We start from the raw sequence: 144,179 nt of genomic DNA on the forward strand, positions 1-144,179 counted from the left end.
AAAGGATATACTTAAATTTTATTTTAGAATGACATAGGTTAGGGGGATCCCTGGGTGGCTCAGCGGTAGAATGACATAGGTTAGAAATGAATAAAATTTAAGTATAATTGATCCTCCTTTTTTACTTCTGCCTTAAAAATGCCAAGTTCTGGGATCCCTGGGTGGCTCAGTGGTTTAGCTCCTGCCTTCAGCCCAAGGCGTGATCCTGAAGTCCCGGGATCAAGTCCTGCCTCGGGCTCCCTGCGTGGAGCCTGCTTCTCCCTCTGCCTGTGTCTCTGCCTCTCTGTCTCTCTGTGTCTCTCAGGAATAAATAAATAAAATCTTAAAAAAAAAACAAAAAAACAAGTTCTTACTAGAATAGTTTAGCTTCCCCTAAAATCTAAAGATGAACAAGTCATATAGGATGTTTATTGTGCTAATTCCAATTTGTTAATTTGAAAATGCATGGGTGTTCCCAGAACATGAGCAATCCTAACAATTTTCCGGAACGTAAGTTCAGTAAGCACAATCTAACCACCCTAGATGAGAAAAGCGAGTCACTTCCAACTCTTTGCAATAAGACACTCGGTAGAATTTACTTTACAAAATTATAAATCCTAGTTTTGTTATTAAGACATAATAAATTGTCTCTTTTTTGTCTGTGTTTTAGAAACATTTAGCACGATTCTTCCTTGTTTAATCCCCAGAGCTTCCAGTATCTCTGTTGGCACACTGGGGTGGAGCCCCTTGGCGAGGCCCGCTCTCAAAGAGTTGGCCTGCCTTCCCAATTAGAGCGCTGCGCCTCCCCAGGCACATGGTGTCTGTATTGTTCCTGTCTTCTGAAGCATCTCACAGTGTTTAGAGTGGTACCTAGCACCCAGCAGGTGCTCCATGTTGCCAATGACCGGCATTTGCACACTTCCACGCTGACGGTCAAAATGGAGAGTTGTCACACTGTCTCTTTCTGCTTGGCCTTCCTCCTCAGTCTAGATATTTGTGGGACCCAGCCAACCCTGAAGTTCCACTCCGTACGTCTCTATCAGTAGATTCCCTAGATTACGTTCACAAGCTCTGTCATTTGGGCAAATCACCAAGCATTGCTCTAGATCTCAGTTTTCTTGTCTATAAAACAAGAGATGTGAACGCGATCATTTCTTAGCATTCCCTAGATTACAATTTCACGATCTCCAAGGGCAGACCAGTTGGCTCCCTTAACCTGGATGTCCCTCTGGCATATTTAATTCAACAAGTCCAAAACGTTCTGCCTCCAACATCTTCTTCTTGTTCTAATTTCCTTTGATGGAATTGAAAGCTTTTTTCTTCTTGAACCCTCCTTCTCCTGTATGTTCATATCCAATCAGAAGCGTGGCCCCTTGCTTCCAGCTGCCCTGCCTTGCCACTTATACCCACTTCCTTCCCATTAACAACAAGATTGTCTGACTTGAGACATCATGATTTCTCTCAATGGACTATGCATTTTCCTGTCTGTCATTTCTTTCCTATTGAAAATGGCTGTATGCATTGCCACTGGACCATGTCTCCAACTGATTACGGGGTTGCCTTTTGTGGACTTCTATTACCTACCCGGTTAAGTTGAAGAATATTTGTATGCTCTGTCCTTTGTTGCTTACTCTTCTCACTATGTTTCCTATGCTCTAGCCAAATAATACTCCATACTGTTCCAGAGCAGCATTTTCATATTCCAGGACTTTATCTGTGCCACTTACTCCAACTCCAGGTGAAGCTTTCCGTTATCTCTGCCTCTTAAATTTTGTCTGTCCTAGAGCTATATCTCAATTGCCTTTATTTCTATAAAAATTTCTATAAAAATCTGGTCTTTCAGATCAGATGTGATTGTGATTTCCTTTGAATTGCTACAGTATTTTTCATACTTCTATTATTATCTTCATTATGGGAATTTGTCTACTTATCTCTTAGAAGCTTATAAATAATAAGACCCTAAGTCTTATTATTGTGCCATATTCATCCTATTCTTTGAGAATTCTTTCTTAGTATCATGTTCATAGAAATTCAAGAAGGATTTGTTGAAGGAAATTGAATTTAGGTTTAAATGTTTGTGTGAATGATTATTTGGTTGCAAATAATAGATACCCACTTAAAATGGCTCATGTAGAGAAGAACTTTCTGAATAGGAATATATCATAGACTCCATGGGTAGACATATTTCTCTGTTTCCAATGTTGTATGTTTCATTATTTTCTTTCTTTTTCTCTTTTCAGACTATCAATTTCTCTAAACCCAGGATAATATTTTTTTTTTCAATTTTTATTTATTCATGGTAGTCACACACACAGAGAGAGAGAGAGAGAGGCAGAGACACAGGCAGAGGGAGAAGCAGGCTCCATGCACCGGGAGCCCGACGTGGGACTCGATCCCGGGTCTCCAGGATCGCGCCCTGGGCCAAAGGCAGGCGCCAAACCGCTGCGCCACCCAGGGTTCCCTAAACCCAGGATAATATAATCTGAATGATGGCATCCTTGTTCAAACCTCCAGCTAGAGTTTCTGAGTTCCAAAACAAATTCGCATAAAGAAATTTGATTAGCCCCTCAGCTTTGGTGTCTAGCCCTGGCCCAATAAATTTCAAACAGGAGATATAGTCTTATTTAGCCAGCTGTCCTCTCAGTAAGGGCATTTGAAGCAAACCCTGAGAAGGGGACAGGGGCAGGGCAGTGGATCAACGTTAGCTATCAGAGAAAGGGGACATGGGCTGGCATATAGCCTAGGAAGAGCCAGTCCAGTGGTGAGTAATCTAAATTTTGACCATGCATATCTACAGGCTTTCAGAATTTTCCTAAACTTCATATTGTCCTGCAAAGAGACTACAACCTCCACCTTCCATATGACTTACTGGGCCTTTCTATCTTACTCTGCACAGTACACTGTATCCTTGTCCTAGTTATTTGCTTATAGGAGAGGTAAGTCTCCAAAAGACTCAACGTGGCTATTTGTACTTGTTTGAAAGAAGAGGCACCAATCTGGATTGTAAGAGATTATGACTGAGATCGAAAACAACTTTGTGGTCCCAATCTCCTATTGGAAGCAGTCTGAAAAAGCTGCATAGCTCCCCCAAAAAGGCGCATTTCCAATGCGGCCTTCACATGTGTCCAAGAGTCATCGTGAGAAATAAAAGGGAGCCAAGATCCCAGAGAGCAGATCTAGGGCTTAATTGAGGAGCATTCTCTATGCCCAGGAACATGGTGCTTGCAAAGTGTGACTGGCAAAATGTCAGAATTGCTTATAGGACAGTGACTGCTGTGTTCTTCTTATTTTCCCATTTCCTAGGTGAGACTCTTTATTGTAGTTATTTTGTCCTTTATTCAACCATTGTGTGTGTGTGACAAGGGAGGCAAATAGCTCGTTTAACTTTGTAATCTCTGGATTGAAGGACCCTCCATCTGGCCCTGATATAGATGATGCTCTAAGGTTTTGGACATTGAACCTTTGTTATGACTGGATTGGAGAGGATTTAGGAGTGTCTTTCTTGAAGAAGGGGGAGTGTGTTTTATTTAAGGAATGGACAGAAACAAAAATTTGTGACTAGATGGAATGAGCAAGTCATCTAGGAAGCACTATTGTTTCTAATTATTTGCTGCCATTCCATATCAGAAGATCACGTCTCCCCATGTTTGGCTCCTAGGGTTGGCCGTGTGTCAATCGCAAGAGAGTGGGATCAACATAATCCACTGCTGCAGAGGAGCTTTAGATGGTATCTCGTAGGTCCGCCGCTGCTCTTCTTTTCTCTGGAAATCCTGGATAGGAGCTGCTTCTTCAGTTTGGGTCCCGAAATGAAGGTATCAGGAACACAGCCATTGTCAATCGGTGTAGGACAAGTAGTATGAGTAGGAAATAAACATCAGTTGCTGCAAACCATTGAGATTTGGGAATTTTTCCTATCTCAGTGTAAAAGTCGACGGCGCCACCTGGTTTATGAAGTAGCTTATAAAATAGTTTATAAAGGTGATATCTCTTCTCAATTTGCCACTTAAAGGAGTAAGAGATGAAGCAATAAAGTCACTGGGCAGTTTTAGATTTACTTTATCCTTTCCTCTTCCTTCTTTGTTACTCCCTCACTCCCTCCCTCTTACCTTCCCTTCCTTTTTTCCAAGCGCTTTACCATTAAAAAACACCTCATTAAGAGGAGCGATATGTAAATATCTAACAGCTGACCTGGAGGGCAGCAGGGCGGTGAGGCCTGAACATGTGTCCCTTGGTCCTCATGGGCCTCTCCCTGCACCTGATATGCTTGAGGTACACCTTTTAAGTCCCTTCAGGGTAGAATGTAAAGGAAGTTTAAGGTCCAAGGAAGGAAAGTAATACACACACATCCTCACAACTTTTTTGTTTGTTTGTGTGTGTGCCAGCCGGGAAGCCATGAAGTGCAGTAGACTTTGGAATAAAACAGACATGGGTTTGCATCGCTGCTACCTATTAAATGTGACCTTGGGTTGCCTCCTCCACATATCTAGGTCTCTGTTCCTTCATCTGTCAAATGAGGACATTGAACCTGCCTCCTACAGCTGTCGTGACGGTTCAGCGCAACAGTGTGTTTGCCTGAAAAAGTATTCTTATTTCTTGCTCCTTGTTCTTGCTCTTGTTCTCTTTTCAACACACAATGCTTCACCAGAATCTTGGAAATTTAATCAGAAAAATAATTTTCAGGTCACTTTATTTCACAAAGGTGGGCACTGGCTTGCCTATGGTCACACTGCTCGAACCAGAACCTGGGTCTCCTGTTCTCCTGAGGTGTCAAAATGCTAGTGGGTATGTCTGAGGCTCTGAAGGTCTCTGGGGTTTGATCTGCAGGAAGCCCCATTGTAGTCACTACAAGTTCCTCCTCCTGGTGGAGTGAGCATCTGGTAGGTTTCATTTTTCTTCATTCCTCTGACATTCCGGGGCTGAACCGTTTCCACTTAGCTCAGCAGAACCCAGCAAAGCATGTCAGAAACTAAGAAAACCATACTTTGGGGTTCAATCTGTAATTGATTTTGAAATAACCATAAAATGCTAGTGTGAAAGAGCCAGTTCCCTGTTTCCCTGAAGACTTTTCCTGCCCAAGTGACGGACGGTTGGTGCTATGCCATGAGGGGACAGAGAAGAGTCACCGCATCTTTTCTCCGGGTTACCTCCAGAAAAAGGATGAGCCTTTAACATCAAAGACTCCCTCGCGAGCAGCAACAGGGCCTGGGAAAGAAACCTGCTGAGCTACGCGGCTCTGCTTGTCAGCTTTATGAAGAGGGCGCATGGCTTACGGGGCCGGGGCCGGGCCCAGGTGTGTCTCTGAGCTGCGAGACTTCGCAGTCATGTAACAGCAGGATTGGACTCCCAAGGCAGAAAGCGGCAGCAGCTGGGTGTGACCAATTAGGCATCGCTTTGGCATTTCCCGACTTGCCATGTTCGCAAAGCCCTTTGAGGCTGAGAACTTTGCTCAGGATAAAGCCACTTAAATCAGAAATTTGATAGAGGATGCGGCCTCTGCCTACTGGATGGTGGGGTGTTCGCTCTCCAGAACTTAGCGCAAAGCCCAGAAGCCTAGGGAAGCCCTGGGCTACGTGCTGCCTTGCAGACCTTCCACGGCCACGTTTGTCTGCTGAAGTACGGAAGACGTCTGGGCCTTTCCTCTGGTTTTGCATCAGCCGCGCTAGTACCGGGACGGGGAGAGCTGGCCCGGCAATGCAGGCCCCGCCGGCTCCTCCGTCCGTTGGGAAGCGGGCTGGAGCCCTGATAGCTGCTGGGGATCTCCTGGAACCGGAGCCCCTCAGTGGCACACCGGGCTGGGGTGACGTGCCTGCACCTCTGGCTCCCGGAGCAGACAGACGACGCCGGGCCTGGGGACGAGAGGACGCAGGCGGTACAGGGTGCGCTGCCCAGGCTCGCGCAGGTCGTCAAGTGGATGAGGAGAGAGGCCTGATGTTCCTCTTTTCTGGGGCCGCGTTGGCATCTCCAGGGGTGAGGGTTTCCCTCGGGCTATCTGTCATCTTATCGGTGACCTTCATGGGTGAGGAAACGTCATTTGGATTCCGGGCTGTGGCGGAGAGATGGGAATGGGCAGCCTGATGGGAAGCGAGGATCGCCTAGTTCCGCGTTACAAGCAGGGATCGCTGCTTCTAGAGAAAGCCCACCAGGAATTCTGGAAGAGTTCCAATACTCTTGTTTAACTTCACTATGGAACTTACCTCAAGAGGCCTTTGTCTCCTCTCTGGAAAATATGAGAAAATACTCATGCCCCATCACTGGTTCTCTCTGATAGGCCGAAGGGGTTTAATAATTACTAGTTCCCTTCACACTCTGCAGAGTGGACATGATCACGGGAGGCTCCGCCGAACAGATTTTGCAAGGTTCCCTGTAACAATGTATTTTTAGATCGCCTTTGCTCTTTTTATTGTCTTGGCCCTTTTCAACTCCAGCATTATTTTGCAATGTAATATGCTGTGGACGTGTCCCTTCATGTCGCACCATTTGCCTTCAGGATGCAGCGCAGTTCCACTGTCCACCGGCTCTTGTCGCGGTGCAGGAAGACCCACAGGGCAGAGAAGCGGGTGCTCTGGGGGCTTTACCTGGGGGCCCGTTGGTGCTGGGTCTAACGTGCCCGAGATGTGGGGCCCAGGCCCCGGGGGGTTAGTGTGCTAGACAACGTGGTGGGAGGTAGTGGGGACCGTGGCCCACGGGCTATTGTCCCTAGGCTAGAGCTTCACTGAAACTGAGTTTCTCAGTGTAGGGATTGCAGAACACCAACCGAATCCCATATATTCATTTTTTTAATGTAATTTCCATGGACATGGTAAATTAGAGTATTGTTTAGGGAATGAATCCCAGGAATCTGATTTTTCTTTTTTAACAACTAATATGATTCTTGTGAATAACACTAAGAGGATGTACATCCTACTGACATAAGAAGCGAGGATCCATTTGTTAATTTCCTAAATTACCATATTATCTGCCTTTGGCTAAAAAAAAAAAAAAGTGTAGTGCTGGACTCGCCAAGTAAAGTGAGATTACACCAGAGAAGGAACAAGGGTTCGCCTGGTAAGCATGGTACATTTTCCTGGCATTTCAATTTTTTTTTCAAGGATTTTGGAGAAAAGTAAAGGACTCTACAATAGTATTTTATGTTTTATAAAATGAATAAATACATCATGGAGCAGAATGTGTGATTTACAGGGCTTAAATAAAAATGGCTTCAAAGAAATATCAAGCTTGTGACGAGCCTTTTTAGACTTCTCCCCAGAACTCTATCCTGGGGTAGCCGCTCACCTTCCTCCCTTAGGGACACTTTGCACATTGAGAGGCAGGCCCACTCTTCGAGGACGTTTGGATGATGGCATCAGAGGTAACAGTAACTGATCTTTTGAAGCACACAGTAAGACTCCTATCACTGAAAACACTCGATTTTCCATATTCCTCATTTACTAGAAAAGCAAATATCAGGTACCCAAACCAATAAAAGATGCTTAAAGTTCAACTTTTGGTGTGTGCCTGGGAGACCGCGGGATCCAACGCAGCATCATCTGTCTCCTCCACCTGCGACATTTCCCACAGGTAGCAGAGGCTCCTGCAGGTGCCTCTGGGGCTGGGCACGGTCCTCCTTCAAACTCTCTCTCTTCCGCTGGCAATCCTTCACCAAGCTTTGGGGAGATCTCGTAAGTAATCTTAAGTGGACCCCTCCATTTTAAAGATCTCATTTTGTTCTATTTTATTTTTAAGATTATATTTACACAGAAAGAGAGCGACAAGAGCAGAGAGAGCGGCAGGTGGAGGGAGGGGAAGAAGCAGGCTCCATGCAGGGAGCCCCAGGATCATGCCCCGAGCCCAGGTGCCCCCGAAGAGATCATTTTAGATGTAAATCTGATGTCTCTCCACTGTCGTCCTGCGTGTGCTGCTGCCCTGTCCCCACCTGGACAGGCTGGGTCCCCAGGGGTGTCCACAGGCCCCCGCTGTCTCGCTGGGCTCAAGCATCTGCAGAGCATCCGGGACCGAGTCCTGTCATGGTTTGTTCCCACTGCGTGGGCTCCCCCCCACCCCCCCACCCCCAGGCATCTTTCTCATCAATCCACCCCAAATGCCTAAGCAACACCTATTTTGCTGCAAATTTCCTGAAGACATTATTACATAGATTTCACTTTTTTATTATTAACAGTGAGCCCAGAGACTGGCATTTAAGAGATGCCCCAAAATACCGACTTAATAAATAATTGAAATGTGCTGATTATTTCAAGCCTGCACATATGAGATTTTATGTTGTTAAAATATAAGGCCGACGTGTCTTTTGGAAACAGACTGACTTAGGTTTTAACTGTACGTGTCTGGACACTAGCTTTGTGATTTGAGGGACCTAATTAACCTATCTGAATCTGCTTCCTCATCTGTAAGATCTTTAAAAATAAGACATACTTCACACACTTTACAATGAAGAGAAATAGTTTTAAAATCTAACATAACATTTCCCACAGTAGTCAATACGTGCTAATTTCTTTCCTTCCCCCTTTCCAAAGGCTTGAATAAAAAAAAAAATAAATAAATGTTTTTGTTTGTTTAATCCCAAGCCAACCAGAAAATTAAATTAAATGGAAACCCAAACCCCTAATTCTCTAAACATTGTGGTTAGTTGCTATTGCTATCTTCTAATAAACAGCAAAGGCCAAAGGTCTGTGTTTGTGGTGACATGGAACTGGAACCGTTAGGTCCCAGGCCCAAGTTCTTTATGACACACAGGAGCATCCTTATCCACTGTCCAGCAAACTTCTCATATTTTCTGTAATCTGGCCCCGATCCCAGAGCTCACAAAATTGGGTATAATAATGAAGCCTGTGAGAAATCGGTAAGATTCCAACTGTACCGTGTAAAAACGACTTTGCGCAGCTGGCTTGGTAACTGTGATAGGCTGGGAAGTTTGTCCATGCAGCTGGCTTCCGAACCCACTTCCACCGTAGGGACAGAAGGGCCAGTCGGAGCGGAACGACAGTGATCTCGACCACGTGAGACGCCACGTCGTGCAGGGCTTGGAGATGCTCCACACACAGGCGCGCCGGTTGCCTCGCTTCTGCGTTCGCCGAGGCCGCCTTTTGGCCTGCTTCGTTTCTTACACAAACTTCAGGTTTCCAGAGGATACCTGAATTCCCCAGGACTCTCCGACCACGTCGTTCCCTCGGGTTGGAAGCTCGTGGGAGAACCTTGGGTACAGAGGCCCCCCTGGAACGGGAGCGCTGGGCTCTGCGCCGGGGCTGGAGGGCTGACCACTTAGGTCATTACACACCCAGCGACTGGTAACTGGCTGAGACCGATTGCAGGTAACGGGCTTTTGTCTTACAGAAAAGACTGGCGATATTTCTGCAAATGAGGCCTTTGAACAATCTGGGTAAGCTATAAGCCGTCAAAAAATTTGCTGAGCTAAGATTTGACTAAAGGAAATTAAGACAGTGGAAATGAGAAAATGATCAAACAAGACATATTAACCTGTCATTTCAGCCCAAACATGTTGATCCCGACATTTGGGCCTCATAGCAGTTTTGAGCCGAGGGAGATTATTCACACTCCTCTTCTGGATTAGTTAAGAAGTGAACACAAATGGAATGTGAGCTACTATTGTGTGGTTCTAGGGAGTGACAGGCGCAGGGCCCAAATGCCAGAAACTTCATCATGCACCGAAAACCGGTCTCTCCTAGAGCAGAAGAAGCTGGGACTTGGCCTTCAAAGACCTTCTTTGTGGAGACTTATGCAGACTGTGAGGGAACTTCCCCCACGTTGTGCGTGTTCCACCAAAAGTGAGAAAAGTGCTTCCAACTTGATTTGTTCCTTAATGTGAAAAAGAAAGGTGGGGGGAAGGAAGGAAGGAAGGAAGGAAGGAAGGAAGGAAGGAAGGAAGGAAGGAAGGAAGGAAAGGAAGGAAGGAAGGAAAGGAAGGAAGGAAGGAAGGAAGGAAGGAAGGAAGGAAGGAAGGAAGGAAAGGAAGGAAGGAAGAGAGAGAGAAAGAAAGAAGAAAGACAGAAAGAAAGAAAGAAAGAAAGAAAGAAAGGAAAGAAGGAAGAAGAAAGAAAGAAAGAAGGAAAGAAAGAAAAAAGAAAGAAGAAAGAAAGAAAGAAAGAGAAAGGAAGGAAGGAAGGAAGAAGAAGAAGAAGAAGAAGAAGAAGAAGAAAGAAAGAAAGAAGAAGAAGAAGAAGAAGAAGAAGAAAAAAGAAAGAAAGAAAGAAAGAAAGAAAGAAAGAAAGAAAGAAAGAAAGAAAGAAAGAAAGAAAGAAAGAAAGAAGAAAGACTTGTTGACCATATAAACTTGTCAGGTATCACATATTTTACTTATTTTTCTGATAACGATGATTTCTTTTCTATAAGGAACCGAGGCGTGCTTCCTGTTGAGAAATTTCTATGTTTGTCTTGCCGGTAATTCTTTGAGTTTAAATGTCATCATTAAACATTGGGAAGAAAAGGGAAAAAGGATTAAACCAGCCCCCAAACTCTTCACTGCTTTGCAGCTGCCTCTAGGAAAGATTTGACTCCCAAGAGATCTCCTAGGCATGGTGCCCCTTGCAACCCCCTTGCTCTTGGTTGCGGTTCCTCACACAGTAGCATTTGCCTCTTTCCACTTTACATCTCCAGCTGCTTTGCATTCATAAAATCATAAAACTAAACACTGAGCTGAGACAAAAGGGGGCTATGTCTGTGCATGGCCCTCCCCCTACCTCCACCATCGACAGGAAAATCTCTCCTATATTTGTTTATTATAAAATTACAACACATATGCAAAGTAAAAATATATATATATATGTATATTAGGAAAAAAGTCTTGGGACGCCTGGGTGGCTCAGCGGTTTAGCGCCGCCTTCAGCTCAGGGCATGACCCCGGGATCCTGGGATCGAGTCCCACGTCGGGCTCCCTGCATGGAGCCTGCTTCTCTGCCTGGGTCTCTGCCTCTCTCTGTGTCTCTCTTGAATAAATAAAATCTTAAAAAAAAAAGAAAAAAGAAAACTTCTTAAAGTGAAACATTTAAAACTCTCTCCTACTCCAGCATCTATGACCTTACAAGAAGCAACGATATTTTAGTCAGTGGACTGTGCCACCCAGGCGCCCCACGTTCCATTATGTATTCTATGAAATGTCCATGGGATTTCAGAAAAGAGATAAATGCAGTCCATTCTTTTGAACAGGGGTTAGTGCTTGCTTCCTGGTGCTAGCATGGTAGCTAGTAGGATTACTTGTTCTTCTGGGTGATGTCTGCGGATGCTCAGCCCACTGTCTCCCCGCTTTGTGCCTTCCTCTGTGTGGAGGGGTCTGGATGCCTCGACACCACAGTCCACCAACTATCCTGCTGACTGGTTCCTATTAAGTTTTGCCTACGAAGCTCCTGGGAGGCACTGCAGGGCGTTGCAAGAACAACAATGAAGGGGGGGGGGCATCCTCTTGCTTATGGTTCCAGCAGGAGCTGAGGCCCCCAAGTGCAGGCGACTGTGGGTGACTCTGCCCTCCAACAGTGTCCATGATCTGGGGGCAGCAGGAGGCAGCCGTGGGGACGGCAAATTAACCCCAGGCTCCCCTGGCCTTGGTGGCAGCCTCAGCAGCAGTGCACATCTCTGGACTCTAAATAGTGCCCTTTCCCTGCCCTTTATCCTTTCACCCAACCAAAATTTTGTGACCAATTTCCTTTTTAAGATTTTTTATTCATTTATTTGACGGAAAGAGCACAAGCAGGGGGAGCGGCCGGCAGAGGCAGAGGGAGAAGCAGGCTCCCCGCGGAGCAGGGAGCCCGACGTGGGGCTCGATCCCGGGACCCCGGGATTATGACCTGAGCTGAAGGAGACGCTTAACCCACTGAGACGCCCAGGGGCCCCGTAACCAATTTCTTGTATTAAATTCACCTCTGATCAAAAGTTTTAGAGCATTTCTGTTTCCCTGCCTGGCCCATGACTGATACATTCACCGACATTAACTGTCTTTCTTTGAGATGAAGCGAAAGATCTTTCAACTAAGCATCCGCTCAAAGGAAAAATTAAGAGATGACCACTGACTGTTAGGCAACGCTTGCTGTTTTCGACTCACAGTAACTCCGGGGTAAATATCGTTATCCCCACGTTATGGATATATTTGGGGGTGTTCATATTTGGGGACATTTAGATATACTTGGGTGTATTTATTTGGCCAAAATCACAGTGCATACCCACTTCCAAATCACATTCTCCTCTTTCGATGTGGGAAAAGCTATTGATGTTTGATACAAACCCTAACAAGCTGAGATGACATATGAATAGCTGCAAGTCCCCTTCCTACTTGCATTTCCTTTATTAAATGAGAAGCAGTTTAATCACTTTATAGTCTTACTTTGAAAAGATCGTTGGGCTTCGATTAGATTGGTTGAGGATTCAGCGGAGCTCTTCGATGTACATGATTCGGGTGGTGGATGTGCTGGTTATTCTAATAGTTTTCAGCCGTGAATATCTTTCAATTGCATGGTTTATATGTTTATGGTCACAATACTGCATCGAGGAAACAGCAAACCTTTTCTTAAGGGAGCTTCCTCTTTCCGTTGAAAGAAACAGCACAGAGGGAAAGGAGAACGAAGATCCTCTCTCAGGTCATCACAGAATAGAGCCGCGGCGGGCAACTGAGACTAGGGAGCAAGGTTCCACCTGCTGGCAGGTCTCAGATGATAAAGCCAAGCCTGGGACCTTGCTCACGCTGAGTTGAGATGACTTTTCCTAACTGAGTATCCTCTCACCAACAAGGGAGGAAGAGGATCCCCTTAGCAAAGCTTTATTCATTGGCAAGGTCTTGAAAAAGCTCATTCCAGGAAGTTACCAACCCGATCTCCTAGTTCTCAGCATTTCAGGTGACACATTTTATAGGCCGCCACCTTCCCCTTGGCCCACAACGTGCCAACAGGGTCACCCTTCACTAAAGCGCTCTTACAGACGTGCGAAAGGGTGACAGATTTTAAATGCTTGTGTATCTGTACGTTCATTTGTTTTCCTCACGGAACCTGGTTCTTAGAGAAATGGACCCAGGCTCAGGGATGTAATGATTTTTTCATGCATGCCTCGTGGCCTTTGCTGTGTCTCGGCTCCTTGACGCTCTTCCCCTCATAGGACAAAGAGAGCCTGAGTTGAGTCATTAGAAACGCAGAGTGAACGTCTCTCACTGTTCTCTGAGAATACTAAGCTCTTGGGGCTGACCATGGAGCATCAAGATCTTCGACTTTTCGATACATCCTTCTAGGATAATAATAACCACCGGTTGCCTCTCTATTGAAGTTTGAACATGGCTCCATAGATTGTTTTACTTAGAATGAAAAGGAAAACTCTTTCTTCTGAGACCAGAAATGAAGCACGGATGACGTATTTGTGTTAGACGTGGATGAGCAACAACCACTCACCACTTGAGAAGAGTTGTTCCTTATTGCCCAAAGCCTGCATTCAAATGGGCATAGGTGCCAAGGGCGTCCTGGTACGTGCCTTGATGGTTTTCATTTTGACAAAATGATTTGCAAGAGAGTAAGTTCGGTGTGACTTTCATTTTGAAGGTTCACTTGCCCTTTACAGATTCATAGGAGTATCAGCATCAGAAATGGGAAGAACTCTAAACGTAGGTTTTGTTACTTTGGTGGTATTAGCGGGAAACAATCAGCTGCGTTTTACGGAACTCTTTCCCAGTTATACTTAGTGAGACCTATATAAATTTATTCCTTGCAGATCCTTGCAAAAAGGTGGAGAGAACAGACAATTATAAAAGGCAGACACCCAGGCGTGGTAGAGTTGGACTGCTCGTTTCCTTAAGAACCACAGGACAAGGACGTAGGAGTGGATGAGCTGGGAAAGAATCCTCTGTGCCTCCCTAGAGGCCTTGGGTGTGGAGTTCACAGGGAATCAAATAGTTGAGGGAGAGCATGTAGGCTCCAGAGTGTGAACTGCAGTCCAGAATGTCACCTTCTTCCTTTGTGCTGATTTGAGCTCCAGAGCATAGGATGTGGAGTGCTTTCTTTTAAAGAAAAAAAAAATTATTTTTTATTTATTTATTTATTTATTTATTTATTTATTTATTTATTTATGAGAGAGAGAGGCAGAGAGAGGGGCAGAGGAAGAGGGAATGAATCTCAACCAGACTCTCCACATAACAAGCCCGAGGCAGGGATCTATCTCACGACCCTGAGACCATCACTTGAGCGGAAATCAAGTGTTGAATGCGTAACCAGCTGAGCCACCCAGGCACCCCGATGAGGGGTGCTTCCTAAACTCAGAAGTATATTCCTCCTTGATGTTACATTTCAAACCAAATAAAATTATCCAGGGTGTGATTTCCATAAAGCAAGGCCAAGTCCTTGACGAGCATAAGGAATGGGGTTTCTCTCTTCATTGATGTTAGCAGGCTTTTTTCTTGGCTCCAGACAGCTTCTGTGAGAATGTAGCATTTGGGACATAGCTTTCTGTTTCTCAGTCTTACATCCCTTTCTTTCCTTTGCGAGTTATTTTTTCTTTTTTTTTTTAAAGATTTTATTTATTTATTTGAGAGAGAGAGAGAGAGAGAGCACAGAGGGAGATGCAGACTCCCCACTGAGCAGAGAGCCCAACATAGGGCCTGACCCCAGGACCCTGAGATCATGACCTGAGCCCAGGGCAGATTCTTAACTGACTGAGCCACGCAGGTGCCCCACAGGTTAATTTTTCCCTCTAGATAAGAGACAAAGCAGTTTGAAGGATTTAGCTGGGCAGAAATTAAAGGAAGCAGTAGAAAGCTAAAAAACTGGACGAGGAAGAGAAGAATGCTTTGGGAACTCCAAAGGAAATACCTTTGCAGGAAATAGGAAGCCCTGCAATGAGTTTAGGTGTGTTCCCTCCTCTGTTACTTCATCTTGTTTTTCTGGACTTAGGCAAGAGAGCATATAGAATGCCATTTCTGCTTCTTTCTGGCACGTGTTAAGTGCAAGGAACGAGTTTGGACCTAAGTTGGAAAGTGCTCAGGATGGGAAGGGGAGGGGAAAATCGTTTAGTCAACGTATCTAACTAATCGTCTCCAGGTCAGAAATGAAAACCATCTGGTTTTCTGAGAACCCTAACGTGCAAGCTCGTCTTTTCAAAATTATTTTTTTGGAGCAAGCACGAACAGAGATTGATGTGAGGAGATACAATGTTCGCTTTTTCTCTGGTTCTGCGTCTGTTGTGGTGGACAGAGGCAGAGGCCGTTAAAGCCGCACACTAGCTGCTGGGGAGCAAATCCTTCTCCCCGCGTGTCTGTCTGAAGGTATAAGGTTGCTTGTTAAACTCAGGAACATATCTAGGGATCTAATTTAAGTGCATCAGCTTCCTAGCCTGTTGATTTGGAATTTTACACTGGTGAAGCTGAAACCATGGGAACTTTATGAAATCGTGTTTAACTTTCACTTGCAAGTGTCTCCTCTCTCTCACCTCCCCTTATTAACGGACACGTACGTTTTGGTACTTTTACTATTATTCTTTTAATCCTCTGAGGAAGCGATTTTGTTTTTTGTCACGGTATTCTTGTTCTCCTGAAGTTGCTTTTACGTCAACAAGATGTTAAGGCTATTTGATGGACGATATGTCGGAGAAGAGGTACTTGGCTAACTCATTCCTTATTACCCTTGGAATGTGACAAGCTTAAGTTTCATTCCATAGAGTTTACACAGCTGTGCATAAGGACACTGGATAAGACCTTAGAGTTCAATCACTCAGCAAAATAAATCAATCAACAAACATTTACTGGACGTCAACTCCATTGGTAGAACGAGATAGCTAGAGTCGGTGCTGGAGTATATTACTAATCCATGGAGACAGAATTTAAGCTGAAACTGTTCTAATATTTATCAAATATTGAGGATAATTATTTAGGAAGTGTTCAGAGGAGGTGACTCTAAGAGGGTCTGTGTAAAGTTGTGCATCTTTTGTGGAGTGATAGACACGAAGTCTAAAGAAACTTGCAGTCGAGTATCCGGAATCCCACTGCATCCCCCAAATAGAACAACCCCAACAAACAAATAAACAAAAGTATAGACAGGCTTTCTTTAGAAACACGGGGCTCATGTATTTGCCTACACAGACGTGCTTTGCATACAAAGGAGAACAGAGATGTAAGAACAGCTTCCCTGTAAGAGGTTGACTCAGTGGGTCAACATAGGAGCATGGCACCAAGCCAAGCCACAAAGTCCACGTAAGCCTATGTCAAGGGTTCTCCAGAGCTGCCTGTGGTCCGGGGGACACTCGCCGGCCTGCGCCGACGGTCTCCTGAGGATAGTGTTCCTCTTACGTGTCATAATACCAGCGGCCTTCTGCAGTGTCACTGTGCCGGGAACTGCTCTGGACAACTCAGGGAGATTTTCTCATCAGGTCCTCACAACTGCCCTTGGGGGTAGCCTTACCTCTGTGTTACATACGAAGAGATTAAGGCTCCCGTGGCTTAATAACGCTCCCAGTGTCGAGCAACTAGTAAGTAGCAAGGTTAGGATTCCAGTCTCGGTCTTCCTCGAAGTTCATGCTCATGGCCACAACGTATGTGTCCTTCAACTTGTAAGAGCTTATCCTACTTGACATCATGTCTGATTTTCCTGAGCAGACACTTTAGATCCGTGCATAAGTAAAGTAGGTAGAAGCACTTGGAAACAGGATGCGTCTTTACGTGGATTTGCTGAGCTCCTCTCCCTTCTTTGTGCTCCCCCATAACATATTTCATTTCTCTATAGTTGCTACTTTATATGTCATCACTCAACATGACTGTATTTCTCTGCTCTAGGATATAGCCTGATGAATAAATGATGGTCGAATGAATATTTCCCCCGAATAATAGCTAGATTCTTACTCATCATCATCAATATCAAAAACGTTTTTATTTTGTGTTTGGCTGTAATATCAGATCAATAACGGTTAAGTTTATTGTGACGTGTAATCGGACTTCGGGCTGATGAGAAGTTTTTAAAGGGGGCAGAGAACTACATCTTAAGTTGTGCCTGTGTTCTCAGAATCACATTTTAGTGTTTGACAGATATTATGCTCAATAATCCTTTGTTGAATGGTGTAGTCCTCGCCATTACCTAAAAATAATAAATTTTATGGCTCTAAGTTAGGTAAGAATGGAATGCAGGAGAAGGTAAGCAATCCTGGTGGACCACGTTCGCCATGGTGTGGAGTACTTTCTTTCCATGCAGTATTGCACTGAATCCTCCCCAAAACCTCATAGGCACTATAATGCTTCGGTGTCGAAGAGGGTGAAAGTGACTCCTAAAGAAGTCAAGCAAATGATTTTCCCCAGTTCCACTGGTAGTTAGTGGTAGAGCCTGGATTCAAACCTAGGCCAGGTATTCTAATACCCATAGTTCTTCTTTTCTTAAATCTGGTTGTCTCTATCGAGCGATTTATGCATCTGGCAGCACCGCATCTACAGAGGTGCTCTCAGGAGTTGTGCAAAATGGAAGGTTTTTATAGAAAGGAGGGTGGGACAAGAAAGTTATAAGCAAAAGGGAAGAAAGGATTGCTTCAGGCTAAGGAACTTTCCCTCAGGCAGAAGGACAGGGGGTCTTATTATGCAGATTACCGCATCTTCCTTTGGGGAATGGAGAAGGAGCCCTCGTGACAGATTGCCTCATTGGTCCTGATCGGAAAGTTCTTGATTGATAAGATCAGACTTACAGGTCTGAGGGAGGCTGAAACTGCAGTGAGGTGAGGTATGAAGCCCTGGTTGGGTGACTTGGCCTGGCCCCAGTAATCCCTGTGGTGCTTTTATTTTTGTCTTTAACAATTCCTCCTCTTTTTTTTTTTTTTTTTCCTCCTCTTGATCTTAAACCTCAACTCTTGTTTTGATTTTTAAGGATGAATTTTATTTGTGTGTGAGAGAGAGAGAGAGAGAAGGGGGCGTGGAGGGAGAGAGAATCTTAGTAGGCTGCACTGAGCACCGAGCCCACCATAGGGCTTGATGCCATGACCCCGAGATCATGACCCTGAAATCATGACTTGAACTGAAACCAAGAGTCAAACACTTAACCAACTGAGCCACCCTGATGCCCCTAAAGCCCAACAGGTTTAATTGTGGTAGACATTCTCTTACCTGACATTGAAATTTTCATTTATTTGGGAAATCACCAGAAAATGATCCATAATAAATAAATATGTTCTCTCTTAGCTTAAAACGTAAGTCCACAAGAATTCACCAAACTTTTACTATAGGGTCAAGCTTTGCTATTGAGTCTGGATCATCCCCTTGGAATCCTATGCTGTCTTTCTTGCTTGCACACATCACATCCACAATGCGTTGTCTACGATGTCCAGTTTCAGTTTCTATTAAGTAGAGCCAGAATTTACGGACATTTGAAAACCAATTTTCAGTGTAACTTCTTTCCAGATTTTTGTGATTTTTTTTTCTAATGCTGTTCAGTTGCTTCATAAACACTGAATCCAAGAGCCTTTTTTTTTTAAATGGCCTCTATTTATCAGACTTCTCCAACGTCTTTAACCTATTCTCACAGGAAAACCTTTTCTTTTTGAGTCTATATTTCATAGGTGTACTCATAAGACTCAGTTATTTAATTAAAGAAGCAAAAATTTCTGTCATGAATGTGACCGGATGTAAGTACAACCAAATCTCGATTAGCAAACCACTCCGCAGGTAGAAGCAGTAGACAAGAGAGTAGCTAATAATCATGGACTTTCAGAGTCTTAAGGCTTCAGAGGCAATCGGGCATTAACTAATCGAGGAGAGTTTACTTCCGCAGACCTCTGGTGTTTTATTCACGTGTATTTTTCTTTAGCAAACACGGCTGCAACACCTACTATGTGCCAGTCACTGTTCCTTGAGCTTTACAAATATTGACTCATTTAATCCTCAAAACTACTTTCTGGGTATATACTATTATAATCCCATTTTACAGAGGAGGAAGCTGATGATCCAAGAGGTTAGCTACCTTGTCTGAGGTCACATACCTGATAAGCAGCAGAGCCAGGGTTTGATCCGGGTACACGCTCTCAGCCCCGTAACCAAGGGCCTATCAAACAAAAGTCATTGTACCTCCTCTTTCAACGATTACGGTCCAGATACGAACGTTCATGTATGTTCTCCATACAAAGCTGCATATGGTAATTGCCTAATGAGGGGTGCAGGAGTTCACAAACATTTTCGCTAATGGTGTTCACGAAAGATGTGCATGAATTTTCAGCCAGCATTTGCTAAGCCTCCCTTTTATAGAATCTAGTTTTTGTTCTCCTCTTTCCTTCCTTAAATGATAATGGTGCACAGGGGCCTTGCTTTTCTTTTGTTAAGCCACTTTCTCTTATCTCTTTAAAACCATTTCTTGTACATGTTACTGTTCTTTATGACTTCCAGGCCCTGCAGTGATAATGCAGACCACGTGTGGGAGGCCAGCAGGCTAGAGGAGCACACCAGAAATTCTCTGGAATGTTGTCTTGGGGGAATTCCTCAATCCTTTTATCTCTTTCTCATGGGTTATGCGCAGTAATCCTCACAACTTCCTGAGATTCTGAGTTCATGGTCATAGAGTGATTTTCGCGTCCTAATCAAGCCACACACTTTAATCCGAGACAAACATCTTTACTTTTGATGCCACATGAAATACTCGTATGGTCATTATTTATAGGCCCGTAAGAGAGGGAAACGGATCTGAGTTCTTAACAATTTTTGACCCCCTCCGCTCAGAAGTGTGTAATTTATATTTAAAAAAATTATTGCATTTTTAAAAACTAGTTAACATTTCTTTTAACTAAGTAATATTCACATTGTTCAAATATCAGAAGTACAAAAATTCTGTAGAAAGTCTTCCTCCTAACTGTCCCAAGCTACCTAGCCCATCTCTAGAGAGCACACATTACTCCTGGTTACAGGGAACATTTTTAAAATAAATATTTAACTGGTCTGAAATGCCTTAATCAGACAGATTAATGGCTACAAATAGCTCAGATGAATATTTAATGCCACATTTGAACTAAAATATTGCTTCAAAATATCAGATTTTCTAGAATCTCCTTAGCATCCTATTAATTCTGAGAGTAGCTGATAGAGTAAGAATTCTAACCAAAGAATACAAAGGCATGATCCAGCATTTGGACTAAGAGAGATGACTTTTCTACCCAGAACACATATTATGATGCATATTTTTGTCGTCATGATGAACTGAAGTTAGAAGATAGGAGCATTATAGTGGAAGAGAATTGAACTGCATTATTTAATGTTACCTCTAAGAAATTAATTTTCAATCTTGTTCCTTGAGTCAATTATGGATGTAATCAGGGGTCTTGTAAAAGATGACAAATATCCTTAGAACTCTGCATGGAGATGATTTAGGATAAGTGGTTCCACTACACCCATGGATAGGACCTCCCCTTCCCTAGCTATAAACCCAGAAATCTGTAAGCGCTACCAGGTCATCTAGTGCGTTCAGAAACAATAACCCAGAAACAAAAGCCCAAGACCACTGCAACCTCTGTGACTTATAGTGAACAGCACATGAGCAGGGATGGAAAGAGCCTTAGACATGCCCCAAATAAGAGTCAAGATCAAAAGTTGTTTTTCCGTAAGGATGCACATCCTTAACTGTACGTTTCATTGGTGCTTTAAAAATAAATAGTAATTAGTCAAATTTCTTTTAGAAGTTTAGAACCCAAAGCCTCACCTTTACTTAGTTCTGAGATGCAGAAATGAAAGATCAGAAACCACGTTCTAAAGCTTGGATTTTTTAGGGCTGTATTTGCTCTTAATTTCTGATTCATGATAAAGGTGCTATGGAGGAGGGGTAACATAAATAGCAAATGGCTTCCCTAAGAGTGGTGTGTAAATATTGTAACACTAATTTCCCAGGGAAAATACGTGGAAGGACTTATGCTCATATTGCTATGGTTTGTTTATTCCATGACTTCGCTTGAAAAACCTATGTACTACCACTTAGGCAAAAACATACAAAGCAAGGACTTGGTCCTGATTTCAAGCTGACGTGGCACAGATGAATCTCAGTAAGATTTCTGTGCACACATTAAATTGGAAGAGCTTTGTTTTTAATGAGCAGATTGGCTAATATTGTATAATATTTTGACTACTTCCTGTGCAGGCATCCTTAAGGAACCAGATGATACTCCGTTCTAAGGTGGACTTGCCTTATTTGCAAATATATAGGACTTGCCTGTGTATTTTCTTTCACATATCAGGACAGTGTTTCATTTGGTGTTCATGATAGTGTAATCCTCAGGTAAAATGGGCTATAAAATGTTTACAAATCTCCATTGTGAAAAAGGATGCGATAGATAGCATATATTTTTTTTTCATATAAAAATATATATTTTTGCATATATAGCATATGATATATAGATTTTTAATATATTTTTGCATATAATATATATATATTTTTGCATATATAGCATATGATATATAGATTTTAATATATCTTTTGCATATAAAATATATATATATTTGCGTATATAGCATATGATATATAGATTTTTTTCCGTGAGTCAGGGCTTCCTGTACACAGCCACAAATTTAACTTTTAATTATGAGTAGTCATCTTTATGGGGGGGAAATGAGCATAATTGAGATCCACAGAGAGTCCCCCAAACTCATTTATTATGTTATCCTTGCCCACACCCAACCTGATTATTTTTTAAGGTGATAGCATTGCCTTAAGCAAGACTGGAAGCTATAAATTTTATTTCCTTTGATTTCTGCTCTTCTTAGCAGCAGAAACAAGAAGAAGAGTGGGGGACAAGGAGTTGAATGTGCTTAAAAGGATTCACTAACTTGATTTAAAAAATGCCTGTGAATGTTCATGATTTGATTAGGATAATGAGTCTCATGTTATAAATACTACATTCTGAAAATCATATATACTGAGTGTTGCTGATTGCCAGATTTAAAATAACATCTTGTGTCTAGGGTTTGGTGCTATGATGGCATTTATTTTACTGTGGCCATCATTATCATCATCATCACCATCAACATCATTATATAAAATCACAGTTTGCCATATTAGATATGACCCCAATCTAGGCCTTGCCCAGGCTGGAATGACCCCTGTCTATTAACAGTTACATCTATGTCTGTATGCTCCAACCTTCAAAGAATTGTTTTCATGACTCCAACAAACTGATCTTACAATTTAAGGTCAATGACCCCTGGTGAGCAGTGCAGCTTCCATCATGATTTATGCAAGAGCATGGTTTATTTGAAATGAAATAAATGGAACAAATGAAATGAGATGAAAACAAAACTTAAATAGTTATTCAGTACCTACTATGCCTCAGGCATTCCACTGGGTATGAAATACAAAGATAAACCAGATCAGCACTGTCCCCGCTTCATGGAGAATATGCACCATTGGGAAAAAAAGGATTCCTATAGGGAAGGTGTAAAGATCTGTGCAAATACATAGCCGGACACTACCCAGGCTTGGCAGGTGGGGCATCAAGGAAGGCGTCGGCAGAAAAGTCTTGCCTATTTGAGACATGAAGAGTCTATAATGGTTAGCCAAACACAGGAGGCTGAGAATGAAATAGTAGTTCTAGGAGGATAAACCATTCTGTGAAAAGTACTGAGCCTAAAAAGAGCAAAAGAGTATTCCAAGAAATGAAAGACAGTCAGTGTGATGAGCAAAAGGAAGAGGGAAAGTGGTGAGCAATGAGGCTAGGAAGGAGAGCAGAGTCCAAAGCAGATAATTCAGGGACTTATTCAACTTATTAGTGAATTTGGACCTTATCTGAGGAGCAATGGGAAGGCACTGAAAAGTTTCAGGGGGGAAAAAGCAATATTATGTTTATACTTTCAAAATTTCACAGTGGCTGCTGTAGAGAGAACAGAACAGTGGCACGTCACTTAGTGAGGAAACAGCAATTTAGGTGAAAGATGATGGACTCAATGATGACAGGAAGGGGTAAGTGGGTTTTAGAAATATACAGCAAGCAGAATTGTTTTTTAATTTCTTTTTTTGCTACTTCATTATTTGTGTACAGATATGCAATGGAAAGAAAAAAGATTTCAGAAAATGATTTAAGACCTAAGAAAACAATCCCGTTTACAATTGCACCAAAAATAATAAAATGCCTAAGGGATAAACTTAACCAAGGAAGTGAAGGACCTTACATTGAAAACTATAATACAGTGATGAAAGCAATTAATTGAAGATGACACAAGCAAGTTGAAAGATATCCCATGCTCTTGGATTGGAAGAACAAATATTGTAAAAATGTCCATCTACCCAGAACAATCTATAGATATAATGCAATCCCTATCAAAATACCAACAGCATTTTTCACAGAACTAGGACAAATAATCCTAAAATTTGTATGGAACAGCAAAAAAACCCTGAATAGCCAGAGCAATCTTGAAAAAGAACAAAACTATACATATCACAATCCCAGATTTCAAAATAGACTACAGAACTGTAGTAATCAAAACAGTATGGTACTGGTAGAAAAACAGATACATAGATCCACAGAACAGGACAAAAAATCAAGAAATAAACTCGCAATTATATGGTCAGTTAATCTGCGACAAACCGGGAAACAACGGCCAATGGGAAAAGAACAGTCTGTTCAATAAATGGTGTCGGGAAAATTGGACAGCTACATGCAAAAGAGTGAAACTAGACTATGCTCTGACACCATACACAGGAACATGTTCAAAATGGATTAAAAACCTGGGTGTGAGACTTGAAACCATAAAATTCCTAGAAGAAAACACAGACACCAGCTATAGAAACATTTTTCTAGATATGTCTCCTAAAGCAAAGGAAACAAAAGCAAAATTAGAGTATTGGACTACACCAAAATAAACCCTCTTGCAGAACAAGGGGAACCATCAACAAAACAAAGAGACAGTCCACTGAATGGGAGAAGATATTTGCAAATGGAAATGCCTTTCTCTCTAACTCTTAAATACTTTGAATTTATGCCAATGCTTAATATTCAAAATTCTTGTTTAGCATATTTCTTTTCAACTTAATCCATTTGTCTTAAATGAAAAAGTCAAATGTTTCTTCTAAGGGCATATTTGGCTCCACAAATATGTGGCTTTCAGCCATTTTGGCATGAAAAGCCTTTTAGATTGCTGGTGCACACAGCCAACAAGAAGAAAGTACTGCAGCTGCTCAACACTAATGAGAAGAAAGATTTTGATATGCCTTGATACATTTCCTAGTAGCTTGTCTCTCTCCCCACTAAGAGATAGATGAGCTGCCTTAAGGTCTGTTAAACTTCATGGTTCACAGATGAAGAAATAAATTCTTAGAGAATTATTACGGTTATGTCCAAAACCATAGAATATGTAAGTGAAAAAATTGGCGCCAAAACCCCGATGTCAAAAGCCTATTTGGCATATCCCACATTTTCCTGTTGAATACACACCTCTTAATGCCAAGGGAGCCCCTTTCCAATCAGGAAGGTAAGGTTACTTACTATTTTTTAACATCTGATTATATTAAAGGCCTCTATATGGGATCAAATACAAACTAGTTTCGACAGACTTTGTTTCCCTATAAACTAAGGTTATGCTAACATTCATATCTAATAAGTTAACCAAGAATTTAAATACAGATCTGAAAGAGTTTTATGATTGCAAGTATTGGGCAAGTTTCCCTAAATGTGTTGGGTAAAAACTTAGCCAGACTGTAGATGTTGGGATAACTCTGTTCCACAACAGGAAGACTCTCTAGACATTAAGTAGAAAATATGATTGCTAAAAATCCTTCTGTTGCTGTTCCAAAACAAACAAACAAAACAAAACAAAACAAAAAAACCAGAAATATTGTCAGGAGGAAAACTGGCAAAGAAAAGGTTGAAAAGATAACACTAGAACTAAGATGACAGTCTTGACTGTTGCAATGAGTAGATTTGGGGGAAATGTAAATAGAAATACAAACACACATAGACACACGCACACACACACATACACATATACATTTAGTTGCAAGAAACAGTGATACTCTGACAACTGTGGGCTCCTGTTTTAAAAAGTGTGTGTGGGGGGGGATGTTCCCTGTATTTCTCCCTCAAAAGAAATGGCTCCAGATTTTCCACGTACCATTGATTGGTCCCATGAGTGATATGTTCAGTAAAATCAACAGTGACTTTTTATATTTTAGTGGCAACTTCACACTTGCTTCAAAATTTAGAGATTGACAAAACTTTGACAGGTTTTACTTGTCTTCTCTCCATTTTTACCTTGGTTATATAATTTAAACCACACATACCTGTTTTTTAAATCAAATCTTCCTGTAAATGTTACTTTCTCATTAAAAAAGCAGTGTACAGTGAAAAAATGATATTCACATGAATAAACCCATAAGCAAATATTATAAAGGAAGCTAAACCATTTTCTAAATAAAAATTGACAAGAATGTAATATTCAATGATATAAAAATACCAAAGAAATTAGACTCATTTTGGAGAGATAATCACAACTCAATCTGTATCATTCAACTCGAAGTTCATTAGACAAAACTGGAAACGGAGCAGAACTGAGAGAGTTGTTTGTTGTGTAGTTTTTCCTTGGTTCAGTAAATAATAAAACATTAAAGAGACAATATATGACAATTGCCTGTTTCCTAAAGGGATGAATGTGGACAATCAGGATTGTTGTTTGCTTGTTTTACTTTGTTTTAGAATAAGAACGGAGAGGCCTTAGAAACAGATCTACTCTAAGAATTGAAGACATAATATAAAACTAAACCATTTCACAGAAACTGCTGGCAATACTTTACTATGAATGAAAATATCCTATTAAAATATTTGTTTGCTCTTGTAAAATATCCGCTTATTTTGTAACAGGTTTACGATGTTCAAAGTGCTTTCCCTCGCACTTTGGGAAGGGAAAGTGTCTTATTTTTAATATCCTTTTGAAGTAGTCAAAAAGTCGTAAGTATCAATTTTTAGATGGAGAAGTTGAGGCTCAAAGATTAAATGTTTCAGGAGACCATCTGAATCTTAATTCAGAGCATGTGGTATTTTGACATTCTGTAAAGACTCCTATTGCCTCTGACTTAACTCGTTTGCCTTGATTATCTTTGTTAGAGCGGGACACATCTCCATGTAAAGATTGAAGCGAAATATATAACTGTATCATTAACATTGATTAGTTAGGCCTTTATGAGTTCTACTCTCTATTTTTACAATACCAAAGTTATGCCATAATATTAAAACTTAGTCTTCACATTTTTTGTTTACTCACACATTAGCATTTAGCTTGGGTTTGGGGCATTTTTCCCAGGGCAAGAGGAGGGGTCCTTTTATCCCAACAGGCGATTAAGGGAGTGTATTATCTGTGATGGGCTTAAAAGTAAGATTACAATAAGAAATCAAACTATAAACCAGTCTTCCATTTATTACTAGGATACTCCAGCAACTCTAAATAATGTCCGTGATAACCTACTCCCCTGTTCAAGGTGGACTAATCCCACAGCCCCAGCCCTTCCCACCACCCATTTCCCACTGTCCTATCCCATGCATCATGTATGGCACTTGAACTTCTTTATCAGAGTCCACCCCAAGATAGTCTATGTTTTGTGGGTTAAAGTGGCAAGTACTATTTTTCCTTCAATCCTTCATGACAGGACGCCTGGGTGGCCCAGCGGTTGAGCACCTGCCTTTGGCTCAGGTCGTGATCCTTGGGTCCTGGGATCGAGTCCCACATCGGGCTCCTTGCAAGGAGCCTGCTTCCCCCTCTGCCTGTGTCTCTGCCTCTCTCTCTCTCTCTCTGTGTGTGTCTCATGAATAAATAAATAAAATCTAAAAAAAAAAAAAAAAATCTTCCATGACAGTGAGATGCTGCAAGTCAGAGGAAACGCACATCTCCATTTTCTGTCTTCTCAGTAATATGCTTTCCTAAAGATGTGCCTTTATGAAATATTCTATAGTTTAATCTTATAGGAAAAGTTTATAATATAATTTATATAACCACTAAAATTTACAAATGAAGCAGAAAAAAACAAAGCTAATAAATCACAAAGAACCCTGGTTGATGGTCATTGTGGGCATTGCCTATTTCTGTTATGAAAAACCACTCTTTGAAGGGAGAATTAGCTTCAAACAATTCAGTGAGAAAAATATGATGAATTAAGACTTGAAAGTCTTGACGGAATGCCAAGACTACACACAGCACACACACACACCGTTACACACACAAAATATTGTGATCACTGGAAGTTGGATAAAATTACTACTTAAGACCAGGTCACTTCACTTTCTTCTTCTTCTTCTTTTCTTCTTCTTCTTCTTCTTCTTCTTCTTCTTCTTCTTCTTCTTCTTCTTTCTTCTTCTTCTTCTTCTTCTTCTTCTTCTTCTTCTTCTTCTTCTTCTTCTTCTTCTCTTTTGATAAAGTTAACTACATACTGATATTATAGAAAATCACTAACAAAGTATCTTGATTTCAGGAAGCAGTCGACAACATCTCTGGTTATATACCTACGGATAAGGGAAAAACATGTACAAGTGACCCTTGAGCAAGTAAGGAGCACCAACCCTCTGCATAGTCAAAAATCCACATATGACTTTTGAGACCCCCAAAACTTAACTATTGCCTACGTTGACAGGAAACCTAACTGATAACACAATAGTTGATGAACATATATTTTGTGCATTTATATGTATTACATATTGTATTCTTAGAATAAAGCAAACTAAAAAAAAAGAATAAAGCAAACTAGAGGAAAGAAAGTGTTGCTAAGAACATCATAATGAGGAAGAGAAAATACACGTACAGTACTTTACCTTATTCTTTGAAAAAATCTGCGCATTAAGTGGACTCATGCATTTTGAACTTGTATTGTCCAGGATCAACTGTAAATTGGAAGACAACTTCTGGCAAGAAGAGTGGTTAATTCAACTAACACTCCTGCTAAAGATTACTTGCAGAGCTGGGCTAAATATTTTTTTTTTTTAATCTCTTAGATGACACTGGGGATGTAATAAAATAGTAAAGAATTCTTGGCATAAAATCTGCCAGAATACTGATGCCCAGAGGAAGTGAGGTCAGTATTTAGAAGTTGTTTTTCTCCTAGGTGCACCTGCCAATTTCAGTGGGAGTTGCCAAGATCCTAAAAGACTTGATGATCCATTTTTGACAACATGAGTGGCCCATGAAGGGATTACGCTAAGTGAAATAAGTCAGGCAGAGAAAAACAAATACTGTATGATATCATTTATATGTGTTACCTAAAAAAGCTGAACTCATAGAAAGACTAGAATGTTGGTCACCAGGGGTAGGGGATAGAGGAAAGAGAAGAAGTTGGTCACAGGGTGCTAACTTCCAGGTATAAGATGAGTCAGTTCTGGGGATCTAATAATGCAGAGCATGGTGATTGTAGTTACTACTAACATATCATATAACAGGAAGTGAGTAGATCTTAAATTTTCTCACCAAAGAAACGGTAACTATGTAACTAAACGGCCACATTCACTAGTGCGATGGTGCTAATCATTTTGTAATATAGAAACATTTCCAATCAACACGTTGTATACCTTAAGCTTACAGGATGTTAAATATCTCAGTAAAGCTTGGGGGAAAGACTTCATGGTGTTTTTGAGTATCTCACTCAACTAGTTAGACAGGAATTAGTATTCTCACATTAGGGAGTCCTCATGAAAGCCTTTCAATTACAAGTGGAATCATGGACATTGAAACCCTAGGAATAACGGTAAATTACACATGGACAGATCGTACTGGGGGCCACAGCACAATTTTGTATCACCTCTTTCCTTGAAATTGATAAAATCAGAGACCTAAGGGTGGAGTATAATGTCACTCAGGCCTCAAACGATTTCTACAAACATTTTTTGCTAATAAAATGAGTAGCATCAAACCAAAGTGATCAGGCATAGAAGGAAACAAGCCAACATGTGTAAACAGTAATGGAAACAACAAATAAATACAACTACACAACCATAGGGGCTCCAGATAATGGAGGCATCAGATACAGACTTTAAAGCAATTTTTCATGGTATATTAAGGGATACAAAGGCATTAAAATTTCAATAAAGATCTGGAAGCTGAAAGAGAACCAGATTATAATAGTAACACTGAAAAATATAATAACTAAAAATAAGGTCTCAATGAATAGAGTTAATAGCAGATTACACTCAGCTGGAGAACAGGGTACTGGAAATAAGAAAAAGAAATCCAGAATGAAGCATAGAATGGTAAAAGAATGGAAAACAGAATAATGGGTATGAGGCACACAGACAGATTGAAAAGATATAATAAATGTTTATCAAAGTCCTTTAAGGAGAGAGGAGAAAGAATAGGGTAGAATCAGCAAGTGAAGAAATAATGGCTGTGAATGTTCTCAAACTGATGGGAGACATTAAGAAACCTGTGAAACTTCAAAGCAAATAAATAACAAGAAATCCACATCTAGATGGATCAAAGCGAAGTCACTGAGAATCAGAAACAATGATAAAGTCTTAAAAGTATCAAAAGCAAACAAAAACCAGATTTTTTTTAACGAGCAAAAATCTGACTAACAGCTGACTGCTTCTTCCCATGTTAATTTAATAAAATACTAAAAAAAAAAATCCAACATTATTTTTTTGGTTTTTATTGTTTTGAAACACTGGTGTTTTGAAAAGCTGATTCTGAAATTTGTATGGCAATGCAAAGAAAAAAAAAGGTGTGAGGTTTTGTCCTCTTAAGTATCAAGTCTTCTAAAGCTATAGTAGCTGAGCCACTGGGATCGCCCCACAAAGATGAGTAGACGAGTAGAAGATTAAAGAGATTAGAAGCCGTCTCTCCCATACATGGAATCTTGATTTATGAGAAAGTGACGACAGGGCAGTAAGAAAGCGTGGTTTCTAATAAACACTCCTGGGGACACTGGCTACCCATAGCGGAAGATGGCTCTTGCCCTCCGCCCCCCAACCTCAGACTATAAAAAACAAATTAATTCTAGATTCATTTGAGATCTACATATAAGCGGTAAACGAGATAAGGTTTCTATAAGGGGAAATAGATTAGCTTCATGATCTGTGCAGGGAAAGAATACTTCGAGAAGGATTGACAAACTCTGTTAAGAATTGCTGTTCATTAAAAGACGCCACAAAGAGTCTCACAACGCAACCGAGACATAAAAGAAGACACCGGGTAGGACTGCATCCATACAGGCTTCCAAAAAAAAAAAAAAAAAGCACCCCCAAACTCTTGTGCTCGGGGATATGTAGCTTATGCGATAAAGCGATGAAGCAAAGCCGGGACTCCCACAAACTACAGGGCAGCTGCCATCTGGGGTTAGGAGAGGAAGAGGGTGTGATTAGGTGGTTCGGGGAGAGGCGTTGCTGCTCTTGACGTGGGGAGAAGTGACACGGGTGTTTACTGGTGGTAATTGGTTGGACTGTGTGCTTTGGGAAGGGGCCTTTGCAGCGGGCATTTTATTTTTCGCAACATAAGATCTTCAAAGCAACAGAAACAGGTGCACTGGCTGAATGACGATCACAAACTAGAGTGAAACAGTGGACTGAGACCCACTTACGGTGTCTGGTGGTGTTCTCAGCTCTCTGCTCCTAAGCCGAGTCGCTCAGTGCCTGGGTCCAAGGTTCCTGTGCCGTGAAGGGGCCACGGTTAGGACATCGTCAGAGGCCTAACACCCAGAGAGACGGCAGCCTGGAGCTTCGAAACGGTCTTGACGGACTCGTGACTCTGGCCCCACACCCTTGGGAGCCAGCGTGTCGGGGACAGTGAGCAGGCTCCAGACCCTGGCTGTCGGGGGGCAGGGAGGCCCTGGGCACTGCTGCCACAAAGCGTGTCACACGGCCGTCGTGCAAGTGTCAGCGGAGGCTGCACCCAGGGCCTGAGGACCACGTCGTCATCACCTCCCCTGTCCCTGCGCCCAGGGCCCCGAGGACCATGTCGTCATCACCTCCTTCTGTCCCTGTGCCCAGATCCCCGAGGACCATGTCGTCATCACCTCCCCTGTCCCTGCGCCCAGGGCCCCGAGGACCATTCATCATTACCTCCCCCTGTCTCTGCACCCAGATCCCTGAGGACCATGTCATCATCACCTCCTTCTGTCTCTGGGCCCAGGGCCTCAGTTTCCAGGATGGAGGGGCAGGGTGGTGCGCAGGTGGCAGGCACAGAGGAAAGGGAAGCCAGGAGAAGTCCTGTGATGGGAAGCTGGCCACATGCCCCGTGGAAGACGACAGCACCACATGACAGAATGACACATGTTGTCACTCCAGCAATAGGGACTTGGGGTCCCCACAAGGGGCGGGAAAAGCCGAGTCCACGCTCACGTGTCCCCATTCAGCTCTGAGCTCAGAGTTCAGTGACCACCTTTGAAGAACCCGCAAAGGACGCTGGGCGTAGGGCTGGTGACACTGGCGATGAGAATGTGTGAGCTCCGGAGGAAGCCCCCGCCCCGTGCCTTGGAGATGAGAGGCCCCAAAGCCACCCTATGCCCACAGAAGGGGAGGGTGTCAGGTAGCAGGTGCGTGCACATCACCTGCCGGAGCTGATACACTCATGCCTCAGCCTGCCCCCGTGTGAATCCAGGTGTCCTGGGTCGGCCCCGGCATCGGTCGCACACAAAACTCCTTAGGTCTTCCCGACGCCGAGCTGATGCTGGGAACCAGCAGTGTATTCCTATTCTGCTTGTCTTGTTGAAAGTCTTACGATCGACACAGAAATTATAGGGAGTTCTGTATGAGCTTAAAAAAAAAAAAAGAATAATCTTGATAACAATATATATTCTGCAATAGAATATCTGGGTTGAAAACAGATTGTTTCTGAATATCCTTGGGGGTGGGATGCCTGGGTGGCTAAGCCATTGAGTGCCTGCCTTCAGCCCAGGGTGTGATCCTGAGGTCCCGGGATCGAGTCCTGCATTGGGCTCTTGCATGGAGCCTGCTTCTCCCCCTGCCTGTGTCTCTGCCTCTCTCTGTGTGTCTCTCATGAATAAATAAGTAAAATCTATTTAAAAAATAGAAAGAAAATCCTTGGGGATACTCAAAGAAAGCCTAAACAGGCTCGACAATGGCACCTTCTGAGAACCCCGAAGTCCACTGTGGAAACCCGAGGTGCTCTGCGACGTTGAGGACTTCTGAGGCGAAGTGCAGAACCAGCTCCCTCCTCTGAAGGCCGGGTCTGTAGCCACCATAGGCCTTCGGAATGTAGGTGCTCAAATCTTGACCACCGAATTCGTCAGTAACAGACAATGAAGCTTATCAAATTCTTGTTCCCTTTCCAGCTTCTAGCAGATTAGGAGTAAACGTGAAGTAAGGATGAGGAGGCTGTTGGGGGCCACGCATAGTGACAGCAGCAAGAGCGGGCATGGAGGGGGAAAGAGCAGAAAAGTGTCCGAGGCAAATGAAAATCTATTACTGCACCGCGCATTCCAAAGTGTCCGACATGACATTTCTGAGTCGCCTACCAGTGTCTGACTTGCAGTGGGTGACCCCATATAAGAAGACGGTTTTCACAGGATAGCAGAATTTTGGAAAAAGGATCACTAGGAGATTGCACTCCAACCTTTCCTTTTTTTCTTTTTAATGATATGGAATATTCATACAGAAAAGGGTAACAGCCAATGTAGGTAGCTCACGACATTCAAAAAATTCATCCATGTCACCAGCCTTCAGGTTGAAAAAAGGAAAAAATCAAACAAAGTAGCAAACAAAAAACCCCAAACAGAATGAAGATCATTTCCAGCAGCCAGAGGCTCCACTCCTCCTTCTGTCCAATGACTATAATCCCCCCCGCCCGCCGTCCTGGCCCAGAAGGCCGCGGTCCTTCTAACAGCATGGTCTTTGTGCTTCATATACATAAACTCAGAGTATGTGCTCTTGGAAAATTTTGTGTCTGAATTCTTTTGTTAAACGTTATGGTGGCTTTCTTCCTTTTTTTTTTTAGAGATTTTATTTATTTGAGAAAGAGCCTGCCCACAAGTTGGGGGAGGGGCTCCCCACTGAGCGAGAGCCCCGCCTAGGGGCTCCATCCCAGGACCCTCAGATCATGGCCTGCGCCGAGTCAGACTCTTAACCCAATGAGCCACCCGGATACCCCTAAACGTTATGTTTTTTATTTTTATTTATTTATTTATTTATTTATTTATTTATTTATTTATTTATTTATTTTGTAACGTTGTATTTTTAAATAATGACTCCCAGGAAGCTTTTCCTCCCTTAGAAAGTGTTAAAGGTATATTTTCTTGTTAAATAGTGTTTCAACTATATGAAAAATTGAAAACAGAAAGATGAAAAAACAACAAAATAAAACACCTCCATAAGTAATGTATTATTTTATATATGAAACAAGTAGCCCGAATGTCAAATTTTGTCTGTTTACTCTCACAGACAGTCCAGATGTAGATAAATGACGGTTTTGAATATTTTGTTTTGACTTCCTTTGTGCCTCTGCAAAATTGATTAGATGTAATTGGTCAATTTTCAAAAGTTACCTTGAAAACCCTTTGACCTTCGTAATTAATTCCCATCTTTGCACAGACGAGTGTTATGACCAACATGGTGGCGAATTGGATGAGAAAGCAAACCCAGCGAATTGGTAAACCAACTCCAGAATGCAAAGGCCGTGGTCTTTGCCCCAAAGATGAAGTGCGCTCCCCCAGAAGTGAGGGTAGCGTCGCCCTCCTACCCTTGTCACTTGCCTCCTGGAAGGCCCCCTTCCTAGTGGCCTGAAAACTGTTTCACTTAAGGGCGCCTGCTGCTTCAAAAAGCCAAACATTTGTAATGCATAACTTTGGACGACCTGAAATCAGTGACAGATGTTATCTCTCTAAGGTATAAATGGGAACGCACTTATTTACAAAAAAAACGAAGAATCCCTAAATGGCATGCATATTTAGAAATTGCTAAAATTCCTAGGGAGAAATGCTTGAATTAATAATGGTGATTTTGCCTGGTATTTCTCTGACCTGTTTGGGGAATATGGTGAGTGTGATATCCTGCGATGCTCTTTTTTAGGTTCAGTGATTATCTTTTTAATACTCTTTCTTTCTATCTGGTCCGATTGAGGATCATACTGCACACAAACTACAAAATGTGTTATTTATTGACTTTCATTAATTTGACGAGCATTATATTGCACAATAAAATGTAGTGAGAAATTGTGTTCTAAGTCTAATAACACAAGTTTCAAATAATAACTTTGGGTAAGGCCTATAAAAACTCTGTGAGTGTTTTTCCCCCAGAAAAAGTTAGAACATGAGAAAGAGCAAAAATTTACAACATGTACGAAGTGCAAGAAGAGTAACTTTAGTACACAATTGGCAATTGGATAACCTCAAGGAAAATAGCCAATCTAGTTGTATAAATAAGCAAGTGAGAAGGACAGATGTAGAAAAAATACCATCTCCATGTGCAGCTCAGAGGCCTCATGTGAAGACAATTAAAAAGAGAATTATTTGCTAGTTGGAGTTAACCCTTTCTTGACATTGTGTCTCGGTTGCTGCTTTATGATCACGGACGGGGCCTCCGTACACATGAAATTAGTAGATGTGTATTTTCATGAATCACTTTGAGTCACTCTTCTGCAGGAAACATTTATTTGAAAGGCATCTAAAGCGACGCTTTTCAAATCTGTTTTGAGGTATAGTTCCCCTTTTGCCAGAGATTTAAAATGAATTTCACTTGGCTGTTGGTCTTTCAAGACCCCGCTGTGACCTCAGATTTCCCAAACTTTCTATCGCAACATGACAGGGGCTGTGACATTATCTCCAGGGTCTCACCAAATGCTTCAATCCAGACTGATCTCAATTAAAAAAAAAAAAAAAAATCAACGCCCAGGAACTGTTTGTAGGCTGAGTGCCCCTGGCTGGGTGACTCCAACAGTGGGCTTAACGAGCCCAACAAAGCTTTTCCTTTTTCACTCGTGGACATCTCCCACCTTGGAGCGTGGCGTGGGCCGAGGCAGCCCACCTGGTGCTGGCCCGACTGGCTTCAAGGACGGTGCCCAGGAAGCCCTCGTGTGGGTGCTGGGGGTGACGCCACCTGTGGCCCCCAGGACACCCTTGCCTCCCGGGAAGGCCTCGTGCATGTGCGTGGGGCACACTCTTCTGCTGCAGCTCCACGGCCTCATCCGTGGGATGGGACAGGGTGTCGGGAGGCTCCCACGAGTTCCAGCGCCCCGGCTCCAACCTTTGGCTGGGGCCCCAGGGCGACAGGGCGCCCGGGAGGAGGAGGCGACACCGACTGAACCCCCTGTCCCTTTCCAGAGCTGGTCACAGCCGTTCCCATCCCGGCCCGGGCCTGGCCCACGAGCATCGCGCCTCACCTCGCATCGTGACCCGAGGAGAAGGTGCAGCAGGAGGGAGCTATGGGCCAGTCGGGGGCCAGCAAGGAAATGCGACCCTAAAAGTCCTGAAAGGAGAAGTGCACCTGACCTGCCCTGCCTTCCTGCTTCTGGGCTCTGGGCCGAAGCGCTGGGAGATGCCAGGGAGGAGGGCCCACGCCTGGCTCTGACTCTGCGGCAGGTGGGACGTCAGGGTGGGGAAAGGGGGGCGGGGGAGACCGGAGAAAAGACATGTTAACAGAATTGGATTCCAGATGGGAAAGGATGAAGAAAGGCAAATGGCATCCCGGCTCAGCTTCTCCACTATGCACGCTTCTCCCTCTGGGCCCACCAGGCGGGGGCTCCCGCTGGCTGCTCCGGGCCAGGCGCTCCGCCAAACACCAGCTCGGTGACAGCCCGGCTCTCACTTTCCGGCCTGTGACCAAAATGATACCCCACTGTGGCAGAGTTAAAATTCACCGTCTCATCCACGAAAGGATTTTCCATACCAGACGTTTTGTTAGAGGTCTTAAAAAAAAAAAAAGAAAAAAGCCTAATGTGTTAATATCGAAAATAGATGCATGTAATTTGAGAGTGAGGATAAAATACCATGTGTATTAAATTAATAATGTTTCATTACTCACCCATCACGGAGTCATTATTTTAAATAACCATATTTCATTTCGGTGGACAGAGTGTAAATGAGTATGTATTTTTATGTAAAGTGGACCTGCATCATTATTTATTCATGAGTTTTAAAAGGATCATTATTTTTGACAGACAGCTCCTGTCAAAAGATTTATGCATAAGGGCTCATGTTTCCCCACAATAATCATCAATCAATAAACTTTAGAACCTGGTACTTAAAATTCAGTGTTACAGAGATGCACATTTTGCTCTAATTAAACACATGTTTGCATTTGGAAAATAAACTGCAACCTCAGTTCAATTATATATAATCTGAAATATCAATATTGGGTGTGCGGGGAGAGCCGTGGTTCGGGGTGGAGACGGTGCCTCGTTATGGTCTAAGTGACAGCTTTGTGTGCACCCCCGAGGCCTCTTTGCCGGGGTCCGTGTGGCTGGGGGTGGGGGGGGTCAGGGAGGGTCGTGGGGGGGGGCCAGGCCCGCTGCTCTGGGCGCCCCGGGAGTGACCCCAAGGCTCCCGCCCCCGCCCGGCTGGGCCGCGACCCCGGGGCGCCCCCGCCGCGCTCAGGCCCGTGCTAGGAGGGTGCTCACCCCGGAGCAAGGCCCACAGCCCCCAGGCGGGCACCTCAGCCTTCCTCGGGCACATGTGCAAGTCCTCCCTGCACCCTTGCACCGCCAGCTGCTTGGGGCTGGTTTTGTTTTGTTTTTTCTTGTTTCAATCCAAGACCAAACAGGCTGATGAACAAAATGTCAGGCTTCTCCCTGATGGGGTGGGAGAGGCTCCGGGAAGGGTGCAGGGACGGGGGGAGGCCACAGGGAGGGGGGAGGCCGCAGGGAAGGGGGGAAGAGGCTGCAGGGAGGGGAGGGAGGCCGCAGGGAGGGGAGGGAGGCTGCAGGAGATTGAGGAGGCCGCAGGGAGGGGGGAAGAGGTCGCAGGGAGATAGGGGAGAAGGCCTCAGGAGACGGGGGAGGCCACAGGGAGGGGGGAATAGGCCACAGGGAGGGGAGGGAGGCCGCAGGAGATGGGGGAGGCCGCAGGGAGGGGGGAAGAGGCCGCAGGGAGGGGAGGAAGGCCGCAGGGAGGTGGGGGAGGCCCCAGGGAGGGGAAAGGAAGCCGCAGGAACGGGGAAGGAGGCCACAGGGAGGGAGGAGGAGGCTGCAGGGAGGGGGAGGAGGGCTCAGGGAGGTGGGGGAGGCCGCAGGGAGGTGGGGGAGGCCCCAGGGAGGGGAGAGGAGGCCGCAGGAAGGGGGAAGGAGGCCACAGGGAGGGAGGAGGAGGCTGCAGGGAGGGGGAGGAGGGCGCAGGGAGGTGGGGGAGGCCGCAGGGAGGTGGGGGAGGCCCCAGGGAGGGGAGAGGAGGCCGCAGGAAGGGGGAAGGAGGCCACAGAGAGGGAGGAGGAGGCTGCAGGGAGGGGGAGGAGGGCGCAGGGAGGTGGGGGAGGCCACAGGGAGGGGAAGGAGGCCCCAGGGAGGGGGAAGAGGCCTCAGGGAGGGGGAAGAGGTCACCTAGGTCACCCAGCTCCCATTCCCTGGCCCTCTGGCAACTACCAGTTAGTTCTCAATATTTATGAGTCTCTTTGTATCTTTTGGCCTTTTCTTCATCGTCTTCATCTTCGTCTTCGTCTTCGTCTTTGTCTTCTTTTTAGATTCCACATATGAGTGAAATCTAATGGCGTTTGCCTTTCTCAGACTTATTTCACTCAGCATAATACCCTCTAGGCTCATCCGTATTGTCACAAATGTCAAGATCACATTCTTTATTGTAACTGAGTAATATTCTATTACACACACACACACACACACCCCACCTCTCCTCTATTCATTCACCTATCTGTGCACATTTGGGTTACTTCCATATTTTCACTATTGTAAATAATGCCACAATAAACATAAGGGTGCATGTATCTTTTTGAATTAGTGTTTCATTTTCTTTAGCTAAATACCCAGTAGTGGAATTCTGGGATCATATGATATTACGATTTTTTTTTAATTCTTATTTATTTATGATAGTCACAGAGAGAGAGAGAGAGGCAGAGACATAGGCAGAGGGAGAAGCAGGCTCCATGCACCGGGAGCCCGACGTGGGATTCGATCCCGGGTCTCCAGGATCGCGCCCTGGGCCAAAGGCAGGCGCCAAACTGCTGTGCCACCCAGGGATCCCGATATTACGATTTTTAATTATTTGAGGAGCCTTCATACTGTTTCCCACTTTGGCTGCACCCACCAACAGTGCACCAAATTTCCCTTTCCTCCACATCCTTGCCCACACTTCTTTCTTGTCTATTTAATACTTTTTAAAAATACTTTAATACAAATTTTAGTCCTAATCTACTCTTCCCAGTGTCAGTGGCTTAGAGTGGAGTGATAAAATAAGAGCACTTACTCAACAATCTCCGTGTTGCATATAAACGGTTATATTATCTTCCCAGTATTTTAGTGATTGGTTTTTCTTTTCCTCATACCTTATTTGAAAGTGATTCTTTTTAAGTTTTTACCTTTGAATGGGTGAAGAAAATGTAAATACAACTATAAATTTTTTGATGAATTTTCCCCAAGCCAAAACATCTTTGTAATGCTACCTAGATCAATAAATACAGCATTATCAATATCCCCAAATCCCCAGTTTTCTCCCTTCAAGTCACTCTCCTACCCTTATCTCCCAAAATAATCATTTATTTTTGTATCTTGCTTCTTTTGCTCAATTTTGTATTTGTGACATTTATCCAGGTTGTTAGATTTAAACGTAATAAATAATTTTTATTTCTCTGAAGCATTCTATTATATAATTAAACCACAATTTTATTCTACTAGTAACAGAAGTTTGGATCACTTTCCATTTTTTGCTGTTATCATAGTGCCACCATATACATTTCAGTACACGTCTTTTGTTGAACATACTGTGCCGTCTTGAGTAGGTACCCAGAAGTTAAATTGCTGGATCACAGGGTATATAATTTTCATCATTAGAGATGCTGTCAGTTTTCCCAAGTAGTTGTGTTAATTTATACTCTCACAGTGTGTGAGAGTTTCAGCTACTCTTCATCCACCACCTTTAACAAAAGGCACTGTCGATCGTTTTTATTTTAGCCATTCAGGTGTACATGTATTTGCATGGCGTTGTGGTTTGGATTCATATTTTCCTGGTAATTAAGGAGGCTGAGTGCCTTTTCATATTATTATCCTCATCCTCATGTGTTAAATGCCTGGTCAAGGCACCAATTTTTATTAGTTTCCTGTATTTTCTTACTGATGCATAGGTTGTATATCAATCCAGTATCTTAGTGATTCCTTCTTGGATTGAGACTCTACAAAAGAATTGATGGAGTTTTCAACTGAACAAAAACTACCTGTTTTTTTGCACTCACACTGTATTTGTTTTCTTCATGTTTAATAACTCTTATAATTATAGTAACAAAAGCAGTTCTAATAAACCCAAGGGACTTTGGGTAAATATTCAGTTCTTTTGTTGGGAATAGGATGGTGTAGATAGGCAGAGTGAACGTGTTTAGGGATATCAGCTGACGTATCTTATAGATGGCATTTTAAAGGGAACAAAGGCTTGTTTACCTGGCCTGTCCACTAAGTGAATATTGGTTCCCCAAAACATGATAATGGGTCAGGGGCTATGGAATTATCTCCAGGAGAAATGGATTTTGTTTGGTTCCAACCTCGTGTATTAACTCATGAAAGCAAGCACAGAGTTTTCTTTACCCTCATTTATCAAAAGCTCAAAGTACAGTGTTGAAAAGCATGAATTTTTGTGTCTCAAGATCATGGTCTTTCATTTCATTGGGACCTTAGTCAAATCACCACCCAAAGTTTTAGTTTCCTCATGAGTGAAATAGAAATAACAGTAGTCTTTACCCAATAGAATGAATATGAAGGTTAAATGAGATGATGTACTTAAAGCACTGAGCACAGGGTTTGGCATATTGATGCATGGGCATGTTTATTCAAAATAGTCATTCAATTTCATCTATTTTTATCATTAAAGAATTATCCAAGTAGCATCCAAGCTGTGAGAATTTAGGGATGAATTTTCTTTTCTTTCTTTCTTTTCCTTTTTTTTTTTTTTTTTTAGGGGATGGGTTTTCAAGTAAACTTGCAAAATATATAGGTTCTTCACTTGAGTCCATTATCACTAAGGTTTATTTTGTCTTTTAAACACACATTTCACAAAATAATGAAAAGGCTGAAGCTATCCCAGCAACAGGTTTTCTGTTGTCCTAACATGATCTCTTTATTTTTTAAATTTTTATTTAAATTCCAGTTAGTTAACTTAAAGTGTAAGATTAGTTTCAGGTATACAATATAGTCATTCCACAATTCCATACAACACTCCATGCTCATCACAAGTGCCCTCCTTAATCCCCATCACCTATTTCACCATCCCCCACACCCACCTCCCCTCTGGGAATGTTCATCTTACAAATATCAACTGGATCTACCCACTTTCACTTCTTAGTTCCTTTATCTAATGTTTTTCAATCTTCACCTGTCTGTTTTGTTTGTTTGCTGCTTTGGCTAAGTTTTTCATTGAGGCACAATTTACATGCGATAAAATGCATTATTTTAAGTGTACAGTTCAGTAAACGTTGGCAAATGTATGGATCCATGTAATCACCAGCCCAATCAAGAAACAGAACATTTCCAACACCCAAGAAAGTTCCTCTGTACCTCTTCTAAGTCAGTGCTCCACCGATAACAGTTTTTTCCATAAGCCACAATTTTAAGTTTTAAGTTAAGCCACAATTTTTAAGAAGTCCATTTACTCATCCGAACTCCCTCATACGTTACACTGGCTGCTTTGGGCTCTGCTATCCCCATGTTGTCATGGAGATATCAAAGGTTTGCCTTATTATGGGATGAAAAATAAAACACTGTGAGCCTTCATCATAGTTAATCTAAGATCTCTTCCAGACTGCAATGGTCAGAATCCTTGCATTCTTCCCAGGAGCATTTGATTTTATGTCATTTTGCCCGAGAGAAAATTGCAGTATTTCTTATGTAAGTTACATCACACAGTCTTGAAAGATCTATGGTTAGGTTTGTGCTTCCAAACTATTTGGAAGAAATAAAAAAATCAGTGCACCACTGCCAACAATCATTGTTCATCAAACATTGCCGCCAGACTGAAAAGGTGAAAGTACAATATGAGATATTCAAGGTTAAAGTTGGCTTCATTTTGAATGAAAAGATTTAGAAATAGGGGCACCTGTTTGGCTCAGTGTTTGAGCGTCTGCCTTTGGCGCAGGGCGTGATCCTGGATCCAGGATCGAGTCCCATGTCAGGCTCCCTGCATGGAGCCTGCTTCTCCCTCTGCCTGTGTCTCTGCCCCCCGCCCCCTCCCTCTCTCTGTGTGTCTCTCATGAATAAATAAATTAAAAAAAATGTAGGAATCAGTGTTCCAAAATGTGTGGGGTGTACATACCCCAGAGTGTGCCTAAGGTGCATAAGGTGATAGACTTAGTTGTACCATAAAATATTAGAGCTTCTATATATACTTATATTTTACTTCACCTTCTTACAACTCATTTTTGTATGTGTATTTTAAAAATGTCAAAATATAATGTTACAGAAAAATGTCACAGACATAAGGATAAGTAAATAAGGATATTTGGAGAATATCCTTTGAATTATACTCAAAAAGAGCTTGGAGTGTGCAGCTGGCGGACCCAGATGTGCACTTGCGGCCTTATCAGAAAGCTCATTTGTCTCCGCAGGGTTGAGTAATGAGGTTGTTCCTTGGATGCCATTTACTCCCTAACGGATTTTTCTCTTCCTGGACCATTCTGAAGGGAATATAGACCTTACATTTTTTGTTACACTGCAGTTTTGCCTGGTAGCTGTAGCCCTTAGCTAAGGGCAGAGGGAACAATGGAACCAATTTGTAGACCCACAAAATCCTAAGTTTTCCCATTATCTTTATTCTAAACTCCAAGAAGATTTGGGGGGAGCCTTATTTCCACAATAAAGAGTGACTACAAAATTCTTTTTTAAGTATTTTTTTTTTTTTTACTTGTGCCATCAGCCCTTCTGCTGTCTACTAACGGTGAGATTCTCTGTCCATCAGCTACCCGAGGAAGGAAACGTAGAGGTAGCTCCGCGCAGCCACCTTCCGGAGAAGCAGAGAGCTGGAAAGAATTTCTGCAGAGACAGTCACTAACCTTGAACATAAATTCATCTGGACAACCAAGGATGGGACGGTTTTCCTTAAATCGCCTAGTAGGCATTCGAAAGGCATTCGTAGACTTTATTTATTAAAAAATATTCTTAAAAATAGACACTTTGTCCTCCAAGAACCGATTATTATTAAAATACCTAGTTATTCTGACATGAAGACGTATTAAGAGCAATTGTCTTAACTTGGTTATTTATACAGCTAAATCTCAAACAAGGTTAAATCTAAGTGCCATATATTTGTGTGACATATATGACGTGGGAAAATAAGTACTTCTGATTAAACTAACTGAAATATATAAAGGATATGTATTATGTTACATAATGATGCTGGTAATAATATAATAATGATGCTAATCATAAAAAAGACATCAGTAATTGATTTCATTGCTGCTGATGGTTGTATCTATTATTCTTTATTATCTTAAATGGCAAACATAACAGATTGGAAATGCAGAGCCAATAACCTGGGGCAGCATATCACTGTAACCCTAGACCCAGTTTTTTGAAGCTTTCGATACTGAAACAATATTAATCCTTAAGCCCTTGGCACAGACTAAGGAGGCAAATCACTGCCCCACCTGTGAATTTTGCGTGTCTTCAACAGACCCAATAAGAGGGTCACCCCTGGGTACTGGAGCAGCTTCTTTCATGAGATTTGCATTTACATGTTTCCTGAAACACAAAATGTCTCTTGAAGATGAATTCCCTTGCTTTATTACATCTGGCATCAATGCAGAGAGCTATAGGGTCTTCCTTTCTTTTTCTTACACAAACGTGTATGCCGCATCTAAAATCATCAAGTTACTCTGCCCTTGAAGAAGAAATCTTGCTTGCTTCTCAGAATTACTTATGTCTCATTCAAACCAATAAAAACATTTAGGAAACGCAATTACCCTCCAGAGCACACCTAAAGGAAAACCTACAGGATCATTTGGGAGAGAAGATAGCTATCAGAAATGTATGTCTGATTATACAGCTCCACAGCCACACGGATGAATTATTACACTCCCTGCACCTCTCACAGCTGTAGGAGAGATAGACCATGAATGGCTTCCTCAGCAGCATGAGCAATTTCAAGGGGCGATGAATTTGCCAGGTCATTTTCACTAATGGCCTTTGAGAAGAAGATTCTTGAACATGGCATGTTGAAAGCAAATTTGATCCAAACATGCGGTGGCTCTCAGAGTGTCAAGCCCTTTGGAAATGTAAGGCACTCAAGGCAGCCCCGCGTGATCAAAAATGGCACCAGCATCAATTAATGCCAACAACTGCAATTAGGAAACCACAGATGAGTGGGGACATGAGAGGCTCTAATTTCCCTGTGTCTGGGATCTCTGTTCCTGGTGACACCTGTCATGTTTCATTGACAATGAATACTTTTGGAGGCTAGTCACCATCTTCTTGAAAATTGCATTTCTGACCAGGGCTCCCCAGGCACAGTGTCAATTTATCTTCATTTGCAATGGGTCCCTCGATGGAGTCTGAGTGCTCCAGAGATGGAGCTTTTACTTTTGAAGAAGGGTGTGCAGGGCGATGACTAGCTGCAGCCATGTAGTTTAATACAGACTTTTTGGGGAAATGAGATTAGTTGGTATGTAGGGAAATCACTGTCACAGGCCGAAGAAAAAATATGGCTTGAAAATGCCCTCCTATCACCGTTCAGGAAATTAGGATCAAGGGAAGCAGTCCTACATTTTGGAGTTGTAACCAAAGAGATATAGAAAACAGTTCATATAATTTCATGGCCACGCTACGACTGTTATATGGAAAAACTGAGCGAGTATGATCAAAGCAGGTTATCTCCTATTGTTTTCTAATTTTTAAAAATATAGATCCTGTCTGTGATTGCAGACAAGTCAACTGGTTAGGGGGTAGGATAGTGAGGGTGAGGCTAAGCCAATACAAAGTGTATATTCACACACACACACACACGCACACAATGCACATTAAATACTGTTCTGTAGATAAACCATTAAGCGGGAGAAACCATCTTTAGATCTACTAGCACTTAACAAAACTCAGAGGCTAACTGCTTCCATCCTCTGCTCTCTTATAAAGAAATGGAAACACTGCGGATTGAGATGCGTGCTCTTGGTAATATCTTTCTCTGTAAAAGAGAAATCCTAGAGTCCATCCAAATGCAAGTTGCTCCTGGTTAACAGCTTCAGATAGATGGATTTGAGAGCGGAGCTGGATTGCTGCAATGTTGTTTTTGTTTTCTTCTCTGCAATTGCAGGTCTTTTGAGAAGACATTACTGAGACATTTAATTTCAAGCCAGAATGTCCACCAAATGTTGTGCTGCAAGGATGCGTATTGGAAGCATAACTTTACACTGGCTGCTGTTTTTTCCCTTACCTAATAGAATCGAGTTTCACACAATGAAACCTTGATGGATGATCCTAAGTGGTTAATCAAATCTCATCTTTCCATTAATCTAATTTTATTGTCATAGATGCGGTCTCAGCAGTTTATCTTTAGCAGTAATCAGATTTCATTTTTAATCCAAATAAGTTCAATTGGTTTTAACTTCACATTTTCCTTGTTCTGCCAACATTGATCTAGAGAAGATTAGGAATCTACAAGGGCCTTTTCCAGGCCCCTCTTGTATCGACATTTGTCTAATTGCTTCTCTTTAGGTGCGAGGTATTTGTCCCCAAACCAAAATGAATATGTACCAGAGGTAGGAGGCAATGACAGGTCTGAAAGCTAAGGGCAGGGTGCAGAGGGGCGAAGAATTTAGGACCTTGAGGTGAAGCAGATAAGCTGCTCATTGATAAACTGGGGGATAGATTAATATTGACCTCACAGGGCTGTGGTGATGGAATGAGGTGGATACTTGACTAAAGAGTAGACATGGAGGGGATCCCTGGGTGGCTCAGCGGTTTAGCACCTGCGTTCAGCCCAGGGCGTGATCCTGGAGACCCAGGATCGAGTCCCACATCTGGCTCCCTGCATGGAGCCTGCTTCTTCCTCTGCCTGTGTCTCTGCCTCTGTCTCTCTCTGTGTCTCTCATGACTAAATAAATAAAATCTTAAAAAAAAAAAAGAGTAGACATTGAGGAACGGTTGTTCTACACTCATTGTGAAATTCTAAAGGCCAAGAGCTCAGTTTAAGCCAGTGTTAGCACATGATGTTTCATAACGCTTCGGAGAAGAAACTAATTTTTGAGATGGGAAGTTCTGAAGTGTCTTCCCCTTACTATTTGGAAAATGAAAGGTGTGGGTGAGCAGGATATTTAAGTTTGTGGGTGTGGGATATTTTGTAGGGCAGGAGGAAAGAACGGATGATAGATTCGGACTGTGGGCCTGAACGCGAACGCAGGGGAACCGGGTCTATCTGCAGCCTTGGGAGGGACAGCAGGAGAGTGGTGGGCACCTCATGCAGGCTCCCTCCCTCCAGGGGCAGCAAGTGAATTTCTGTGAAAAGAATGAGGATTCTCATTCTCATCTCATCCACAGATGAGGATTTTCTCATCAAAAATCCTTCAGTCCACGTGTCACCCAAGCTACCTATCCTCTGCCTTCCGGTTCTTGTTTGTTGTAGGGTAACACTGTCTCCTGTAGTAGAGACTAGCCTAAATTTAGTCTAAGGCTAAATTTAAATTGATTTAAATCAAATACAATTAAAAATTCATTTCTAGAGTCACACTATCCACATTTCAAGTGCTCAGTAGCCACAGGTGACTAATGAATGACTGAAAGGTTGAGGTTTAGAACCTTTCTATCAGCACAGGAGTATCGGGGTCAGGCTGCCTTAGAGAGCTCCAGGGACCATAGGATCTGAGGCAGGGAGTGCAGGCTGCAGAAACATGAGATTGGCGAGGCGATCGTAGCCCCAAAGGTAACTTGCTGTGTGCTGTATACTGGTTACTTAACCTCTCCGAACTTCATTTTCCTCAACTCTTCTTTTTTTTTTTTTACATTTTATTTATTAGAGAGAGAGAGAGAGAGGACAAGCAGGTAGAGGGAGAGGAAAGGGAGGGAGAAGCAGACTCCTGGCTAAGCAGGGAGCCCGAGGCGGGGTCCATCCCAGGACCCCGGGATCATGACCTGACCCAAGGGCAGACGCTCAACTGACTGAGCCACCCGGGCGCCCCTCCTCAACTTTTAAATGGGGATAGCAATTCCCATTTTGCAGGCTGTTGTACATGTTAAAAGTACAAAAAGAGTTTAACAGGGGTGTCTGACCCAGAATAAGTGCCCAATGGATGACATTTGTTGCTGTTGTTATTATCAGTAACAGTAAATGCTGAAATTAATCAGTTAATAAAAGACTGCAAATAGTGGAAACTGAACGGAGATATTTCCGGTAGAGGAACATTTCAACTTGATCGCAGCGGTGTAGGCTTCCCCAAATGCCACCAGTTATAAGGGATCAATATACCTCCTCATGTCTATATTACATGGATACCTTTGCGATTAGATGTGGATGGTGAGGGGAAAAATATGAGGCATTTGGGGATTTTTCATGAGGAAAAGGACTAGATATAAAGGTTAAACATCTGTTTTTAAATGCCCAGGATACACTCTAAACATGAATGCCCCTCTCCTTATCAAAAAAAAGTATCCTTTTATACCATTTTATGCCCCCTACTTACTATGCAAAATGTACCGTGACAAAAGGTGACCCCAGGCAGGGAAAAAAAAAAAAATCAATGGTCAGGATTGCTCATTATAATTACAATGAAATAATGCTTTCTAGAAAACAATGTTTTCTTTTGTTTTCCTTATCCTATAGGAAACTGTGAAAATTGCAGCTCTATTCAATTCATCCTTTCGTTCCACTTCAAACGCATTCCTGACAGCCACTTAAAGTCTTTCCCCAAACTGAAATTAATATTTTCCAGACTAGTTTTGAGAACCGCAGCTTGTTTGCCTGATGCTCCAGCAACCGACCTAATAATAACTATCATTGCATAACAAAGCCAGCGGGGGCATGCAGGGGCAGAAAGGGACTGGTGATAAATAATTCAGACTCCTGGGTTATTTCCGCTGGAACATCAAACAGGGACACCGCATCGGTCCTCAGTCAGTGAGACCGTTTCTCTCCAGCTCTATATGGCTTTTCTTTTGTGAAAGATGTCAAATTCCTTTGCACAACGTCTTCTCAGCTGACCTGGGAGACCTTACCTCCTCTGCAGCTCTGGTTCCTGGTCCAGGATCCCAGGGGCCGTTATGGATGCAATTTCTACTCCATCTGCTCCAGATTGAGGAGGGGATGCTTTGGTCAAGCTACGGCCACGTTATGTGAACATCACTGACTGGCATATCATCAACATTATGCTCGAGGACCATATTCTGTCCTGCTGGTGATGGCGACAGTTTATGAATGAGTAGGTTTGGATATTGGGTAATTAGAAGGTGCTTTACTGCAGCATCTGTCACCTAGAAGCATTTTTTCTATGTGTTGTTCAGATAATTTTCCTTATGGTACAAAAGTTGGCTGGTAAAAGGGTATGTCAACAACCAAGAGACCAAGCAGCGCATGATTTAAATTTTTTTTTTATTACCTAGGAATGACTACATGATGCAGCTAATCAAAGCTATGCACAGTTATTAATAATGAAGCTACCAACTGCAGAGTCTTTATACGTACTGGCTGCTATTCAAAATGCTACCTTAGAGGTTGTTCACTATCAGGACAAGCTTTCAAATTATTTCAGATATTCCAAAAGAGGATAAATTCTCTTGACAAATAATTCTATCTAACTTTGAGGAAGACAATAGCAAAAATTTCTTCAAATTTTATGAAAACCATAAGGTGGGGTGATAATACAGAATTACTTTGGCTCACTGATTTTTTAAGGAAACGGGTCAGGGTGTTTAGGTAAAAATGTAGGTGATGGAAGATCTTTAGTGTTAAGTCCTCAATTAGAGCAAATCTCTTCCTGCTTAGAGACTCCGTACTTCTTGATGTGTGTCCTCTCTCCCCACGCCCGCCCTCGATTGTGTCGTTTGGTGTGTGTTGAAGCCTAGCAATAATCTTTTATTTTTTATTTTTTAATTTAACTTAATTTTATATTTTTTAGCAGTCATATTTTAAATGGTAGAGTGAAATCAAGTAAATTAAAGTAATAAAACAGCCTCAAGCACAAAGAAGTCCTTGGTAGGAGTCTCTCTGAGATGCCCCAGAATAGGATGCAAGGTCTTGCCCTGCCTTTTGATGGAGGCTCCCTTCCTGGACCAGGGCCCCAGGCCCCTTAAGATAAGCTTCATGTGGAGCCCTGTTAGTGACCCTGACAGTTTGTGGGTGGAGCACATGGTGGGCACTCCAATGCTTGGACTCTAGAGCCAACCCACCTGGCTTCAAGCCCTCATTCCGCCAATCCCTAGCTGCTTGACCTCGAGCATATTTCCTTATCTTTCCATGAGCCCTCCCACCCGGCCCGCAGTCAGCTCCACACTCAGTGGGGAATCTGCTTCAGATTCTCTCCCTCTCCCTTTCCCCCTCCCCACACTCATGTATGCACTCTCTCTCTCTCAAATAAATGAATTGCTAAGAAAACAAAAACAAACAATAAAAGATGTCAGGAAAGATAACCTGGCAGTAAAAGTACTGAGTACAGGGACCCAGAGGCAAGGCTGGCCTGAAGATTACTGATTGGAAAATCATTTTGTGAGATTAGCTTATTCTTAACTCTTTTATAACAGAGACTTTAAAAGCAATAGTTCCAAGTAGATCTGGGGACAGGAGAGCTGTGTCTCTGGCAGGATCAGAAAAGCAGGCAAGATGTTAGGGGCTAGACGTCAAACATGTCAAACTATCTGTAACATCATTTCACCAGGCAAGGACTCGGTGATACGGATACTCCTGCTAACAGTAAACTCATAGGTTGACTCTTCCGTGAAGCCCAACCCGATTAAGATGTCTACTCCTCTGTTTGTCCATTGCACCCTGGGGGCAGATTCTCTATAACTCACTGGCTTTGACTTTGTATTATGATTATCTGCTTATGCTTCTTGTCTTGCCTAGATGGCGAAGAAGTTTCTTGAAAGCACGGCCTACGAGGCGTCACCTTGCCCACCCGAGGGTGTACTTAGTACTTGCTGAGTGGATTGCGTGTTGCCGTATCTCGTCGACCTCGTGCCCAGGGCACATGAGGTAGAGGACAGAGATTTGAAATTAAGGGTGTCAGTTGCCATTAATGATTTTAAGCAGCATAAGAGCAGCACACCCACCAGCTGTTATTTCAAGTAAGTCCATTTGAAGGACTACCCAATAGTGAGCTTCCTGGGCAAGAGCCCCGTGGACTTTCTGAGCTTCTTCCACGAAAACCTGTGGGATGATGGCCTGAATGACTGGTTAGCCCTAAATGCATATGTAACGCCGTTAAACCAAGTAGGCTGGCCTGCATAAATGAGGCATTGTGCAAGGGTTCTGTTTCTCCACGCTGCATCGAGGGTTCCGTAGATATTTCAACATAACAATCTTTGTCCTTCATGTGTCCTCTTAGAGAAGACTTGGCCGCTCGTGAGCCCTTTGATCATGCCTCTCTTCCACCCTCAACAGGGGGCACATGCTGAAAGGTTTCCTCCACAAAGGCTTGCCCATCCCCTGGCTCTTTTCTTTGCTGGCGCACATCAAATCTGCTTGCATTATACAGATGCTCTGACACTCGGAGGTAGAGAAAGGCATCCTGCGGCTAGTGGACAGGCCAAGAAGAATGCGATGGCGGCATTCACGTAGGATACCGGCTCTCAGCTTCAAGGGCAGACGTCTCTACAATGGACTTTTATTTTATTAGCATAAACGAGACCTTAAAAGACTGCTTTTAATAGATGCAGATTCTCAGGGTGAACTCCTGTTTCAGGACAGCTTGGCTGGAGCTGTTGAGTAGCTTCTGGGAGCAGATTGAGGATGTGACGATGATTTCCCGTCTCAGCCGCCGCGTAGTGCCAGAGAGCGTCTGATGCAGGTCTGTTTTTGTGGTGCCTGAAACTGATGCCAAGATAGAAGTTCTTGGTGTTCTATTTTCCATCAAAAGGCATCAACATGGTACTTGTAGCCAGAATAGATTAGAGAAAAGAAACGAGAACAGGAATGTTTATTCTCAACGACTAAACAGTAATTAAGAAGGAACAGGGTAGCATTGCTGTCAGTTGCGGGGTGATAGTGGAGCAGTGGCATCAAAGCAAGGGCGGTTGTTAGCAAGGAGTTGATGAGACCGGTGGCAAGAAGGTATTTGGAAGGCTTTTGCAACTGCCTGCCCTACTGAGTATGAAACACGCTGGTCCGAGACACCTGACAACCAACATGGTAGGTAAGAGTATACGTGGTATGCAACTGGCAGGAACCAAGACAGGTGGAGAGACACTAGAGTCAACGCGGCATGGCTTTACGGGCAGCAGAGCTCAAGTGGTAGAAACGAGCACAGGTTCTAGGACCAGGCTGCCTGAGTCTGATTTCTGCGTCGGCTCTCTATTATCTGTTGGCAGTAATGTCTCGGTGTCTTCGCCTGCAAAATGGGGTGATGGTCCTAGAACTTACCTAAACCAGGTTGCTACAGAGGTTCTGCGAGTTAATATATTTTTCGAATATCTAAACATGTTGCTGGCTGGCACACGATAGGGATTATATGAGCATTTGATAAGTAAACAACGTGGTTATCCAACACCTGCTCAATATTTTACTGTACATTCTCTGGGAGGAAAAGTCTCCTCTAAATTGAAGGACTTTGGTGCACAGTTATTTCTATATTACCCTTTGACGCCGTGGACATGTAGAAAGGCTCATAAAATATGTACCCTGATCTCAGAGAAATTATAGTCTAGCTGAGAAAGCAGGACATACGGATGTAAGAGGCCAAACAGTAATAACAAAGATAATGTAATTCAGAATATGCTAAAGCATGTATTTACTCTTCGAGACTGGTTTCTGAATGTGCACTTAGACAGTAATTGTGTCAGGAGATCAGAAAAGGGGAAATGCCCTTGTTTCCAGATCATAAGGCTTCTATAAGGGAACGTCCTATAAGGGTGAAAGTTCTGCTGGAAGCAGCTAAATTCTAGCAGAGAGTAGTTTACATAATGGGGCAAGTGGAAGGCATGGTCTGCGATGTGAAATATACTGTTGGCTTTATTTAAGCCTCTTTTTTTTTTTTTTTTCAAAGAGTCTTTTTATTTACTCATGAGAGACACAGAGATAGGCAGAGGGAGAAGCAGGGTCCCTGCGGCAACCCCTATGCGGGACCCGATCCCAGGACCCCGGGGTCACAACCTGACCTGAAGGCAGACGCTCAACCACTGAGCCACCCAGGTGCCCCTATTTAAGCCTCTTTTGACTCAAAAGCAAAGATCACCTTGGTCATTCACTCATAGTAGCCAGTGGGATACAGCGCGTACCTTATTTAGCAGTACCACATTTTATGCCAAGTTTTCATCAGTTTGTGAGCACAGAAAAAGGTTTTCTGTTAATCTTCACAGGTTTTTCTTGTTCTCCATCCAAACAAGTCCATCTGGTTCACATGATATCAGGCTTTGCTTTCTCCACCGGCACCAAAAAAAAAAAACAAAACCAAAGAAAGCCACCAACTTATTTTTTGGTGTACCATGTTTAGAAGCTAAACATACAAAAAAGAAAACCAGGGATGGCTACTCACATGTAGGAAACAAAATAAATGGTATCGCGCAAGATAATTAGAAATGATACTTGTCCACAAATATCTGAATCCTTCGTATCAGTGGTCAAATGAGAGCTCATGACAGAGGGACCCCGAGACAGAGGCACCGAGTAGTTTGTTTCGGTTGTTGGGCTCCTGTTGCGGTCCCCTGTCCCCTCCTGATTTCTCCTCTCTTGATCTCCCTCCTTGGGCTTCTTCGCCTTCCCTTTTCTCCTCTCATTTTTGTGATTCGATGGTTTTTGTATTCAGCAGCTGTCGAAAATGCGACCTGAGTTTCCCGTGTGGTGGTTCCAACTATTCCTTCCCCACGGCAGATTTACGTATCTTGTCATTTAGAGAGAAGGAAGCATGGGTCGATATTACCTATTTTACAAGCGTGGCGTGAAACATTTAAGGTCTCTCTTAAGCTGTTTTACCTGGTGTGGCAAAGACACCAGTGGGTATCAGAACCAATAAAGTCCATTGGCACAAATGTCCCCAGGACATTGTGACAATAGTCTCCAGGGTGGTAGGCCTAACCTGAAGACTAATCTTGTTGGAATGACTTAATAGACTTAAGATGTCATGCTTGGTGCATTATAGCCTTAGCTGGATTAAAAACGCGGCGCGTATTTTAAGCTCCACGTGTCCTACTAAATTACATTCATCGTAGTTACCTTGTGCTCACTTCCCAGGACATCACCTTATTTTTAAGAGAGGTTTCTGAAGTCACATTTCTCCCACGAGGAGCAATGAAATGCAGGGCAACAAAGCTCAACATACGAGGAGAGAGAATACTGTCGACAGAGCCAAAATGAAGTGGAGAAACGGCAGCGACCTAGAATCAACAGTGATGAATCATTTAAACCAAATGATCTACTCCAAGTGTTGGATGCTCTTACATTAATATTTATTTGGAGTGGAGTCGCTACAGCAATATTTCCCATGGCAGTTCCCATAGAGCTGCCCCATGGAAAACAGTTTTCCACTGTTAAATTAGATGGAAAACACAAAATTCTGTATCTGTACCTTGGAAATTCATGATGTACATTAGCCAAGGAACTCCTTAGAGAGTTCCTGCAGTTAAAAAATAAAGGAGAGAGAGATAATTCGCATAATATAAAGTCACTATTTTTTTTTTTTAGTTTTTTAGACATAGTCTAGGATCCAGAAGAATGAATAATTTTATCAATTAAAAGTTTGCACATAAGAGGGGTGCCTGGGGGGCTCAGTCGGTTGAGCATCTGACTTATGGTTTGGGCTCAGGTCATGATCTCAGGGTTGTGAGATCCAGCCCCTGTCTGGCTCCACACCGGGCATGGAGCCTGCTCGAGATTCTCTCTCCCTCTCCATCTACCTCTCTGATCCCACCCCCAACCCACACGTGTGTGTTTGTGCGCATGCACGTGCTCTCCCTCTCCCTCAAAAAAAAAAAAAAAAAAAAAAAGTTTGGATGGATATTCTTAACAATATTTTATTCCTTTTTTTTTCTTTTGAACAATTTTATCTCCCAGGAGGCACATTCTGAAACCCACATATTCATAGACACATAAAAGTTCTAGGTTCTAACATAGAAATAAGAGTATTCAGCTGTATTAGAGAGAAAATAAACAGTGAGTTCAAGACTTTATATAGTCACTTCAATGCTTAAAAACTATCCTTTTTTTAAAAAGTTTTTATTTATTTCTTGAGAGAGAGCACAAGCAAGGGGAGGGGCAGAGGCAGAGGGAAGGGGAGAGGCAGACTCCTCAATGAGCAGGGAGCCCGATGGAGCCTGATGCAGGCTCCATCCCAGGACCCTGAGATCATGACCTGAGCTGAAGGCAGACGCTCAACCGAATGAGCCACCCAGGTGCCCCTAAAGAATCGTTCTTAAAGTTTATGGTCTATTTTTGTTTTTAAAGCATTTTTTTAAACTTTTATTTATTTATGATAGGCACACAGTGAGAGAGAGAGAGGCAGAGACACAGGCAGAGGGAGAAGCAGGCTCCACGCACCAGGAGCCTGACGTGGGATTCGATCCAGGATATCCAGGACCGCGCCCTGGGCCAAAGGCAGGCGCCAAACCGCTGCGCCACCCAGGGATCCCTTTAAAGCATTTTTGAGACATGATTTATATAAAATAAAATTAATCGCTTGAAATTGGTTCCTCTTCAGTGGTTTTTAGTGTATTTACTGTGTAACTATCATCACTATCGGATTTCAGGACATTCCCATCACCCCAAAGAGAAATCCCTTACCTATTAACAGTCCAAATTCCCTCCCTCTCTCCATCCCCTGGCTTCTCCTCCATTCTGTCTCTGCCCATTTATTTGCCTATTCTTCACGTTCTTTATAAGTGGAATCACACTATACGTGGCCTTTGGTGGCTGGCCTCTTTCACTTAGCATAATGTTTTCAAGGTGAACCCATGTTGTAGCATGAAGAAGCACTCGGTTCCTCTTTAGGACTGAATAATATTTCATTGTGGGATAGACCACATTTGGTTTACCCATTCATCGCTTATGGACATTGGGTTGTCTCTACTTGGGGGCTATTATGAGTAATGCTGCCGTGAACTTTCACACACAAGTTTTTGAGGAAATGCATGTTTTCAGTCCTCCTAGATACACACCTAGGGGAGGAAGCGCTGGATCACATGGTGGTTCTAAATCTAACGTTTTCAGGAGCTGCCGAACTACTTGCCGCAGCATCTGAACCATTTCGTATTCCCACTAGCAACTCATGAAGGGTTCAGTTTCTCTATTTTCTCACCAACAGTTGTTATTTCCCCAGTTTTTCTGAGGTACAAGTGACATATACCATCATGTAGCTTAAACGTGTAGTCTGTTGATTTGATGCACTTGTGTCTTGCAAAACGATGAGCACCGTAGTATTAGCCACCACCTACATCATGTTACATAATTGATTTCTTTTTTGTGGTGAAACATTTAAGATTTACTTTCTTAGTGACTTTCAACTGTAGAACACTGTATTATTAACTGTAGTCACTGTGCTGTACATTTGGTCTCCCAAATTATTCATCTTATATGGAAGTTTGTACTTCCATGCCCAGATGCCCCCATAGTCATGCCAGCTGTCGGTAATGACCATTCTAGTCTCTGTTCCTATGACTTTGGCCCTTCTATTTTATTTTTATTTCTATTTTTTAAGGTTTTTATTTATTTATTCATGAGAGACACAGAGAGAGAGGCAGAGACACAGGCAGAGGGAGAAGCAGGCTCCATGAGGGGACCCCAACGTGAGACTCGATCCCAGGACTCTGGGATTACGACCTGGGCTGAAGGCAGATGCCCAACCACTGAGCCACCCAAGCATCCCAAGTTTGGCCCTTTTAGATTGTGCATATAAGTGATACCAAACAGTATTTGTCTTCCTTTGACTTATTTCACTTCCTATATTATCTCTAAGGCCCGTCCATGTTATTTTAACACCAGAATGTCCTTTCTCATGGCTGATTAATATTCCATTGTACACGTGAGCCGCATTATCTTTGCCCTTCCATCTGTTGAGGAACACTTCCCTTGTTCCCATGTCTTTGCTATTGTGAATAATGCTGCAGTGAACATAGGAGCATAGATAACTCTTTGACATTCTGTTTTGGATATATACCCAGAAGTGGAATTGTTAGATCATATGGTGGTTCTATGTTTAAAAAAATTTTTAAGGAGTCACCTTACAGCTTTCCATAGTGGGTGTATCAGTCTCATTCCCACTAACAGTGCAGAGGGGGCCCCTTTCTCCACATCCTCACCAACACTTGACTCTTGATGACAGCCATTCTAACTGGTGTGAGGTAGGGTCTCATTGTGATTTTGATTTCCATTTCCCTGAGGATAAGTGACGTTAGGCATACCTTTTCATGTATCTGTCTATTTAGGGCTTTTGCCCTTTTTAAAATTGGGGTTTGGGTTTTTTGTGGTCTTTCTTTTTGCTGTTGAGTTGTATGGGTTCCTTATATATTTTGGATATTAAACCCTCACCGAATATGTGGTTTACAAATACTTCCTCCCACTCCATAGGTTACCTTTTCATTTTGTTGATGGTTTCCTTTGCTGCTTAGAGGCTTTCTAATTTGATGCAGTCCCACTTGTTTATTTTTTCTTTTGGTGTCAAGCCCAAAAAATCGTGGCCAAGACCAATGTCAAATTGCTTATCTTCTATGTTTTCTTCTAGGAGTTTTATGTTTTAGGACTTACTTAAGTCTTTAATCTGTCTTGAGTTAAGTTTTGTGTATGGTGTAGCGTAGTGGTCCAGTTTCATTCTTTTGTATGAGGATGTCCAGTCTTCCCAGCACCATTTCTTATATATTTCCCTGCTATATATACGCATATTCTTGACTCTTGTCAAAAATTAATTGACCACATGTGCATGGGTTTATTTCCAGGCTCCCCATTCTGTTCCATCGATCTGTGTCTGTTTTTATGCCTGTATCATACTGTTTTGATTACTCTAGCCTTGTAATGTAGTTTTAAATGAGTGCGTGTGGTGTCTCCAGCTTTGTTCTTCTTTCTGGAGATTCCTTTGGTCATTCAGGGTCTTTTGTAATTCCACACAAATTTTAGTATGAAAATTAGCCAAAGAACTCCTTACAGAGGTCCTGCAATTTTTTTTAATTTTATTTTTTTATTTTTTTCTGCAATTTTTTTTTCTAATTCTTGCAATTTTTTTTAAAAGCATACCATCCAGTGATTTTTAGAATATTCACAAGGTTATGCAGTTACCACTACTATTTAAAAACAGAATATATTCATCATCCCCCAAAGAAACTCTGTACCCTTTAGCAGTCCCCCTGACCACTTAACCCTTCCCTTCTGGCTTCTGACAACCACAAATCGGGTTTCTACCTCTATAGATTAATCTAGTCTGAAAATTTCCCATAAATAAAAACACAAAATATGAAATATTTTTTGTCTGGCTCCTTTCACTTGGCATTATGTTGTCAGGGTTCATCTACATTGTGGCAGTAGCCCTACTTGGTTCTTTTTTGTGGCTAACAGTCCATTGTGTGAGGTATGCCACGTTTTGTTTACCCATTCATCATTTCAGGGGCTTTCGATTGCTTCCACTGTTTGGCTATTATGAATAACACTGGAGTGTATGTTTGTGTAGTTTTTTGTGTGAATATGTTTTAATTTTCTTGGGTACATATGCAAGAATGGAATTGTTGGGTGCTATAGTAACTATATTTCCCTTTTTGAGGAACTGCCAACCTGTTTTGTGCAGCGGCTGTGCCATTTTACATCCCCATCCGCAGCCCATGAGGGTTCTAATTGCTCCATATTCTCAGCAACTTGGTATTTTCCAGCCATTCCAGTGGGTGTCAAGTGGGATCTCATGGTTTTGATTTGCGTTTTCCTGAAGGCTAGTGATGATGTTGAATATTTTTTTCATGTTCTTGTTGGCCGTTTATACACCTTCTTTAGGGATATGTCTGTTCAAATCCTTTATTTTTAAATTAGGTTGTCTTTTTTTTTGAGTTATAGAAGTTCTTTATATATTATAGCCACCAGACGCTTATTAGAGATAGGACTTGCAAATATTTTCTCCCTTTCTGTGGGCCATCCTCTCACTTCCTTAATAGTGTGATCCTACAGTGATTTTTTTTAAATGTTCATTTTTTTCTAATCCCAAATTTTCCAATACTATATGACACCAATGAGAATATTTTCTTTAAACACGTTGGTAGATGTTGAGCTAGGCTGCTGTGGGGTTTCCCTTTCCTTGGATATAAATAAGAATGCTGGGAAAGGAAACCAAGACTTAGAAATGTAAGAAAGGAAGGAAGTGTTCATATGTCAGTATGGTTAAAAGATCTCGAGATTCATGGTGATCTCTGTCTACAATATCAGTCCATGGTACGAAACAATTTCGAACTATATTTAAAATTAATTTTTTATTAGTCCATGACAGTGGACTGATGTAAATATATAGAGAGAAGATTGTTCTAGTCATCCTATGAGACCTAAGAAATGAGGGGTTCAGTCAGCCTCCATGCTGTATAGCACAGATGAACCTGTGCCTTTTTCAGCCTAATGTGAATAGGATGAGAAAATATCAGAGACAACGGAAGAGGAAGAAAAGGGGAGGAAAAGAGACCCTTCCAAAGCACAAGATGAAATCTTAAAACTTCTCAAGAGAGGACATTTGTACTATAATCACACATATAGCAACTGCCTGAGAAAGGAGACTTCTTTGGACTTTGGGTTGGATGACCCAGATGTTTTACTTCAACCAGTAGAAGCTGCAAATATAAGGGGAGCTCCAGGTGTTTTATATATATATATATCTGTCAGCCTTACAACGACTTTGCAAAGTAGGTAACATTATTTCCATTTTACAGTGGGAAATACTGACAAAGAGGTCAGCGATTTGCCTAAGGCCAAGCAGATGAAGAAGTGGGGGCGGGGGGGGGCATATAGCATAAAGGGAACAAACCAACTCTGTCTTATTGCTCTGGAAAAAGTTCTAGGATCACAGTTATTTTAAAGATTAAACTCTTGCCCATTATCAGATATGTAAAGGAATCCTAAAGTAGGGAGCACTGGTACTCACAGCAAAGAGGACTGTTTGCAGGTGCTCCTTCTCTAGAACACCAAGGAGTGATGCATCTGGAGTCATTACTTAGCTCCTAACATGATACTAGGTAACTTTTATATGTCTGTCTCCCTCTCTTCCCCTGAGTGCATGGACCAAATTATTTTGTACCCTTTGTATTACAGGAGCTTAACATAGTGCCTGCCATATATAGGAAGGCTTTCTGAACACTGTGGCCAGAAATAAACAATCGCATGGATAAAAGAAGACATAAATAACAAGAGCTTACAGTTATATAATCCTTACTATGGGAAGGCATTTTCTAGACATTTTTCATCTATTTAATGCGTTCATCTATTATTTACATCTATTTCATCTGTTTATTGTATAAGCCATACATCAAAAATAAGCAAAATTAATTACTTTCATTGGACAGATGAGAAAACAGGCATAAGCGTGTGGACCTGCAGTTCACACTCGCAAGCACTGCATTGAGCAGCCTCTCCCCAGACCTGGGTGGAGCTTATTTCAGCTGCTGTAGAACTGAGAGCATTTAGGAAGCATCCGCCCGGCTCAGCCCTCAGGCCCGGGGCTTCGGTAGCCCTTTGCAGGGACACATTCAACTGCTGGAGGCCCAGAGAATGCCAAAGGAGCAGGTGCCCGGTTTCCCCTTTCCTCTGCTGCTCGGGCGGCGGGCCCAGGCTGAAGAAAGGGCAGGGGCCTTGCTTTCACCCGCGCCCCTAACGCCAAGCTTCGGGGGCAGCCCAGAAGCCAGAGCTGTTCGGAGACCCAGAATGGTCCACGAAGGGGGCGCTTCCGATGACTCGGCAGGTGCACAGCACCGGCAAGAGCGTCCACCTGTTCTGAGTACACACGCCCTGGCTCCGAAACTGCTCCTTGTCTTCAATCTGGCCTGACCTTGCGTTCTTGCCCAACATGCAGGTAATACAAACGCACAGCGCCACTCCTCTTGCTTGGCTAGGGCAAGAGCTCACTGGCCAAAGGGGTGTACGGCAGCATAAGATTGATCCTGTCCTTGGGAAATAATGAAAGCTTGTGTCCAAGTCTCTATTCCATGGTCTCCCGAGGGCAACGGTCTGAATGTGGCTCTCTGATGGCCTGGAAGCGGGTGCAGCTGGTGCTTCTTCCACTAGGACACGGGCCCTGGTGACTGCGGAGTCACTGGCTTCTCTCTACAGCAGCAGAGGCACAGCCCTGGTTGACACCAAGCACATATGTCACTGAGCGTCGAGGTTCCCAAGTCATCATGGGGGTTATAAATCCAGTGACTCACAAACTCATTTAGCTTCCCACTGCAGTCACCTGGGAGTTCAGCGACACCGACGCTGGCCTTCTCCACTGGCGTGTTCCGCTTCCCATGTCCTGGAGTGGGGCTTGGGTATGGGGATTTTTAAAAGCTCCCCAGTGATTCTAATGTGCAGCCAAGGTCCTAGAATATTGTTTATAAACTGTTCAGGCCCAAATTAGCATTTTTACTTTACCTATCGAGGAGCAGATTTTATATATATCTTGCAAGGTTCTTTTTTTTTTTTTTTTTTAAAGATTTTATTTATTTATTCATGATAGTCACAGAGAGAGAGAGAGAGGCAGAGACACAGGCAGAGGGAGAAGCAGGCTCCATGCAGGGAGCCCGACGTGGGATTCGATCCCGAGTCTCCAGGATCGCGCCCTGGGCCAAAGGCGGGCGCCAAACCACTGCGCCACCCAGGGATCCCCTCTTGCAAGGTTCTTATAAGGATCAAATGAGATAATGTCTGTAAATGTCTCAGCACAGTTCCTGGCAAGAATAAGGCCGCAATAAGTACTAATTCTTACTTGTCCCAACTGTGGGCGTGCATGCATGCACACGCACATGGGTGGGCACACACACACACACACACACACACATCACAACACAAACTACAGGTTAATAAAGTTACAGGAATTATGTAGTCAACTGAGGATCAATCTCAAATTCACTTTTAAAAAACCCTAATTATATTAAATTGCTCTAAGTTATAATAGCCCACTTCTCTGCTTAAGGATGCCAATTCTAACTGATGAAAACATTTCTTCCTTGAACATTAGGTGTTGTTTTAGGATCATTTTGGTGAGTTGTAGTCTCCTACATATGCATAGTTCTAGGAGGTTCCAATGTGAGACTTCAAAGGCTTTATTCAAAGGTGAATATTTTATTAGATCAAATTCTAGCTATTTATTTTCTTAGCAATATGTTTCTTATCTCTCACAATGGAAAGCCAAAAGAAATTTGGTCAATTCAAAGTCCTGGCCAATTAGATTTTAAAAATGCTTTATTGTAGTTCTGAATGTTTTCATGACAAAACTGTACTCTTGCCTATGTGTTTATTTAAATCATGTTCAAACTAAAGAGAAATCATACAAATTATGTTTTGATCAAGGGAGTCACTTTCACTGATCTGCAGGCCAGTATAGTTTCAATTTCTTCCTGGAAACCATTGGAGGCCTACTTTGAGGACAAGAGTACCCCATTACCTGAATAGGTCATGGCTATGTCACGACATGCAGGAGGGAGGGAGTTAGGAAACAGCATGTGTGAGACCTTGAGGTATGAAAGTGCTAGCTCGTATTAGGTAGTGAGGCTAGAGTGTTATGTACACTCGCATCTGCATCTTTGTGGCGACTTGATTCCTCATATTGACTCTGTGTAGTATAACTGTTTGTCAGTGAACTTTGTTCATTATAATGTAAGTACCTGACATTACGTTTTTGGTTATCAAGACATCCATTTCAAAGACATCTATCGCAGATAAACATATTGCCAACTGTTTGACACACCTATTAGCTAATCAGCTAGATAAGAAATCAGGCTGCCTCCTCCATGAAGCTCCCCTGTGAGCAAGTCCTGGGCAACCTAGACAACCGAGCACTCGAGTGACCATGCTTCCCCTTCCCATGCCTTTATACCTGTTCTTAGGTTTCAAATTCTCCAATAACGTGCGAGCCCACACCACACTAGCCCACCACCCTCCATCCCAATGAAGACACAAAAGGTCTTTGCTCTTCCTCCTTACTTGTGACGTCACTGTGGCTCTTGGGCATGCTGTGTACTCTCAGAGCCTCTGAGTAATAAACCTTGTTTTTTCTAAGTTTGCTGATAGGTATTGCTAAGATGCATCTTGCAATCATAATAAGAACCACAAGGGTTGGTCAGCCACGGCATTGGCTCTGGCTGGGGAAATGTTTGTGGGGGCTTGCCACGATGAACATGGGTCCAGGTGAGTGCTTCAGATATTTCTAGCTGATAACATCACTATCAGCAGGCTGAGACCGATGGGAAACACTCTGTTATAGACAACCCCTCCCCCTTCAGTTTGCTTTGGCTCTATGATAGAGGTCAACGATTTCCACAATAATTCTGAGTAACAAAACACCTCAAAACTTAGTGGCTCAACACACAAATATTTATTCTCTCTCACATCTGCAAGTTGTCCAGGAACTGGCTGGACTTGGCTCTAATCTCTGCAGCTTATGTCGGAGGCAGATTTATTCCACAAGGCTCTCATCTATGCTGGGCCAGTGGGCTACCTGGGGTCATTTCTCTCATGGCAAAAATGTAAGTGGGTAAGCCCAACTACATAAGCACATTTCAAGCCTCTGCATAAATCATGTCTGCTAATGTTCCATTGACCCAAAGTCAAGAGGCCAGGAAGTGTGCTCGGTTTACCGTAGGAGAAAATACAAGGTTTTATGAATTAAATGGCAAAAAGCAAGGATCCACAGAGGAGTGAGAAATGTGGGCTAAAAAGTTAACCTACAAGATCTACCAGGGTGAGGTTTTAATGATTATTTTATTCTGTCCTGGTCATCTAAAATCACCAGTGCTTTCTTCCTGTTAAGAGGTCACCATGGTCTTTGTTGACAATAATACTTCATCTGGTCCTTGTTCCCTTATGCTACATGAGTTATTTCCAAAATGAATGGATAAGAACAGTAATTCCTATACATTTGCTTAGGGAAAACATCTGGAGAGTTGTTTTTGTTTTTCTTCAGTTTTCATCTGGATGTTTGGCATTGTGTCAGAAGTTTTACTCTGAGAAGTTTAAAAAAGTGAATCTAGTTAGTGTTACTTCCTCTCTGCTTTATAATAATAGTGCACTAGAGTCTTACTCAAATGCCACCCCTGGGATGCGTGCTAGGAGCCGTGTTATAAGGGAAAGAGCAGGATAAATTTCTTCTGATGCTCATTCTCAACAATAAAGTCTCTTATAAATCTAAACCAATGGGTCATTTTAGAAATAGTCCCATGCCCATTTTTTTTGTCACATTACAATGAGATTCTAATATGTAGAAGACCCTTGGCATCCTTGGACTTGACAATCACAGTTTCTACTATTTACTAATGACCATTAGGTCATAACATGCAATCATTTGTCATTTTTGTTTGTTGAGATACATATTTGAATGTTGTGCGTCTCCCGCTTGGTGCCACAGTTTCATTCTCTAATTGTTGTTGCGTACATTTTTCTTAGAAAAAAATTAACTTCGATAGCAGTGTTTGTAAATTTGGAAATTTTCCAAGTATCTTGGGATAAGCAAACAGCAAAACCAGCAAGAGGTTTTAGAATATCATGTCAAAACTCAGCACTCAAAACCCTAGATTTAATCAGTATTGCAGACTCCTGTCAGTGGGTCATCTTCCACTAGATTGGATGCTACTGGAAGGAAGGGATCACATCTTACTTTTTCTTTTCTCTGCTTTAACCCACTGCTTGAATAAAGTAGGCACTCAATATATGCTTCATGAATGAGCGAGTAAATAAATGAATGTATGGAAGTCTGTCAATTAACAACAAGGCCCACCCTTTCAGGATGGTGTCAGAAGCAGCGGTCTTGTAACTGAATGGCAGATGGGAGAAGGTCATGGAGATTAAGACCAAACACCACTTTAACAGAGATTGATAGTAGACACATTATCAAGAGAAGTACTCAAGTCCAGGTAATAAGACAGTGAGCTATTTGCAGATCAGGGGTACAAGGTAAGGACTTTCCTAGCAAAAAAAAAAAAAAAAAAAAAAAAATGCTACAGAAGAATGAGGTCACAAGGTCAGAGCAGAACAAGGAAGACTTCCTTTTGTGTGCCCTGAGTGTTAAATTAGAGCAGGAGGAGTCCTTAACCATCCATAACCAAGTACAAAAATAGTTCTTCAGCTGGAGGTGAAGGTCAAGTGACTTGCACTATAGAAAAGGACTATAGGGTTAGGAAACTCATGAGGTTGGAGCACCTGAGTGGCTCAGTGGTTGAGCATCTGCCTTTGGCTCAGGTCATGATCCCAGGGTCCCGGGATAAAGTCCCACATCAGGCTCCCCGTGGAGCCTCCCTCTGCCTGTATGTCTGCCTCTCTGTGTCTCTCATAAATAAATAAATAAAATCTTTAAAGAAAAAAAAAAAAAAGGAAACTCATGAGATCATTGAACCATGTGTCATTAAATGTTGGAAAAAAGTATAATCTTCTTAAAGTCAATTTGAATAATGCTTAAAACCCTAGTAAATCTGGGGTGCATGTGGACTGATTTTGGTATTGTGTAATCTTGAAATGAAAGCAGTCCATCACATGAAGAATAAAGGAATCATTTACAATTCTTACTTATAAGAAGAATTATATAATCCCAAAGAACACTGCAGGAAATCCATTTCATGCTGCCTTTTAAAAATTCTCTTTCACCCACAAAAGTAAATGTTCTTTCCACGCACGCACACACACAAAATGAATGGAGTATCAAATTTTAAAAGTTGGGGTAAAACACAAAATAAACATAGGAAAGAGAGAAAGAATGTAAATATGAAAGCAGACAAATGAATTATAAAACAGGAAACAAACAAAAAAATAAAACTAGTAACTGGAGAGTGAGAGTGAGAAGCAAAGTAAGAGCCTGTGGCTGCAAGGGTGAGGGGGAGAGAACAAAAATGGTGCATAAGTGGAGAGGGGTAGAAAACGCAAATCCACAAAATCACATGTCACAATAGAGGAAATAAGCATAGATACAGAAAAACTGAAAAGAATTTTAGAAGAATACTCACCTCTGTAGAAATAATTACAAACCTGGGAAGTAAGGGGTAAATAACCAAAACATATCTGGGAAAAGAAAGTTAAATAAAGCAAAAAAGTTGTCAAAAAATCATCATCCACAATGAAAAATGCCTGATCCATACAACCTCAATGGCCAATCTATGAAGTCTGTAAGAACTAAGAAACTCTCATTCTATTTAAAAATGTTTGTGAGCATAGAAGAAAAAAAAAGGAAAATTTATGAAGTCATTATTACTAAAACCTGACAAAACTGAATGGGTTGGTAAAATTAAATTTCAAAATTTCATCTATATTATTGTTGCAAAAATCAAAAGTATTGTCAAATAAATTAAAGTCATGTATTACAAGTCAATATTACACAATAACATATTACAAGAAAATTATAACCACTACCAGTTCATACCAGGAATGCAGGGATGGTTCAAGATATGGAACTTAACATGTACATATTAACAGATTTGAGGAGAGTAATCATTTGATCATCTCTGTAAATGTCAAAGAAGCATTTGATGAAATTCTTTAAAAATATAAATGGATTAATAAATCCCTAATTGTGACATAGAATTATCATGGGCTTAATGGTGAAATACTAGAAAAAGTCCTATAAAATTCATATTCACCCTAAGGATGTTTATCATGACTGGTATTAGTTGCATTTTTCTGGAAGTACTAGCAATGCCCTTAACCTAAATACAATGATCAGAAACATTGAAGTTAGAAAGGATGATGCCAACTTTTCATTACTTGCAGATTATATTAATACTAGAAAATGAGAGGAAATGACTATAACACTACTACAATTAGGAATTCAGTAGATTGAGTGTATAAGGATTAATATGCAAAATTTACTTATTGTCTTCAGTGTAGATTTATGAAAAAAAGAGAAAGCACCTAGAAATAAACATTCAGATTTGAAGAAAATTTTAAAATTCTACTGTGAGTGAAGCCTAAAACATTTAAATGCATATCAAGAACTGACTTGTTCTTAGAGAAGAATGATCAACTTTACATAGATAAACGGTATTTCTCAATTCTTTCATTATAGCCCTCCTTTTCAGATATTTCTTTTTTCTTAATTGTTCTCTCCCATTAAATTTTAATGCCACTGATAAACTAATATCTAGTTACATATTGTGCATATATATCTGTGCTTTGGAACGTAAGTTGTTTTTTTTTTTTTTTCCAAGAGTAAGTTTTTCACCTCCAAGAACCATTTTTTTTCTCTTTAAGGATGATATCATCCTGTTGAAAATGCGTAAAATGGACATTATCCCTTAATTAATTCAAAACTTTAAATTCATTGCCAATCAAAATGCCAACATTAACTTTTTGACAATAGATTCAAACTTACAGGACTAGCTAGAAAAGCTTCAAAATGTAAATACAGTGAGGGGGGCTAGCCCTTCTATCAGGGTATTAGATATATTATAGAAAAATAGTAATAAATATTATGTAACTGAATTTCCAGGATAGATATTTCATAAGTAAAGCCCATACATGGTGGAATTCAGTATGTGATTAAAAAATAGATTATCAAACAAATGGATTTTGAATAACCCAGGAGCCAGAAGAGAGAGGACAGGCAGTTCATCTCTATTACACTCTTCACACCAAAGTAAACAGAATGGTTCAAAGATTCTAACACAAAATGAGATGCCACACAAGTGTAGAAGAAAATATAAGGGAATTTATATTAGCTTGGAGGAAAAAGTCTGTAGAACAAGACACAACACCCAAAAGCTAAAAAAATTAAAGACTAATAGTTTTGCATAAAGTTAAAATATTTGTGTTGTTTTAAAACGCCGTAAGTGAAGTTAAAAGACAAATAGCACAATAGAACAAGATACGTTTGTATTGTATATGTAAGAAAATGACCGATATTCAGAAGGTATATTGAATTTAAATTAAAAAAAAATGCTTAAGACCACAGCAAATAGACTCTAGATACAGAAAAAAAAAAATGCAAATAGCCTCTAACCACAAGAAAAAAGTGATATTCCACAAAATAAAACTTGAATGAGACATTGTTTTTCACATATTAATGCAGAATTGAAAATATCATATAATATGATGTGTCATTGAGACTGTGTGGAAACAGAAATGTCTGCCCATTTCTACTGAGTATATAAATCAGCAAAGTCTATCTTTTAGAACAATTTGCCAATTGCTATGAAAAGGAAAACTTAGGGCGGCCCGGGTGGCTCAGCGGTTTAGCGCCGCCTTCAGCCCAGGGTGTGACCCCAGAGTCCCGGGATCGAGTCCCACGTCAGGCTCCCTGCATGGAGCCTGCTTCTCCCTCTGCCTGCATCTCTGCCTCTCTTTCTGTGAGTCTCTCATGAATAAATAAATAAAATCTTAAAAAAAAGAAAAAGTAAAGTAAAACTTTACTACTTGACCTATATTTCCAAGTCTAAATATATATTCGGCAGATACATTCATACTTGGACTTAAAGGCTTTTTTCTCAAGAATGTTCATTGCAGTATTTTTGTAATAGTGAAGAGTAAAATATCCAGCAATAAAAGACTACTTATATGATGGTGGTGCATACATATAACGGACTGCAGGGCAGCTATTGATCAGACACGGTAAGACGGAACAAAGTAAATTTGCTGAAAATTATATAGTATGAGTGACGGTTAGCTGTAGGTGTCAGCTCTGTTAGACCATGGCACCCACGTGTTTGTTTGAACACTAATCTGGCTGTTGGTGTCAAGGTATTTGTCGATGTGATTAATATTTATAATTAGTTGACTTTAAATAAAGCACATTACCCTTGATAATGTGGGTAGGCCTCGTAGAATCAGGGGAGCTCCTATGAGTAACACAGGTTTCCTGGAGGAGGAACTCTGCGTTCAGACTGCACATCGACTGCATTTCCAGCCTGCCCCTGTAGACTGCAGCCTTGCCGGTCCCCACGGCGGTGCGAGCACTACCTGAAATCTCTCTCTCTCTCTCTCTCTCTTTCTCGATTCTCAGTATATCTAGAGATCGGTTCCATTGGTTCTGTTTGTCTAGAGAACGCTGGCTGATACCCTGGGGTATTACATCTTTTTAAACAACTTGTACCTTTTGTGATTGTTTCTCTGATCATTGTCCTGAAGAACATTGAGGGGAATAGGAATAGGGGTTGTATGAACTTGTGACTGCAGCATCTAGTCGGGAGCGAGTCAGAAATGCAGACTCTCAGGCCCCAATGCCAGACTCCGGGAATCAGAATCTGCATTTCAAGAGGATGCAGAGATTGAGGAGCGCTGGCAAGGGATATGGGGATCGCACATGGGGATTCGGAAGGCACTGACTTCTTCACCTAGGCTCCTGGGTGCTCAACGATCCTTTCTGCGCAGACCTCAGTTCTCTACACCCTAACCCGCATGACGTACAAGCTACTTGCAGCCCCTCTGTCTTGCTACCCAAACTTCTTCCCGTATGCTGCCTATTGAGGGCCTGTGCACTTGGAGCTAACTTTATTGCTTCCCTTTTGAGAGTAATTCCTCCTCACTTCTTGGGATTTCCTACCCCTAGTCCTCGATGACCCCAATGTACAGGACATTCTGGAGCTTGGGGACGGGGACTGGATGTGGAGAGTGGCCACTGCCTACGTGGCTTTGTGGCCTTTGTCTCAGCAGTTGTGGGGGAAGAGGCTAGGCTCTCAAGGAGGGAGGATGGAATTTTTGTTGTTTCTGCTCATACTGTGTTTTAGGCAGATTTTTTCCCCTTAATTTGAAGCTTTTGTTCAACGACAGGATTTATTCCTTCATACTCACAGCACATCTTGAAAAATTTTAATTTGGAGTGTTAAAAAAAAAAAAAAAAGCATAATTGGCTGCAAGAGGCCCGTGGAAGGTGAACTGATTTTATCAGAAGGCAAATTATCCAAGAGGAGCTCACTTGGTTTGGAGAAAAGCAGTGACCTAAACAGGAAAAGGGGAAAGAAATATAAAAAGATGACCTTCGAAAAAAATCTAGCCTGGATAAAACCTGAAAACTTTGCTTGTTCTTATTGTTAAGCTATGGGCTCTTATAATGTTTCCAAAGAATCAGTAAGCCTGAAGCCTGACGCAACTCGGTGTGACCTTGGAGTCTGCCTTCCTACAACACTAAGGACTTTCCAACTACTCGGCCCCCAAATGAATTCATTAGGCTGCTCTGAGGCTTAGGAAAAGGAGTTTCTATTTTGTAGGCGTCCTTCGCCCCTGCTCAGCGCTAACTTTGACACTTAGACACATTCTGCATGCAGCGCATTGCCTCCAACTAACCACCCCCAAACCTCCAAGATCTTCCTGTCTCCACTTGTCCAAGTGTTTTCTGTACACTGTAGGCCTAGAGACCAATCAAATCCCATCTCTCCAGCATAGTTCAGTGCCACAGGGTACCTCTGCCAAGCACATCTCACTGCAGACGGGGAAGGGCAGGTGGGGCTCTAGGCTTATGCCAATTAAAAACATTTTTTGTCTGAACCTTTTCACTCCAACAATCATGGAAAGCCAGGCCCAAGCCTGGACACAGGTGTAGAGTTATTTCAAAGAATGTGTATTTATATGACTAGATAAAAACATTATTATAATATGATAGCCCAGCTGACTTGAAGTTAACATGTAATGGCAGAGATACCGTTAGCCAGGTATCTCTGACTCATTGTTGGACTAAAATTTGCACATTGTTGGACTAGAAATTGTTGGTATTTCAAAGAACTAACATGTGAGTTACCTCCAAAGCAGGGAGGACTCCAGTATTTTGATATATCCGTATGGTGTATGTGAAGCTTTCCAATTTTATTGCTATAGTAGTGAATTCTTTTTTTCAAACGTAATTTTATGTAGAACCTCCATATTTAGAATGGAAAAGTGATAATACTATTCAAGGAGCTAAGGAGGCCCAAATTGCCCCTGTTAAGACTGCTTCACACCCATAATATACTTGGGACAATCATGCAATCCTGGAGCTCCCTGGAATTTCATTTGCAAACTACTGGTCTAGATGAAAACCAGCTTGGATTTGGTGTTCTCAAGTGTGGTGTATACCTCCTAATGTTCCTGAGCAGTATACTAAGTGAATTCTAACCTTTCTTAGCTTAGAATGATCATTTTGGAAACCATAAGATATGCTCTTATACCTTATAGCTAATGCAATACAATAGAAAGAACATGGACCACAGAGTTCACAGTACACAACGCACGGAACAGCTGTCCTTTAGCAAATAACTTAACCTGTCCTAGTTACTTAAGAGCAAAATGCATATATCAAAATAATACCTGACTTACAGAGTTTAGTATAAAAATTGAGTAAAATCATGCCTGCCACATTGCAAGTAACACATAATTTACGTGGAGGGCATAGGGAGAAGGAGTTGGTAAGACTGCTGTCCACCTAAACTCATACTTCCCATTCAGAGACTGAATTTCTCTGCTCACAGATTGGCCAAATGAGAGGACTTACCCTCACCACCATTTCAGGGCCTTCTTTGGGACCACAGAGTATTGTTATCTAGTATGAATGCACAAGTCTGACCCATCTCCGTTGCAGGCCCGAGGCTTTCTCTCTTCTGTTGGTTGGGTGCTCTATACCTCCATGAGGCCAAAGTGTAAGGTGAGGGATAGACAGTAATACAATCAAGAGAGGTGACATAGGGGAAGGATGACCTGTTTATCAATTTGTTGTACCTTGCAGATCTGCTGGGGCCCAACTAGCACAGATACCACTTCCATCAAGTAATGGGTTATTGGGGCATCTGTCTGGTTTTATGACTTGGAAGATCTAATGGAATCATGTAGACTCAGGTTAGTCACTTACTGTCCCACGGTAGAAGCCCGGTCTTCAGTAGGCTAGAAGCTGCTTTGCTAAAAGTGAGTAATTTTCTGCCGCATAAGACCCAGACTTGCCCTAAACTCCTTGCTGTCTCTGCCATGACTTTTCTGTTGGGAATGGCATCCAATCACCATGGACACCTCTGGCATCAGCAGGTCTGCTGTATCTTGTGGGCTGTGTGACAAAGCCAATTGTCAGGTAGAAATCAAATGATGGAGTTCTTGAATACCTTGCTGAGAGTCTGCTTTTTAGAGTTGTTTCTAGATATCAACTGTCTTACTGTAGGTTCTGTAGGAAAAACAGAGCCTGAGACAAACACTTACATACACGTCATTCATTTGGGGGAAAATTTTGCAAGACACAGAGGCCAGGGACTGGGAAGAATGGAATTGGGATGTAAAGAGAGTCAGTCCATTGGGTCATTCTCATGTTGCTCACACAGTGGGCAACTGGGCCTCCCCTTGGCTTTTGAGACCTTCTGAGGGTGAAGGTTCAGCATTATCCACCCAAGGGACAGAAGAGGGGGCTATTTATCCATTGACTCTGCCCTGTAGGTCAAAAGTGTCCTCCAGGAGAGTTGCTTACGCACTAGAATGGCTCTTTGTGGTGTTCCTGTGGCAACAGCAGAGAAATCTGAGGGCTGAAAGCGTCCATAGAATGCAACCCAAGCAAGAGACTTTCAGGTCACCTACAGCCCATCACTGCAACCACTACTGAGTAAAAAATAAATAAATAAATAAAAATAAAAATAAAAATAAAAATAAAAATAGTAGCTAAGGCAGGTAAGTGGTTCCCCTTATACAAAAGGGCTGTAGCTAGTCATGTTTTAGTAAGAATAATAAAGTGATCGCTATTGCCCTTTTACTTTTTAGAATTATTATTTTTTTGGCTGATAGCTATCATTTTTTTGTACTGCCATTCCTATGTTTTTCTATGGCACTATTTTAATCTCTCACTAATCTTTGATTTTTCTTCTGCTCTGAGTTTGAAAGCCAATTGAGTAGTTGGTTAGGACTATGCATAAAGTGAGAGCAACTAGGCCCCGCAGGAAGACTGAGGTGATCTTTAACAGGCATATGAGGATGGTAACTAAACTTATTGTGGTCATTGTTTCACAATATATGGAAGTCAAACCATTATTCTGTCCACCTTAAATGCATACAGTGATGTATATCAATTGCATCTCCATAAAACTGAAAACAAATTGTTTATTAATTTTAATAAGCACATATTGTTATGACTTTTGAAATATCTAGTTAGCCTACATAGTGCCTCTTTATCTCCTCTTAATTTCCCAGCCTCATATTCTGGTTGGGTGAAATGATTACAGAGCCAAATTATAAACTAACCTGGGCTATTGCTATGATTACCCCAAACAACGTTATTACCATTACTATTATTTTGTAATGAGGTAAAAAATTTTAAATTGTATTATAACATTCTGCTAATTATTATAGTTTTATTTTGTTAGTGAATAGTTACAGCCGGGACACATATGTGAAAGTAGCGCTAATTGATTTTAGTTTAGGTTCATTATGTTAAAAACAAAAATTAAAGAACCGTTAAGCCATACATAATAAGATAACATAAACAGAACTCCCATTTCAGGATTCCTGATTTATGTTCCCAGAAAAGAAGGATATTTATTTTGAAAATGAAAGATTTAAATCAAATATCTGCTTCCTCCAGTGTTTTACAAAAAAAAAAAAAAGTAGTAAGAACAAAAACAATAATGGGAGAAAATAAGGAAATTCAACTTCAAATGGCTTTTATCTTTGATACAGGCTCTAATAGTTTAAATTAACAAAGATTAAAATGCAAATATTGATTTTGGTGTTGGCTGGATTTCCAGGGTCTTTGAAATGTTTAGAAAACAGTCTGCACATTTCATTTCCTTTTTATTTGGACAATGCATTGTTGCCAGCATTTCTTTGATTTTCACATCTGGAATCACTAAAACATACAGCTGGGAAGAGCCACCAGTGATATTTTGTTTTCTTGACTAAGAACAAGAACCTTGGCCTGATCAAAGGCTAATCTTCTGGGCAAGTTAATGACGAAATCCTAAGTAGTGAGGAGAAGATGAAGGCTAAGGTACCGGTGAGCACGGGATTTGGAATTGAGTTTGTCACTTTACTTCTCTGAGTTTTGCGAAATGCTGTTAACGAGATCGTACTGCCTTTACCAAGCCTCCCGAATCCCATGTCTGCTCACACACATGGTAAGTCACACCCCCCTCCCACCTCTGCTGCTGGTCAGGGTCTTATCCACACATGCAGCAGATGAGAGAGAAGAGCGTGGCCCACTTTCTTGCCAGTGATTCGCCCCGGGTGGGAACACAGGACACAGAATATCAGGGGTGAAGCTCCATTAAAGGTACCACCTTGTATCTCTGGACAAAATAACAAGATACAGACTTTATAAATCTGATGGATTAGAAATAGTCTAAGAAAGCCAAGAAGAAAATAACACAGCAGTTATCTTGTTTTAAGATCTCTGAACTTCCCTCAAAACCAAACCTAAACAGCTTATGTAAAGGAATAGTGATGAATATAGGAAGGTAAGTGGCTCAAATGGTCTTTCTTTTTATGTCATTTAGGAGACACAAGAGTCTAAATTGGTACAAATACTTTGGAAAACTTTTTGGCAGCACTTATGAAAGTTAAACATAAGTAAGACCCAGCGATTTTTCTCCTGGCAACATATCTAATAGAAATGAGTGCTTAGTTCCTGCCAGAGGCACATGCAAGAGTGCCTAGACCAGCTTTATCCACAGCAGCCCCAAAACTGTTAATAACTCAAACATCCAACAGTAGAATAATTCAGCAAACCTAGGTCTAGCAAGAGTGAGTCCAGTTTTATCCATAGCAGTCCCAAACTGTAAACAACCCAAATATCCACCAACAATAGAATAATTCAGCAAACCTAGATCTGGCTATAAAACAGAACATTAAAAGTAATAAAAAGAAAAGAATACTGTTACATACAATAACATGAATGAATGCCATTGACATGATGTTAAGTAGAAAAAAAGATACATCAGAGCAAAGCTGTATGATTACATTTATATAAAATTCAAAATTTCTGAACCAATCTATTGTAATTAGAAGTCAGTTCAGTGGTCATCCCGGGGTGGGGGTATAGACTGGTAGGAAACATGGGGAGCCTGTGGGAAGCTTGAAACATTCTGTATCTTGATCTTGGTCTTGGTTGCACAGAAGTATACATACCTATGCTAAAATCCCTCTGGCCAGCCACCTGAGATTTGTGTCCTTTACTATAACGGACATCTCAATTGGAAAGAAAAACTCAAGGTGGCGAACTCTAATAATACACAATCAAAATGGGAGGGGCCCCTGGGTGGCTCAGTCTGTGAAGCATCTGTTTTTGGCTCAGGTCGTGGTCTCCAGGTGCTGGGATCGAGCCCCACGTGGGGCTCTCGGCTCAGCGGGGTCTGCTTTTCCCTCTGCCTCTGCCTCTGTGCTTGCTCTCTCTGTCTCAAATGAATAAATAAATTCTTTTTTAAAGAAGGCAAAATGGAAAATTACTATTGAAACTAATGATACTGTAAGCCATTGTTTTCTTTGAAGAAAACTATTTATATAAAAATTTCAGAAAACCAAAACACCCAAATGCATATAGTCAATTAAAGTAGTCACCTCGGAGTGACTGTCCTCCAAGGACTGTCCTCCACCTTGGAGGCTACTGTTGCCTCCAACAAATTGCCTTGACATTATCTCTTGTTGTTCGAGCCCCTTTCTAAAAACTGTCTTCCTAAACTTTGGGATATTATTTTGAAAATGCGTAAGGGGTGATCTTTGCCCTATGAAAGTGCCCTAAGTTTTTACAATGTATAAATAACTCAAAACCACTTCGGGCTGGACAGAAGATTTGCGATATGACTAATGACATTTTTGTTGTTGCTCAATAATCAGGCACCGTTGACTAAAAAAATGAGAGTAATTATGCTGTCTGGCTCCAAAAGTATTTGTAGGGTTGATTCCAAAGAAAGTTTCCTAAAATGTGCAGACCTTTGTTAGTATCAGAGATTAAAAGTTTCGACTCACCAAAGCCTAACAGGTTTGCTGTCAAAAAGAACTTGGCTCTTGGAACCCACACAAGTCCAAATCCAGAAAACGAAGTAGCTTCATATTTATTTCAGCAATTCCACCAGGCATTTATCATTGCATACCCTATTCTCAGGAGGTACCACCACCATAATTTACAATAAGGTAAGGAAAAAACCCCAGGGAGCTTCATCTCTAGTCCAAAGAAGATCTCATTTCTCTTTGAAGAGACAAATGCCTCTGCTCTGCCAGTGGGGAAAGGGTGGGGGTGGCTGGGGTTTATCGCAGCGACGTAGAAGTCACTTTCTCTCCAGTTTTCAAATCATCTATTTTATTTAACCAAGTAAATACGTGATTTTTACTCTCACATCTTTCGCGATTATCTAGCCATTCTCACTCTTCTATTTGAAAAAGCACAGGATGCAGCCAGCAGACAAGGCTTCCCATTTACTACCTCCCTGCAGGGTGATAGTGGAAGGTGGCTGATATTTCTCAGTCTCAGTTTCCTTGTTTGTGAAATGATGATGATATCATGCTACCTTGCCAGATGGTTGGGAAGTATTTAAAGAGCGTTCTTGGCTAAAGATCAGGGGAGAGTCCCTTCTCCTTTCTAGGCTCTGCCTTAATTAATCTGCGCGTTTTATAAGCATTAAGGGAACACTTAAGAGCTCCAAGATGAGCCAAAAAGGATTTTCTAGAAGTTCTTTTAGTTTCTTCTCTAGATAATATTAGGTATTATTCACATATTTCTCACATTGGATTTTTAGCCATATTTCTTTTAGGAGGAGGCTTCTTTCTTTGACTTCTATCAAAAAAGTTAAACAGAGACGAGACAGGTACCTTCTAATCTCATTTCTCTAGGAATGAGAAAACCCACCTCTCTTTTTTATACTTGACTGATGGAGAGTGATGACATCCAATCCCATCTCATTTCTTAAATGGGTCCCTGAGATGGGAATGTCCTCTCTTTTCTTAACAGGAGTATGACAAAATATAAGCGTGTAACAGCTCTTGGGACAGAGCAAGATATAAATATTTCAGTGACTATCTCATGATTTTATTCCTTCTTCATGTAACTTATATAAAGCCTTTCTATTGAAGAACCGATGGGTGCAGTGCTCTTAAAGGTGTGTGATCCATATTTATTTGGGGCAATTTGGCTCAGCAACATTACAGCAAAGCTTTAATTGCCTTGGCATAAAGTTACTTAGGTCATCAACTCAGAGACCACCATTTATGAGTATCATTCTTATGACTAACAGATATTCTTGTTGTTGAGTTTACTTACTTCCCAAATCTATGATTGCTGTTTGCATTAGCTTCTTAGACATTGTCACATAAGATCGTTCTATTTAATTTGTCCCAAATTATCACCACAAACTGAAGTTTGCTCTAATTCACCTTAGGTTTTTGGAGCCAAGGTTGATACTCCCGGCCACCATAAACATCAAACCAAAATGCAACGTACACTTCTGAGTTATGTGATCTTCCTTCCTAGGAGAGCACAATAAATTTAGGCTTCCTACCTTTATAGGCTCTAATAGGCACTGAGAGAACATTAGTTGGTTTAATTAAGATGGCACTCATGTAATTACCAAGCCTGATGCTAAAACTGCACAGTCTTATGTTATGTTTTAAAAAAAAAATGGTTTGATATGACAGCCAGTATTCCTTAAAGCAATGCCAGCTTTTTGTTTCTTTGTTTGAGTTTTGGCTCTGGGTTTGTCTTTAACAACAAATGCAATAAATAGAATTCTAGGTCTCCCAGATTAAACCAGTAAAGCAAACCAACTGGAGCCATTGGTATACACACAGAGATGCGCCGACAAGTTAAGGAGTACAAATATAACAGAATTGATAAAAAAGAAAGTAAGTGAACTGGTACTTCTAAAGGTAGCAGCACTGCAGTGCGGCTTTTCTAGAACTTGCTTGTTGGCAGAATTGGGACCTTGTAGAAAAGATCATCCTGATCTGAAGGCACGTTTTTAGGTTTGCATATTCATTCTCTGGCCACTACTAATTCTCTTCCTGCACGAACCTGCAAATTGAAAGCCATGACTCAAGTTGGACAACTTTTCCACTGTTTATTTCTAAGATTCGTCGTTGCTATGGTTACCTGGATCCAGGGCTCATCTTCACTTCCCTGAGGAAGGAGTGCTTGTTGGATCGCCCAGTTGCCTACTCAGTGGATGCTGGAAGGAGTGCAGTGTGGTGTTAGGCTGAAGGCCTCCTCATGAGTTCCTTCAATTCTCTCACACTGGGGTGGGACTGATTCTCTCCACAAGGTTGCCAAGGTTTATTCCAGCTGGATGGCTTCAGGACAATTAGAGTATGCTTTAATTACTAAAGAGCCATTTAGATTTATACAGAAACTGGAGAAGAAACTTAAACTATTTTTTTACTTCACATGCTTCATAGTTCTTGGTCCCTGAAGGGCCCAACATATTGAGCCTTTCTTTCTCCACTCGACAGTCTAAATGACCCAGATCTGAAGTATAAAAAAAAAAGGAATTTCTTTGAGTTCTTCACCACTCAAAATTCTAGTGAATAGTACTGAATACCCTGTTAGTAAAAACATTTGGTATAAAACTAGGTATTGCTGAACATACTCTTTTACCCTCTTCGCATACTATTTACTAGTGCTGATATAGGATGTATAAAGACAAGTTATAATTAGCATTTGTTCCAACCCACTGATTACTTCTGTAGTTAATAAAACACTTGCTCTCTTCCCAAATGAACTGCATTCCCATACAATCTAGTCTCTACTACAGATAATGTCCAAGTATATGATTTGTTCTATAAAAACATACATTGGAAGTCCATGGTTGGTTTCCATGTACAGCCCTCTCCACAAAGGCCTGCAATATAGTTTCAATCCCCTCCAGACTTCTGCTACAGAGGTTAAGATATGCTAGAAGTTGAATTGCTTCCATCACAGAGAAATGTTTTGCATTTCAGGTTCTAAATAGGCAGAAAGGCAGAAGGCCAGGATGATTCTGGGGAAGTTATTTTGCAACTTCAGCGTTGGGAATTAATAGCCTTCACTAGAAGTAATGAGATTATGGTACCCTAATTAGGAAAAGATGGACTAAAGGCTTTAGGATTTGGTATTTGTCTGAGTTCTAATTTAACTGAATCCCAAGAGATATATGATAACTATGCCCAAATGAATGCTATTCTATAAATCCAGCCCAACTGGGTGACTGAAGACCTTTCCCAAAGCCTCATGCCATGCCTCCTTATTAAGGGCAGGGTCTTGGGAAGGGTCTGTTGATTTGGGTGAGTGTGAAGCATACACTGTGACTAGTATAGAATCTAGAGATATTTAGCTGATTGAGATGAATACAAATTCTGAATCTTTTGTAATAATCTGATAAAAGGTCGACCCAATAATATCCGTTTCTCCTTTGGAAGTAGTTAACTACTAAAACAGGAATTCTCAGGAAGACTCCCTGAATTAATGACACATGTCCTTTCAGACTTACATGCAACAGAAGACAGAGCTTCAGACACTCCTGTCTCTGAATTGCCTTTAATCAATATGCATTTAGTACTCTGAGTAATAGTGATATGCTAATCAAGTCCAAGACACCTGTTTAAATCCCACCACAATGAGATAACATATGCGAAGACTAGCCCAGAACTGGGAAGGGTTAGCATTTTTCTTTTCCCTTAGCAAGCATGTAAGTATGGCTGTCAAAATGAGCTTATAGATGTAAAAACAGCTCACTGCAGAATTTTGAGATAGTATTATTCAGCTTTTTGAGGAGTCATACCTAACTGAAAGAATATAAGTAATTGTTTAGGGAATTTACTTGGGCTCTTTCATGCAATTACTAGTCACTTCATCAATATTATTTAAGTAAAAATGCATTAAGATTATAATCCATACTAATAATGTAATCTATGTCTAAAATTTACATACAGGATTTTTCATTAGTATTTTATGTTTTTATAACTTTTAAAATGAGGAACACTACTCGTATAAAAATGGTATCTGGTTAAAAAATATATGCTGATATTTCATAACTTAAGACCATGCTGGAGGGGTGCTTGGATGGCTCAATTGCTTGAGCATCTGACTCTTGATTTTGGCTCAGGTCATAATCTCAGGGTCCTGGGATCATGCTCTGCATAGGGCTCCTTGCTCAACAGGAAGTCTGCTTGAGGGTCTTTTTCTCTCCCTCTTTCTGTCTCTCCCCACTGCTTTCTCCCCCTCTCTGTCTACAATAAATAAGTAAATCACAAAAATAAAATAAAAACTAAACTGGAAAAAATATTTAGTGACCTAGGAAAATAATCATGATTAGTTTTTGGGTAAGAAAAAGAGGTTGCAAAATAGTAGGTAGAGAGTATATGTTAAACACACACAGGCCCATACATACAGATAGATAAGGAACTTTTTCAAAGATGCGTAAGAATTATACAAAATAATAGTGTAGAAATTCTGGGCTTTTAGAAAATTCATATCTGTACTTTAATGTACTGTGTATACTTCTCTCAATGAATGTACATTACTCTACATAACAGGAAAAATACACTTATTACAAAAGAAAAAGAATAGACATAATAAAAACAATTAGCCGAACTGGTCATAAGAGATTGTGTAAGTAAAACACCTGGTGGACTGAATTTCCCAGTTTTCCACCAGTTGTTTGGATTATGTAGGCTTAGCCTCATTCGCCAGTCTAAAAACAGACTTCAGGAGAGTCAGACTCCCACAAAAAAGAAGTAGATAGCAAGAGCAGAGGTTATTAATTTGTCCATTCGACCCACCATCCAATTCCCTTGTCTCATGAACCTCCAGCCCAGGGGGAGTTTGTAGCTCAGTGTAGCAGTTAATTCCCAGCAGCTATGTGAGTGTTTGTGGTGGAGGTGGCCTGGTGGTCTAGAGAGTGGAGGGTGGTCTTAAGCAGATGTCCAAGAAATCCAGATGTTAACGAAGATCACTGATTGTAAAAATACAGCAATATTTCATATCATTCTAATAGGGGAAATGCAACAAAGCAAAGGCCAAAAGCAAATTTCTGCAGAAAAATAGCCATCTGGGGGTACCTGTATGGCTCAGTTGGTTAAGTGATCAACTCTTGATTTCAGCTTAGGTCATGATCTCAGGATCATGAGATCAAACCCAGCATCGGTTCCTTGCTCGGCAGGGCACCTGCTTTTCACCCCCTGGCCCTCCCCCAGCTTGCACACACTTGCTCTCTTTAAAAATAAATAAACCTTTAAAAAAAAGAAAAAATAGTCATCTGAAGCATAAGTTCAGATTATTTTTGCTTATCATAGAAGACCTAGAAACTGAGCCATACACCAAGCATTTAAGACGTTTCCTCTTACTTAAATGAAAATAAAAATCATACATTTCTTTTTTTTTTTTAAATCATACATTTCTAAGGGATTAGGCTTAATTGGAAAATAAATGTTACTTGGGATTTTAACACACATTTACTTACCAACACTAAATCATGGCTAATTTACTTGCTTTGACAGTCTTTATTTTTGAGGAAGAAAGTGAACATATAGGCATCCTAGTAGGTACTGGTCTCTGTTATTTTGTCTATTTTTCACTTTCACTGCCTTATTTTAACTTGAAATAGGTTTTGAATATACAATTTCTAGGGGCAGTCATAACATTGTCTATATCATCCCTGTGTGCCTGCTAGGAGAAAAGGAAGAGGCCAACACTTCCTGGTCCTGGGCTAGTTCTTGCACATATTATTTCATTGTGGTGGAATTTAAACAGATGTCTTGGTCGTTATTAACATATCACTAACACTCAGCATATTAAACGCCTATTGATTAGAGACAGTTCAGAGACAGAAATATCTGAAGCTCTGTGGTCTATTAAATGTAAGTCTGAAAGGAAAGGCATCATTAATCCAGAGAGTCTTCCTGAGAATTCTTGTTTTAGAAGCTATTTCTAAGCAGAATTGTAGACAATATTGGGTGGATCTTTTATCATATTATTACAAAAGAATTAGAATTTGTGCTCATCCCAATCAACCAAAATGCCATTGGATTCTATACTCTTGGCAGTCTATGCTTTCTGGAAATGTAAAAGTTCAAAGTAAATAAATTCTAGAGAGACCTTTCTTGAAATGTCCTACCTTAATAAAATATTGTCGTATATTTATTCATTGTATTTGCTCGTTATTGGGTTGTCTTTTAAAAAAAAAAAATATATATATATATATATAAAGTACATGACCAGAGAGAATGAGCTGATATTCTGCAAGTGTCAATGGAATCTAAGTACCTGCCTCTGCATCACGGCTTACTTCTTCTGAAGGCATAGCTGGGGAGAGGCATGCAGAAAAATCTCGGGTAGGCAAAGATAAAATTGTAGCATGTGGATTTTAGGTCTGACCCGGAGTGCTTGAGATGGAATCAGGCTTTTATTTTTATTTTTTTAAAGATTTTAAAATTTTTATTTATTTATTTATTCATGAGAGAGAGAGAGAGAGAGAGGCAGAGACACAGGCAGAGGGAAAAGCAGGCTCCACGCAGGGAGCCTGATGTGGGACCCAATCCCAGGGCCCCAGGATCAGGCCCGGAGTTGAAGACAGACGCTCAACCACTGAGCCCTCCAGGCGTCCAGGAACCAAGCTTTTAAAGCAGGTGTTATGTATGACTGAAGGTGTTATATGTGGCATCTGATCAAAATTATGCTATTTCATTCTCTAAGGATGATTGGGAACATAAATAGGATTTTTTAATAGGATTTTTTAAGCTAGACTTCCGACCTACCCCCCTGGCTTAGGGTCAGCTCTCCCTCAGGATGCCGCTTACCTCTTGGCTCTACCGAATGGGATCGTAATGTTCTTACTCTACTGTAACATGTATGACGTTTGGCCACATACCCTGCCCCCGGTGTCACCCTGGCCCCCACATTCTTGATTTTTCCCTCTTGAATCCATGTTTCCTTTCATCCATAGTAGTTGCCAACTTGTGATGCAGTACATAAAGTACTGATTTATTATGTCTTTTATAGTCTCCACTACTAGAGTCTAAGCCTCATGAAGACAACGCTATTCTCTACTTGTTCATTAATCTGTCACCAGCACCCGGAACACTGCCTTCCTTATGAGAGAAGCCCCTTATGTTGTTTTTAAGTGCATGAAATGCCTTATGTGTACCATATGCTCGAATGAGATATTGTATGAGCTGTACATGTAAATAATTATTATTTTTTTAATTCGAGAATCAACTACTAAAACTAATTATGTGGGCGCACCAGGGTGGCTCAGTAAGTTAAGCACCGGCCTACAGCTCAGGTCATGATCTCAGGGTTCTGGGGTGGAGTCCCCAGTTGGGCTTCTTGCTCAGAGGGGAGTCTGCTTCTCCCTCTTCCTCAGCCTCTTGCTACTACTTGTGTTCTCTCTCTCCCTCTAATAAATAAATAAAATCCTTAAAAAGTAAAATAAAACTAGTTACAAAATTCCTTCATTAATTTTGTCAATATATACTCAGGCATGATTTGTATGATTCTCTGCAGAAATTCTGGGGAATCCTAATTCTGTACATTCTGAGAAAACTGAACATTGAGGATCCAAGCAAACCTCCTTCGTTAAATGGTGCTATACCCTACACCAGTGTCTCCCTGGGACTAGGTCCTTATAAAAAAAGTTAGGAAATTGCTTCCTTTCTTTGTGGCAATCAGGAGATTACTTTTTATGTGTAGTGGGACAATTTGTATTTACCGAGGTATCTGAGATGTTCATTTGTGTTTTGCTTTTACTGCCGTCAAAGAAACAAAGCAAATGGGGTCTATTTATGTTTTCTTCTCTGTTTCTCCTTCTTCCAATTTTTAAGAAGGAAGCCAGCCCTTTGCCCCTCCTTTTTCCAGGTGCTGCCTCAGAAAACAAACATTGCCCTATACGTTGTGAAAGACTAAGCTTATTGTGGAGTGAATGCCAGGTGTTTCAAGAGTGGGAGGAGAGGGCTCCCACTGGGTTGAGGAAAGATGAGGGAGGAGACAAGTACAAATTTTCTAGGGTCTTCTTGGCTCTAACTTGGAGTTGGATGGGAAGCTATAAGAGAGTTTTGAGCATAAAAGTGACATATTGTGACTTTCATTTTGACAGGATCGCTCCGCTGCTTTATTGAGAATAATCTGAGGGAGACAAAGGATGTATATAGCAGGGAGAGGGGTCAGGAACTACTCAGTAGTCTTGGCAGGAGATAATAGCTCAAACCAAAGTGGAGGCTGTGAGATTGACAAGAGTGGACAACTCTTGGAGAGAGCAGACTTTTGGGTGCTATTTTTTAACGAGAATCAGAGATGGGAGTGTCTTGACCCATTTAAACCCTCTCTAGCCTGTATCTACCCCTCAGCATGTATTCCTGGGGCTGATGGGATTTGAGTGTAGTCTGCAGATGTGAACGGAGAAAAGCTAGTTGGCCCACACAGGCATTGAACCCATGACCCCGATCTCATTAGCTTCTGCCCCAATCAATCTAGCTAAATGTGGGCCAAGAAACCACAGAAATCCATGCCCCACCTTCCATTCAGTCTTACACAGTCTAGGCATTGTCTGACAACCTCACATAAAGTCCTTGAAGTTTTTTTTACCTTTGTTGTTGGAATAGTAGTAAATGTCTATAAAATGGATTTAAAAAATAAAGCAAAGTTTACACAGAGGTCTGCCAGTAAAACAGGAAACTCAGTCCATCCTGCACACATGTAGCCATTTTCAGAAAGTCAATATTTTTATAGGTTCATTTTGATAGTATTTTTATTGAAAATAATTAAAAGGTTTCTGAGTTTGCTCACTTTTCCACACGAGATCAATTCACCTCCTGGGCACACAGTTGTATGTTCTCACAGGCTCACAGGAGGTAAAGAAACACCCTATATTACAGCTCTAAGGGTAATAAGAGATAGGTATAACCACCTCTTGAATAATAATTTGTAAACCCTTCTTCACCCAAGGCACAATGTTCCTTCACAGGGGGATAGTCACGTGGGAAACATGCCAATTATAAGGCAATTGGTTTGTTTTTCTAGCAGATTTGCTTTATTAGGAGTCCCCTAATGTGTTACACGTTCTCTTACAAAGTGTGACAATTTATGGTGCATTCTGGGGATTTCAGAAAAGGGAAAGATCTTGCAAATTATTATCTGTGACAGAATTATAATTTTACAAATGATTAATCTCAATCATCCGTCTCTTTTTCCTCTTGGGTTAAGCAGGAAAATTATATCCTGCAAAATTAGCTGTCAAAATGTGAGCCTGTGGTTTTTGGAGTATTCGTACATCGAGAAAATGAAAAGAAGATCTTTATTAATGAGCTGGATTAAATAAATAAAAAGGTTATTGTAGGAGACATGCTGCTCTGTTGCTACAATATGTCTTATGATTTCCCAGTAGTCAGATAATATTTACCAAATTGAATCAGGATTCGATATGACTATTACTTGTTTCCAGGGATATCCTATCATCTAAGTATGGTATTTTTAACCTATGCCTTCTTTTTGGACTGGGTACAACAGATAATGCATGTTATTGTCCTTTGTTATTCAATGACAATGACTCTAGGTAAATATTTTGGTGACAGAAGCATATGGGAAGTATCTCAGAGTGGAAAACATTTTGTATATGTCACCGGAGCATTGCTGAAGTCAGAGAGCAGCAGTTTAGGGAATGAGATTTAGAGAAAACTAGAAATCAAAGACCATGTGAGCAAACCAAGGCATCTTGAAATCAGCTATGTCACCAGATACCACTTTGCAACTTCAGCACAATGAACATTAGGTGCCAACATTCTTGCAATGTGTATTATCTATTACCTTGACTAGTACTTATACATGCAGATGTGTCATCCTCTCCCAAGCTAGGCTGCAAGTTTGGTTACTGGAGTATAGTAGGCACTCAATGAATTAAAAAGAAAGGAGGAAGACGGAAGGGGATACCGAATACAGCAGATGGGTTAGAAATAGCAGTGGTTCACAAGTTGGGGTTCCATCGATACCTAATCATGTGATGAACACCAGAGCAATGCACATCATGATACATCTTTTAACTTGGAAGAAAGAGTCAGGGACTGTAAGTTTTTCAAGCACAGAAAATTTTTAAAAATTGAGCTTTTGTAAAGGTTAACGATGCTCAAGGCTGCCTTCAAACACAAAGGTGTAGTTACTGTGGTCTTCTCACCTCCAGCAAGGCGGAGGCATCCCCCATGATGTTGTAAAAAAGTAGGTATCTGGAAAGGGCTAGTATCCAAAATCTATAAAGAATTTATGAAACTCAACAAATAACCAAATAATCCAGTCAAGAAACAGGCAGAAGACATGAAAAGACATTTCGCCGAAGAAGACCTGCAAGTGGCCAACAGACACATGACATGACAAGATGCTCCACATCATTCAGCATCAGGGATATACAAATAAAAACCACAATGACTTACCTCCTCATATGGGTCAGAATGGCTAAGATTAACAAGTCAGGAAACAACAGATGTTGGTAATGATGCAGAGAAAGGGGAACCCTCTTAAACTCTTGGTGGGAACGGAAGCTGGTGCTGCCACGTATGCGGGTTCCTCAAAAAGTTGTAAATAGAACTACCCTATGACCTAGCAACTGCAATACCGGGTATTTACCCCCCAAAGACACAAATGTAGTGATCCAAAGGGGCACCAGCACCCCAATGTTTATAGCAGCCATGTCCACAGTAGCCAAACTATGGAAAGAGCCAAGGTGCCCATCAATAGATGAATGGGTAAAGAAGACGTGGGGATGGATGCCTGGGTGGCTCAGTGGTTGGGCGTCTGCCTTTGTTTCGGGGCATGATCCTGGAGTTCCCCGATCGAGTCCTGCTGCCAGGCTGTCTGTGGGGAGCCTGCTTCTCACTCTGCCTGTGTCTCTGCCTCTCTCTGTGTGTCTCTCATGAATGAATAGATAAAATCTTTAAAAAAAAAAAAAAAAGGAAAAAGAAGATGTGGTGTTTATATATATATATACAATGGAGTACCACAAGAGAAAATGAAATCTTGCCATTTGAAATGACATGGATGGAATTAGAGGGTATTATGCTAAGTGGAATTAGTCAATCAGAGAAAGACAATCAGATCTCAGTCATATGTGGAATTTAAGAAACAGAACAGGACCATAGGGGAAGGGAGAGAAAAATAAAACAAGACAAAATCAGAGGGAGATAAACCAAAAGAGACTCTTTAATCATAGGAAACAAATTGAGGGTTGCTGAAGGAGAGGGGTGTGGGGGTCGGGGTAACTGAGTGATGGACATTAAGGAGGGCACATGATGTGATGACCACTGGGTGATATATAAGATTGATGAATCACTAAACTCTACTTCTGAAACTAATAATACACTATATGTTAATTAATTGAATTTAAATTAAATGGACCTCACCTTAGGTCTGCCCATTTTAAACTCAGCAGAATTTCCAGACCTCAGTGTATTGTAAAGTCCTTTTTAAGGTTGCCAGAGCTGAGGACCCCTGGTAAGGATGATTGCAGCCATTGTTTCTGGTGAGGGACTGGAAGCTTCTTGACTGGTTCCATTTGCTCTTTATCACTTGCGTTTTAGTTCGAATCTGCATTTTGAGGAAGAGAACATCTCACACACATTACCTTCATAAAAAAGAGAGATGATAATGAGGGCACACATATTTTGGAACTGAAAAACGACAAGAGGAACCAACCAATTATCCCGAGCCACATTTTCCATCTCTTTCTCCCCAGGTTGCTCTCACAAACTCCCGGCATCTAGCCGCATGTCTGCTTTTCTTTCCATTCTCTATAGAAATGCTTCCTCATTCTTTACGTACTCAATTTTTTGTCTATAACAGAGCCTCTACCTCTTCTTAATTTCTGCTCCTCCTGACCTCAATTTCTACCCGAGCCTGGAGAACTGCCCAGACTCTTCCTGTAATGACCTATCATCCTTGGCTCCTGCTGCTGCAGCTTCGCTCCTACGAGAGAATCTGATTGGCTCAGCTCATCTTTTCACAAAGGCTACATCTTAGTTTGCTGGCTGAACCCCTTGGGGTCAGGTGCCCCCATCAATGCAGTTATCTGGGACTGGAGGTTGGCAGTCACATTGGTCAAAGAACGTGTGCCTCAGCACAGTCTCTCGGTGAGGCTGGTATCTGGTATCTTGGAGAGTACGTCTCAACGTCTGCTGGGTCTCAGCATATATTTATGCAGCATATATATACTTGTATATATTTACACGCTTGTCTCATCTTCTAATTTTTGATGCCCTGAGGCCGTGCATAGGGCAGATATCTGGTATCTTGGAGAGTACGTCTCAACATCTGCTGGGTCTCAGCATATATTATGCAGCATATATATACTTGTATATATTTACACGCTTGTCTCATCTTCTAATTTTTGATGCCCTGAGGAGCTAATGCATTTTAATGTGACCAAGAATATGCAGCGACTTACTCGGTATACTTTGTCCAATGCATGCTTGCCACATTGAAATGTAAAATTATACCCCTCTCCTTTTCTCTCCTTCCTTTTTCTCCCCTTCCCTCTCTTCCTTCATCCCTCCCTCTATCCTTTCCTTCTTTCCTTCCTTGCACAACATATAAAGATCTACTATGTCAGAGACTATGCTGGATGCTATAATATCAAAATAGAGAAGACATATTTTGTACCATCAAGATGCTCACATTCTAATGGGGAAAAGATATCCAGAGTAAGATGGCGTGTTAAAAGTACCATAGCGTGTGTTTGTTCTCCTGAGATTCTTATGTCCCCTCTTTGATACAGCTTACTAATTCCTTATTACTTCATTGCTTTGGGGATTTTTCTAGGCCAGAACACAGAGGAAGCAGAAGTCAATGTTTCTTGTTGCCTTTTGTAAATGCCTAAACTCCTCGAAGGGATGTTGTATGCATCCCAGAGGGGGAATTGAGAGGGGGTGTTCTTCTGAGAAAACAAGAGAAAAGAGGAAGCAAGTCTCCTGCAGCTGGGAAGTGTGTGTGCATGAGGGCAGAGGCTCCAAGGAGGGGTTAGGGATCTGTCTCCTCTTTGGCAGCATGCCAGGGAGATGGTGCTCCCAGAGTGAATGGTTGGATGCTGCAGTCATGTGAAGCTCCCAGCTTCCCCACAGCATGGGAATTATAGAGCTTTACTCCCTGCAGCAGTCAGGTGGCCTGAGACATAGACAGGATGAGACTAACTAGTGCCCAGAGCACCTATTTTACATCCTCTGAGAGATGTCAGACAGTGGGACCTCTGCACAATAATGGACAAGGAGGATTTCCCACCAAAGAGTGAGATAGAACTTTACATGGTCTCGGTGAGAGGAGCTCAGGTAAATTTAAAGGAAAGGAAAAAAAAAAATCCTGTGTCTTATAAAAATAAGTTTGTGAAACCCATTATGTATGCAAACATGAGCTATAATACAGTAAACTAATCTCTAATGGCAGTAATTATGACATGCTCTGGGACCATAGAAGGAAGGATGATAGAAAGTAATTTGGGGAAGTTTTTCTGTGCCTTTTGTGTTGTTTTGTGTTTTAAGATTTATCCATTTATTTGAGAGAGAGAGAGAGAGAGAGAGCTTGTACACAGGGGAGGGGGGCAAGGGGAGAGGGAGAGAGAGAATCCTCAAGCAGACTCCCCGCTGACCACAGAGCCTGATGCAGGGCTCAATCCCATGACCCTGAGATCAGAACCTGAGCTGAAACCAAGAGTCAGACACTCAACTGACTGAGCCACCCAGGCACCCCAAGGCAAATGCTTGTTTCTAATGGACATTAACATGAACTTGTGCAGTGTGTCTCTGAATTTAGGGACAAAACTAAAACCACAGATGAGATAAAATAAATCACAGGCCTACATATCACGAGGTGATACCATGATGACTCATCATTATCAAGTCATGTCAGCCAGATGCCAGCTGACCTTTGTAGGCCAGCTAAAATTTTAACCAGAAGGCAGAGCCCACTTCCTCACGACTCGCCCAAGTATTTTGTTGTTCTGCTAATTTATTTAACCTCTTGAGATCTCATTTGGTTTCCTCTCTTGAGAAATGAGGGATCTTTTCACAGAAATTTGGGGGCAGATTGAATCTATATATAGAGAATTCTGGTTTGCCTGAGTGGCTCAGTCAGTTAAGCATCTGGATCTTGGTTTCAGCTCAGGTCATGATTGCAGGGTCATGGAATTGAGCCCCATGTCAGGCTCTGTGCTCAGTGTGGAGAGTCTGCCTTAAATTCTCTTTCCGTCTCACTTGGTCTTTCTCCCTCTCAAGTAAATAAATAAAATCTTAAAAAAATAGACAATTACTCAAGCACTTTATAGAAATTATATAAGTAGCTTTATCAGTATAAAAACAATTTAAAGATTATTGGCATTTCCTCCAACAAAGAATGTCAGTTCTGTTTTAAAGCCTCAAATCAGGAAAAGATAATCTTATTGCACCAAAAAGCATTCTTTACTTTAGTGCCATGTCATTCACACATTTATTTATCAATAAATATATGGTGCCAGTTTCCATGTTAGGTGTTTTGTATACAGTGATGAATACTAGACAAGATTCTTGACCCGAATTGATTACGGTCTAATAATCTAACAAAATTGTGAGAAATGCCACCAAGGTCAAGAATAAAATTGTCTTAAGAAGGAATCAGAAGGGTAATCTATTTAAAAGTGAGCCCAGGCAACATTTTATGAGAAAGGAGAGAAAAGTGAAGATTGAGTTGTGTCCTGAATGATGAGAAGGACCAGGTAATGAGAGAGAGAGGGAAAGAGAGAGACAGAATGAGAGAGCACTACCCAAGTAGAGCCATAGCACGGGTAAAATTGAGGCAAGAATGTCCTTAGTACCTTAACACAGCACAGAAATAGTGTACACATGTTCTTAAATGCCTCCCTTGTTGAGTCACTTTTACAAGCATTAACATTTTAAGAACCTTCCCAGTGGTATTGAAAACATGGCTGCAGAACAGGGAACATAGTCAATGATCTTGTGACACTGTAGCTCGGTACCAGCACTGACTGTGGTGAGCACTGATGAGTGTATGGGATTATCCAACCACTACGTGGAACTGGAACTGGTATAACATTGCAGGTCAATTATACTTCAATAATAAATAAATAAAATCATGGCTACATTAAGACTTCCAAAAACAGCAAGGGACATGTGAGATGAAGGCGGGAAGTATGTATTCTATATGGATTAATTCTCAAATTTTGTGATCTGGTACTAGGAAATTCACCATCACGTCATGGTTTACAATATGGAAATTAGGCCGATTCTGATAACTGGCTTTCATCTCCCCCGGTAGTATTGATTTATTATTTTTATTTTTTTTTAAGATTTTATTTATTTATTCATGAGAGACACACAGAGAGAGAGAGAGAGAGAGAAAGAGGCAGAGACATGGGCAGAGGGAGAAGCAGGCTCCATGCCAGGAGCCCGATGTGGGACTCAATCCCGGGACTCCAGGACTATGCCCTGGGCCGAAGGTGGCACTAAACTGCTGAGCCACTAGGAATCCCCACCCCCTGGCAGTATTTAATGTAATTTTCACAGCCAATGAACATCCAACTGTCTACATGTCTTCCCCTTTTCTTGCTCATAAAAACTAAAATATCGGTATTATTTACAAGACCTATCCTCCACATTTGGTTAGCTCCCTATTCTTAGTGGTTCACATGTAGAACTCTAAGTTATAGTTTAGTGTCTTTGTTGTCCCCAAGATCAAAACTTTATTGATTCTCACTATATTACAATGAGTGATAGTAAAATCAAAATTTACATTATATACTGTGTTCATATTTCTGATCCATTTAGACTTGTCATCTCCAAAGCAGTATAGTCTAAAACACAAACTTGTAATCAGCTGACACAAAGCCACTTCCCAAAGTGATTAGATGCAGCCAAGCAGAATCCACTCTCCACCACATGAAATATCCCACTTTTTATTACCTTCGTTACGTACCTAACCATCACCATGAAATGCCCTCCCCTAATGATGTCTACCTGTTTGTGCAGCCTTCTGGCTCTGCCCTCGCTAGGACTTTCCTTTATAGAATTTTGCTCAAAATTTCTTTCTGTTCAGTTTCAATTACTAGAATTACTGAAGCCAGGCCACAAGAGACACCCTTAGAGTTTGTGATAAGTGCTGTGTGAATTCTCAATGGCCAAACTGAAGCAACTTCCACACAATAATGAAGCCCGTACTGCTACGAATAAATCATTGAATAAAGAAATACTTAAAGGGGGAAAAGGGAAAAATCATTCTTTTTTTAAATTTTTATTTATTTATGATAGTCACACAGAGAGAGAGAGAGAGGCAGAGACACAGGCAGAGGGAGAAGCAGGCTCCATGCACCGGGAGCCCGACGTGGGATTCGATCCCGGGTCTCCAGGATCGCGCCCTGGGCCAAAGGCAGGCGCCAAACCGCTGCGCCACCCAGGGATCCCAGGACAAATCTTTCTTAGAAAAGAATTCCAAAGATAATTTCAAAAGGCAAAATAATGGGGTAACCAGTTGGCTCAGTCGGTTAAGCATCTGCCTTCGGCTCAGGTCATGATTTCAGGGTCCTGGGATCGAGCCCCATATCAGGCTCCCTGCTAAGCAAGGAGCTTCTCCCTCTGCCTCTCCCCTCTGCTTGTGCTCTCTCTCTCTCTCAAATAAAAAAAAAAAAAAAAAAAAAAAAGACAAAATAAAACACAAGCCCCAGAAGGTGGAGTTTAATCCTCCTCTTAAATTTGGGCTGGATTTCAAGACTAGCTTCCTAGTACTGAAAGGACAAAATAGTAACTTGATGATGGAGAAGCCGAAGGACACTACATTAAGGAGGTGATCGGTGTTAATGTCACCAGCTCCGAATCATACCGATACCACGCACCTCCTGATAGGACATGATGACAAGGGTGCTTCACCACTGTGTTCTTCTTCCCAAAACCTGTGACCCTGGTCTAATCATGAGAAAAAGCTTGAGATAAAGCCAAAGTTGGGGACCATCTACAAAATGAACGGTCTTCAAAAGACCAGTATTATTCAACCTGTCAGTCATGAAAAAGAAGGAAACACTGAGAAAGTCGCAGACCAGAAGAGACTTAAGAGAAGGGACAACCGAATGTGAGGTGGGACCCTGGACAGAGTCTGGGTACAGAAGAAGGGCATCTGTGGTAAAAGCTAAATAAAGCCTGGAGCTTAGTCAATAACAATGATCCACTTCACTTTCTTAGTCTTGACTGCCCTGCTGCAGTGATGCCAGAGGCCAACCGTACGGGAGCCTGGGGAGAGGATGTACGGAAGCACCGTAAACACCTTGCAACTTTTTGGTAAGTATCGAATGATTCCAAAGCCAAAAGGTCTTTAAAAGCAAACAAAAAGCTAATGTCATTTTACTTCTGACAATCCAATTCTTTATTAATGACCGATTTTACAAGATTATATTCATCAACATGTCTTGACTGCGTACATGGCACCAAATACCGCGCTCGGTCTTTATATGATCCTGCTTAATGCCTACAATATACATATGAAGCAGATACTATGATTATCCCTATTTTATGGATGAGACCATACCCCAGGTCCCACAGCCAATAAATGCCACAAAGTTTTCCAGAGACCTCAGAATCACCAGAGAGAGAGAGAGAGAGAGAGAGAGAGAGATGAAATGGTCTATTAATACTGTAATATTAGATACTGAAGCTCCAGAATATTTAATTCACTTAGAATTGGCCAACTTTTATTAGACAGGGTACTCAATTGTCAAGAACAATCTATTTTTCTAGATAGAAACTGTGTGTATGTGTGTGTGTGTGTGTACACATGTGTGTACTTGCTGTAAGAATAATAAAGTATCGTGCCTGTGATTCTCCACCATCAGGCACTTGAACTCTAAGGGCAGGAACACTGGCTACTGTGTATTATCTCCAGTGGGTAACTCTCCCCCGGCCCCCAGTTCTAGGGCTGTCCCCTGCACAGAGGGGCTCATTGTGTGCTAGCGCCCGCCCGACTACATGAATGGGTCGCCCCACCAAGGTTGGTCCAAATCAATCATTCCTCATGTTGAAAATTTACATTTGAAAAAGGCTGTTCCCAAGTACCCTGGACACAACTATCAAAAGAGGGAAAACCAGTGAAATGTCAGATTGTTGTGATGGTGATTGAGTCGAGGGGGGTGGTGGTCGTGATGGTGGTGGTGGTGGTGGTGGTGGTGGTGGTTTGTTACATGAATCTAAATTGTCAATTTATGCATTCTCATCCTGAACTGATCCAATTAATTAATTATGTTCTCTTTGTCTAAGAACCTCTAGAGAGGAAACAAAATAAAATTGGAAGCGTGAGAAAGAGAGAGAGACAGAGAGAGAGAACGAGGATAAAATAGATACAACTGCACTCAGGCCTAATAGGCTCGGGCCCCAGCTTACCTCCAGCTCACGCCCTTTGTAAGCAGCTTCTGCAGCCTCTGCATGGGCCCAATGAGTGTTTGCTGGATTCAATATAAAAATCACAAGATTCTTCAAATATGACCCTGCTGTTTGCCTCCCAGGCTGTAGTAGCTGTTTACGTAACAGATGGGTAAATAGAAAACTCATCTGCCTATTTCCAGGAACCCTATTAGCAAAAAAAACAAAAAAACAAAACAACAACAACAACAACAAAAAAAAACAAAACCAAAAAAACCAACAACAACAAAAAAAACACCCAAAATTAATGAAGGACACTGCAAAGGAGCATGGTGTGTTTAATAAAACACTTTCCACCAGAATTGAAAGAAGCCTCTGCATGTGGCGTGCAGCAGCTTATCACTAATTCAGAATCTCCCTTCAGCCTCAGACTTTTGTCTTTCTTCCTCTGAGTGGCCGCACTTTCAAGCGCGATGGCTTTGTAGTCGCGGTGCTGGTGCCCCGGGAGGGGGCTCAGAGCCAGCAGAGCGAGAAGGTTCATTAGGGATGTTTCAGAGTCGCTCAGGTCCCAGCATCTCCGTCCCCTCCTCGCAGATCCCAGGGCTCCTGGAGACACGTTCTCTGCTGTCACCTGGCCCTGTACCGCCCGAAGGTCTGCAAAGACCTGGGCTCGGGCAAGTCTCCATTCCTGTGAGTGGAATGTGAGCACAGCTCACCGCGTGTCCTGCATTGGGGTGTGTTCACGGGCTGCAAATCAGCTCCTTGTGTGGTGGAAATTCCACGTTTTCTTGCAAATGCAGCATTTGAAGATGAAAATCTTATTCTAACAGAAGCGTATTACAAAAGGAAAAAAATTAAAAAAAAAAAAAAAAAAAGATGAGAGAGAAAGTGGGAAAGGGACAAAGAAAACCAGAATCAACGGGCCTGGAGAACGACCGGGTGGGTTCCGTGTTCCAAGCCCCAGAGCTGACCTATGAGAATCAGGTTTTGTTGAAGGATTCGATTTATTTTTACATAGTTCTTTCTTTTCAGAAACCTCTTCCAGAGCCAATCAGCATCGCTAATGGGCCAGTCTCTTTCCAGCCCTGGGACGTCAAACCGAGCCAACGTTATTAGCTTTCAAAAATCAAAGGAGTCAAGACCCGTCTCCCCGGATGGGCCCCGCCTCTCTCAGCTTCCTGGATGTGCAGCCTTGATTAGCACACTCTCCTAATCATAAGGCCTCCTTTGAACACACGGCTTTATTCCTAGAACACCAACGGCCGTTGATGGTATCGCTGGACTCCGTGGCTACAGGTGGGTATTTCCAGCGTGAACACCAGCGGTCTGTTCAAAGGGAACGTGCTTAATAGTATTTAATAGAAGCTGTACATTGTGATGGATCCATAAAAGGATGCATCTCATTTCCTGCTCATGAATTGAAACTCCTGAAGCCCCAAAGAACGTCTGGTATGGATGAAAAATGGACAGAACCCTCCTACTTGGAAACCTCTGTGTTCCCCTCTCCGCCCAGAGACCATACTTGGTCCACGGAGTCTCTATTAAATCTAATTTCTCCAGGCCGATCTTGAGGTCGGGGAGGCCGGCCCAGTGACGTGGAAGCTAGTCACCTACACCTCCCTTCGTGGAAAAAAGACTTTTCTAAATTCGAGCCATCCTCTTAGACTTCTATGTCTTTGACCGGTTGGCCACTGCACATTCATGTCTTTAGTAGGTTCAAGAATGCATGCATTTCACCCCCAGATGTGGAAACATGCATGACTCTTCTTCATAGTTGAAAATCCAAAGAGCAGGGGCACCGGGATGGCTCAGCGGTTGAGCGTCACCGGGGTCATGACCCCGGGGTCCTAGGATCGAGTCCTGCATGGAGCCTGCTTCTCCCTTTGCCCGTGTCTCTGTATCTCTCATGAATAAATAAAATCCTTTAATCAAATCAGATCAAATCCAAAGAGCATTTGTTCAAAGCAATTGCACTGCGTCTAACTAAGGTTGAGGGATTTTCCCTTCCTCAGGCCACTGAAGCAAAGGCAAGAATGGTTGCAGTGCACCAGGGCTTCCCTGGATTGCATCAAATCGCCAGGGGCTCCCTGTGCGCCCACCCACGGCCGCCCGCGCAGCTCCAGGCCGGGCCACCAGCATGAGTGGAGGGTGCCCTGGGGGCTCGCGTGGGGCGGTGCTGCGGCCTGCTGCAGGCGGTGCGTCGGGATAGCAGGTGCGGACATGAGCGCGGCACGGTCCTTGGCCTCAAATCATTTAGACTCTAAATGAGAAGACGCGCCGTATGTACACATGAGGTAAAACAATAATTTAAGAGCTAAGGGACAATAAATGAAAGTGTAATATGCGTCACGAGACACTGGGGGGAGGATCATTCCCAAGTGTGCATAAGCAGCGAGGGCTCTGAGTTCAGGTGAACAGCGTGAGCTCAAATTCAAGACTTGGAGACGGTGAGAGCGAGAGCGGGTCTCGCTGTTGAAGCCACCTAACTCTTGCCCACATGACAAAACGCGCCCTGGCCCCTTGGGCACGCCAGGGGGACACACTGGTGTCGCACTTCAGGCCATACTTGTTCATTGCAGCTCTGCTGTTTGTTCTGTAATATTTTTTTTCTTTTTACTCACTTGTACTTTGAAAGCCTGATCTTCGACTCTGAGCTTTAATAGTCTGCATTTCCAATTCTGTTCGTTTTCTCTGCAGCCAAGTGTGCTTACATTCTTGTTCACCCAGTATTAATAAAAAGGATGTTTGCACAGCAGGGAAGCGTATTCTCATTTATCTGTGACCAGAGTTGTGAAGAATGGAATGGCCTGATGGCCATTATCTTAACCCTGTGTGACTGCAAATATTTTGAAGTAGTGGGGGAGACAATTGGAACACGAAACCCCCATTAAAGTTTGCTTCTCTCAGCTGTAAACTGCAGATTAAATCCCCCAGTCACATTTCTTACCCGGGCCCTCTTCCTTTTTTTTTTTTTTTTTTTTCTCGTAACAAATAAATATAAGATTATTTTGTATTCAACAAAATAGAGTCTCCTAACTTGAAAGACTGTGAAACTCATGAGTTCAGAGTTCTCGGTGGGAGTTATTTGGTATATCTATTCTCTGAAATTCCTCCCACCTTATTAAAGAGAAACATTAAAGGTCACGACAGGGTTCCTGTGTTGTGATGTCCTAGCCATCCGTGGGAGGAAGTCAAAGCCGCGGAAAGCTCTTTCTATTAGTTCAAGGGTGACAGGATTTTCATATTCAAATGCTACAAACAAGATTGAAATATGAATGAAAGGAAAAGGATGGATGTATTGATCTACCCTTCAAAGGAAAATAAGAATTGTAATACTTTGCCCCGATAAATTCTTTGACAGCAGTAATGATAAGAGACACACACGTACACAGACACACACACACACACACACACCCCTGAAGACTAGTGGATATTTCTAAGCCAACTATAATCAACCACGCATGATCACACGGAGTCTTTAAGTAGATGCTCTCTGATGACTAGTTCCTCGCTTGCAGAAGAGCTTGCCGGTATTGTTGAATGGACGCGGGAGTTTAGTTAAAACTGGCAGGGACCAGATTCCCTCCTCTTTCCTCCTAAATTAATGAGGAGGGTGCAAATGAGACTCAGCCCGTGTCTTGGCCGTCTACCGTGTATCTACCACAGCAGAAAAAAAGAAAGGACGAGGGACAAGCCCTGTTGGCTGACCTCATATCTTGAGAGCCTGTAAGGCCGTTCCTACAATGTCTGCACTGAGCCCTGGGGGTTAAATACTGAACGTAGGAGAGGCGGATGCGGGGTGAACAGGGAGCCTCTTTGGCGAGGCAGCTGCGGGGTGGGAAAGGTCAGAGCGTGGCAGCCTTAGAGGGGATGTTTTCACTGAGGAAATGTGGCCCGAGCGCAGTCCCAAGGATGGCGCAGTGGAGGATGGCGCCAGAGGGTTACAGTGGACAAGCAGAGGCCCGGTGCCCGAACAGCCAGCTGTCTGGCGCCTGTCCTGCGGGGGACACCCTGACACACCGATTTCCCATCAAACTCCCCCTTGGTCGTTGGAGGGTTATCACTGAGGAACAGCGGGGAGGTGGGGCCTCCCGGCCTCACAAGCCCCAGCAGGGCCCTGACCCACCTGCCCTCTCTTTCGGGGCCCCTAAGGTTGGTGGCTGTCACTCTTGCAGGGGGTTGAATGCCATCCTGGCCTCCGCACGTCTCCCCGTGCTGAGGACTGTTCTGGAGAGAAGTATCGTAATGCAGGTGGGTCCAAGGTGTCAAAGCACCGCCTGGGGGGCCGGGGCTCAGAGTCCACGGGAGACGAGCGCCCCACAGAACGCGAGGGGGAGGAGGAGAGGAAGTAATGACTATCCTGGGGATTCCGGGATGGTCGCCCTCCCCAGCCCCCCACGGAGGTTCCCGTCACTCCTCTGGTTTCGTGGACGACTAGGCCCCGCTGGACACCGGGCTGCGGTGTTGCCCTTGCTGCTCTGAGCAGTGGGAACTCGGGAGCCCCGCGGTCTGGGGCCCGGGCCCCCCAGCCGCTCCGGTGCGGGAGCCACGCTAGCGTCAGCCTCACTCGGCCTCAGGCCCGCAGCCCCGGGATGTCAGATGCTTGAAAATATTTGCTGCAAGAATATGAGAGAACGCTGGGGAAGGCCCGAGCGCGTTCCTGGCCTGGATGGTGGGCGGAAAACCAGAACAAAACTGACACCTGTCTGGGGGTCAAAGGTCATCTGCTCGCCTCCTCTCCCTTATCAGGGCTTTGAAAGAGGAAACAGAAGCAGCAGCCGTGGCCCAGATGCCGTTCCCGTGAGCTTTCTGGAATCTTCTGGGCCACCATTCACTTCAGCAGCCAGGCGTTCGGACAATGTCTTGGAAGAGCAGCCTGGCATCGAAACTTCTACGGCCATGATTCTGACGTGCCCGGGCCTGAGGTCCCCGGCCTGCCCACAGCGACTCCCCACACTCCTCGCTCGAAGTGCAGTCCCCCTCCTGGGACCCAGACATTTATTATCACCTGCAAAGGTAGAGGCTTTGAGCTGGGCCTCCCTGCTCGGGGCGGGGGGCGGGGGGCTGAGCCCTGGTGCCCCCGGTGTCCAGAGGAACTGAGCTTCCTCTTTCCCTGCCTGTGTGAAAAACGTGGAGGGTCCAGAGACGAGACAAAGGAAACAAACCAAATTGGCCAATTTGCTGCCAGAGACTTCGACGCTACGAAGCAAAGAGCTTGGCTCTCTTCCCAAAGGTGAGAGGAGCAGACTGAGATTATTTCAGCTGGACTGGACTTCCTCACTCCTTTCCTAATAAACTAGTCCCTGTTGTCACTTAACTGGACGTTCTGCAGAGACCACAATTGAGAAATGCCATTTTTTTTTTCCTGAAAATTTTCCGATTGGGTTAAAAATGAAATCTCAAAAAAAAATTTTTTTAGTTTATTGAAAATATTTTATCTTATTGTTTTATTATTTTATTACAATCCTAAATCTTTGTGAACGGTATTCATTAAAGAAAGTTTTGAACTTATTTTCTCAAAAATAATATCTTCAAAAAAAATAATATCTTCCGTTAATCATCTAGGCAATAGCAAGGAAAAGAGGTGCTTAGCACTTGTTCTGCTAACACCGGGATGCTTCGAGTGCTCCGCTTGCAAGCCAGGTCGTGGTAACTACCAGGCCTCGTCAAGTGTCCCCTTTTTACCTGCTTCTTGGTTCATGCAACTACTCCCTGGTTTATGAGGTACCCCAAGAAAGGGCCTCCCTCCTCCCTATGGGATTTGGTAGCTACTCAGCTTCACTTCGCTAGGGGTCTGTGTCCCCGGGGCGCTGTGGAGGGCACACACGGTTTAAAACCAGAATAAGGGAGCCGAGGCTTGCTTAGCTCTGCACCAAAGCCTTGTGCTGCCTCCCGACATGCCCTCCAACCTGCCAAGAGAGCGCTGCCCTACACTCTGGACCCGAAAAATAAGGAAGGGTGCAGGTCTGGCTTGCAGGAGTTGAACCAGGCTGTGGAGCAGCACGATGGCAGGATCATGGTCACCCGGCCTCTGGGTTGGCTCTAGGGATGCCAGAGGGAAAAGCTGGTGCCTTGACTACGTGCACCCGGAGAACCAGGCCTGCACAGAGGCTGAAGCACGTCAGCGGAGGATGTGTGCTCACCTTCTGGCAAGCAGGAGAAAACCCTTATTTAAAAAAAAAAATCCAAATAATGACTTCAGAAGGAACTTGAAAGCAACCACCGTGCCTACGCTACTTAAACACGGACTATTGTAAAAACCGGCAGAAAGCGGAGTGTCTTTCAGGCCAACCTCGTGGCCACGCTGATGGAGGTTAAGATTCGATGACGGCGGCGCGGTCTTGATTTTCTGCTTTGCTCTCGTATAAGAGAAACCGCCTACTTGCTTTGAATTCATGTTGGTCATAAATAAATAAGGTGTTCAAAAACTCGGTGTGCGTCGAAACAACATGGAGTGTAAAATGCTCATGAACCCCCAAAAAAATTGCCTTCAGAGGGACCCTCTGAACTTCGGTGAGTGGTGCCTGCGCGAGTCAGAGGTCGTGGAGGGACCCGCTTAGGAACGAACACCACACGCAGATGCCACCACCTCAGCATACAGACCCCCGGTGCCGCTGTCGCGTAGGCACCGATGTGACTGGCCTTGCGCAGATCACAGCCGCCTCCATATGGGGCCACAGAACCACGGCGGTGACAACCCTTAGGAGAACAGGGACTCCTATAACGACCTCTAATTACAGACATCAAACAAGCCGAAACGAATTCCCGCTCTCTCATTTATTGGGATTCCCGGGGCTTAAAAGGCCCACAATGCATTTTTTTTCCCACAAATGTAACCAACACACCAGTCATGCACGTCACGTGGACTAACAAATAATGTTTATGAATGTGTCAATCAAATTCTAGAATAAAATACTAACAACGCTCTAGTCATTAGCTGGCATTTTCATCATCAAAGCCACAAAACATACAGTCACAATCCTAAGGCCACAGCTTAAAGCTGGAAGGTGTCAGGGCCACCTTAGACGCCTCCCCCTGGCCTGGCGCCTCTCCAGATGCGGGAAGCAGCGCCCAGTCCCTCACCTAGTCCCACCTGTGGAGGGCCGCGCTGCGACAAAGCCAACGCACCCTCCCCGGTCTGCGGACACGAGCGAACCCCCCCGCGTCCACCACAGCCGTCTCCCCCCTCAGAGACGCTGAGTGAGGACTCAGATCCCGCTAACCTCGATTCAGTGTTTCCAGAATATCCAACTCTAGGGCCTTCTAGGTTTTTTCTTTTTCCTTCTCGCTGGAATGAAAACTCTATTGAAATCGTTCCTACTTCCCTTCAGACCCTCTAGATGGAGGGTGCTGATTCCCAAACATTGATTCTTGATTCAGGGAAGGAGAGAACCGTGGAAGCCGGTTTCTGTCACAGCTGGCGTTGGGCTTACCGAGGGGGACAAATCACCTGGGCATGTGCTTGGCCCCTGCGGACTCCCCAGCATTTTGAATGTTAATTACGTGGCAAAGTTAAAAAAAATTAAAAAAAAAAAAAAAGACAGAGAAGGTGTCCCATACAAATCAATTTGTGGTTTCTCTTGAAAATGTTAAGTATTTGGCATCACTGGGCCTGTATGGCCTCCGGTGTCCGTCAGCTAGAATCAGTTTGACCATGGGGGCACCTGGGTGGCTCAGGCAGTCAAGCGTCTGCCTTCGGCTCAGGGCATGATCCCAGGGTCCTAGGATTGAGCCCCATGTCGGGTTCCCTGCTCGGCGGGGAGTCTGCTTCTCCTTCTGCTCTGTCCCCTTCCCCACCCGTGCTCTCACGCTCTCTCAGATAAATAAAATCTTCTTTTTAAAAAAACAATCATTTTGACGCTTTCTACAGGACATGCATTCTCAGGTCACCATGTCGCCCAATGAAAGTTTGACGCAATGCTTGGTGACGGAGCTATGTAGCATCTTATCCTGAAGCCTCCTTCCTTCATGTACATTATCTGCTTGGCCTCTATCAGTTTGAACTTGTGACCCTACTCTAAGCCACGTGGTCTCTTCTATACTCCACTTACCGCTTCCCCTGCTGCTGAAAATTTTAGTACAGCTAAAATTGCTGCTAAATTAAAATTTAAGTTAATTTAAATTTTAAATTAAATTTTAAATTTTAAATAAAAATTTAATACAGGGCAGCCCGGGTGGCTCAGCGGTTTAGCGCTACCTTCAGTCCAGGGCGTGATCCTGGAGACCCGGGATCGAGTCCCATGTCAGGCTCCCTGCATGGAGCCTGCTTCTCCCTCTGCCTGTGTCTCTGCCTCATTCTCTCTCTCTCTCTGTCACATGAATAAATAAATAAAATCTTAAAAAAAATTAATACAGCTAAAAGTGCACCTGCTTCATAGAACACTTTCTAGTCCGCCTGCCAGAAAGGGCACAATCGTGAGATCGCTTTGGTAGGCTTGTACCTCCAACTTTCTAAAGCATCCGAGAAACTTTTGAGACGTGGTATACAAGCCCTCACTTCATCATGCAGAATCTCAATCCACGTATCTAGCAGATTTGGCAACAGCTCCCAATGGATGTCTACTTACCCAAAGAGCATGACCAGCTGCATGGAAACTAAGACTCTTGCACAAAAACAGAGGCTCTATAATAGCTCCATAAGAGATAAAAAATGTCCTGAGTTTCATAACTAATGTGAAGGATATGTGACGCTGACCAATGCAGTTCCTGAGATAGAGAGGAGGAGAAAACATGGAGAGCAAGGCTGGCTTCTTTCATAAGCAGTGAGTGCGTGAGAGCCCAGAGACGGGAGAGCGGCTGGGGAGGTACACCTCACAGAGGTGCCGTTTCGGCCGGGCCTTCAGGGGTGAGCGGGATCTGAACGGGTGGACAGTGAAGGGAGGCGTCTTCTGTATAGAAGTAGCAATCTAGGAAGGCGACTGCCTTCGGCTCAGGTCATGATTTCAGGGTCCTGGGATCCAGCACCACAGGAGGCTCCTTGCTCAGTAGGGAGTCAGCATCCCCCTCTTCCTTTGCCCCTCCCTCTCCTTTTTCTCTCTCAAATAAATAAAATCTTAAAAAAATAACAATTGGAAAAAAAAAAAAAGCACAGAGGCAAAGAAATGTGGGCAATCCACTAAGAAAACAGCTCAGTTTGCCTGGAGTATAACTAGGATTCTCATATTTAAAAATCCTTAACTATTTAAAGATTCCTTGTCTATCTCCATAAACCTACCTGTTTTTTGTTTTTTTTTTAAGTAGGCTCCACACCCAGTATGGAGCCCAATATGGCGCTTGAACTCACAATCCTGAGATCAAGACTTGAGCTGAGATCAAGAGTTGGATGCTTAACCGACTGAGCCACTCAGGTGCCCCATAAATCTGTCTTTTAACCATCATTACAGGTGATTCTGTTGTAGAGGAACCACAGTCCATACTTCGAGAAAATTGTATTGTATGCATAGGGGACAGATAAAGGAAAGATGGCAGGGTCTGGGGTACAGGAGGCCTTGGCTTCATTCAGGCCGCGGAATTTAGAGTTATTTTGTGGTCATTAAAGAGCTACTTGTCTGACAGGTTAATATTTGAAGTGGAATAAGGGAGAGGGTTGCCTTAAAGATGACCCAAGTCTGGGTCCTAGGAGACACCATTAATAGAAGCAGCGGACTTGAGATTGTTGGGATTTCAGTGTTTGCCTTTAGGTTTGGTTAACATCTGCTCCTCTTTGATTGCCTCTAACTATCACCATGCACAGCAGAGAAGTAGATACTCATGGGCACTGGTCCAGATGTTTCTGGTCTTGGGTTTGGCATCTGTATCTTCCAGGGCTTGGCTCCTCATCTGTTCAATGGAAATGATAATAATATTTTCCCTGCTCTGTTGAGGGCCTAAATTGGGTAAAGCATCTGAAAAGCCTTTAGAGAACTACACTTATGTAAGAAATGATTATCCTGGAGAGAAGATTTGATTTCTAATTTCCCAGTATAGGTCAGTGAATGCCAGTAATACCTGTGCCATGGCTTCCATGGGTTTGCAGTGTAGGCAATGCTAGTGCTCATGATTGACCACTAGAAGGAAAAAACAAATGATTAAAAAAAAATCGTATATCTAGAGTAATTATACTTTTTAAGTTATTGTATTATTTGTGGGAAATACAGCTATATTTCAACAGTGAGTGTCTCTAATGGTGAGATTGTACATAATTTTTTTTCTTGACTTTCCCCCTGTTTTCCAAATTCTCTTTACGAGCATTTATTACTTTGTGACTTGAAAAAGGGAAATTTTTGTTCAGTACTAAAATCTTAAAGCTATTTCAAAATCAGTGAAGTTAGAGCATAATATGCTCTTACAGCCTCTCCTCAAGACCCCATTTTGCTTTTACTCTGACCGTTACTGCTTGAACAGAGACCCATTTTCTTTTTTCTTTTTTAAAGATTTTTATTCATTTATTCATGACAGAGAGAGAGAGAGAGAGAGAGAGAGAGAGGCAGAGACACAGGCAGAGGGAGAAGCAGGCTCCATGCAGGGACCCAATGCGGGACTCGATCTCGGGACTCCAGGATCAAGCCCTGGGCCGAAGGTGGTGCTAAACCGCTGAGCCACCCAGGCTGCCCCCATTTTCTTGATTGAGTGAGTGTGAGCAGTTTAGATAGAGTCCTCAGGGAAAAGAAAAATAAAAAGCCAAAATGCATGACTTGAGTTTGTGAAGACTAATTCAATATATCTTAGTTAGAACCAATAATTCTTTCACTTTAACATTAGATTTCCTTCAAAATGTTTGCCTTTTTTTTCATGGATTATAAATAAATTGGGAGGGACACCGCACTGGAGCATAATAAACACAGAGGATGCTAATGTCCGGAGATACGAAAATGGGGAATTTGTAGGAACAAGCCAATTTTCATTCCAGAGGAGAAATAGCTTGTTTCAAACTTCTCAGATTTTCTTGGTGAGGGATGGGAAAAGTGAAAAAGCGAGGTACATGAGAAGAGACTCGAGGCCTGAATCGTGTTGCATCCCAGGCTTCCAGAGAGGCGAGAGCTGGTGTCTCCAGGATGTTTAACGTGCTGCTCACAGCTCGAAACCAGGGCAAGATCAAACCACGTTCAAAGCCGGCACTTTGTACTGTCCGCCGAGCTGACGTGTAAGGCCTGGAAATCAACAAGATAAGAGAAGGGCCTGTGTCTTCATTATGTGAGTTATTAGGATTATTGGGATAAAGGACAGAGAACATTGGGCCATGAAATACAAGCAGTGAGTGTTTTAGAAGACGTCTGTAAGGTCGAAATCATGGCCATCCAACCTGGATGGAATTGGAAGTTTCACTGATTATTTTTCAGAAGATTCATTCTAGGCCAATGTTATAAGAGACAAAACGATGCCCTCATGTTTAGTCTTTTTGTTTAGAGAAGTATGGGACAGTTAGGGAAGCCAGGGTTGGAGGTGCAAAGAACAAATGCCACAATACAGGAGGCCGATGGCAGTCCATACGCGGTCAATAGGTTGTCGATGTAAATTGCAGAAGTGAATTTTCAGTTACCAAGAGAAAAAGCATATAAAGTAATTTAAAGATGGAAGCCTAGTATTTCATCAGCCTTTCCTGTCAGCTTCACACATTTTCACCTGAATTTATTGCAGGAAAGCAAATGAACATACATATTAACATGATCTAGAAGTGACATGAAATATTTGTATGTTGGTTGCGTTGTAGCCACCAGCTTTTTTCTCGTCTTAACAAGAATTCTTTTTATAAGAAATAAAGCATTTACTTTTATTTCCAAGGCTATTTATTTTCCTATGAAAGCAAAAAAAAAAAAAAAAAAAGAGAGAGAACTAAGCCCTCTAAAATGTCTGTCATCTGGAATGTCTCATGATTGAGGACTCAATTTTCATGTTTGCAAGTTTATTTTTGCCTTTGTTTTTATTTTTAGAGGTAGAAGACAGGATGGATTGATTCAAATTGGTAACTACTTTAGTTTTCTATTTCATCTTGCTGCTAGAGTAAATATAATTATTTCCTTATTAGCTTTTTCTAGTGATTATCCCTATCAGAAGAATAAAGCCGTGAGACAGAAATAAATCTATACCTATAAATCTCTTGTTGGTTTATCTTTTTTGTTTTGAAATATTAGTATTACTACTTAAAGTACATAGTTTCTACTTATTTTAATAGCTCTCATTTGTCAAACATTACAGTGTTCTCTTTAAGTATAACCTCAAAATTCCATCCCCAAATATTACTCAGTAATACTCAATAAAGATAAAATAAAGACAAAGTTTAATGCTATAATTTTTTTTTCTATTAGGTTCATGTTGACTGTTTGGGGGTTTTATAAGTATTTATTCATGGCTGGCTTAGCCAATAGAGGATATACAGATCTATACTTTAAAAGTTCAATTTCATCCAAATCATAAATATTCAAATAAAAATTTTTTGAAATGGTCATTGTTTCTCTAAGAATTTATGTACTATCTCACCTTTAGAAGAACTGCGTTCATGCTGAGTATTTCCAGTTTCCTCTGTTAAACACAACTAATTGGTGACAGTACAGACATATTGCTTCTTCATGAAGTACTGAATTTTGCAATCAAAACTCAAAAAATGATCCAAAATGTAAAGTGCAATGCTATTGTTTTTCTTTTATTTTTCTCTAAGTTGATTAAGCTAAATGTAGGGGATATGAAGAAGGATCATCTTTAAAAGAAAGACAAAAATTCAGTATAAATCAAAAATCAGATGGCAGAGAGTTACTTTTTTTTTTTTTTGAGAGTTATTTTTTTTTAGCTGAAATCTTAAAGACCGCATTAGACCTTTAGAGCACTAATGACACAGAAAAGCCCTTTGGAACACACTTCTTTGGAAATCATGTATCCCCCAACCCTCTTTTAAACTCGTCTTTCTAGGGCAGCCTGGGTGGCTCAGTCGGTTAAGCGCTGCCTTCAGCTCAGGGCAGGATCCAGGGGTCCCAGGATGGAGCCCACATCCGGGTCCCTGATCAGCGGGGAGCCTGCTTCTCCCTCTGCCCTTCACCCCACCCTCATGCTGTCTTTCCCTCTCTCTTTCTCTCTCTCAAAAAAAATAAAGTCTTTAAAAAAACTAAACTTGTCTTCCTGAAATAAGAGATACTAATAACTAAAAAATGAAACCATTACAACGACAAACCACTCACTTAGTTGTTGATAAATTATAACTGGTATAGTCCAGAAGGGCTCTTCCCTGATTTAAATCACTTGCCCCCCCCCCGCCCCCCGCCCCATTATTTTCAGTAAAGGGAAAAAAAGAGGAAGTGAAAGGGTAGGTGAATCTCAATTGAAGGGACTTCGAAGATCCAGCAGGGCCGGGTAGGAATGACTTGGGCCTCTCAGAGCTCCCCACCTCCCAGACCGCAGCCCCCTCCAAGAAGCGCCCTCCCCATGGATTTCCTTTCTCCTCTTCCTCGGCAGAGGGTCGACTCGAATCCATTCCATGCACTTTAAAAAAATAAAAAGGACTATTTGAGACTTCACCAGATGGAACAACTGTTATTGTGCTTGACAGTTTACATTTTAAATATCATGGAATTTCCGCAAAACAGTGATATATCTAGTGATGCACTTTTAAACAAATAAATACATAAATCTCAGCTTTTAAATGAAAATGAGCTACAAATCATTGCTCTGGATGTAGCAATCTAGTCTTTATTTCTAGGACGCGTTACGTGCCTTCTCACTATTTCGCAATGACATTAAGCATATGCCTTTGAGTTTGGAATCAAAAACCCTTTTCTCACCGGCAAAGACGTACGGAAAATACAATGAAACAACCTTGATTTCACCCTTTGAAAGGAAGTAATGAGGCTCACACCTCTCTGCTTTGAGTTTCGACTATTCTGTGGAGGAAGGACATCGGTGTTTATTTTCATCTGTTTTCCTCCTGCATCCTGTTATGACATCACTGTCTTATCTACCGTGTGAAGGGTAATGAGGGTTATGAGACTAGAAATGAACCAAGGCTGAAAACAGATCCCACACAGCCCTTCCATACTCATTGTCTTTGAAATGACATGAAAATATGAGTCAGTATGACTCACTTGGCTTCCTGACCGAACCGATTGTCCGGCTCTCCATATTTGACAGCAGTTACCTGAACAGCAGTTCTCTGTTCATTTGCATGACGTCATGGACTTCACCTTCCTTTTGCCAAGCGTCAGCCTGAACACTTTCCTGAAACCTCAAGATGCATTCAAACCCTACATATTTGGGACCACAAAGACGAATTATCTCCTTGGACTCTACTGTCATTGCTAAATTTTATGTTTTCATGGCAAAACGTGAAATTCTTTGGAGTCTGGAGCATATTTATCTCTGAGTGAGGAAACATACATAAAAATTGTTTGGGCGACCTTGTCCCGCCGGAGCGTGAGGACTTGGGGCGGGGGCGGAGGGGGCCTTGCGATGAAATCATAACTAAAACCCCATTTTTTACTTTCTTGATTTACCGTCTCCCTCCTCTCCAGACCCAGCCCTGCTCTGGATCAGTAAATGCTGCCTCTGCACCCTTCACAGGTGATTTCTTCGAACGTCGTCTCTAGCGAAGGTGACTGCCGCCCAGAAAGCTGAAATTCCTGGCTCGAGCTGAAGTCAGGCCTGAGACCTTCTCTGGCTTAATCACGAGATTCCTGAGTTCAGTGAACTCGGCATAATAACATCAGCTTTGGGGTGGGGGAAAAGGTGAAGAAGCTGGACCATTAGCAAATGGGAAAGGGCTTTCTGGAGCAGAGAAAAAGCATTTCTACAGCCCATTAGACAAATCACCCTTAAGGGGAAACATATTTCTCAATTAAAGCCTGCCAGCACACAACATTTCCCAATTAGTTCAAAGAGCACAGTCACAGATGTCGGCCAAAATATGCTACATCCTTTAGAAGTTCTCCTATCGATGGTTAGGATCTCTTTGATTTCATGAATGAGTTTAATGTTGTGTGTGGGGGGGTGGGGGGTGTTGGGTTAGAGAGGAGAGACTTATAACCTGAGAAATTTAAACACAAGTCCACCCACTGGAAACACATTGCTAGCACGGCAGATGTTTCACACCAGAGTTCCCGAAACGGGTAAAGTAATAAATACAAGTCCAAGCAGTTGGTGTTCCAACTTGTACTACCTTTGACCTAAATCCCACCCCAAAAAAGCTAAATAAAACATTCTTCCTTCTATGAGTGTGGTTGCCGTATTTAGAAAACAAAAGTCGAGGACACCAATTAAATTTGAATTTCAGATAAACACAGAACAATCTCTTAGTGTAAGCATGTTCCATGTAAAGTGGGGAACATTCAAATTATGACTGGTTTATCTGAAATTCAAACTTGAGTTGACATCCTGTATACTGTCTGGCAACCCAGCCAGGAGAGAATCAGGCCTCGTCTCTTGGAATTTATAAAGGTATTCCTCAAAAATAAACACATACACAGACAAAATGCACCTCATGCTTCTTGGCAAACTTGCGTGGCCGTGGGGATCGCTAACAGAAGACTGGGGGGTCGCTGGGAGAATTGGGTCCAGCCGGGAGGCGGGTTCCATCTAGAGACCCTGGGGGCTTGTACCTCAAGACAATCTGTGAGAGAAAGGACTTTGGAAGAAAATGCGCCGGAGTAAAGGTAGTCAAAAGGTTTTCTTGCCCACGTCTTTGCAAGTTCTTTCCTGCTGCCAAGGGGCCAGCTGGTACTTTTGTCTTTTTCTTTGGCCCAAGTCCATTTATGAGACCTACATCAACCGTGGGCGACATCGTGGATGAGACGACATCAGAGCCTGCCACACTACATGCTGCAAATTAATTCCATGTGCTAAGAGGGTGGAGAGCTTCCTGGTCTCCTAAGACGTGTAGACTCTTGGAATGTTAGGACTGGGAAAGCTCTCTTATTTATGAAAATCATCGAATTCCCTTGTATTACAGATGAGGTGGAGGCATAGGTCCCGGGATCCTAAGCAATTTGTCTGAGGACTCCCAGCAGGAGGCAGGGCCAGCACCGGGGGTGCCGACTCCAGGCTTGTGTCACTGCCCACATCCTGATACAATCGGGTATTAAAATTGGGATTGAGGGATCCCTGGGTGGCGCAGCGGTTTGGCGCCTGCCTTTGGCCCAGGGCGTGATCCTGGAGACCCGGGATCGAATCCCACGTCGGGCTCCCGGTGCATGGAGCCTGCTTCTCCCTCTGCCTGTGTCTCTGCCCCTCTCTCTCTCTCTCTCTCTGTGTGACTATCATAAATAAATAAAAAATTTTTAAAAATTAAAAAAAAAATTGGGATTGACTGTGTGACTGGGAGGGAACGACAATCCACTTGATTACCATTTCCCCCACTAAGGCCCTCTTACTCTCTCCATTATTTTACCATGTACCCGTGGCAAATAGTGGTAGTGATGGGCACTGCGGATTGGCAGCAGCAATAGTGCCTAGTGGGTGGGTCATGGGCTATGGACTCAGATAGACTCACTCAACTTCTGGCCCAACCCCTCCCTAGGAATGAGGACTTGGGTAGATTAGGGAGGTTTCCAAATTCTCGGAGCATCTCTTCATCTGTGGAATAGGGGATTGTGGCCAAGATGACACGAAATACGCACAGGGCCTGGCATATCGTGAGCCCTGGTGAAGTCTGGCCACCGTCCTAGAGACGACGACTACAGAGGGAGGCCCTGTTTTCCCTGCGCTTGTATTCGAACCCCGAACGAAGCACATGAGTGTCTCTGATTGGAAAGAGATGTCTTAAGGATTTCCTGGTCGATCAAGACAGAATAGTCCACAAAATAAACAGACGACTTGGGTCGATTATCTCCAGCAGAGCCAGCAAAACGACCCCATCCTGCTCCCGAGGATCTCCAGCCGCACCTGCGGAGCAGGCTGGACCAGTGGGCCGGGGCGCAGGCCACGTATTATTTATCTTCTCTCTTTCTCTCCCAACCTTCCAAACTATTCAAATGTGGTGGGGCTGGTTTTATTTGGCTTATTTTAACAACTGCACCCCATTGCCTCACTGACTCACTTAGAGACGACTGATGTAGGGAGCACAGTCACAAGGTCAGCAGCTCGCGTCCTCAATCTGCTTTCACTTCATACCCCGCACTTTCTTTCTGTGACTCTCTGACTCCTCAAGGCCCCAACCCTGTCACCCTCACATACCCTGGCAGAGGACCAGGGCCAAAATCCTTGCACTGTCCCTCTGCGTGTCCAGTAAATTCCTCATTTCTTAAATTTCTTAAATTGACAGATCACATTAAGCATTTTGGGGAAAGAAAGCAGAGTTCACTCAGTCCAAAGTGTATTTGACTGATGGTCCAGCGGAGTCAGCAAGATTTTATTTTATATTTTTTACTTTTTTTTAAAAAAAAACAAGAAGCTTTCCGCCCACAATATGGTTGATTATTCTTCTGAGCTGTGGTGTGATGCAAAAGAAGAAAACACAACCAGAAACACAACCCATAGATCCCAAGCTCGGACCCTTGTCCAGAGAGATCTGCTACGGACGCGTCTGTCTTCTACCCCCCCCCCTGCTCCATCGCACCCCGGCCCCAGCCGGCCACTGTGTCCCGGGACGCAGACCATGTACCGAGTCCACAGAAGTCGCAGGGACGAACCATGAGATGTCTGCAAACATCTGCCCCCAGCTGGGGCCAGGCCCACCGGAACGCGACGGGCCACGGTGACCCGAGGACAGAGGAGTCAATCGGGGAGGACACTTTGGCCAGCTGGACTCTTCCCCAGGGCTGCGGTCAGAAGCCATCGGTTCCTCAGAGCGATACTCCACTCAGGAGAGGAGGAACCGCCCGGGAACCGTTTCTGACATTCATTCGACGGAGGGAAGGACAGACCTTTCCTAACTTGGATTTCTCAGCGGGACCGGCCACGCGTGGCTCTGCCCCCTCGCAGCTCCCCCTCGGCTTCGTCCTCAGAGACCAGTTCCCGTCCGCCGACCCGCTCACCCACTCGGCCGCTGCTATCAAGTCCTGCCCTGCGCCGGGGGCGGTGCTGGCGGTTGGGAGGAGGAGGCCGGTGCCGCTCTTGGTCCCTCCCGATGGAGCCTGGGGGCCGTTAGGTCACTCGCACACTGAACACCACCGGCGCGAGCTGCTGGGAAGGACAGTGCGGGGCAGCCGGCCGTGAACGGGGCGTCCTTCGGGTGGGGGCAGGTGGGGGCAGGTGGGGGCCCGCGGCAGGTGCACCGTGATCTGAGTGGGCGCGTGTCGAGGAGCTGGCCGAGCGAAGAGAAGGGGCAGGAGTGGGTGCGGGTGCGGGTGCGAGCCGGTGGGTGCGCGGCGGGGAAGACGGGCCAAGTTCCCACCAAGTTCTCAGGTGCACAGAGCCCGCCGGCACCTGCCGGGAGTGCGGGGGGAGGAGGGCGAGGGGGTGCCGGGGACAGGGGGCTCAGGGGCCACGTCTGGCCCGGTGCTCACCACAAGCCTCACTAGCAGGTCTCCGTTGTATCCTCGGTGTGGGGTGAGCGGGGCCAAGAAGGGCGATGCCACGGCCCCGTCACGCAGGGTCAGCCCAGGGGGTGATGCCCGGTGGCTGAGGATCACTCTGTAAAGACAAGGAATCGGCCAGACTGGAAGTTGTCGGAGGCCGGCGACCACGGTGACGGCATCGTCTGGACTCGCTGAAGCTCTGGCTGTGACGAGGGAGGGATCGGCGACTCCAGAGCGTCACCTGGGAGCCCTCTGGCACCTGGACCACGATGGCGCGAGTCGTCCTAGGTAGAGATTTCTCGGAACGACCTTCCGAGCGGGCGCCCGCTGCCCCTGTGCTCCGCGGCCCGCCTGCCGTGCAGGTGCTCACGTGGGCCGTCGGGCTGGGCCGCGGCTCGGGCCGGAGAGGAGACGCTGCCCTGGGGCCTGGGAAGGGAATCGGGGCCTCCGGGCCTGGGAGCGCGGCGACGCCCCGGTGACCCGAGGGGACACGTCACGCGGGCAGCTGTGTCTGTGCATCCGGAGCGCAGGAGGGAGACCTGGCGTGAATGGCACGGACCCCCCTCAGTTCCAGGACTCTGCCGCGCCTTTCTGCGGGAAGTCACATGGAAAATAATAAACACACCTTCTGAAAAAACAAATTGTAGGAAGTTGAACGGGCCCATAAAACATTAAGAAGCTTTTACAGAGCCTGTTCCCGGTTTCGACTGGAATTCCAAAGGGCTGATGGTAACCAGAAGCCCGGGGCCTGCCCTCCGCGTCACCTCTCGGAAGCTCTGGCAGCAGGAAAATAGACATGAGGCTCAATCTGTAAAAGCCGCGGTTGGCCCAGACGACAATGGCTCCAAACCTTCTGCAAACCCACGAAACCCCTGCTGTCCTGCACGATTTCCAAGCGGTCCGCTAGCACACAGGCTAAGGACCACGGCTTCTACGCCTTCCGCACCTGTGGGGAAATCAGATCGTCAGAAATGTCCACGGCAAGCGCTTTAAGACCTAGAGGATATGGTTAAGAGGTGACGCTGACTTTGTTGATTTAGTGCAAGCCAGTCACCAGCCCCTGGCCAGCCATCTGCACGTCCGCCAGCCCGCTCCACCGAGGCCCCCCGAGAGCAGGGTCGGCGGGGGGGGGACACCACTGCCAGGCCACCTGGGTGGCCAGGGTCAGCCCAGGGGGGGACACGACCATCAGCCCAACCTTGGTGGCCAGGGTCAGCCCAGGGGGAGGATGACCATCAGGCCGACCCTGGTGGCCAGGGTCAGCCCAGGGGGTGAATGACCACCAGGCCGACCTCGGTGGCCAAGGTCAGCCCGGGGGGGGGCACGACCATCAGCCCAACCTTGGTGTCCAGGGTCAGCCCAGGGAGTGAATGACCGCCAGGCCGACCTGGGTGGCCGTCTGAACCTGGCCGGGGTGGGAGGCACTCCGTGGAGAGGCCAGGGCGCAGGGGTCCCCTCGGGGCTCAGCCTCTCCTGGGGGCTGGGGGCTAACTCGGCGGCCGTCGGGGCCGTGGCTTCCAGGTCTGTGCAACAAGACAAACAAGGCCAGTTTCTAATGATGATGAAGCTCTCCGGACTTCCTGGGAGTGCATTCTTGTCAAGCACGAAGAGCAACGTTTGTTAAATAAGTAGGCGCTTACTGAATGCTGGCTATTGTTACTTGGGGATGATCAAAACACAGAGCTCCCCAGCAAGTGTTCCTCACGGGCTTGTTTCACAAAAAACACAAGGAGAAGCAAGGTATAAAGGTTTAAAAGTGTAAAAGGGGTCACTTGACCACAATTTCTGCTGCAAAGCAGGGGCGAATGAATCGTGTGGGCCAGTCCTATCCCTTCTCTCTGCTCCTTGAACTTGAGGGAAATCTGTGGCCACGTCTTTGCGGTCTCGATGTGGAACTAAGATTCTAGAAATACACGAATACTTAGTACACGAGCGCCTGTGCTAGGTGACGTATGGGGGTCCACGGTGCCAGCGAGTCTTGCCTCCACGACATTTAAAAGCTCTCTGAGACACACCCTGAAGTCTTCAGCACTCCGTGGTTGGAATATAGAAAAGGTAAACTAGGATTTTCCAGTATTCGCTCTAATGTTCAAGCCCCATTGCCTCCTGTTTTCATGCATTGAAAAAATGCTATTTTCCATTGTATTAAAGACTTCCTTTGGTGGTTCCCCACACGGAGAGGAAATGAGATGCATCTATGACCTATTATATCATTTGAGGACTATTTTTTTGCTTTTATAAGACGACACGTCCACCATAGAACAATTGCCTATCTAACTACCACTGACTCGTGTCAGGATGCTCCCTCCACTAGTTTTTATTTTTATTTTTATTTATTTTTATTTTTATTTTTATTTTTTTATTTTTATTTTTATTTTTATTTTTATTATTTTGATTTTTATTTTTATTTTTATTATTTTGATTTTTATTTTTTTCCCCACTGGTTTTTAAATCCCGAACAGCGTCAGATAGACTTTGTGATTAACAGATCTTCCTAATTTGGATAATGAACCTAGTTCATAATAGAAAATGATAACTTTTAGTCCTGGGAAAACGCTCTCCTACAAGGCGGGACACAAAAGTCCAAAATACGCGTAGAAATCGAGTTGCAGAATGTATCGTTGGGGTCTCAATCTGGAACTGACGTCCCACACACAGTCTCAGAACAGCACAAAGCTTCTGTTCACAACCATGTCTCCATTTTAGGGTATCGGAGATGTTTGCCGCTAGATCAAAACCAAAACCACACACGTAGAATTGTCTCGAGAAAGAACTCATTCCAAAGAGAAGGGAGTGAACACTGATGACCAGCAGAGAACATTTTCTCTGTTAGCATGTAAGCCACTGCATACATTTAGTACTTTAAATTATAGAAAGCAGTAGGCCGCACGAACGCTCTGTTGTATAAAATTCTCAAAAAAGGGGATCCCTGGGTGGCTCAGCGGTTTGGCGCCTGCCTTTGGCCCAGGGCGCGATCCTGGAGACCCGGGATCGAATCCCACGTCGGGCTCCCGGTGCATGGAGCCTGCTTCTCCCTCTGCCTGTGTCTCTGCCTCTCTCTCTCTCTCTCTCTGTGACTATCATAAATAAATAAATAAATATTTAAAAAAAATAAAATTCTCAAAAGAGGTGAATGGAGTTGGTCACCTGTAATAAAACCGTCATCCCTGATCTTGTATTATTGCATGTATGATGTGGCGGTCCATTCATATTTTTTGACCCTCAATCATTTGCCCATTTACTCGTGACTTTGACAGATGTATTTATTGAGTGTTTGCCCAATGCCACGCACCGCGGCAGGATCAGAGCTGCAGGGGAGATGAGACGGATGAGAGCTCCGGCCCTCCGTAGCTGGTGTCCCCCAGTTGCCAGAACACCGCTCTAGCTTCCACGGGAGACACACTTACACCTCTGAGCCCAAGGCTGGTAAAGGAGAACCGAGGTAAAATCATTGGCAAGCATTTTACGCACGCTGACGGCCGTCATAGAAAAAGAAAAGGGATTCATAACGTGAACGTCTCCATTTAGCAAATACCTGTTACGTAGTAGGTCACGCGCTAAGCGTTTCACATAGGTGACCCTTATTTAGCACCCTCAAAATCTGAGGGGTTACACCGTCGTTATTCCCATTTGACGCATAAGGAAAGTGTGTTTTCCCCTTTGCCCACAGCCGTGCAGCTCATGAATGGATGCTGTGGGTTTCAGCATAAACCTGGGGCCCAATCCGTGTTCTGAAACACTGTGCTTGATGAATTCTGGTCGATACAAGAGATTGTTGCTGCACCATAAATTTCTAGGACGGAAAGGAGGCCATCTAGATTAAGGGAGCTGGTGAGATATCGAAAAACCAGGTAAGTGTTCAGAAGTTGCCTGTTGGAAAGTCTGGCCGGGTGGCTGTAGGATAAGCCTTGGCACGGGGACCTAAATGTGGCGCGAAGCAACCTTCCCGATGTGTCGGAGTGTCATGCTTCCCACCTGGGAACGCTGGGCGGCCCCAAGGGAAAGCATTGCTCGGAGGACGACAGGGGTCCAGCAGTCCTCAGCTCGGCCTCACCGCGGTGGCCACCATCCTCTCGCTATACTTCATGGCCTGCCTTGAGCCCTTCGGGGGTCACCGGCTAGAGAACTGTTCGCCGTCTCCTCCGGGCACTGCCTGTCACGTATACGTAGGTGATGCCCTGCTCCCTGTCTAGGGAGAGAAGCATGAAAATAACCTCATTCTTTTCAAGCCTTGGAGAGGTGGAGAGGAATGCCAAACCCGGAGGTCCACAGCCCAAAGGGCACGGGACAGCTGTGCAACAAGCAGCAGGTGCGTCATGAGTCAGTCGTAGCTGGATTCCTGCTCGCCGACGGCATTCTTCAAGGTGTCCGAATACTTGCCTCATGATGGATTGTACTTACTTACTTCAGAGCACTTCTGTTTTGCCTATTTGGGTGTGTTTCATAAGTTTCCTGATAAAATGAACAAAAATTCTGCGTAATTTGAAAACAAAACAAAACAAAAGCCTTTCTAAGCCATCACGAAGACAGGAAGCTATGGGCATCCCAAGCAACGAGAAGTCGGGGAGTCCTGCGGTTTAGACGAGCACCAAACATGGCTTTTACCCTCAGGGTTGAAACCGGGAGGTCCGGAGCTTCCATTCTGACGGCTGCACAGTGCACACAGATGGTGAGATAAGACCTGAGGCGGAGAATTCTCTCCCTGTCTCCCAGGCTACTGCTACGGACACTGCAGACTTCCTGGTTGCTGCGGTTTGTGCTCCCTTCCCCCAACAAGTCAGAGCTACGGATAAACAGCAAAAAGGGGGACTCCTGGGGGGCTCAGCTTCTGCCTTCAGCTCAAGGCGTGACCCCGGGGTCCCGGGATCAAGTCCCACGTCAGGCTCCCCCTGCCGCAGGGAGCCTGCTTCCCCCTCTGCCTGGGTCTCGGCCTCTCTCTGTGTCTGGGTCTCTCATGAGTAAATAAAATCTTTTTTAAAAAAAATAAAAGTAAGCAGCAAAAAGTGAAGTATGGACAACAGGGGCTATGGGTCTAGACTTTGCCTTTCCCCTACTCCATCTAGACGGTATTAGGAACCACCAAAAGCTGCCCCTTTCCCATCCTCTTCAGGAGCGGATGGAGCTTTCTGGCAAATGCCCTGCTGGGCTGCACATTTGACCCCGTCTAATGACGAGCACAATGGATGGTGGAGGTCAAGAGCTCAAAGTCTGTCCTGGGATTTGTGCCCAAGCTCCTAAAATCCCAGAGCCAAGCCCGGGTGCCAGCCCTTCACAGACTGGGACAGGGTGGCCTCCAGGCTGACTGTAGGGCCTCTGTCGCAGGCTCTGCCCCTCGCTGGGCTCCTTGGGCCCTGGTTAATACAGGTGGGGCAGGGGAGGGAGCCGAGGCCCCCACTAGTCCTGCGGCCCACGTGCTTTGGGCTCACTGCTGGGCCCCGAACACACGCGGCAGCAAGGCGCAGAGTTGTCGCTTTATCTGCATGGGACCTGGGGCTCAGAGAGGCCTGGGAAGGCACCAAAGTTGCAGAGCTGATGGGTGAGAGCAAGTCGGGGGTCAGAGCCGCCCCATCTGACGCCACGGCCTGCCCTGTGCGGCCACCCCACGCCGCCTCAGGACCTGGCGGGCGCCTCTGGTCAGCCAGGACCAGGGGCCTCTCCCGGGCCAGTATCTCCAGCAGCCAGGACACCTCACACCCAGTTACGGGGGACAACGGCCTAGAGTCTCGATCTCGGGCTTCCATTCTAGCAGGCTTGAAGCATTTAGAACACTTTCAAGAACTGGGATTCTTAAAATTCCCAAGTTATACTGTGTCCATTTTATTTTTTTATTTAGCAGCTTAGCTATCTCATAAAAATAGCCCAGTTACCGTGATCACAGGGAAAAAAATCTTTTTCTTTTTTCTCTCTAATCAAATAAGCATGACATATGGTGAGGTGAGTAATCACTAAGGCCTCATGCTCACCCGGACAGGTTTCTCATGATTCACGGGGACTGTAACTGAATATCCTTGAGGTCTTAGAGATAAATCACTTTTTTTTTTTTTTTTTTTCTGATTGTGCTAATTTTCAACCGTTATTGAGCAGGTCAGTTCTTTGGCATCTTGAGGCCACGGTGTACATTTTTGGAAACGCATTCATTTTCACCAATTGCCTTTTCTCAAAAAGCATGAAACTGGCTTGAATAAAATATATTGAATTATGTTTAGGGAGAGTGCTGAGAAAGCCGAACTGATGATGCTCCCAAATCTGCTTGTCACCTGCTGTGAGTTTCCAAATCATGCCATGAAGAATAAAGCACTGCCAGGAGTGTCTCAGATAAAGTGTCAAATGTGTCTGATTTAATTGTTAGCGTAAGGATTTAAGATGCTGTTTTTCCCTGGTGCTAACACCTCTCATTGATTCTGGAGCATTTCCATTTGTTGTTTAACAGAAACAGCCTCGGTATTTATAGGCCTATCACTCTAGAAGGGAAGCGTTTGCAATTTGCACTTTCAATTTTGACTCCTAGACTTCTTTCTCTTTAAACACCCTTCAAATGGGTGTCAGACTGCAATTCAACGAATGCTTTGTGAGTGGTTGCACACCCCAGTTCTCTTCCCCATAGGCAAACATTTCAGAAGGACCCCCATAATCCTTTGTTAATTGAAACCTACACAGATGAGCCCCAGTTAGGCCCAACCTCACTATATCAGGACTTGTGGCTACATGAGCGTGTGTGCGTGTTCTTGAGTGCGTGCCTGCAGGTGCAGCTGGGGCCATACATAGCTCACAGCAGATCGTATGGTCCCAAAGTAGTTCCATCGATATATGTTTATGTCCCACTCCACATGCTTTTCTTAGGATGGGATGTTAGCACTCCTGCATCAAGATATGGGTTCTTTGTTTCCTTCTCTTGAAATTAAGGAGAATCATTATAAATTCTTTGACCAATAAAATTCTTTGACCATCATAAATTCTTTGAAATGGTGTTGCATGACCTCCAGGCTCAAGTCATAAAAGGCAATACATAGTCTGCCTCTTTCTCTCTCTCTGAAGGATGCCCTTGGAACTCAGCCACCATGTCATCAGGAAGCTCAGGCTACACGGAGAGGCCGCAAGTGGATGGATGTTCTGGCCAACAGCCTCAGCCTCACACTAGCTGATACCTAACTGCAGCCCCTCCTAGACCATCAGCCAGAGCCAAAAAACCAAACCATACCCTAATAACTGATTGTTATTTCGAGCCGCTACATTTTGGGGAGATTTGATATAATGCAACAGTAACTACAACTGACCCAGTTCTCATCTTCCCTGGCTCGGAGATCAATCAGTTCAAAAATACATGTTTTCCATCTTGGTATCACAAATACTAAAGCAATAATTCTGAATGAAAAGATTTGTTATCAATAGCCTAGTTAGGAACGTCAAGAGTGAGCCATGATGTGAAGTATGGACTTCGGATGGTGATGCTGTGTCAGTGTGTTCATCAGTTGTAACAAATGCACCCCTCTGGTGGGGGATGTTGGTAACGGGGCAGGTTGTGCATGCATAAGAAGTATGTGGGTGGCCTCTGCATTTCCCCTCAATTTTGCTGTGAGCCTTATTCTGCTTTTTTTTTTTAAGTCTTAATAAAATATTAACACTGAATTACTACTGTTAATTTTAAAAGTTAACATTTACTGGGGACTTACTGATGGACCAGGCGTCATTCTAAGCACTGTACATATATTAACATATGCATCTTCCAAATAAATCCTTGAGGTGGGCTCTATTAACTGCTAGGATGTTGACAGTTCCATGGAAGACTTACAGAACACCCAGAGGACCCAGCTGCTCTCTCACCCAGGGTCTGTGATGAGAAGAACAGGGCTAGAGGTTGATTGAAGTTGGGGTGTAGAGAGGCCTGGCTATTTGGTAGGAAAGAAAGAACAGACAAAAACAAATTTGTTCTTCATTCATTCATTCACTATCTATAAGTCATCTACATGTGCTAAGCCTTGTTCCAGGTGCAGGGATAGAGCAGTGAACCAAGTAGAAAACCCCTCGTGGATCTGACCTTCCAGTGCACTAGGCCATGTTTCTTCCAGTTTCACGGGGTGACCACTGTGGATTCCACTGTGCACTGCACACTGCTCCTGCCTGCTGTGCTGAGTCATCACGGACATTGAAAAAGCGCCAATTATGGAACATGCTCAAGGTCATGAGCACATTCTTTATTCTTCCATGACTAATTAAAAGGGTACAGCTAATAGAATGCAAAACAGCCAGAGGAGAAAGAGGAAACATTTGATAACAAATCAGCAGCCATTCAATTAAAAAAAAAAAAAAGGAAGAAAAGAAAAGAGAGATTTTGGGATTTTGGTAATAAATTCTGATGGGAAGAAGAAAGGAGGTGATTTGGAGCATAGGAAGTAGCACGGAAGACAATACACCTGTGTAGGGACTTCGTGCAGGCAAGCCTGGGGACACCCAAAGCCACAGGGACCAATTTAGAAGCGGAGACGGGAAGAATCCAAGGGAATATTTGCTTACTGGGAAGTTGTGCTCAGATTCAGCCCTGATGGGGACACTAAGGGCTACAAAAATCACAATCATTTCCAAGTCACCTCAAAGTTCATGCGAAAATTTTGCCTACAGTTTTTATTCTCCTGAGTTTCAAGGCTTTGTAAGAGGAAGAATGAGGGGCTCCTGAGGGGCTCAGGTGGTTATGCTCCTGACTCTTGATTTCAGCTCAAGTCATGATCTCAGGGTGGTGAGATTGAGACCCAGGAGGGGCTCTGTGCTCATCACAGAGTCTGCTTGAGGTTCTCTCTCTCCTTCTCCCTTTGCCCCTTCCCACTCATGCTCGCTCTAAATAAATAAATTATTTATTTTATTTTATTTTAATTTAATTTTATTTTATTTTATTATTTTATTTTATTATTTTTTTTAAAGAAGAAGAGTAGGGCAGCCCAGGTGGCTCAGCAGTTTAGCGCCACCTTCAGCCCAGGGTGTGACCCTGGAATCCCAGGATCGAGTCCCAAGTCGGGCTCCCTGCATGGAGCCTGCTTCTCCCTCTGCCTGTGTCTCTGCCTCTCTCTCTGTGTCTCTCATGAATAAATAAAATCTTAAAAAAAAAAAAAATAGGAAGAGTGAAATTACTGAAACTAATTTCTTTCCAAAAGGGTTCAATTTGAGTGCACACCTTAGGTGAATTGTGGATTTTGCAGACCTCTAGAAGTTGTAACTGCAGATTGCCTCCTCTAGCTAAGGAGGACATTTGTGTAAAGCCCTTCCCGAGGCTTCAAGCTGGGGAGAGAGCCTGGCCAAACAACTGTTGGTGCTTCATGACACAGAAGCCCAAGCCAGCAAGGCAGCTTGTGAAGAAAAGACTAGAAGCCCTGCCAGGACCCTAAAGAGTTTCCAACGTGCCTGACATGCAAGCGCATGGCCAAAAGTTGGCCAGCTGGGAGGCCACTGTGGGACTCAGTGGATTTCTCTGTTGTCTGGTGAGAAACATTGATCTTTCCTGCATTAAATCACTTGGTTAAAAATCTTACTTTCGAAAGCTGTATTACATTCTCAAAAATTTCTGGCAATCTTTCATCACAACTAGGACTAGGAGAGAGAAAGAAAATCTGGGAACCTTGATATAAATTCCTATTATTTCTTTACTAAAGAGTTCCTATGGGGCACCTGGGTGGCTCAGTTAGTTAAGCATCTGCCTTCAGCTCAGGTCCTGATCCCAGAGTCTTGGGATCAAGCCCTGTGTCAGGCTCCCTCCCTCCTCCCTCTGCCCCTCTTCCTCTTTATGATCTCTCTAATAAATAGATAAATAAAATCTTAAAAAAAAAAAAACAAAAAACAAGAAAAGACCTCTCTCTGCAATTTCTTCAAACCTCTTTAAGAAGCAAAGGTAAAAAGTGACATTTAAATAAAAATGCCCCAAACTGAAATTTGTTTAAATGGAGAAAAATCATACAGAGTGTGACCTGTGGTTTTGAACCCAAAATAAATGCACCCAAAATAAAACCCCCCAAATGTTAAAAGCTTGGAATTAAGAATCTTAAAGTGTATTTCATGTCATACATAGAGTAAGTGCTAAATTTGAAGACAAAACAAAAATAACCTTTCTCTCTCTTAGTAGGTATTTCAGGTTTCTCTTGCCCCTCCTTAACTGAGAAGGGGAAGGAAATAAACAACGTTTTATCTGACCCTGAGGAGGTGCCCACCTCTCCCCGTGGGCAGCCTGCACCTGGCTGAGGCCACTCCCTCTTCTTCCCTCCTCCCGGAAAAAAAGAATCAGCCGACTTTGGACTTTGAACGGTAGTAGGATCCTTACCTAGTGAGATATATCGTTGAGGAAAAAATGAAGATATTCCTTGGAAGGCATTTGGTTATGATTCAGTGCTTTTCTTTTTGAAATGATACATAATGGAAAAATTAAAAACCTCAATACAAAAACACAAACAACACCAAAAGAGCAAGGAAAAACATACCTGTCATATTTAAGAGCAACAAAAGGCTCTATTTTTCTATGTATAAACAGCTTATTCAAATCAACCCAATAGAAATAGGATTTACAACTCAGTAAAAAAAAAAAAAAAAAAAAAAAAAGGATGTGAAGAGTCAGTTTGTAGAAAAGCAATTCACATAGCCAGTTAGCATACGAGGGAGGATGCTTGTCTCATTGGTTAATGAAAATGTAAATTTGGGATCCCTGGGTGGCGCAGCGGTTTAGCACCTGCCTTTGGCCCAGGGTGGGATCTTGGAGACCCGGGATCAAATCCCACGTCGGGCTCCCTGTGCATGGTGCCTGCTTCTCCCTCTGCCTATGTCTCTGCCTCTCTCTCTCACTGTGTGCCTATCATAAATAAATAAAAATAAAAATAAAAATAAAAAAAGAAAATGTAAATTAAACATGTAAGTGATACCGTGCTTCACTCTGCAGAAATACCGAAAGTTAAATTCAAGGGTGTCTTGTACGAAAATCAGGGAAATGTGGGCTCCCATATAGTGTAGGTGAGACAATAATTTGGTACAACCTTATAATAAGAAAGTTTTCCAATATCTGTCAAAACATAAGATAGATACGAGTGGGGCACTTGGCTAGCTCAATTGGAAGAGCATGTGCTTCTTGATCTCTCGGTAGTGAGTGTGAGCCCCATGTTGGGTGTAGAAATGACTTAAAAATCAAATAAATAAAAGCATATATGTGTAATTTTGTACAGGGATGTATGTGATGTGACAGTACCAACACACAAGTGGGTATTTATTATAGCTTGGTTTATAAAAAACTACAACTGGATACAGTCAGAGCTCTTCAACAGGGGTTAAGAAAATTATAGGATATGATTAATAAAATACTGTAAAGTTATTAAAAAGAATGAGTTTAATTTGTATGAAATTATATGGAAATATCTCATAGTGTAAGTGAAGAAAGCAAAGTGGCATAGTACATATAGTGTGATCCTTTTGCTATAAAGTAAAGATGAAACATGATCCTTGTAAAGATGAAAATATATAGGGAAGAGAGGGGTGCAAGTGTACGCCATGCCTTCCTCACCATAAGATACGTAAGAAGCTTTTGATCAGTTGCATTTGGACAAAGGCTGGGAGCTGGCGTGCAGGCAAAGATAATTGTATTTTTTCTTTTGTCCCTTTTCACATCTTCTGGCCTGACACATTATTAATTTTATTTTATAAAAATCCCAATAGAGTTATCCGAGCAGGGGAATTGTACTCCAGCTCTTATTTTCTTCTTTGTACTTCCCTGCATTAAAAAAAAACATTCTATTAGCTGTATATTAAAATCTGTGAAAAATAAATAAGTAAAATAAAATATGTATATCTTCTTCTCTCTCTCTATCTCTCGCTTATATTGAGAATCCAAGTTAAATTTCTCTACCACTCATGTAAATAAAACCTGCCAGATTCAAAAAGAAACTAAGAGAAACATTTTTTTTCAAAGATTTTGTTTATTTATTTTGAGAGAGAGAGAGAGAGGACACACCAGCAGGGGGAGGAACAGAACAGAGACGACAGAGAATCTCAAGCTGACTCCCCACGGAGGATGGGGCCTCACATCAGTCTCCTTCATCACCACCCTGAGATCATGACCTGGGCTGAAACCCAGGAGCCTTGACTGACTCAGCCACCCAGGCGCCCTTGAGAGAAACATTTTTTGAGGAAGAGGGTATATAAGGATTGGACCACTGATACTCATCTTGATAAATACCTATGTCATAAAATAGCAATGGATTTTTCTAGTCAATATTTTTTATGGGATTCTTCTGTTTCGTCAGTTCACATCTGGGGATGGTTGATATGTCTTTCATTAAACGCTTAAGAAAATAAAAGTATATCTATGCATAAAATATGTATTTAGCAGAATCACAATCAAAGGAGCCTGTTGGCCTTATTGACTACGTAATTTATTTTATACAAACAAATTTGACCTATACGCAAGCTTACCTAGTCGAATATTGATATTGAGCCATTATAATGCTCACAACAGTTTTGCAGAGCCCTCAGGATTAAAACAAAGTCACGGCATATCTCCAAATAGAGGAAGATCCCTCTTCCCCCAAAGGGAACATCGTTTTAAGGATGAAAGTATCTGAACTAGTACAAAAAGAAAGAGGAATTCTGAATAGCCTATATATATATATCTATTAAACAAATCAAATGACTAGTTGAGATTCATCAACCACGGGACATGTATTACAAGTGCTAAAATCCAAAAACTGACAATAGCTGGAATAACCCATATGATGGTAGATGAGCAGAGGAACATCGGTGTCTTCTGGTTAGCTTAATACAGATACAGACGGCTATAGAAATATTTATAGATGATGCACTGTGGCAGTGAAAAATGATCGTCATCTGTATGAGAAAAACGATCATCATCTCTTACATCACAGCATATAAACAGAACTAACTTGAAATAAATCACAGACCTAAAGGTAAATTTTAACTACAAATTTTATTTATTTATTTTTAAAGATTTATTTTGAATTTATTTATTTTAGGGAGAGAGAGAGAACACGTGCAAGTGGGGGAGCAGCAGAGGGAGAGGGACACGCAGACACCCGGCTCAGTGCGGAGCCTGACACGGGGCTTGATCTCACGACCTGAGACACTTAACTGAGCCACCCAAGTGCCCTTTACTATAAAACTATAAAACCATAAAACTATAAAACTTAAACACACACACACACACACCTGAGATAAGCAAATACTTTTAGAACATAGCACGAAACATAAATCTGAAAAATTCATAAATGTTATCAGATTAAAAAATGTTTGCTCTTTGAAAGAGATCACTATGAAAATGCAGAGCAAGCCACAGAACGGAAGAACACATTTCCAATATGTAGTTTAACACAGAACTAGATTCAAAACACATAAAGACATATGACAACTCGATAATAAGACAAAAAGTCTACTGAATATTTGACCAAATGATTTGAAGCAACACTTCGGAAGAGAACATATGACAGCCGGTTAAGTACATGAGCAAGTGTTCAACGTCGTAAGTCATCAGGGAAATGAAAACTCAAACCATAATGAGATACATATCCGTTGAAGTAACCCAAATTAAAAGGACTAATAAAATCAAATGCAGGTAAGAATATGAAATTTTCATACTGTTTTGTTGGGAATATAAAATGTAGGGGTGGTGGGAGGGGAGGAGGGCGGGGGGTGGGGGTGAATGGGTGACGGGCACTGAGGGGGGCCCTTGACGGGATGAGCACTGGGTGCTATTCTGTATGTTGGCAAATTGAACACCAATAAAAAATAAATTTATTATTAAAAAATATATAAAATGATAAAATCAATTTGGAAAAATGTTTAGCAACTTCTTATAAAATTAGACATATGCTTACTCTAAAATCCAGCCACTCTACTCCTAGGCATTTGCTCAAGAAAAACGAAACCGTATAATCACACAAAACTTGTACACAAATGTTCATAGCAGCATTTGAGATGATAGCAAAACACCGCGTGAGTGGGGGGGGGGTGTCCCAAACGTCCATCAAATAGATGGATAAATCCCTACTAAGAAACACGGCTCAGCAATGAAAAAAGATCAAACTACTGGTTCATGCAACAAAATAGATGAAGCCTTGAATTATTGTGTCGACTGAAAGAAACAAAAGAGCACATCACTTTTCATTTCCATCAAATTTAGAAAATGCACACTAATTTATGGTGATGGAAAGTGGACCAGTGGTTTTCTGGTGCCAAAGGTAGGGGTTAGGATGGGCTTTTAAAAGGATGAGACAAAATTTAGGGGCAGAGAAGGTGACAAAAGTGTTCTCTATCTCAACTGTGGTGGTGTTTCTTGGGTATATATGGATGCCAGACTCAGATAATTGTATTTATTAAATGTTTGCAGTTCATTGTGCACAAAGTACAACTAATTTGTTGTTGTTTTTCAGTCTTGTAACTGTTGGTTGGGAGAGAAGCCACCTCGGATTGAGAGAAAAATAACACTGGAGTTGGAATAAGGGGTGGGAGCCAAGGTTTGGAGCTAGCTGTCAACCACCGGGAGGAAGGACGGGGCAAGAGCACCGCCCTGGGTTCTAGCTGTAGAGATGGACGCTCACCAGCTCTCACCTGGCCGCCTTCAAAGGTCCTGGGGTCCCCAATGGAAATGTCATTGGATCAAGTTGCGTCCTTTGATCCAAGCCTTCCTTGACTCCTCCGCATGTTCCTCCATCCCCAGTGAGGCCACGAGGTCTGAGGTCAACACCTTAGAGCTCTGCCAACAAAAACAGTTAGAAGTGACCTGGTAATCCCATAATCCAAGTGGTGGGGTGGGAAACTTGTTGGATGCCTTTGTCCCCGCCTGCATGTGACACACTGAGTTCCAACAGCTACGCGTCACTAACAGAATGACTTCTTGAAGAATAAGACTGAATCAAAAAAAAAAAAAAAAAAAGACAAGACAAGGGGAATATGTATATACTATGGGTCCCTCTATAGAAAATCCTGAAAATAATCATCAGGACTAAAGTCTTTTACTTGGAGATGCATAGGTGGGGAGGCAGAGCCAGAGAGCAATCCTTCTAACGCTTCGGACAGCGGTCGACTCCAGGAGGGGCGGCAAGCGGCTCCGAGTGGGCTGGAACATTCTGGGTCTGAGGGCATAGGCCTAACACACGGTGACGTGCTCTTTGCCAGGCTGCATGGTGGTTTCATGGATGTTTACATTCTTCTTTTCTATACCTTTATTTATTAGCATTTCTTATATATAAAATGCTTTAAATATTTTCAAAGACTTTTTTTTTTTTGGAAAAAATATAAAGGATAAAAAAAGGAAAGAAAAGGGATCCCTGGGTGGCGCAGCGGTTCGGCGCCTGCCTTTGGCCCAGGGCGCGATCCTGGAGACTCGGGATCGAATCCCACGTCGGGCTCCCGGTGCATGGAGCCTGCTTCACCCTCTGCCTGTGTCTCTGCCTCTCTCTCTCTCTCTCTCTGTGTGACTATCATAAATAAATAAAAATTTAAAAAAAAAAAAAAAAGGAAAGAAAGGAACACATAGAAGCTTTCACTTGTGTGTTTTCATATGGTCCCTTCGCATGCTCTTTCCTGCTCAGATTTCCAGCTTGTCAGCTAGAGTCTCAGTCGAGGCGTTTTTCTGCTGAAATCCAAGATTCTGGAAAAGAAGAGGAATATGATGAAAAAGCTCAACAAATCTTAATTGTTGCCTGGAGGTCCGACCACGCGGAAAATGTGATGCTTAGCCTTGCCACAGACGAGCTCCCCCAGAGATGCTAGGAGGCCCGAGAAGAGTGGAGGTGGAAGGGGGGGCAGCTAGCAGGCCGCACTACGCGCTTCCCAGGGGTGTGTGGTCCCAGGGGAGCCTCGTCAGCCTGGGAAGACCTTGTGCTTGTGCTTTACTAAGAGGACGGTTAAGCTACAGAGAAGTTAAGGGACTTGTCCAAAGTCCCAAGGTAGGGGCATGACAGGGCCAGAGCTGGAGGCCAGGTGACTTGTGATGGAATTAAGTGGTGAAGGTCCAACACCAGCACAGGGCAGCAGAAGACTCGGTCGGAGGAAACCGAGGTGCTGCAAAAGGCTCAGGCTCCGGGTGGCAGGCCCCGGGCTGGGAGGCAGCAGACGCCCAGGGGCCGCGCCGACGACACGCGTGGTTTGAGCCGAGCACAGCCCATCTGAGGACGCTTGCATCCTGTGAGGCTCGGCACATCCATGCACAGTCACAAGACAGAATCCTCGTTGCCTGCGATGGTTTGGAGCGCCTAGCGGAATTCTCTGTTTTCCTTCCACGCGGTTGCTGTTCCATCCCCCCAAGTACGTACACCCTCCAAGCCAAACCCCAGTTCTTGACACACGCAAAGCAGTGACTCACTTAGGGAAACATGCCAGACAAACGGACACAGTCAGATCCCTGTTTGGACTCCGTGCTGGAGAAAGTGTGCGACCCTGACTGTCTCGTATGGCTGCCCCCGATGCCAAGAGATCGACCATTCGCAATAGTGCGTCTTGCCAGGAAATCCCCCAGGCTCCCGTGTGGTTTCAACAGAGGACATATGGAAAGACTGAACAAATAGCATCGTGTTAGCCTCATTCCTGTCCGCAGAGCTTTTGCAAACTTAAGCAAACTAGTTCTCGGGCTACCCTGGACAAACTCCCCGCAAGTGCAAGTCTCCCGAAGCCACTCCTGGTACCGATACCTGGAGTCTGTGGGTCGAGGGGTGAAAGCCCGCTTCCCTGCAAAGCTCTGGTAACAACTAAAATAGAGCCAAAGCCAAAGTGAAAGCAGAACTGAGATCCCGGTCGGCATCAGGATAATTCATTTCTCTTGTTTCTCACAGTTGATTCTCTCGCGCATTGCACCTGAGACCCAGGCCGATGGATTGTCCATTTGGTAGGATGGCGACGGCGACGTGTCAGTGGGATCATTGAATCTGGGGGACGGAGACGCGTCAAAGACGTCCTTGTAAAGGAAGGAGCACAGGGTTTGAAATGTGGGTGCTGATCTCCAGAGCTGCACGCCCTGCTGGATCTGGACAGCCCCTCCCCGCCCTGACGTGGGTCGGGTCACCCAGCAGACACGTCACAGCAACACTCAGGTCCCCTCCTTCCCCTCTACCCTCCTGAGAGTTACCTCCACGGCACAGGATACGGTCTTTCCCCCACCTAAATGGGGGAAAGACCCATTTTCTTTTCTTCCACCTAAAATGAAATACAAGAAAAAAAGGAGTTGAAACCTTTTGGAGAATCAGGAAGCCCTACATCTCGAGTTTATCGGGTTTTCTTTTTCTTTTCTTTTCTTTTTTTTTTTTTTAAGATTTTCTTTCTTTATCTGACAAGGAGAGCGAGCACAGCAGAGGGGAAGGCAGGCAGAGGGAGAGGGAGCTGAGCAGGGAGTCTGAAGCGGGGCTCGATCCCAGAATCCCGGGGTCATGACCTGGGCTGAAGGCGGATGCCTAACCCACTGAGTCACCCCCGCAGCCCTAGAGCTTATCTCTTAAATAGAAATGACACTTGGATCACATAATCGGTACAGAAAAAGCAGGCACTCGGTTCGTTTCCAAGAGCCTGGTGGAGTTTCAGGCAAGGCCGCGGAGAGAAAGGCCGTCGCCTTGAGCGAGCCTCCAGCAGGCCTGAGGGGAGGCCTTTGTCGCTCGGGGGCACGGGGGCAGCCTCATACTCCTTCCCGGCGTTTGGGTTGCGGTTGCGGCTCCGCATGCAAATGGAGATGCACCTGATATGAAAATACCCAAGAACATAAAAAGGACCAGATAGGTATGGATTCTTTTTTTTTTTTAAGATTTTATTTATTTATTCATGAGAGACACACAGAGAGGCAGAGACACAGGCAGAGGGAGAAGCAGGCCCCATGTAGGGAGTCGGATGGAGGATTGGACCCCAGGACCCCAGGATCACGCCCTGGGCCAAAGGCGGCGCCAAACCGCTGTGCCACCCAGGGATCCCATCGGTATGGGTTCTAGGACCAGCCTCTGCAGAGAGAATTTAAGTCTGTTCAGATTCGAAGGAAATCTTCACTTGAAATTGCAGGCGGGTGTGGAACTGATGAGCCTCGGTTTCCAAATCTGTAAATTGAAGATAGCAAACTGCCCTCTCATCCCAGGGCCGCAGTTTCATGAGATCCTATAAAGCACTAAGCCCGAAGCCGAGTACCTGGTGATTGCGGACTCAAAGTTCTCGGTGAGGATCACATTTACACTCTTTCCTAGAAAGACTCCCTTGCCCCCGACACTTCAGCTTAACGGAGCCAACAGCAGGCAGACCCAACGGGCTGGAGGATTGTCCTGCTACCTACAAACCAGTTTTTCTTCCATTATGTTATTTGCTGCTCCCAGTCGACTTGTGGTTCTGTATTTTCATATTTCAGATGAGGAAAAGTCAGCCTCTGGGAGTTCAAACAAAAGGCAGGAACACTGCTTTGCACCCCCTGGTACTTCTGTGATGCCCAAGATAGTGTCGGACCCACAGAAAAATTGGTTTCAGCTACTTTTAACTAATATCTCTTTGAACTATATTTTTATGACTTTGATCAGACAAAATGTTCCTTGATCATCTTCTGACCACTCTAAGAAGTGCCCTATTCAAAGAAAGTTCCTTCATTTTCCTTTTGTGCCCTTTTCTTAAAAAAAAATAAAAAATACAAGTAGAAGCGCAGGAACAGGTCCTAAAGCCACAGGCATCTCATGGGATTCTCATCCATGTTATCTCAGGGACCTTTTCCAAGCGGCATGAAATAGAGACGCAAAGAATTTAGTGGCTTTTTCGGGGGGAGTTTGTTTGTTTTTCAACAAAAGCTTTATCCAATTAACCACAGAATAGGTTAATGATAATTTATGACTGAAAAGCTGCATTACAGCCATGAGATTTTGCTGTTTTCATGGAAAGTGTGTGATGATTCAAATGATTTAGTAGCTCCTTACAACAGCAAATGACACCTCTTCTGCATAAAGCAAGACGCTGGGGCTGACCAACTCTCCCCCTGCGTGTTAGAAGCACCTGCGCTTTGAGAACCGCGGCCGGGCCTCCCCCCGGAGAGGGGCCAACAGAACCGGTGTGCGGTGAGGCCCGGACACGGGCGCGATCACAGGTTCCCCCGGTCTCTAGTCTGCAGCCAAGGTTGAGAAATATCGAGATGTCACCGTGATAGATGAGCAGGAAACACACAACATTTGCCCTCCCCTCAAGGAGCTTCAGATTCTACTTCTGAAGAAAAATCTTCAGATTTTTCTCAAGAAAAATACACTTTTGGAACTCAGTGCCGTACTTAAGCTGTTTACCGGGCCCGTCGCTGAAGGACCCCACATTCCTTTCCTCTTCCCAACCTCTGTCGTGTCCCGTGTCCCTCTCTGTAGTAATAGGGTGATTAGTGGTCAGAGAAAGAGAGAAATCACTCCTTCAAATAAAACAAAAATAAAATAAAATAAAAATAAAATAAAAAAAATAGGAATCGAGAGCCACTTAATCATAAGCATAAAAGCATATGGCATATAAGCATAATTATGTGCTTGCCCATCTTGATACATCCTAGTGCGTATCTTAAATAACACGCGTCCCAGATATCTCTCGTCATGCTGAAAAGGAATTTGCCTTGAGAAATGACATGTGCCCTCCGATTATAGATGTTAGGGAGGGTGTTCATCCCGAGCACGGCACGCGTGAGCGGTACTTAGGGCTCTGTGGATGCCTGTTTGTTGGGTGACAAAAGTGAAATCCGGGCTCTTCCATTAGCTTGATCATCACCTCTGCTTCCTGGCTGCCACACGTGGAGCGCCACCTCCACCCCAGTGTCATCATGGCACCGCGAGGGGCCGAGCTCGCCCCGTTAATAGGCTGTGCCAAAAGCAGGAGGAAGCCCCATTGGAGGAAATATGATTCCAATTTGAGGATGAAAGTACAATACCCCCTGCCAGGTTTAAATTGAGAGCATATTACTCATTTTTAGTTAATTTCTCAGCCTGCGGAATAATTTGGCACACGTGTGCAGTATGTGTTCCCTCAACTACGTCCTTAGGGACCCTGACCTTGATGGGATAGTTGTAATTGGGAGGAAAAGCTAATAAATGACAATCATAGTTAAATACCCTACTTACAAAAGAAAATGCATGTATTAAAATTAAAAGGGGAAACAATCAGAAGTAAGAGGAATGGATTAATACATTTTTCTTGTCTCTGGCTTAATCTGTCGTTAATGTCAAGGCCCGGAACACCATGAGGGTGGGAAGTGAAATGCAGTGGTTCTCAAAACACACCAACTGAGAAAAATCATGATTATAGCAAGTTAGTGTGGGAGAAGCCACCTGATGCACAGGAAAACTATACCTTCTTGTGGATTTTAAATCCAGTTCTTCTGGATGGACTTTTTGTGGGCGTATTGGAAACTGTGAAGGAGATTTTTTGCAGCTCTTCCCTTTCATCCCTTTCCAGTATTTTCCTTTTTAAATCTTAGTGACCGTTGCCATCTCCTAGAAAATTGTAGTGTGCATGACTCAGAAAAATACATAATGATCAAATTCCTATGAATTCAGCAGTGTTACACGTTTATCACGCTCTTTATATTTTTATATTTATAACATTTTATATGCATGTTTCTATGTGCGTGTGTATGTGATTGGGTACAGTTGTATTTGCGTACATTTGAAAAAACATGATACTCGCAGGCCACCTGAATGTGTCCCCGTATTTTGTAGCCCGCGATGGCCAGAACAATTCCCCAGATCCTCATCTTCGGGGTCTGCCGTGTGTCCGTGCCTCCGACCACGTTTCTGAAGATTCCCAAGAAGGATGCTTTGCCTTCCGACTCCATCCTCCTTTTTCCACTTCTCACGTTGCCTTCCCAGCTGCCGTCTGTCCATCCGAATCCAGCACCGGCCGCGGACACACCCTCCTCCCCTGCACTTGCCGCAGTATCACCAACACGCTCCTGCCGTGTGTGCGGCCTTCGCTCAAGATCTGGGGGTAACGCAAGGGGGTCCCGACACCACCGCCAGGGAGCAATCTAAGGCTGAATAGCGAGCATCTCTGTTCAGCCGTTTGTCCGGCCCTCCGGCCCAGATATGATTTCTCCACTCTCGCTCTCTTCTCAGGAACTAGCCTGGGTCCAGTTTGCTCAAATCTGTTCTCTTTTAACCAAGAATTTCTCCCCTCCCTACCATCTCTCCTTCAACACACCTCCCTCCCTCCCCACGCAGGTTCCCCCCAAAGCAGTCGGGGGCTCCATGTCCTCTGTGTTCGGCATCAGGGGTAAAATGAAAATCTCTGTTTCAATTCAGAGACACTTTAACCCCTTCTTCCCACAACCCTGGGTGTTACGATTAATCTAAAAAGCCCCATTTCTTCTTGCTTTCCCAGAACGGTCTGCCCAAACCGCAGTCAACTTTGTAACAGCCCATTTGTCCCCTCCCTGCTACGCTAGGGCCGAGGATTACATGTTTGGCCTACGGCAAAGCTTGGGACGGGCCTTGGCACCCTCCAGGGCATGCCCCAGGCAGTGCCCACGACCTCCGCGGCTTGGAAACAGCTGATCTGTGCCTTCCTAAAACTCTCCGGTGGGCAAGACTGGCCTTTGGAGCAGCTCCGTTTCGGTGAAAGCATTCATTGCTCTCCACGTCATCATGAATTTTCTCCTTTTCCTCTACCTCACTGGCTTTGTGTAATGAAGCCAATGAAAACTTAGAGAGGAAAGAGGAAAAGAAAGCGAGCAATAAAGTGTTAACTCTCCGAGAGGCATGACATTCTGATGTGCAGTAGGGTCTTAGGCCCAGTGAGTTTAAAGCAAGAGGATCTCGGGCTGTGGGCTATGAATCATCTACAAGTAGTGAAGAATCTGTCTTTTTTGTTTGTTTGTTTTTGTTGTTGGTTTTTTTGTTTGTTTGTGTGTTTGTTTTTTTGGTGAAGAATCTGTCTTTGGAGGACAGGAGCCTTTCCCACCCTTTGGCACCATGCAGCGTCATGCAACATAACATGACCTCTATGCCATCGTCCTATTCCTCCCCACATCCCAGACTAGCCTACTTTAATAGAGGAATTAAAATGGATGAGATCCAAGCAAAACCATTTCTTCCTCTTCCAATGCAGACTACTGGCTTAATATCTGCTCTATGCTTCTTTAATTGTCCTCCAAATGGATCACAGCACAACCCTGACTTCCTAACAGGAATAGAAATAGAGTCTTACCAGAAGTTCCAGTGCCCAGGTCCTATAGGGCATTGACTGACATCTGAAAGTCAGAGATATGCATCTCTCCCAGCCTGAAAAAAATTAGTTAAACTATAAACTCACCAATCAGGATGCACACTTGCATTTTGGGATAGTGCTAAGTAAATATTCGGTGACTGGCATTAGGTTGCAGTGATTAGGATTTTGAATCACAGTCGGATCCCCTGGGTCTGCAACTCAACTCTGATGTGATCCAGGTGACCCAGGGCAGGTTATTTAATATGTTTGGTTCAGTTTCATCATATGTGAAATGGGAGTAATAAAGTGCCCTCCCTGTGGGTTTGTTGCAACAATGGAAGAGACAATTACGGTGCAGTGCTTAAAAGGGTGTTCTAGGGATCCTTGGGTGGCACAGTGGTTTGGCGCCTGCCTTTAGCCCAGGGCGCGATCCTGGAGACCCAGGATCGAATCCCACATCGGGCTCCTGGTGCATGGAGCCTGCTTCTCCCTCTGCCTATGTCTCTGCCCCTCTCTTTCTCTCTCTGTGACTATCATAAATAAATAAATTTAAAAAAATAATATAAAAAAAATAAAAGGGTGTTCTAAGCAAGAAATTCAACTGTGGCTCCTCACGTCTGTTTTCACCGAGGGTCTGAGTGGTAGATATAGACATCCGAATGACTGTGGAGCTGATTTTAGAAACTGCAAATAGAAGTGCAGTGAATTAGTTACCCAGCTGCAGTACTCCCAGCCGATTCAAAACTATCAAATATAAGGAGAGGAGAAAAAGAGTGAGCATTTGTGAATGGATTTCTTTGGAGGTAACCATGGCTGTTTTGAGTCCCTTCAACTCTTTTTGAGTAATAGGGGGTGTGTGGTCTTATTATGAGTGAATCTACTGTCTTTTTGGCTTTGAATTGAGCAAGGTCCTCAGTGGGACCCCTTTGAGATCTTGATATCACTTGTCCTGGCCTGGAGGACATTGTGGAAGAGGACCTGACTCCTGTTCCAGTGCTCATGGGGGCTGAATAGCCAGAGATGCTCTCAGTGCCTGGGTAGCCGAGGAAGGAGCCCGTGCGCTGCTGCAGAGCCAGTATTTGTGAAGGCAAAGCATGCAGTAGCATTTCCCACAGATCGATGCTGACTACCCAGGAGAAAGTTATCGAGGACCAGTACTGACCGAGTTGCCTGGGGGGAGGGGAGGCCCCCAGCAGCCAAAGCTGGAAAGGAGTGACCAAGTGTCAGAGGATGTGAGAGGAATCACGCGGGGCCACCCAATATAGAAACACAGAAGTTGGTCAAGGTTCCTGCAGGATGGCAGGTGCATCCAGCCTCCACACTGAGGTCCGCAGAGAATCAAGGGAGTGTTCCAGACAGAAACGCCAGCTTTTCCACCATTTGCGAGGCCCAGACGGCTGTCCAAGGAAGACATTTCCTGGCCACCACTTTCCCGTCTCCTCACCACGGTGCTGGCCTCAAAGGATCAGATGTTGGCTAGCAAGAGGTTGGTTTTATTAGGGTTCTTCAGAGAAATGGAACCAGTGGACTGTGTGTGTGGGGGGGGGGAGAGATAGAGATAGAGAGAGGGAAGGATATCCGAATGTGTCGCCATGTTTTGCAGCCCGTGGTCACAGGGTTTGACCATAGATAGGGATATCGACCGATCTAATCATCTATGTATATATTTTAAGGAATTGGCTTAAACAATTGTGGGCTTGGCAAGTCCACAATCTGCGGGGTCGGTGGCAGGCTGAAGATCCAGGGCAGAAGCGCAGCTCCAGGAGTCAGAAGGCAGCCTGCTGGTAGAAGTCCTTCTTCCTGGGGGAGGTCAGTCTTCATTCTATAATGGCCTTCACCTGAGTGAGGCCCACTCACACTATAAAAGATGCTCTGCTCCAAATGTGCTGATTTAAATGTTGATCTCATCCAACGGATAGCTTCACAGAAACATCTAGAATAACATTTGACCAAATATCTCAGTACCATGGCCTAGCGAAGTGGTCACATAAAATTAACCATCATAAGTGAGGTGCAGGGGAGAGGACAGGAGCAAAGATATCAGTGAGAAACTGGCCACACCCCTTCCCCAGTTCACAGGCATATGGGGAAGGAGCCAAGAAGATTTCATGTTAAATCATGGTGAGTGGATTATCATTATGTACTGGATATTCTCATTTTTGACATGAGAATCTCTGTTTTGCCTCAAGCGGTCTTAGGACACGAGGGGAGAAATTCAAGGTCCTACCTGAGTACTCCTTTAGGAGCAGGGGAAGATACTAAACACGTAAAAATGACAGTGGAGCACCAAAAAGAACAAAACAAGTCTTCTGATTACCCCATGACTATACACGTGTAACACACCAGTTGTAAGTACCCGCTACATAGTGCGTATTCAATAAAGATTCACGATTTTTATTATATATACATACATACATGCTAATTTACTATAAATAGGACCTATGCTTTATGTTTTGATATTTCACATAAATATGTTGCCTGAACTTTCCTCTGTGGTGGGATAAACTCAAACACTGAAATTTAGATACACTCGTGCTGTTGGGGCTCCTGGGTGGCTCAGTAGGTTAAGCGCCTGCCTTCGGCTTCGGTCATGATCCCGAGGTCCTGGGAGTCTGCTTCTCCCTCTCCCTCCCCACCCCCCTGTGCTCTCTCTTTTTCTATCTCTCACAAAAATACACAAATAAAATCTTTATAAATAAATACACTCACACTACGGCAAACATGGCTGCCTTTGTTGGTGTTTACTATTGTTTGTGGCCCGAAGGCATTATTGACTCTCAGATAAACAAATAATTAGCTTGTTCATTTGAAGTAGGAAGGCGTAATTAATGAACTCGCTTACCGGCTTACTGATAGACATAGCCAGCCCTTTGGGTCTTTGTTCTGCCTCCCTCCCTCTCTCTCCTTCCCTCCGTCTTTCTCTACATCTACCTCCATCTCTATTCCCAAATACCTGCCTGCTCTGCTACTCTGGATTCCAGAAAATACAGTTGCCTGTGATACTCAAAAGTGGCAAGTCCGAGACATCAGTCACCCTGACCCAATACTGATGTTCAAGGGTATTTTTCTTAGATGTTATTTTCTTGGCGGTACAAGCAGCCTTTTAAGATATGCTTTTAAAATTGAAGATGAAGATCAATAAGAATAAATCTGATATCCGGATGCAGCAGGCTTGCGTGAGGACAGAAATTGGCTCTATTACACAAAGGCATTTTTCCAGCGATAGCCTTGGTGGATCTAATTTGGCCATGGCCCTCTTGATCATCCTTTCTTCTTCTTTTTGTCTTTTTAAAAATTGTCTATTATCAAGCAATTTAGTGCTAGATTATGCAACACTTTATCCAAGATCGTTATATAAAGTTTTACCTTTTAAAATTTCTGCTAAGGCACTAGATTTTGTTCTTACAACAAAATGAGGTGTATGTGTGAACTCAAGGAAACTGTACCCCAAAATAAATCACTGCAGCGAGCCACAGTGTAAAAACAGAGGTGGCTGGGGGTGGCCTTATAAGAGTCTTACTTTCCCACATGATATGGGAAAGACTTGGCTGCGCCTTCGGTGACATACATGTTAAATAACTTGTGGTTAAGATTTAAGCAAGATTCATGTTGAGAAATCAGGAGGTTTCAGCAGCCCCTACTTTCATTCCATCAGACCACTTTGAAAATAAGATCTGCCAAGATTTTAAAAGTGGTCTAGAAAGAATGTAAGTCTCACCACTGACTTTTCAATGCTATATAAATCAAAAAGGTTGCCAGCTAGCAGACAGCATGAACATGAGTCCACAATGATGCAGCCAATTACTCTGGTAAAATGTTGAGTCTTGGAAATTGAAATTGCGACTCTGTTTTTAGAGTAAGCAGGTGGAAGAGGATCATCCTCAGGTCTTCTATTGATTAAGTGGCTGGTACTTTTTCAGCAATTTGTGGCTCCTTGTTAAAGCTCAGAAAAGCACTCTGTTCGGAAAAAAAAGTTGATATTTCATTCATCAGCTCTCTAGGTTGTAAGTAATAGCTAATTGATAACTCGAACGCCTCGTAGGAGTTGTGATAGATATTAACAAAATTGGGTAACAGATTTATCCAAATCTGAAATCTGAAAATGAGATCAACTTACATGAAAAGGAAAAAGAAAAAAACTGGGTTTGGAAAGAGAAATGCACAGTGGTAGGAAGGACGCAGACATTTTCAAGCCCGGAATCCACTGTGACTGTATCACATTGTCAACCCTTGTTGCGAGCTTGGCCTATATTCTTTTCAGATGCGGAGATTACTTTTATCGTACTTTCTAGAGTCCTCTCCTCTCACGTTTCCCAGAGGTTGGGCTCTCCATCCCTCCAAAAGTTGCTGAAAGCAAGCCTTACTGATATTCCTAGAGCTGACCTGTGTTCTCCCGGCCGCCAGGGCACTGGGCTTTCCAGGAAGGTGACCATGAAGGTGACCACGCCAGGGGACAGAACAGCAGGTCCTCTTTGGGTAAACAGGACATGCTTCCCTTTGTGATCTCTGGCTGACCTCCAGAGGGAAAGAGCCAACGTAGTCAGCATCTCTGGCCAATGAAATCAGCATTAGTGACAACTGACGTTCGGAGAACTCCCTGGCTTCGGGAAGGAGCAAAGCAATGACCCAGCAGCACCTCTCGGCAGAGTTAAATGATGGTAACACTGCAAGGCGCTCACTTATTCTGTCTGCTCTCCACTACCTGTGACATTTCCCTGGGGTAAAAGTCCTGTAGGTTGATGGTGATTTGTTATGAAACCGGTTATCCTGTTGTCCTCAAATGGCAAGAGAGTATTTACAACTTCTAACACGTGATATATGAAGATGCAAGGCCCTTTTAATTTTAATCGAGCTCTTGATTAGGACAGAGGATGCTGAGCTGCTCTTGTGGTTTTGCGGCCTTGTTTTCAGCACACAGAGCTAGCGGCAATCGCCATGAACACCTTTCTTATAAATATGATAAATAAATATGGAATGAAGACTTTGGGGCCAAATTGGCATTGGTATCATTTAATTTCTTCTGTGTTTCCAGCCAATTAAATGAATGGGTGCCTGTGGTAATTAAACTCACTTTGATAATTAGACACTAAGGATTCTTAAATTACTGAATGTTAATGAATATTTTCCAAGTATGGTCCTAAGTGCTGCCAAATGGAATTTTACTGTTTATCACTAAAGTATAGAGTTCTTTTTAAAAATTCCACATAGAAAATTGAAACTGGAGACAGAGGATTTGGTTTTGTTGCCTTTCTTTGCAAGTCTGGGCAGGTTGTTGAAATTTGAATCGAAAACAAATTTTGTTATAAAAGAGACAATAGTTGAACTAATTCCTCGGAACTTGGAAGGCCACACATAACAGTGCACAAGCGAAAGCTGTAGACAGAAGAAGACTGCTGCCTCACTACAGCAGCCTATAAATGGACAGCCCATAAATGCCAGCTCTCTTTGCTAATAATTTGAAGCTAAGGCAGATAAAAGGTGTGGGCATTTTGGGAGGTGCGCTCTCTATGCAGAAACAGACGATGGCTCTGCTCTGGGTTTCCCAACAGTAGATGAACCATATTGAGCATTTTTATCTGAAAACCATAGTTACAATGATTCTTGGGGCCGTTTCATTACCCTTGATAATTTGTTCCTCAAGCTCATAACGCAAACGAGAAAGCCAACAGCCCTTAGATCAAACGCGAAACAGTGAGTACTGTAGGAACCATTCTAGAACATGCCTTACATACAATTTTTTATCCCACATATTTCAAGCATTCAAATGTTTATTTCTAATACTCCACAAAGCCTTTATATTATCTTATCTAGAGGGGAAAAGGAAGGGATGAGACAGGGAATTGGTGTTTCTTATGCATGATTTATGTTCGGGGCCCTGTGCTAACTCTCCACATGGCATGATGCCATCACTGAAAAGTGATAACGTATTGCTGGGTGAGGACTGCGTCTTTATTTCTATGGGACAAAAATCAGGTAAAACGTTAGCACTAGCCCAATATATTCTATTCTATACCAATGTCCTTTTTAAATTAGCAAGTTCATATTTAGTCACTGAGGTCAAAGCTAGCGGTGTCATTTCAGCACCATGTTGAAAGAGCCTCTCTGAGCCTTGAATATCTCATCAATAAAAGGAGGTAATAACCCTGCCAAGCAGGGTTGTTGTGAGGACTCAGCCTGATAACACGAAAAAAGACCAGAGCATAGTTCCTAGTATTTTTAAATGCTACTTTCTCTCGTTCTCTTCCCCCTTCTTGACACAGAGAAGAATATTCACCTTTTTTATGTGCTCAAATTTGGCCTTAAATCAGTTTTAATGGGGCGCCTGGGCAGCTCAGTGGTTGAGCATCTGCCTTCGGCTCAGGTTGTGATCCTGGGCTCTGGGATCGAGTCCCACATCGGGCTCCCCACAGGGAGCCCGCTTCTCCCTCTGCCTGTGTCTCTGCCTCTCTCTGTGTCTCATGAATAAATAAATAAAACACTTTTTAAAAATCAGTTTTAATTGTGCTAAATGATATAGATAAAATAGAATGAATAAAATGAGTCATAAGGATGCAAATCACAGACATAGGTTCTGAGGGTCTCCTTATATACCTACCTAGTGAGTGAATGGGATGAAGGAACATCTTTTAGTAAGGAAAACCATAAGCTCCCTTTACAAAATTCCAATCCTCCCAGGTTGGATCTGAGGATTGTTTTCCTCCAGCCATCCCATCCACATTCCAGAGAGCAAGGGGCAGGACTGGAGGCATGCAAGCTGGAGGAAGGAGCAGCACAAAGGCATGCTTCTTCACTTTAGGTGTGTTTCTTCAAAGCTCCCATAACACTTGTGCTAGCATCCCATTGGTCAGAGCTTGGATATGTGCTTTACTTAGAGGTAAGGAAGTCTGGCTAGTATAGTTTTTATTCAGAGAGGCCATGTGCCAGCTAAAAGCCACATTCTATTAATGATGAAGAAAGATACCTTGTGTGTCAGGTGGTACTCTTTGCCACAGAAAGTCATTATAACGTTCAAGGTAAGAGGTGGTGGTAGCTTGGATATATTTTTGGATGTATTCTGAATATATTTTGAAGATAAAGTCCAATGAATTCATTGACTAATTAAGTGTAGACTGTTAGAAGAACCAGGGATGACTCCATGGTTTAGGGGTCTGAGCATTGAAATGACAGTTATCTTTTATAGAATTGGAGAAGAAAGCAGGGGAGTAGGTTTTTATGGTGGGCTCAACTGGGATTCAGTTAAGGGGTTGCTGTTTGAAATGCCTCTTATTCCTACAAAAAAAAAAAAAAAAAAAAAAAGACACCAAAGGGACGGGCCAAATACAGGAGTTTTGAGGGAAGGTCTGGACTGGAAATTGATGTGAGAATCACAAAGGAATAGAGAGAATAAGTTTCAAGATCTGAGCATGAGAAGTTATTGCTTAGAGATCTGAAGAGTGGAGGAAACAATAAAAGACACTGAAAAGAAGTAACTAGTGCAATTAAAAAAAATAAATGTGGAGGACTGATGGGGAGCATGTGGAAGTTCTCTTCTTGGTATTTTCTCTTTTCTGGTGGGATACGAAGTAATGCATCAGCTGAAAGGGAGTTGGGAGAAGACGTGCTGGAAGTTTAAAGATAGAGAAGAACGTGTGAATTGGCTGGACAGTACACCTCTTCATCATTGTCACAGTACTAGTATGGGAGTTTAAGTCTCGGGAGCAGGAGAACTCACAGAGGAAGAGAAAAATAGTGCTTTGGGGCCAGCTCTTATTTTTAGAGCAAGAAGAGAAACCAATGAATGGAATAAAGATCAGTCAAAAAAAAAATATCAAGGACAGAAAATATTCAAGGCAGGACAACACATTACATAAGAGTATGAATTAAGAAGTCAAATTCAAATCTTACATTCCCTTCTTCCGAGCTTTGTGACCTAAGTAAGTAACCCGGCACCACTGTACTTTGCTTTTCCCACTTCCAAAATGGGAATAATAACAGTAACTGTCTCATAGCATTATTGTGATCATCACATGATCCTTAGAATAATATTGGCTCACAATAAGATGGTGTTATCAAAGTCAGAGTTGATGTAGAAAGGCAGCTGCCAAATGGCCACAGACGATCTGAATTATGTATGTGAAAGTGGGAAAACACTGTCTTTACTTTTTCTGTACTGAGATGTATATAGTTCCTGGGCTGATATTTCTGAGTGACATATTTACATATTCCAGTGCCTGGGCTCCATGTCTGCTCTTACTTGGCTTCTAGGAGTCATTGGAAATGATTTTGCACACATTATTTCAGGCTAGAGACAAATCTTGGTTGAGACTCTGAATTTACGACCTTAGACCCACCACCTCCAGACTTCTTTCAAGATACCATGTTTTCTATTGTGTAATGATTTAAGTCATAATTCTCTGCTACATGCAGCCCAAGTTACCCTGTCTTCTGATATGCTACGTAAATAAGACCCTCCTTGATCAGAGTAAGAATTCATTAAATCACATTGTGATTTTGGTAGTTGAAATATAACAATAGGAGTCTATTTATTTATTCATTTGTTCTAGCTTTATTGAGAAACAATTTACATACATCACTGTATAAGTTTAAGGTATACAGCATGATGGTTTGATTTATATATATTAGAAAATGGTTACCAGAAGAGGTTTGATTAACATCCATCATCTCATAGAGATGTAATAAAAAGGAAAGAAAAAACAAATTCTCCTTCTGGTGGGAATTCTTAGGGTCTACTATTTTAACAACTCCCTAGATATCACACAGCAGTGTTAGCTGTGGTCACCAATGTTATACGTTACATCCGTAGTACTTATTTATCTTATAACTGGAATATTGTACCTTCTGACCATCTTCTTACAATTCTCTCTCTCCCTCCCCTTGCCTCTGATAACCACAAATCTGATCTATTTTTGTATGAGTTTGATAGTTTCTTTTCTTAAAATCGGATTCTTCATATAAGTGAGATTTGTCTTTCTTTGTCTGATTTAGTTCACTTAGCATAATGTCCTCAAGGTCCATCTATGTTGTCACAAAATATTTCATCATTTTTTATGACTGAATAATATCCAGCCATAATATATACACTCTAATTAATAGAATATATTAATATTGCATTTAACATTAATATAACCTATATAATATGAATATATATACAATTACAATTAATTGTATAATTAATTACAATTATATAAGTAATTCTATAATTTCCTTCCTATAATTTCGTTCAACTTAGGTTGTTTCCATGTCTTGGCTACTGTAAATAATGCTGCTATGAATATGGGAGTGTAGATAACTTTTCGAGTTGGTGGTTTCATTTCCTTTGGATATATTCCCAGAAGTTAAATGGTTGTATCATATGGTAGTTCTATTTTTAAGTTTTTGAGGAGCCGCCATACTGTTTTCTACAGTGGCTGTACCAATTTAGATTCCTACCAACAGCGCACAAGTGTTCTCTTTTCTCCATGTCCATGCCAGCATTTGTTATCACTTATCTTTTTATGATGGCCAATCTAACAGGCATGAGGTGAGAGCTCATTGCGGTTTTAATTTGCATTTCCCTAATGACTAGTGATGTTGAACATCTTTTCATGTATCTGTTGATCATTTATATATCTTTTTTCAGAAAAATGTCTATTTTGGTCTTTTGCTCATTTTTTAATTGGAGTATTTGGCTTGGCGTTATTTGATTGTATGAGTTCTATAAATATTTGAGACATTAACCCTTTATCTGATATATAGTTTGCAAATGGGTCTTCTTTTTTGTTTTATTGGTGGCTTATTTTGCTTTACAGAAGCTTTTTAGTTTGATCTAGTTCCACTTGTTTTTTGTTTATCTATGTATTTTGTTGCTTGTGCTTTAGATGTGATTTCCAAAAAAAGAATTACCAAGATCCATGTCAAGAAGATTTTCCCAAGGTTTTTTTCCTAGGAGTTTCATCAGTTCAGGTCTTACATTTAAGACTTTAATCCATTTTGAACTAACTTTTGGTGTAAGATAAGAGTCATTTCATTCTTTTGAATGGAAATGTCTGGTTTTCCTAGCATCACTTATTGAGGACATTATCTTTTCTCCATTGAGTAATCTTGGCTCCTTTGTTAAATATTAGTTGACAATATATGCCTGGGTTTATTTCTGGGCTCGCTATTCTGATCTATTATTGGTCTTTCTGTTTTTCGCCAGAACCATACTGTTTTAATGCCTGTAGTTTTATAATATAGCCTGAAATCAAGAAGTGTTGTGTCTCCTGATTGTTCTCCTTCACAAGGTTTTCTTTGGTTCTTTGGGGTCTTTTGTGTTTACATATAAATTTTAGGAGCATTTTGTCTACTTCTGTAAAAAAAATGCCATTGATATCTTGTTAGGGATTGCATTGAATCTATTGATGGTTTTTGATAGTGTTAACCTTTCAACAATATTAATTTTTCCAATCTAGAAACACAGGATACTTTTCCATTTATCTATGTTTTCTTCAATTTCTTTCATCACTGTCTTGTAGTTTTTAGAGTAGAGATCTTTTACTTCCTTCATTAAATTTATTCTGAAGTATTTTATGATGCTATTGTAAATAGGATTGATTTCTTTATCTCTTTTCCAAAAAATTGTTAGTGTATAAAAACCCTACTGACTTTTGCATGTTAATTTTGTATCCTGCGTCTTTATTGAATTCATTGATTAGTTTTAGTGGTTTTTTTTTTTTTTTTTTTTTTTGGTTGAGTCTTTAGGATCTTTTATATATGTAATCATCTCACCTGCAAATTATTTCTTTTTCTTGCTCAATTGCTCTAGCTAGGACTTCAAGTACTATATTGAATAGGAATGGTGAGAAAGGCCACCCTAGTCTTGTTTATGATCTTAGAGGAAAAGCTTTCAGCACCACTGAGTATATTGTTAGCTGTGGGCTTGTCAATATATCCTCTTTATTATGTTAAAATATATTCCTTTTATGCCTAAGTTATTAAGTGTGTTTAACATGAATTGATAATAAATTTTGTCAAATGTTTTTTCTGCATCTATTGAGGTGACTAAGTGATTCTTATCTTTCATTCTATTAATGTGGTAATTGATTGACATTAATTGATTTGTGTCAATTTTAACAATTATATACAAAATTCACAAAGACAATAAATTCCAATCATTTCTTTCATGCAACTGAAAAAAATTCTT

General features: G+C 42.9%; 2 long non-coding RNA genes across 3 annotated transcripts; one reads left to right on the forward strand and one right to left on the reverse strand.

The window, feature by feature from the left end:
- Positions 1 to 50,105: 50,105 nt before the first annotated feature.
- LOC140611986 (uncharacterized) lies at positions 50,106 to 107,615 on the forward strand. 2 transcript variants are annotated; one of them, XR_012013337.1, is made up of 4 exons: positions 50,106 to 50,273; positions 91,284 to 91,379; positions 93,486 to 93,749; positions 106,928 to 107,615. It is a non-coding gene; the product is annotated as an uncharacterized lncRNA (long non-coding RNA). The 2 variants fall into 2 exon arrangements; XR_012013338.1 differs by lacking the exon at positions 106,928 to 107,615 and adding an exon at positions 94,197 to 94,386.
- LOC140612144 (uncharacterized) lies at positions 67,992 to 70,761 on the reverse strand. Its single transcript, XR_012013458.1, has 2 exons — positions 70,015 to 70,761; positions 67,992 to 68,135 (listed from the first exon to the last, which is right to left on the reverse strand). It is a non-coding gene; the product is annotated as an uncharacterized lncRNA (long non-coding RNA).
- Positions 107,616 to 144,179: the final 36,564 nt, after the last annotated feature.

The sequence above is a fragment of the Canis lupus genome, chromosome 20 (genome assembly GCF_048164855.1).
Source record: "Canis lupus baileyi chromosome 20, mCanLup2.hap1, whole genome shotgun sequence".
Classification (NCBI taxonomy): domain Eukaryota; kingdom Metazoa; phylum Chordata; class Mammalia; order Carnivora; family Canidae; genus Canis; species Canis lupus.